The following is a 144,179-nucleotide window of genomic DNA, read 5'->3' on the forward strand; positions in this document are numbered from 1 at the left end:
TTCATAAAAAATCGTCATACTTTTTCCAGAGAAAGTTGTCTCCAAATAGTTGAGGCTTCTTTCCCATTCGAGCGATTCCAAGCAACAGCATCAAAATTAAGGAAAATTTTTAATTCATGATTTTCTATTGAACTGAAACTTTGCACAGATTTTCAGTTCCATCTAAATCGCCATTTTTCGATATCAAATTTTTATTTACAGCCACGACTAACTTTTCAAAAGGGTGTATGTGAAAATGGTTCAAAAATATTCAAAAATATGCACAGCAAAAACGGATTGTTCGATTGTTATGAATTTTTCAGCAAAGTTAGATAGCTAAATGGTGATTTCTAAGAAAATATACACTGTGAAAAAAAATCTATTTTATCATTGAAAAACATCATTTTTGTCACAAAAACTCAAATATCTCAAAACCCTATCTTTTTACCAACTTGAATTTTTTAGGGAAAACGGTCCATTGTATTAGCAATCTACCATAAAAATTTGGTGATGGTAAACTAATAAACAAAAAAGTTATAACATTTCAAAAATTTCACAACTTTTACATTTAGTAAAAAAAATTTTTCTGTGTAAATTATTTCGGCCGGGAATCGCGATTTGATGCTGATTTTATTGTTCAGCAAAGTTAGATAACTAAATGGCGATTTCTAAGAAAATATACACTGTGAAAAAAATCTTTTTTAACATTAAAAAATATCATTTTTGTCACAAAAACTCAAATATCTCAAAACTCTATCTTTTTACCAACGTAATTTTTTAGAGAAAACGGTCCATTGTATTAGCAATCTACCATGAAAATAAACAAAAAAGTTATGACAATTCAAACATTTCACAATTTTCACATTTAGTAATATTTTTTTTTAGTGTAAATTATTTCGGCCGGAAATTGAAGTTTGATGCTGATTTTATTGTTAATGGCCTTGCGTGAGTAAAACAAGTTGTTTTTATTATATATTATATATACATATAATAGGGTAAGTGTGCCGATCGTTGTGGTAATAAGGTAAATTAATTCAAAAAAATATGATCATACCATCTAATGAACGGTTTTAAAACGTTAGTCGGTAATTTTCTATCCATATTTGCTGGGAAAAATATGAAAACTATCGTTTCTCTCTGTTTTCGATCAATAATCGCATACCACAACAATAGGCACACTGTTCCTATTATGGAGGTAAAATTTAATTTTGGTTCCTATTGTTGCGGTATCCCATTGAAATCATATGGGATACCGCAACATTAGGAACACTACCGCAACAATAGGAACACAGCAGCAGAAATATTAAGGAAAATATTTTTTTAAACTAGGTTTTTGGGCAAAACTTAAGCACACAAAAAGTGCAATCTTATAAATTAAGCATAATACACCTATTAAAAATGCCTTTTGGTAACATTTCAGTCGAAAAAGTGCTCAAATGCCACTACCGCAACAATAGGTACTACCACAACGAAGGGAACAATTACCCTACTATGTACCGTAATGTTCCGATTTTATCACGCCCTCCGCGCATTAGTCGTTTATTCATTAATTTGTTGTTACAAGTGTTTTCCCTCTTCTTCAAGATGAATGTTGAAAGCGTGTTTTGCAACGTTAAAAATATTGAAATGGGTATAGATGTTGAAGAATATTACAGGGCATTTTTGAAAAGGGGCGTAATTAAATTGTTTAAACAGATGTCGCTGATGGCAATTTCTCAGTTGTTGTCGTTTTCGAACTTCCTGCGCCCTGCTTTACCGATGATATACAGATGGCTCGTTTGTCAAATTCTAGACGGCAGGACGTGCAAATGCGTAATTTTGTACACAATGTGGACATTTGGGCATAACCAGTCTCTTTCAGTTTATCTATGGTGCTTTCGGTGAGATTTCGTAACTCTTTTGAACATTTTTTTTCATCAAACGGTCTACAAGAGAGCGTTGAGTTGAAGACCTTTGAGAAAGCGACTGTTCATCTTGTTCGTTAGATTATAATAAACAAAATCACTTATTAATTTTAACTTACTTGTTTGGTGTTGGTGGCTGAAGAAAAAAAATACTATACAATTTTTAATATTCATAGCGGTAGTATTTTTTTTGTTTTTTTCGTGAGCATTGTCAGGTATGTATACAGACAAACAAACGTAACACTGGCGAAATTTTCATTGACCACGCCTTCAACGATCATTTTGAATCTTGGTTGTGGCTTTCATAACAAGAAGAGCGCCCATCGTTTTTCTTTGCGTTTGACGTTTCACACTAGCGCCTTCTGATGACGATATTGCACAACGCAGTGCTTCGTGAAACATTTCCACCAGGTGGTGATAGTGTGAACTGGGCGATGAATTTTCACTAAAATTGTTCTAGGCGTTTCGTCTGTTTGTCTGTGGTATGTACCTCTTATGCATTTGTTGTTGTTGAAGTTACTCGCATTCTTCCGATCATAAAGTCTGTTCTCTACACACTTAATTTTGATTACCGACCGAGTTCGGTAATTTTTTGACGAGATTAAAACTGCTGAGCACCGAACTCGTTCAGCAAAAATGCATTGTTTACCTTTTCCATACGATTTTGACAGTTGTTTTACTGAGCCTCAGTAAAATCGATTACCGAAACTACCGAGATCGTACTGCTGTTATAATCCACTAGCGTGCACAGGGGGGGGGGGGGCAAGGGGGGGCACTTGCCCCCCCTTCTATAAAAAAATTCTATGCACCATTTTTTGCAATTCAAGCACCTTGGATCTTACCACGCAGCTATGGTGCACCATTGACACATACAATTTCTTAGTATCTAATGCACAACCATGATGTTCTCAGAATCATCTATCAAAACTGTATTCCATGAATCCAGTTCCAGAATCATCATCAAAACTGTATTCCATGTACGTGATCCATGATGACTTCGGCACCACATTGAATTCTAAGCACCATTTTTGCAATTCGTGCACCTAGCCATACAAAACAACGAGTATCACTGAATAACAGTGACGACTAATACAGCACACTTTCATCATGCACCTTCTTCAAAGCTTTCAATGCACCATCATGATGTCCACAGAATGATCTAGGTATTCACGTATTATGATGATCGCATGAAATGTCTTTTTATCAATTAAGTATCTAATACCTCATATTGATATGCATCATCATGAAACTTCATGCACCATCACAGCTCTTCAAGCACCATTTCAGCGTTTATCATATCATCTAGGCATCTAATGCACCGTAATGCCGTGAGCATCACATAAAATACATTTCTTTTTTTATGCTATGCACCATTTTTGCAATTCGTGCACCTAACCATATTGATAAGCTTCGAAAAACGGTGACAACTAATGCATCATCTAGTATCATGCACCTTCTTCAAAGCTTTCCAACCACCATTTTGGCATTCACTATATCATCTAAGCATCTTATGCACCATTATGATGTGGTGATGAATTTGATGCACCATTTCGGCATTTCGCATACAAAATAGCATTCATTGTACCTGGACTATGTTAATTTCTGTGCCGTATTGAGTTTCCTGCACCATTTTTGCAATTCGTGCACCTACATATGGAATTTGTTGAGTGTAACTGAATCATGGTAAAACTAATGCACCATACAGACATCATGTAGCTCCTTTGCATTCCATGCACCACCATGATGATCACATAAATATCTAAGCACCATCTCACGCGCCATCTAAGCATTTAATTCACATTTGAATTTGAATTTGAAGCTCCATTTTGCCATATCGTACACCCAATTGTATTCCATGTACCTGATCCATGTTAACTTCCGCACCACATTAAATTCTGTGCATCATTTTTGCAATTCTTGCATTTTGGATCTAACCACCCAATGTTGAAAATCACTGAATCATGGTGGCAACAAATGCACCCCTGATACATACAATTTCTTAGTATCTCATGCACACCCATGATGTTCTCAGAATCATTTTTAGGCTAATCTCACGCACCATCTTTTAACTAATCAGTGATATCAGCACCATATTCGAATAACATGCACCATTTTGGCATTTCGTATTCCAAAACTGTAATACATGTACGTGAACCATGGTGACTTCGGCACCACATTTTTGCAATTCGTACACCTAGCCATACACAATGGCGAGTGTCGCTGAATAACGGTGACAACGAATACAGCACACTAACATCATGTACCTTCTTCAAAGCGTCCACAGAATGAACTAGGTATCCACGCATTATACTGGTCTCATGCACTATCTTTTAATCAACTAGAAATCTAATGCATCATACTGATATGCAGCATCATTAAATTTCATGCACCATCAATGCTTTCCAAGCACCATTTCAGCGTTTACTATATCATCTAGGCATCTGATGCACCATTATGTTGTGAGCATCACATAAAATACTTATATTTTGTAATCTATGCACCATTTTTGCAATTCGTGCACCTAACCATGCAACATGTTGATAATCTTTGAATAACGGCGACAACTAATGCAGCACACTAGCATCATACGCCTTCTTCAAAGCTTTCCATGCACCATTTTGGCATTCATTATACCATCTAGGTATCTTATGTACCATTATGATGTGGTTTACATTTGAATTTGATGCACCATTTTGGCATTTCGCATACAATATAGTTTTCCACGTACCTGGAACATGTTGATTTCTGTGCCACATTGAGTTTCCTGCACCTTTGCACGAATTGCATGTGCACCTTAATATGAAACATGACGAGTATAACAAAATCATGGTGAAGCTAATGCACCATACATACATCATTCATTCCAGGCACCACCATGATGTTCACGGAATCATCTAGGCACCATGTCACGCACCATCTTTAAATCAAATATGTGTCTAATTGCGAAATAATGCACCATCGTTCAATTTCATGTATTACTAAAGCTTTTAATGCGTAATCGTGGCGTTCACTATATCCATCTAGGCATCTATTGCACCATTATTATTGTATGAAGTTTGGTACATCGAAATTGCATTTCTTTTACGATGTCAACTCTAATGCATCATACTGACATCAAGCGCCATCTTTGAATGACATGCTCCATATCAGCATTTAATGCACCATACCAATGAACTCAGTGTTATCAGAAGATCCTATACACCACGGTGACATCATGCACCTTTATTGCCGCAAGCAATTTGATTTTTACGCAGCACCAACATTTTTATGTTTACACCATCTCCAAATCTTATGTTTCATCTTCAGGTATATAATGTACAATACTCACATCACACATGTTTTTAAAATTCTAGGGGTATTAGGGGCATAATGGACACCCTAAGCAAATGAGTATGTTAGGCCCGTATACCAGGCAAAAACTTAACATATTATCAGTTGGCTTACAACTTTAACTTGTTTCCTACGTATTTCAATCATTTACAGATGGTAGAATGTCATTATTGTAAAGAAATAATGAATTGAAAACCGTGTGTTTTTTGGGGCTGGCAGCAAAGGTACGGGGCGAAATGGACACCCATCGGGGCATAATGGACACCCCTGCATATTTTATGCTGTATCTTTGAGAATATCGACCAGTTAAGTAATTTGTCAATGGAGATCAATACCACAGATATAATACTCCATCTTAGACGAGTTTACATAACTTGAAAGTTAATTAAACAAATTTTGGGCTAAAATAATCGGATTGATTTTTTTCTAACTCTCTAAAACGCCTAACAGTATGCAACGCGCGTACATCCATTCATAATTGCCAGTGTTCATTTCGCCCCGAATAGACTACAACATTGAAATTGCTATTTTCAGTGTGTTCTGATCAAAAATATAAAACTTCATCCATTGCTAAATCTACGTATACATGTAGATAAGCTAACAATTCACTTGTTTGTATGGTGGACACACTCAATCACTCGTAATACCTTATTTGCTGCTGCTTCGAAATTATAAGAAATCCACCATATAAAAAACATACTTCAATTTCAATGATATTTTGGTTATTTTGAAGGAATATAAATGGTATTTTTGAAAAATAGAACAATGGCTTGTTCCTTTACACTTATGCATTGAAAGTTTTACACAAAAGTCAACGGTTTCGGCAAAAACAGGGGTGTCCATTTCGCCCCGGGTGTCCATTATGCCCCTAATCCCCCTATGCACCTTCTTGGTGTTCATTGTATCATCCACAATTGCATTTTATATAGGTACCATTTTGTGATTCGCGCATCAAAACAGCATTCCGTGAATCATTTTGAGATCACTTTACCAGCTCGAGAAATATCTGGAGTAACCCGTGAAGGCATTCCAGGAGAAATCTCTGGAGAAATTTCAGGAGGAATCCTTGAAGGACTTTCTGGGGGAATCCCTGAAGGCATTACTTTACTAAAGAAGTGCTTGAAAGAATTCTTGAACGAAGCTCTCAAATACTGGAAGAGGAGTCTAGAGAAATTCCTGTAGAATTTGAAGGAGGTACTACTAAAGGAATTGCTGGAAAAAATATTGAAGGAATTCCCTGGAGGCATTCCCAAAGGAATCCTTGAAGAATTTCCTGGGGGAATCTTTAGAGGAATTCGTGAAAGAATTCATGGAGGAATTTGTGGAGAAGTATTTCGAAAAATTCCTGGACAAATTTCTGGAAGAGTTCCAGCAGGGGCTCATTAGCGAACCCCTGGAGTAAACTCTGGAGGCATTCCTGGAAGAAACCCTGGAGAAATTCCTGGAAGAATTTCTGGAGGAATCTCTGAAGGCATTCCTGAAGGAATCCTTGGGAGAATGCCTGGAGGTTTTCTTGTAAGAATTCTTGGAGGAACTTCTGGAATTCTGAGGAAATTCCTAGAGGGACATTTGGAGGAGTTTCTAGAGCAATTCCTGGAGGAAGCTATGAGAAATTCCTGGAGAAATCCCTGGTGTAATCCCTGGAGGAATTCCTGAAGGAATCCGTGAATTACAGGATGAAAGAAGGAATCCATGAAATAATTCATGGATGAATTGCTGGAGGAATTCCTGAAGGATTTTTTGGAAAAATTCCTGCATGAATTTGTGGAAGAATCACTCGAGGAATTCAATAACGAACCCTTGCAGAAATTACTGGAGAAATCTCTGGAGGAATATGTGGAGCAATTTCTGGAGGAATCAGTGGAGTCATTCCTGAAGGAATTTTTGGAAGAATCCGCGAAAAAATTCTTGGAGGAATTTCTGGAGGCATTCTTTCAAGATTCATCGGAAGAATTTCTGGAAGATTTTCAGGAGGAATACTTGGAGGAATCCCTGGAGACATTCATAGAGAAAATCCTAGAGAAAGCTTTGGAAAATTCCTGGAGAATTCCCTGCTGTAATCCTAGGAGGAATTCCTGAAGGAATCCGTAAAGCAATTCAAGGATCAATCCGTGGAGAATTATTAGAGAAACTTCTGGAAGAATCCCTAGAGGTTTTTCTAGAGAAATTCCTAAAAAAATGTAAGAATTCCTGGAAGAATTTCTGGAGGATTTTCTGAAGGAATTCTTTGAAAATTTTCTGGAAAAATATTTGCGGCTTCCGGGAGGAATGATTAAAGGAATTCCTCGAGCAAAAGAATTCCTAGAGGGATTTTTGAGCAATATCTAAAGAAATTCATTGATGAATCCCTGGAGGAATTCCTGGCGAAATCTATGGAGGAATACCTGAAGAAATTTTTCGAGGAATTGCTGGAACAGTTCCAGGAGAAGTTTTTTCTGATGAAATCCGTGTATAAATTCTTGTAGGAATACCTAGAGGAATTCTTGGAGGAATCCATGAAGAATTTTAAGATGATTTTCCGGAGAAATTAATAGCGAAATTTTTATAGTTGTCCCAGGAGAAATTTCTGGACAGATTCGTTGAAAAGTTCCAAAAAAAAAATAAATCCTGAAAAAATGTCTGTAGAAATCCCTGGAGAAATTTCTCGAGGAATACGTGGAAGAGTTGCGGGAGAAATTTCTTCAGGATTTTCTGGAGAAATCCGAGTTGGAATTCCTTTAGGTGTCCTTGTAGAAATTCCTGGAGGAATCTCTGTAGAAATTCCCGAAGGTATTCAAGATGGAATTAACGAAGGAATTTTTGAAGGGATAATGGAGGAATTCATGGAGAAATTTCCGAAAGAATTCTTTGAGGTATTTTTTGCGAAACATTCCTGGAGAAATTCCTGGATGATTTTCTTAAGGAATCTCTGGAGAAATTCCTGGAGGAATCCATGTTTGAATTCCGGGAGGTATTTCTGGATAATTCCTGAAAATTTTTTTGGTGCAATAACTAGAGAAATTCCTGGATGAATTCTTTATGGAATTTCTGGACAAATATTTAAGGCTTCCCGGAGGAATGTCTAGAGGAACTCCTCGAGGAATTTGTGAAGGATTTTTTTTAGTAATTTCTAAAGAAACTCATGGATGGATTCCTGGATGAATTCCCGAAGAAATTCCTGGAGAAATTCCCAGAAAAGATCCGGGAAAATCCCTGCTGTAATCCTAGGAGGGATTCCTGAAGGAATCTGTGGAGGAATTTAAAGATGAATCCCTGGAGAATTCCTAGAAAAATTTCTGGAAGAATCCTTAACCCTCCATCAGTCGCATCAAAAAAAGTTACACGAGCGGTCGCGTCGTGTACTCAGTACACGGCAAACGCTTTCAATTATGGTTTATATGCTTTACTAGATACAATGTTGGTGTCTTCGGCAAAAATGTCCAACAGGATAATGTGTGTCTGATAGTGGACATGTGGAACCGGTCAATACGCTCTGGTCCTGTCCCGGGTGTCGGAATGGCCCTCGCGGGAACCTGTTTCGTGGACATTTCAGCTATGGCATCAAAACTAGGCATGCGACGGCTCTATCTTCATGATTTTTCATGTACATCATCTTAGTAACCATGAAAATGACCAGTGACCTCCCTGGCTAACCCGTGGCCACCGGAATGTGCCCTGGAGGAACCTGTTTCGAGGACATTTTGACCATGACACCAAAACTAGGCTTGCGACGGCTCTATTTCCATGATTTTCCAAATCAATTATTTTAGTAACCATGAAAATGACCAGTGACCTCCCTGGCCAACCCGTGGCCATCGGAATGTGCCCTGGAGGAACCTGTTTCGAGGACATTGTGACCATGACAACAAAACTAGGCTTGCGACGGCTCTATCTTCATGATTTTCCATATCAATTATTTTAGTAATCATAAAATTGACCAGTGACCTCCCTGGCCAACCCGTGGCCATCGGAATGTGCCCTGGAGGAACCTGTTTCGAGGACATTGTGACCATGATAACAAAACTAGGCTTGCGACGGCTCTATCTTCATGATTTTCCAAATCAATTATTTTAGTAACCATAAAATTGACCAGTGACCTCCCTGGCTAACCCGTGGCCACCGGAATGTGCCCTGAAGAAACCTGTTTCGAGGACATTAAGACCATGACACCAAAACTAGGCATGCGACGGCTCTATCTTCATAATTTTTCATATCCATCATCTTAGTAACCATGAAAATGGTATTTGACCTCCCTGGCCAAACCGTGGCCACCGGAATGTGCCCTGGAGGAACCAGTTTCATGGACATTTTGACCAAGGCGCCAAAACTAGGCGTGCAACTGCTCTATCTTTTTGATGTTCCGTCATCTAGGGTAAATCGCCAATTGTTACACACCTTAAAAACTCGCCAATTTTTGCACATCTCATAAGCAAAGCATGGAGTGTGCAACAAAGTTTTCAAGGTGTGCAGTAATTGACGATTCACCCTAACTAACCGTGACAAAGACCAGCGCTCACGGTTCCCACTCTATATGAGGGCGGTCATGCATATAATTTTCGCTCATAGCATGGTGAAACCTGTAATTTGATACCTATTTGCCACTCAAAAGCGTTTATTGTAGTGTATAAAAATATGTTCAATCTTGTTTTGTAATTTTTGAATAGAAAGAAATAAAAAAAAGTTTTTGCTTCACGGAGCCGAAATTTTTTGTTTTGTGGTTTTGGTTACCAACTGATTTGTATACAGTCATACCTCGGTATAACGTAGCCTCGATATAACGTAACTTTTTTATGGTGCCAATGTTGCTATTTGAATAATAAGCGTGATTCACGGAATAGTCTTTATGATATTACGCTCCTCCTGGAACCAGGTCTGCTAGCCAGTTAAGTGTTATACGAACAATTTCGCAGTTATATGATAGTTTTCGGTGTCATAAATTTTGTTTAGCTGCTAATTGCAACATGTTTACGTTTCACTTAACGAATGAAGTTGAGTAACTGCAACGCCTGACAGATGTCATCAAGCCATCAATTGACGTAAAATGAACTTCATGTGACTGTTCCTAGGTCAGAGGAACTTATTCACCTAGCGTGAATGAGGATAAAGCATCAGTTACTTCTGCATTTTGTTATATGAAGATCCTGCTTTTTCTCTTCGTTTAATTCATCCACATTCATTCAATTCCTCCAGCCTATTAGGGCAAACATGGCACATCATTTTGACGTTTGGCGGTGCGATAACTTAAAATTTGTTGAACTTACCGGACTTACAGGTAAAAAGCATTGCAGTTAAACCTTTTCACCGACCGAACGTCTACTGTACTTATTCTTGACATATCATTCCTAATGAAACATAGCCTTCAAACTCTAAAAGACATGACAGTAGACAGCAGTGTAAGCAAATTCGGTTTCATGCGATACTGCGAGTTATAACGCCGGGGCAAGTCCGCCTTGTCTTAGAAGAACCCTGCAGAAAATCGCTTAAGAAATTCTTTGATAAATCCCTAAAGAAATTTCTTGATAAATTTCTGGCGAAATTTCGTGATATATCCCCCGGATGAATTTCCACCGAAATATGCAAAGGTATTCTTGGTATAAATCCTAAAGGAATTCATGGAATAATCACATGAAGAATTTATGTAGAAATGCAACATGAAGTACCAGCGGGAATTTCTGGAGGGATTTAAAGCAAACTTCTAGAGGAATCACAGCGAGAATCTATGGAAAAGGCGAAATTCCTAAAGGAATCATTAAAAGAAGTGCTTTGAAAGAAAATGAGGCATCCCTGAAGTAATTCAGCAGGGTTTCCTGGAACCAGAAATCTTTGATTGAATCTATGAAGAAATTAATGCTGGTTTTTGCCGAAATCCTAGCATGAGTTTTCGGAAGAATTACCGGTGAAATCCCTGGAAATAAATTACTTATGAGATGTGCAACAATTGGCGAGTTTTTAAGGTGTGTAACAATTGGCGATTTACCGTAGATGATGGATATAGAACACCAAAAAGATAAAGCAGTTGCATGCCTAGTTTTGGCGGCTTGGTCAAAATTGTTCTCAAAACAGGTTCCTTCAAGGCAAAGTCCTGTGGCCACGGGATGACCAGGGAGGTCACTGGTCCTTTTCATGGTTACTAAGATGATGGAAATGGAAAATCAGGAAAATAGAGCCGTCGCAAGCCTAGTTTTGGCGTCAAAGCCAAAATGTCAACGAAACAGGTTCCTCCAGGGCACATTCCGGTGGCCACGGTTTGGCCAGGAAGGTCACTGATCATTTTCATGGTTACTAAGGACTGTTCATTAAAGAAAGTGGACATCTGCTTACCAATAGTTTAGAGTTAAAACTAAACAAAAAAATGTGAATTTATGCTCAGTGTGTAAAAACATTGTTCACTTCGACAATACACTCAAAGAAAACGGAAAAAGTAAGAAATTTCGAGCGATACGTCGTATTAGCTTTGCGACTAGCAAATTAATTCTGCACAAATGGTGTTCCAAAAAGTTGTCGTTTCGAGAATTGACTTACTAATACACTTCCGGGACCGCAATTTTTTAACGCTAAGCAGGGGACAGATGTGCCGGATGATGTAGGGTACATCAGAACTGAAAAATTTGGGAAAATTTTTTTGGTGTGGTAAGCCGATTGTTCATGTGGCTTAAAGAGTTCTCCGTATTTTACAACGGGAACAATCAACGGTGAAAATAACAGAACGGAATGCATCAAAAAACGACTTCTACCCATCTACCGAAAACATACGGATCCTCTTTTGTTTTAGGCGGATCTGGCATCCGCTTATTACGCTTCTTCTACACTAGAGATGCTCAAGACGGAAAAAGTCGATTTTGTCGAAAAATGGCAAAATCCACAAAACTTCTCTGAGCAGCTTCATGTGGAAAGATACCGGACAATAATTAAGCGGCATCTGAAGAAAAATGGAAGAGAAGCAAGCTCTGTTGATTGCTTCAAAAAAAATTGGTCTGCGGCACAACGAAAAGTTACGGAGAAAGTTGTGCAGAATCTTATGGGAGGTATCAAGAGGAAAGTCCGAGCGTTCTTCCGAAAAGCGAAGTAAATGTTCAAACTCACGTGAATTCGGCCACATATATGTTGATTGTCATTTATAAAAAATAAACTTATCAATTTGTTCAAAAATACATATTTTCTATTGAAAAACAGGTGTCCACTTTCTTTAATGAACAGTCCTTAAGATGATGGATATGAAAAATTATGAAGATAGAGCCGTCGCATGCCTTGTTTTGGTGTCATGGTCAAAATGTCCTCGACACAGGTTCCTCCAGGGCACATTCCGGTGACCACGGGTTGGCCAGAGAGGTCACTCGCAGTTTTTTTTCGGTTACAAAGATGATGGATATGGAAAATCATGTAAACAGAGCCGTCGCATGCCTAGTTTTGGTGTCATGGTCAAAATGTCCTCGAAACAGGTTCCTCCAGGGCACATACCGGTGGCCACGGGTTAGCCAGGGAGGTCACTGGTCATTTTCATGGTTACTTAGATGATGGATATGAAAAATCATGAAAATAGAGCCGTCGCATGCCCAGTTTCAGTGTCATGGTCATAATGTCCTCGAAACAGGTTCCTCCAGGGCACATTTCGGTGGCCACGGGTTGGCCAGGGAGGTCACTGGTAATTTTCATGGTTACTAAAATAATGGATATGGAAAATCATGAAGATAGAGCCGTCGCATGCCTTGTTTTGGTGTCATGGTCAAAATGTCCTCGAAACAGGTTCCTCCAGGGCACATTCCGGTGGCTACGGGTTAACCAGGGAGGTCACTGGTCATTTTCATGGTTACTAAGATGATGTACATTAAAAATAATCATGAAGATAGAGCCGTCGCATGCCTAGTTTTGATGCCATAGCTGAAATGTCCACGAAACAGGTTCCCGCGAGGGCCATTCCGACACCCGGGACAGGACCAGATCGTATTGACCGGTTCCACATGTCCACTATCAGACGTGCATTATCCAGTTGGACATTTTTGTCGAAGACACCAACATTGTATCTAGTAAAGCATATAAACCATAATTGAAAGCGTTTGCCGTGTACTGAGTACACGACGCGACCGCTCGTGTAACGGTCTGGTTCAAAAAAAAGTTACACCAGCGGTCGCGCCGGTGTACTGAGTACACATTTAAAATGTGAGGTTAGAATTACGTGTTTTTCGAGTACTTTCCGTGCATTTTTTCATTTTTTTTCTGCCTTACTAACAAGAAGAAGAGTGGATCTTGGAATAGGACCAACACCCGGTTCAATTTGGTGCAAATTTCGATTATTTATTTGCATTTTTTTGAGACGCGTGTACTCAGTACACGCAAGCGACTGATGGTGGGTTAAAGGTTTTTCTGGAGAAATTCCTGAAAAAATAAAGTATTTCCTGTAAAAAAATTCTTGAGGATTTCTTGAAGGAATTATTTGAAAAATTTCTGGATAAATATTTGCGGCTTCCTGGAGGAATGATTTTAGGAACTCCTCGAGCAATTTCTGAAAGATTTCCTAGAAGGATTTTTGAGGAATATCTGAAGAAACTCATTGATGGAATTACTGGCGAAATCCATGGAGGAATCCCTGGAAAAATTTCTCGAGAAATTTCAGGAAGAGTTCCGGGAGAAATTTCTTCATTTCTGGATGAATTCTTTAAATAATTTCTGGATAAATATATAAAGCTTCCTGGAGGAATGTCCTCGAGGAATTAATGAAGGATTTTTTTGAGCAATTTCTGAAGAAACTCATGGATGAATTCCCGAAGAAATCTCTGGAAGAATTCCTAGAGAAATTCCCGGAAAAGATCCGGAAAAGAATCTTTTAGGATTTTCTGGAGGAATTAGTCTAGGAATTTCTGGAAGAATCCCTGGAGACTATATTGGAGGAATTCTGGTGGAAATTCTTAAAGAATTTTCTGTAGGAATTCCGGCAGCAATCCCTGGAGGTATTTCATGAGGATTCCATGGAAGTATGTATCCCTGGTGGAATTCCTAGAAGAGTTCTAGGAGAAATTGATTTAGGATTATGTGGAGGATTCCGTGAAGGATTTTCTGGAAAAATCCCTGGATGAATGCCTTGAGAAATTTCTGGTGGAATCCATGGAGGGAGGAATTTCTGAAGGAATTCCTGAAAAAAAATCCTGGAGAAATTCCTGGAGGAATCGATGGAGGTATCCCTGAAGAAATTCTTGGAAGGGTTCCGGGAAACATTCCTTTAAGATTCTCTGGAGGAATTTGTAGAGCAATTCCTTGAAGAATCCCTGGAGGAAATATTGAAGAAATTCTGGCAGACATTCCTAGAGGATTTTTTCTAGAAGAAATTTCATGAGGAATCTCTGGAGGAATTCCTGGGGGTAATTCTGGAGGAATTGCTGGAGGTAATTCTGAAGAAATTTCTGAAGTATTTACTGGAGGAATTATTTGGGGAATTTCTGGAGAAATATATGAGGCTTCATGGAGAAATTTCTGAAGGAACTCCTCGAGGAATTTCTGCAGGATTTTTTTAAGAATTTCTGAAGAATTTTTTTAACAAATCCCTGCAGGAACTCTTTGGGAAACTCCTAGAAAAAGATCTTGAGGAATTCTTTGAGGAATGCAAGGAGAAATCCCTGTAGTTTTGGTGAAAATTCCCAGAGGATTTTTTAGAGAAATCCCTGGAGGAGTTCCTGGTAGAATTTCTGGCGCTCTTCCTCAAGCAGAAATTTCTTAAGATTTCCCGGAGGATTTTTTGTGGAATTTCTGAAGAAATTCATGGATGAATCTTCGGAGGAATTCCTGAAGAAATGCCTTGAGAATTTCCTGAAGGGAATTTTTCGAGGAATTCTAGGAGGAATTCCTGGAAGAGTTCCGTTAAAAATTCATTTAGGATTATCTGGAGGAATACGAGGATCAATTCTTGGAGGAATCCCTAGAAGAAATATTGTAGGAATTCTGACAGTCATTCCTAAAAGAAAATTTCAAGAGGAATCTCTTGAGGAATTATTGGAGTATTTACCAGAGGAATTATTTGAGGAATTTCTGGTGAATTATATGAGGCTTTCTGGAAAATTAATAGAGGAATGCCTGAAGGAATAAATGGAGGAATTCTTGAAGATATTAATTATTGCATCACTGGAGGAATTCCTGAAGAAATTTCAGGAAAAAATGCTAGAAAAATTCCTGGGGGATTCCGTGGAATCATTCGAGGAACTCCTGGAGGAATTCCTGGAAGAGTTTCGGGTGAAATTACTTTAAGATTTTCTGGTAGAGTCCATGGATGAATTTCGGGGAGAAATCTCTGGAGGCATCTCGGAGGAATTTCTGGAGGAATGTCTGAAGGAACTACTCCAGCAAATTCTGAACGAATACCTGGAGGATTTTTTTGGGCAATTTCTGAAGAAATTTATGAATGAATTCCTGCAGGAATTCTTGGATAAATTTCTGGAAAAAATCCTGAGGAATCCGTGGAGGATTTCCTGGACAAATTCCTAACGTAATTCCTCGAGGAACTCTTGGAAGGGTTCCGGGAGACATTCTAGGGGAACTCAAGCAGACATTCTTAGAGGATTTTCTGAAGGAATTGCTGGAGGAATATCAGGAGTTCTTTCTCGACAAATTTCTGAAAAAAATTCCTGGTGGAATTTGTGGAGGATTTTTTTGTGGAATTTCTGAAGACATCCATGGAGGAATTTCTGATGAAATTGTTTGAGAATTTCCTGGAGGAATCCATGGAAAAATCCTTGGAGAAATTTCTGGAGAAATACCTGGAAGAATTCCGTGAGAAATTCCTTTAGCATGTTATGGAGGCATCCGTGGAGGAAATATTGGGGAAATTCTGACAGACAGACATTCAGGATTTTTCCTAGAAAAATGTCAGGAGGGATCTCTGGAGGAATTTTAGGAGTAGTTACTGGAGGAATTCCTGGAGGATTTATTTGAGGAACTTCTGGAGAAATATATGAGGCTTCCTGTCTGAAAGAACTACTCGAGGAATTTCTGAAGGAATTCCTGGAGGAATTTCCGGAAGAAATTTCTGAGGAATTTCTGAAGAAATTCAGTAATGAATCCCTGGAGAAATTCCTTAAGAAATTTCTGGAAAAAATCCTGAAGAAGTTCGCCTGGAGATATTCCTGGAAGAGTTTTGGAAGAAATTCCTTTAGGATTTTCTGCAGGAATCCGTGGAGGAATTCCTGAAAGAAATCACTGGTTGCATATTGGAGGAATTTCTAAAGAAATGTCTCGAGGAATTCCTAAAGGAATATCTGGAGGAATTTCTGAAGAAATTCATTATTGAATCTCTGAAGGAATCCCTGAAAAAAATCCTGAAGAAATTACTGGAGAAATCTGTGGAGGATTTCCTGTAGAGATTCCTGGCGAAATTTTTGGAAGAGTTCCGGGAGACATTCTTTTAGGATTCTCTGGAGAAATTCTGGCAGAAATTCCTAGAGGATTTTCTGGAGAAATCCCTGGAGGAATTCTTGGAGGATTTTTTTGATGAATTCCTGTAGAAATTTCTGGCGTTATTTGATTTTTTGAAATAATTCATGGATGAATCCCTGAAGGAATTCCTGAAGAAATTCGTTGAGAATTTCCTGGATAATTTTCTGAAGGAACTCCTGGAGGAATTTCTCGAGGAATTCCAGGAAGATATTCTTCAGAAATTCCTTTAGGATTTTCTGAGGGATTCCGTGGAGCAACTCCTTGAGGAATCCCTGGAGGAAATATGGGGGGAATTCTGGCAGACATTTCCAGAGGATTTTTCCTAGAAGAAATTTCAGGAGGAACTCCTGGAGGTAATTCTGGAAGAATTCCTGGAGTATTTATTGGAGGAATTCCTGGAAGAATTATTTGAGGAATTTCTGGAGAAACATATGAGACTTACTGGAGGAATTTCTGTAGGAATTATTGGAAGATTTTTTGGGGGAATTATTGGAGGAACTCATGCACGAATCTTTGGAGAAATCCTGAAGGAATCTCTGTAGATTGCAACAAGGATTCCGATCAAAATGTTCTATCTAGGAGTTCTGACATTCTCCAATTCTAGCATCACTAATTGTCTAGGATCAAAATTCTTTCACAACGACAATATTTTTTTTCTATAATTGATAATTTTCTAGATATTCTCCATAATATTTGATACGTCTATAAAATTTTATAAGAGTCGAGATAATGACTTCATATTAAAGTTTCGTATTGCCTTGAAATCATCACCATCCGAAGCCTTCTCCAGAATCCCAATATGAAGTAGTTGGCGATGTTAGCACCACAACATGTTGAAACCCCTACTTGGGAATTCATATTGCGTGTAACACCATCATTCTATTTTGCACCATGATCATACATATATTGCACCATTATTATAGTGCCCCCCCCCCCCCCTAAGCAAGAACCCTGCGCACGCTAGTGTTATAATCTCGTCAAAAAAGTACCGAACAGGCAATTCAGAAATAAGTGTGTAAGAGGGATTTTTTTTGCGGATAAACTAGACGTATACGCGTATAAAAAAAACTTTTATTATACAGCTTTTGTCTTAAAAATAAATTCAATTCCATTTTTCTTATAATCAACAGCTTTTCAACACTATCAAGGGATTTTTTCACCAGTCACGTACAATAAAAAGTATGACAATCTCAATATTTTTGATCACAACACTGGATCGCGTCTAAGTTTCAAATAGATACTATAGTAATTACGAATAATCAAACTAAAGTATCATGAAAACAACTTGTTTAATTCAGGCGGTAGCCTTTACAATAAAATCAGCATCAAAATATGATTCTCGAAATAATTTACACAGAAAAAAATTTTTTTTTTGTTACTAAATGTAAAAATTGTGAAATGTTTGAAATGTCATAACTTTTTTGTTTATCAGTTTACCATCACCAAAATTTTATGGTAGATAGCTGATATAATGGGCCATTTTCCCTAAAAAATTGAAGTTGGTAAAAAGATAGGGTTTCGAGATATTTGAGTTTTTGTGACAAATATCATATTTTTTCAAAGTAGAAAAAGAAATTTTTTACAGTGTATATTTTCTAAGGAATCATCATTCAGTTATCTAACTTTGCTGAAAAATTTATAACAATCGAACAATCCGTTTTTGCTGTACAGCTTTTAGAATATTTTAGAACTATTTTCGCATACATCCTTTTGAAAAGTTAGTCGTGAGTGAATATGAAGGTTTAATATCAAAAAATGGCGATTTATATGAAATTGAAAAACTGTGCAAAGTTTCAGATATTTTTGAAATGGTCGCTCAGGATCGACTGACATGACTCCGTGGAATTCCTCATTCATCTACTACATTTTGTTTTTCAGTCCTGGGCTCCCATGCAGAGGGCCGAATGAAAAATCTCCATACTGGACGATTGCCAGCCATATCGCTTTGACTTGTGGCCAGGTCAAATTTCTATAGACTTGCTTGATTTCGTTGTTGCTTGATGCTGCTGAGGTGTTGATGGCGTGGCCGACACTTGAAAAAGGGTTTCTAAAGTGCTCGAGGTCAGTCGGGTCGGTCAATAGCTGTCCAGACGTGTCTTTCGCGGGCCTCGTAGCATTCATCTTAGTCCCCCACTAAGGCGACGTAAGACATGGTAGAGGAGACGAATGTCGCTGGTATTTGCGGCTTTCTCGCCTTCGTCGACCAGGGAGTCCGCCCACGCTCTATTGTCTCGTCTACATGAGCGCTTCACTTCCTTCTCGAGAGCCAAATAGTTATTCGCTCCTATACCTTCCTCCATGTGTCATCTATAATCCACTGCTTTTTCTGAGTGCGTAGCTCACCCACACTATTCTCGCCGGTGTCGACGAAGGCGTTCTTGATGGCGCTGCATTGATCTTCTACGCTTCACCTTGCGGAATATCCACAGCACGGTTCTACATCTTCCCCGACGAACGACATTTTCACATCAGCGTCTTCCAGTCGGCGTGTGTTGAACCGGCGCCCGATTTTCTCCTGATCTGAACTTCTTTCTAGGTATTCTAAAAGGTTTTTTTCCTGGACTCCTCAGCGAGTTCTTTTTGGTTTCCTTCATGTATTCCTTCCGGAATAAACTCAAATACTCATTCCGAGATTCCTGCAAGAATTTCTTCTGGGATTCCTCGAGGGCTGCCTTCTGGAATTTAGCCATGATTTTTTCCCCAGGACTCCTCCCCTCCATGAACTTCTTCCGGCATCCCTCGATTCACTTCTACCAGGATTCCTCCAATACAATGCAATACAAAAAAAATTCCGACATCCAGCATCGAACCTACGACCTTAGGATTCACTGCGGATTCACTGTGGCTCACTGTTGTGAATACCATGACAACAAGAGCATGAGGTTCTTCGTTTCCGCATCTCAGGAAGGGGCCATATGGCATTTCACTAACATTGAGCCATCTCTGTGGGTGTATGTGTTTCATTTCGAGCAGAAAAGCTAATTTTGTTGCTATGTAGAAATTTTCAGATACTTCGACAAGAACAAAAACTGATATCATATCACTTTGAGTTGTTGGTGCGATATTCTATAAATTTTTGAATAACACATCAAAATCACATCGAGCTATGACAGCAAAAAATGTTTGATATTTAATTTGGATATTCACGTCTGCCCGGGTACAAATAGTACAAATAGCTCCTTCTGAGATTATTCCAGGAGTTCATTCTAGATCTCTTTATAAGTTCAATCTGGAATTGCTCCAGGAACTCCTCACGGGACTTCTATATGATTTCTCTTCAGAGATACATTCTATGATTCCTCCAGCTCCTTTTGAAAAGTTTTCAAAAGTTTTTTTTTTCTTCTAAGATTTCCAAAGGGAATTCCTGTGGAAATGTCATCTTTATTCTGTTGAGAACTGATTCAGGAAATCCAGAAGGAAAATTCCTTAAAATGGTTTCTTCGGCAATTGAGGAGGAATTCTTCAAGAAAGCCCTACATAAACTATATAAAAGCCACACCTGGAATAACGTGATAAGAAATTCCGTAAAAAAAACCTTGAGGAATGAAACTCTTAATAGATTCCCATTGAAAACATCTGAAAGAATTCCAGAAAGAATCCCAGAAGGAGTTTCTGCAATAATCCAGGAAGGCATTCTTGGAGGATTCCTGTGAGGAGTTTCTGGAAAAAAAACAGATTCTAGTCCCAACTGAGGACTATCACCATAAACCCTTTCAGAGTATCCATTCCCTCTAGAGCTATCTAATATGTATCATAAATGTATATATGTATCACAAAAACCGCTACTCATTATCCTAGTCGGAAACTCGACGGAAACAACCAAATGTTTCGACAAATATTGATCTGGTTTGCACCAGATCTCTCCTAGAACTAGGAATTACTCATACTTTAGGAATACTAATAAACATCTTACCACCGTAGGATGGACCTTCTTCTTTTTTTTTTTATTCTTAATCACTTAGTCTAATTTACAGCTCTATTGTCCACTGGGGCACTACGTGAGCAATTTCAATTGACAGCTGCACTTACATTTTGTACAGCGCCTAGATTCTATTCTACTTTATCGAACTGGTTGCCCTTCTGCTGCTTTCACTTTTTCTACTTTATACCTAGTAGAATGATGAGCACAAGGGTGATGATGATGGATGGCCGTTGTTCCTTTCCTGTCCGATTGGGGGTCCATTATGAGTAGCAGTTCGCCGATGTCCAGGTATCCGGGTCCGTTTGAGCCATGGGGCTCAGAAGAGGGTCAGTGTCAGTTGCTCTCGGGGGAACAGCAACTGACGAAAAATTGCAAGTGCCGGGGCTGGGAATCAAACCCATGACCATCCGCATATGAAGCGAACGTGTGACCAACTACGCCACGGGCCCCGGCAGACCTTCTTCTTATCACGCTTTACAGCCAGGATCCTAAATAATTCTCACTATAATTCCACTGGAAACAACCACAAAACTTAATGCGATCACTGCAGGAGTAGGGTGGGGCTAATTTCAAAAAATCTCTCCGATATATGATTTTTCAAGTGGAAAGTGATCTACTAGTCGAAATAAGTCAGCTGTACAAAAATGAGCGATTTTGGTTGATATTTAGGGGTGGCGCAAAGGGTTCAAGTGAAATTTTTGCTAGAACAAACTTTCAAAAAGACATTTCAAATTTAATTTTCAAACTGTTTTTACACTAAATCGGTGATTCTAGACCCAATTGGGCCAAATTTGTGCTCAAAACTGCGATATCTCTACTGGTTTCCGAAATATTTCCAAAAAATGTCATGTTTTGGTACCCAACCCAAAAACACTGAAAAACGACATTTTTTTTTTTCAAATATCTCAGAAATCAGTAGAGATATCGCAATTTTGAGCACAAATTTGGTCCAATTGGGTTCTAGAATTACCGATTTAGTGTAGAAACAATAAGTTTGAAAATTAAATTTGAAATGTTTTTTGAAAGTTTGTTCTAGCAAAAATTTCACTTGATCCCTTTGCGCCACCCCTAAATATCAACCGAAATCGCTCATTTTTGTACAGCTGACTTATTTCGACTACTAGATCACTTTCCACTTGGGAAATCATATATCGGAGAGATTTTTTGAAATTAGCCCCACCCTACTGCAGGAGAGTATGTTAGTAGAATCATTAAATTTCAGCGTAGAATAAGTTCAAGAAATATTACCAGAGTTTTATGCACTGATTATGATCGAATTTTGTAATAATAATTGTACTAAATCGTAATTTTAGGATTAATTTTAGGAACACGTGAACACTGTTGTTGTGAGTTTTCACTATGAATGGTTTCGGTCTATTGAAATATACTGGATCTAGCATACAACAGCGTGTCAGTTTGTGACGTTCGACCAATGTCCACGTAGAAGAAGGTGCCGTACTATACCTGCGTTTACTGATGTACGTGAGAATTAGGGAAGTTGGATGGAGGTGCGCTCCTATGCCAGAGGCGTAGTCAACAAATGGGATGGAATGAATGGAATGTAATGAATGGAATGGAGTGAATAGAAAATGCTTTTTTTTCGATTTACTGAAAACACTAAAACCTCAATTTATTTTTATGCACTTTCAATTTATGCACCTTTTTTATGCCCTGCATAAAAAGAGGGAAAGCTACCCTGAACCAATATTGTGCATAAGAATATTTAATAATGACGGTAACTATTGCAACGGAGGCCTGTGGGTGTTAATAGGGGTGAACACATGGAAGTCACTGTGGAGTTACAGGGGGTCTCAAGGGGTTTCCGCGGGGTTGTCGGGGGATTTGAGGGGATTTTCGAAAGTATTGCAGTTACATAGGGTCCGAGGGGATTTTAGAGGGATTTTGGAGGCATTTCAGGAAGTTTCAGAGCATTTTTGGCGAGATTTAGAGGCCTTACAGAGGCGTTTTCGGGGGTTTCGGAGCGTCGCAGGTGCGTTACGTGGGGTCTGAAGGGGCTTAAGGGGGATTTTGAAGGCATTGCAGGATGTTTCAGAGCATTTTCGGCGGGATTCAGGGGCGTTACGGAGAGTTTTAGGGGGTTTCTGAGCGAGTCAGGTGCGTTACATGGGGTCCGAGAGGGTTTTACGGAGATCTTTGGGGCATTTCAGGAAGTTGCAGAGGATTTTTAGGGATCCCATCCCAAAATCCTTTGAAACGCCCCTGAAACGCTATTTGATTTAAAGATGTTCTTGAAACCCCCTGATACGACCCTAACCTGAAATACCTCGAAACGCCCCTAAAATGCTATCATCAGGCTTGATAATCCTCCTCGAAATCAAAAGAGTTTTGCAACACGCTCTAGAGCGGTGTTTTGCTTTTGCCTCGTCGCGAGGGAGCGAACGAACCCCAAACAGAGAGGCAATAAAAACTGAGCGAGGAAGAGGGGAACGAAAAAAGAGTCGATGATTATTTCGGATTTTTGAGTGCGATTTTCGACTCGGGAGTCTTTCTTTGTATGGGAGTGGAACTCGCGAGAGCTTTTTGAGTGTGAGTGGACGTGAGAAACACAACAAGCAATTATGAGTGTTGGACAAACTCCTCGCTGCGCGGCAAGCTCGCGCTCGGTGCTGTTGAGGATTTGCGTTGTGATTTCTGAGTTTTATTTTCACTCCTCAGAAAATCGCCGAAATCGCTTCCTCATTTTCTCGCGAGGGAGTTTCTGTCAAGCCTGGCTATCATACGCCCCTAAAATCTCTAGAAACGCCCTTAAAATGCTCTTGAAACCCCCAGAAATTCTCTGAAACTACTCTGGAATGCCGTGAAACGCCCCTTAAACCCTTTGTAACACCTTACATATAACCTTTCAGGACGCGCGCCATCAAGCAACCGAAACTGCACTGCGCTTGCGCTGTATACGACGAGCGAGGTTTTTTTGGTAGTGTTGTACTTTTTACAACAGCGCGCGTACTGAAGGGTTAATGACTCCTGAGATCCCCTGAATTGCCCTTAAAGCACCTTGAAACGTACCTTAACACCACCCTCCCCCCCCCCAAATTCTATTGAAATGCCCCTGAATTTCCCGTAATCCCATGAAAACGCCATCAACACCTGACACTACGACCCTTGAGAAAGGCCAAAACCCTTCGGCCGAAACGTCGGGAGAGTAGGAAATATTTCGTTCTCGACTTAAAGACTGAGAAAGCCACCCAAAAGATCGATCAAACATTCAGTCGAAACCCTCTTGAAATATCCTTAATACGGTTTTTAATATGTAGCACTTTTTTTAGTTTTTTTTTTTCCTAAACATTTGAAATTATTTTTAAAATATTGTTCAAACATGGGCGTATTAAAGAGTACATATTTCTTCATGGTTTTTATGTGTTTAAAAGTTTTAATCTTAGTTCATTTTGCTCTGAAAATTAAAGGAAAACTTGATTTTATTTAGAAATGTAACAATTATAAGGTATGTATCCCATTTACGTAACCAATGAATATTTTGACAAAAAATTTAGAGATCCTGTATGACAATGACCTCCTTATTGTATCCTAATCCAAAAAAGTTTGATTCATTAGGATTATTTCATTAAAAATCATCAAATACCGCAAAAAATGGAATTTCGCATTTTTAAATAGAAGATTCACATCCGTATGAATAACTCCGCTGAAGACACCAACTTCAAACTTTGAATCATGGTTAAAAAATAGCAGGAAAACTGATTTATTTTATTCCTACACCACGGCCATATGTAAACTTAGTAGCAACGTTAGCGCCACCTAGTGAGCCGATTCAGAAGACAATTGTTCACCATGTACGAAGTATGGATGTTCTGAACAACTTCTTCGAATACAGTATGCTGAAATATTGTGTAATTCTTAAGATATTCACCTCCAAAGTACTCCCCACTGGGTTATCTGTCTTATGAATAGGACGCAGGGCGGATATCAGCTGAGATTATGAATTACTGTTTGTAGTGACATCAATTACTATAATTGGCTTTGCATTAAATAGTAGAAAAGGAATCTGTGTGTTCAAACTACTGCATTCGTCGACTCATAAAAACGAACATGTTAACTCTCTTCGCCCACGCCATTCATACTCTCCGTCCGACGTTCTTCTCCGAACTCCGACAACTCTCTCTCCCTAGCGATGCACATTGCCCAACACCGTCGAAGAAAAGCGCGCATTTTTCCTGCACACCACGTGGTGGGCGCGCAAGTGCCCGCCGCATCTCCTCTTCATCGGTCTCTTTCCTTCGCGTAGGCGCACGATACGCTCTCTCGCGTGTGGAAAAAAGGATATCACTGTGTCGTCGTGGATGACTGTTATTATGTGTTTTTCTTTCCATTCACCCCGGTACATTCAGAGGAAAACTGTGAGCATCAGGGAGTTTTTGTTCGTATGTAGGTATTTGTTGTGATGCATCCACACTCCACAGTGGGAATGCGTGTTTGCTTCGGTTTAGACTAGAGGTACGACGGCGCGTCGTCGCTCGGTGTTGAATTTTCTTCTTTATTCCCTGAATCGGAGTCAAAACCGTTTTCCCCCGCGCTTCGCTTCTGGATCCTCCCTCCTTCATCCTCGCGTGTTCAAGATACCTTCTTACACATGGTTTGTGCTCTTTGGTGGTGTTGTTATTTGTTAGCTGGTTGGGTTGGATGGTATCTCTCGTCGGGTGTTCTGTTCGGGTTTTTTGCTGTTTTCCATTTTTGTTGTTGGTTCGGTCGCTCTTTTATCAAAATATCAACAGTGGAACAGATTATGATGGGACCATTATGTGTTTAGAATTCGACGTGAAAACATCATTGCGCGAACGGGAGATATCTCGCTTGTTCTGGACGGCCTACTGACTCGGTAAATCGGGCTTTGGGAACGCTAACGGCTTCTACGGTTTTTGATAAGAGGAAAACGCCGGATTTAGGACAGGATCCCTTGCGTTCAAACTGTTCAAATCGTGTAATCTACGAAAGGTGTGTTTGCCAAATGTTGGAAATGATGTTGCAATGTGAATGTTTCAATGTGAGAAGACCTACAAAAACACATAGAAAAGAGTAAAAAAATGACCGAGATCGATTGCATCTGAACTGCACACAGAAAACCGCAACTGATAAGAGGCAGCCTAATTTGGCACACGCGTTTTGTCCTCTGATAGCGCGCGGAGTCGTTCCGTTGCAAAGATAATTGAAGTGTGAATTGATTGCAGTGTATGACAGAAAAAAAAACGTAAACGAATTGCTCCGGCAGAGATATCAAACGCGACGATTTCGCAATTAAGAAGTGATATAATCGTGATATACAGAGCACAAGGTGACAAATAAAACAAAAGAATTGTGAGAGAAGACGCGACTGGGGTGACGTGCAAAGTTGTAGTGACCTAATTAGAAAAATTAAAAACGGAAACAGTACCCACCTCCCGCAAGTTCACAATGGACATGACCATGGCGTCCAAACTTCATCTGTCCTGCAGTGCGGGTAGCAGTAGTGGTAACGGAACGTCCCATTCAAACGGAACCACCAGTAGCAGCAGTAGCAGTAGTAGCGGAACAGCTACCGGTGAACACATCAAACGGCCGATGAATGCTTTTATGGTGTGGTCCCGGGGGCAGCGGCGGAAGATGGCACAAGATAACCCCAAGATGCACAACTCGGAGATATCGAAGAATCTGGGAGCGCAGTGGAAGCTGCTGACCGAGGGCGAGAAGAGACCATTCATCGACGAGGCCAAACGATTGAGGTAAGCGGTTGTGTGGATTTGCCGACGGGTGTCGGGAGGATATCCCGGGGAATTTGTTTTGGGCTTTTCAAAATTTCTTGAGTTACTCTGAAACCTCGAAACCTTGTTGTCAAAATTTTTACTCCAAAATGTTTTTTAGGGATGCTTTCTTCTCATTATCCAGTTACCAGCATTATCCAGTTAGCAAATACAATTATTCGTAAGAGCTGAAATTTCTATTTTTTATAGGGCACTGCATGCCACAGATCGCTAAGATAGAGTGTTTGCCGTTTCGAGGTCTTATTGTTTACTATTCGAACTAAAAATTATCGTCAGCTTTCGGTGGCACCCCTCCAAGGAAGTCCTTTTGGGATTACACAGGGATTCCATCTGAGATTCCCCAAAGAAATCCTTCGCGGTTATTTTACAAATTTGTTCTAGGGTTCCTCCAGGAGTTAATTGGGAGATTCCCAGGAAGTTCCGGGGGTTTATTTGGGCTTCCTTCAGAAGTTTCCTCTGAGGTTTTTCCAGCATTTTCTGCTGAGATTCCTAAAATGGATCCGTCTGCGATTCGTTCAAGAGCTCTTGCTCCTTCCAGAGTTTTTTTCTGGGATTTCTTAAGAAATAATTTCTGAGATTACTTCAGAAATTCCTGAATTCCTTCAAAAATCCTACCGAAATTTATCTAGAAATTGACTCCGAGTTTCCTCCAGGAATTCCTTTTAAGATTACCTCAGCACTTTTTTCTTGAGAATACTCCGGAATTTTTTCCGTGGTTTCTCCACAAATTTATTCTAGGATTCCTCTAGGATTTCTTCGGTGATTATTCAGGAAGCTCCAGCTATTGTTTTCAGGGATCCTTCAGAACTTTCCACTGGGATCCTTTCTAAGATTCCTAAAAGGTTCCTCCCTTTAGGGATTCCTTCGGAGATTTCTTCTGGAAGGAATTCAGAGGGATGTCTCAAGGCAATCCGGGAATCCTACAGGAATCCCATCCTAATGTAGCGAAACGGTATCGGTATGAACTAAAAATCACTTTAACCCTCCTAAGATGTTAAGACACCCAAATGGCGAAGTTTGCAACCAAATCGACCATGTGCTGGTAGATGACCGACACTTCGACTCAGATCACTACCTCGTAGTTAGTAAGATTCGAGCTCGGTTGTCAACCGTGTCGGACTCTATGAACCGGCGATCGATGCGTTTCAACATCCAGCGTTTTTCAGCAGACCGGTATGGTAGCTGACTATCACCAGAAGCTGGACGAGCGGATAAGGGAAATCAACGAGAGCGATAATCTCAACACTCTAACTTACTTTACCGATCAGGCTAAGGCTCTGCTGTACATAGTAGCCGCACGCTATGTCCAAAGGGAAGTATTATGAAAAGTGAATGTACCTCGAAGTTTATTCGCTAGAACCGTATTTTTAGACCTCTAGATTCAGAATATGTGCGATTTAAAATAATCCATCTTGGGTTTTTTCCCCATACATTTTTATATGGGATGAAATTAACCTTAAAATGACTTTTTTCGCCATTTGTATGGGAAAATAGGAAAAAAAATTAAAAAAATCGAAATACCCAAGATGAAATATTTTAAACCGCACAGATTCTGAAACTAGAGGTCCAAACCTACGATCCTATGGAATAACATTTGAGGTACATTCGATTTTCATAATACTTCCCTTTGGACATAGCGTGAGCCGTCTCCATTCCACTCGGTCCATGGCTGTTTGTCTCCAGTTCCGCACTCTGCGTAGGTCCGCAGATCATCCTCCATTTGGTCGACTCACCTAGCTCGCTGCGCTCCACGAATTCTTGTACCGGTCAGATGGCTCTTCAGAACCATTTCAGTCGGGTTAGCCTCCCGATTTTCGCGGTATGGACGATGGTTGACTCTCTCAGCAGCTGATGCAGCTCGTGGTTCGTTCGTCTTCTCCAAGTCCCATCTTCCATCTGCACTCCGCCGTAGATGGTACGCAACACCTTCCGTTCGAAAACTCCAAGGGCGCGTTGGTCCTCTGCACGTAGGGTCCATGTTTCGTGCCCATAGAGGACGACCGGTCTAATCAACGTTTTGTAGATGGTTAACTTCGAATAATTTGTTCTGGCTTGCAGTCTTAATAATTGGCCTACGAATTTATTTTCTTGGCTCCAACGTTTCGATCCCAATTTGGATCTTCATCAGGGATAAAGAATTATTCGTAGCTGTTCAAAAACATTCAGCCTGTAGTGTTGTCTTAGTTTTGTCGTTGGGAAGTCGGTTTGGTAATCTAGTACTACCATCTGTACGCCTCCACTGTACTATGTTTTTCGCCCACAATTCAATATAACACTTATTAACTATCAAGCTCTTCAACTTCAATCGTCTTTTCTGTCTACGTTATTCGTCATTTGACGAATAGTCCAAAGTAAGCACGATTTCCTGCCACAATGCGCCTCTGAATTTCTCTGCTGGTGTCGTTGTCGGCGGTCACCAGTGAGCCCAAGTACACGAATTATTCAACCGCCTCGATTTCATCACCGTCGATATAAATTCGGGGTGGCGGCCGCGGTGATCCTCCCTGGAGCCCTTTGCCATCATGTACTTTGTCTTCGACACATTAATGACTAATCCGATTCGCCTGGCTTCACTCTTTAGTCGGATGTACGTTTCCGCCATCGTCTCAAATTTACGAGCAATAATATCAATATCATCGGCGAAACCAAGCAGCTGAACGGACTTCGTGAAAATCGTCCCACTCGTGTTTATCCCCGCTCTTCTTATTACACCCTCCAAAGCAATGTTGAACAGCAAGCACGAAAGATCATCACCTTGCCGTAACCCTCTGCGAGATTCGAAGGGACTCGAGAGTGTCCCTGATACTCGAACTACGCACATCACTCGATCCATCGTCGCCTTGATCAACCGTATCAGTTTATCCGGGAATCCGTATTCGTGCATAATCTGCCATAGCTGTTCTCGATCGATTGTATCATACGCCGATTTGAAATCGATGAACAAGTGATGTGTGGGCACGTTGTATTCGCGGCATTTCTGCAACACCTGGCGGATGGCGAACATCTGGTCCGTTGTAGCGCGTTCACCCATAAATCCAGCCTGATATTGCCCCACGAACTCTCTTGCAATCGGTGATAGACGGCGGCATAAAATTTGAGAGAGTATCTTGTAGGCAGCGCTCAGTAGTGTGATCGCGCGGTAGTTCCCGCAATCCAACTTGTCGCCCTTTTTGTAGATGGGACACACGATACCTTCCATCCATTCCTCCGGTAATACTTCCTCCTCCCAAATCTTGGTAATGACCCAGTGTAGTGCTCTCACCAGTGCTTCTCCACCGTATTTTAGAAGCTCGCTTGGTAGTTGATCTGCTCCAGCGGCCTTGTTGTTTTTCAACTGGCCAACCTCCTCCTCAATCTCTTGAAGGTCAGGGGCCGGAAGTCTTTCATCCTGTGCACATACTCCTAGATCTGTTACCACGCCACCTTCGGTACTTGCAACGTCGCCATTGAGGTGCTCATCGTAATGCTGCCGCCACCTCTCGACCACCTCACGCTCGCTCGTGAGAATATTCCCGTGATTATCTCGGCACATGTCGGCTTGTGGCACAAAGCCTCTGCGCGAGCGGTTCAGCTTCTCGTAGAACTTTCGTGTGTCCTTAGCGCGGTACAGCTCTTCCATCGCTTCGCGATCTCGTTCTTCCTGCTGGCGCTTCTTCATCCGGAAGACTGAGTTCTGCCTGTTCCGCGCCTGTTTGTAACGTGCCTCATTCGCTCTCGTACGGTGTTGCAGCATTCTCGCCCATGCTGCATTCTTCTCGTTTTTCAACTGTTCACATTCGCCGTCGTACCAGTCGTTTCTGTGATTCGGAGTCGCGAAGCCTAGTGCTGTAGCCGAGGTACTACCTATGGCGGATCGGATGTCCCTCCAGCCATCTTCAAGTGTAGCAGGCAGCGTCGCATGAACCACGAATTGTACCAAGTATGTAAAGAGATGTATATAGTGAAGCAAATAAAACACGGCAGGTTGCGGTGGGCTGGCCACGTAGCTCGCATGCCGGAGGAACGACAAGCTAAAACCATATTCAGCAGAGAACCAGGAAGGGGTCGTCGGCTTCATAGTAGGCCGCGCACACGGTGGCTTTTTGCAGTTGAGGAGGACCTAAGGGCTCTAAACGTTCAGGGTGCCTGGAAGCGATTGGCCCAGGACCGAGACCAGTGGAGGCGAATTCTTCATTTGGCGTACACTCACCGCTGCGAGTTGTAGCCCATCAGTAAGTAAGTATTAAATACCAAGCAATAACAGGGCTATTTAACGTAAATCCTTGAAAAGATAAAAGGATCATCAAGTTTCTGTTTCATTCTAAGTTTTCCGGCGTACACATATCATGTGTAGCGATGTTCTACAAAACAAAATTAAATCAAAATGCGAGTGAACATGCAACGGTAAACAAAGCTCCATCGATTGATAACATTAGCAATATGCGTTCCCATTAGTAGCGCAATCACATTAGCTCCACAATCCAGTCGCGATTTCACCCCGCTTTGAAGCGCAACTCGGTCAACGCCATCATCGTCGTCGGTCAAGAATGTTCATTGCATCTCGGCTCGAGCGCTCGATCGATTACGCTCGACTGCAATCCGATGACTTCTTCTCACATACGTCCGTGCACGGTATGAAGTACCTCGCGTCCGCGTCCGGTCGACGATCGCCCATTGAGCGAACGCTTTGGGCTGTGATCTTTCTAGTGTCAATTTCGACGTGTGCACTGTTGGCGCGGGAAATCTACCGAAAATGGCAACAAACACCGGTGATTGTCGGAATCAACGAACGCATGACGTCGATCTGGGAGATTCCATTCCCGGGCATGACCATCTGCCCGGATCTTCCGCTGGCCAACTTCAGTGTTAGCTGTGATGGGCACTGTGAAATAACGAAAACCTTCGTTGCGGAGTCCACGTGCCATACAATCAATTCGCTTTCCATGGAGGAAATGTTCCGGTCTGAAGTCCTTGAAGATGCAGTAAACTATCCATATCTTCGTGGAATCAATAAAAGATCCAACTGGGATCTCGATAATGGCTACGATCACAACTTAAGCTTCGAAGACAGTTACTACTCCTACCCTAAACGATTTATCCTAGGAATGGGTGGTCAATTTCTGGACATTGGAATCAAGTATCTCAAAAAAGATTTCGAAAATATCGAAGATCGTCAACAATTCTTCTCCATCATCTTACATCTTCCCAACGAATACCCACAGAAGATCAGTGGATTTCACGCGATACCAGCTGGGCAAGGCTTCGTACTGCACCTGTCTCCTCAAATGATGATTACTTCAGAGGAACTGCGAGGTTATCCTCCACATAAACGGCAATGCTATTACCAGGGTGAAAAGAAACTCAATTACTTCGAACACTACACCGAGGCTAACTGTAAACTTGAATGGTACAACAATCACAGCAAACAATGCAACTGCACAATGTTTCCTGTTCCAAATCATAGGAATCTAAAGTTGTGCAGCCTTCTCGACGAAAATGCGGACTGTTTGATTGATGCTTGGCACTCTCTAACCAACATAACTTTGGTGAACCAAATGAAACAACTGCAAAACTACCAACTGGAGAAACTTTCGGAGGAGGCTTGCTTACCTCCCTGCACTTCCCTATACTACGATGCTGATATTGCATTGCTCACATCAAATTCCATCAAACCATCGGAGTAGTAAGTTTGCACTTTTCGATTACTCACTGGTGTATGCCATCGAACTGTATAATCAAAATCCCAATCCACAGTTACGTCACTACTACGCTGAGAGCTCAATTCAGATCGCCGCAGTTTGTGGCGTGGAAGCGTCGCGAGCTGTTCAGTACGACCGATCTCATAGCCAGCATCCCCCGGCGGGACTATTTGTCGGCGCGAGTCTGCTGAGCATCGTGGAGGTGATTTATTTCTTCACCATTCGTCCCATTATCAACGACGGAAGCAAGCGGCGGGGGGCCTACGAGGTTCTACCAGGCAGTAGTAGTGGAGAAGATTACCGAAGGGTTGCGCAGGAACAGCTGATCAGCGGGCGAGGAAATTGAACGAAGACGTTGCTAAGGATTGTCAGTAGGTTAGCGATAAGGTCGAAGATGTACAAAGTAAATCGGGCACAGCTCACGTGCTTACGCTGATGAAACGAAAAAATACACTCCCGTTCAAAAGTTTGGGGTCACCCCGTCAAAAACATGTCATTTTTTTAGGCCCATATCTCCGCCAATTTGCGTCCGATTTCAAAACCCTAGGTTTCATTCAAAAGATAATAAGTCAGAGAAACTTTGAACATGATTTAAAAGAAACTTTTTCAAAAAAAATTGTTATGTAAACTTAACCCAAAGTTGCCAAATTTTCTAAAAAATGAATATAAACTTACGGCAGTGTCGCTGGAAGTTGGGTCGACCAAATTTTAAGATGAGAGCGGTAATATGACCCATTTTCTATTAGCTTTCAACTGCTTTTTACAGAACTTAGATTAAAAAATCTAGAAAAAAGTTATTAAGAAAATTAATGCTTGATGTCATCGGCCAAAAGTTTGGGGTCACTTTCGTAAAACATAGAAAAGTGATTTGGTGATATCTTCGTCATCTATAGTTCAATTTTAATTATTTTTGGCTCATTTCAAAGATAATTAACTAAATTTACGTTTCGTTCTGAGATGACTAAGTGGAAATGCTTAGATTAGTTATAAATTCCCACTATGTTCGGGAGGTGACCCTATAAATGTAAATCTTAAGATATTTTTATTATAACGAATGCTCGCGGAATCTAACCTACGCTACTTCTAGAGCCGCAGAGTGCAATTCTGATATCTTTCTACATTTACTTGGTGATCTAGGTCATCCAAACTATTCTGGAGTTAATACCTTCAGCTCTACAAGATTTACTCTTGTTTTTCTTTACTTTATCGGTATAGTTCCTTAAAAAATCCTTCTGGAATTTCTCCAAGAATTTCTGCCAATAAATCCTCAAAGAACTGCTCCAGGGATTTTTCAAGAAATCCATTAAAAATTCTTCCACGAGTTCCTCCTAGAATTCTGCCTGAAATTCCTGCAAGAATTTATCCTTCAATTCTTTCAAGAATTCTACCAGGAATTCCTCCAGGTATTTCTCTAAAATGTCTGCCCAGAATACCTTGAAGAATTCCTCTAGGGATTCCTCCAACAATTTCTCCAGGAATTCCTTCAAGACTTCTGCCAAGAAATTCTCCAACCATTCCTCCAGGAATTTCTGTAATGATTTTTTCAGGAGCTCATCCAAGAATTTGTCCAGAAAATCCTCAAAGAGTTTCTCTGGGTATTTCTCAAAGAATTCCTCTAGAAATTCCTCATAGAATTCCTCTAGGAATTTCTCCAAGAATCCCTCTAGGAATTTCTCCAGAAATTCTTCGAAGAATTCTTCCACAAATCCTCCAGAAATTCTTCCAAAAATAACTTCAGGGATTCATCCGAGATTACTTTCAGGTATTTCCCCAGAAATACCTCCAGGAATTCGTGAAGAAATTTTCCATGGAATTCCTCCAGGAACTCCTTAAGGAACTCTTATAGGGATTCCCCCAGAGATTTTAAAAGATTTTTTTCAAGAATTCCTCCAGAAATCCTCCATGAATACCTCCAGGCTCTTTCAGGAAACCTTTAGTAATTTCTCAAGAAAATACTCCTGTGATTACACTAAGAATTCGTCCGAAAATTTCTTCAGTGATTTCCTCAAAAATTCTCCAAAAATTTCTTAAGGAATTACGCCAAAAATCCCTTCCGAAGTTACTCCAGGAACTCCTTCAGGAACTCCTTTAGGAATCCCTCAATAAATTCTTCGAGTTTCACAAGGAAATCCTCCAGAAATTCCCCTAGAAATTACTCCAGAAATCCCCTCCCTCCCTAGTCATCTAGCAATTCATCAAGGAATTCCTTTTATAATATTTTCAGGAATTCCACTAAAAGAATTCCTCCAGGAAGTCCACCAAGAATTCCCAAGGAATTTCTCCAAGAATTCATCCAGTTATTCCTCCAAAACAACAGACGAGAATTCTTTCAAGAATCCCTCCAGGAATTCCTCCACAAATTCCCACTGGAACTAACGTAGGGGTTCCTCTCAGGCCTGCCTAACCTTTTACGGCCGCGGGCCACATCTACCACTACATACTAGTTGACGAGCCAAAATGGAAATTCGACTATTAAACACTTCTTTGCAACTATTGTTTCAACAATTTTCAGTTTCTAATGGAATTTCGATGCTTACTGAATATATGAGAATTCTTGTAGAATTTTGGAATTCGTTTCAGTATCAACCCTCCCAAGATGTTAGGATAGGCGCACTACGCTGGCGTAGTGTACGTCTCACAGGAGTTAAGAATGATACAATGGCATTCATAATTCATCTGTTAATGTTTCTATGTTGTTTCATAACTTACTGAAATCTCACGACAAAAATATAATCATCAAATTCTCGTTGAATTCGGATTCGTTTTCTGTTTTTATTTTGTTATTTTTTTTTTACACTGTCAAAGTGTTCTCAACACTTAACAATAACTTTCACATTGACAATTGACAAATCATCAGATTTCTGTAAATTAAAATAAGTATTTATACATTTATGAGGTCGCACTAAAATATCAAATTAGATTTTAATAACATTTCACTGTAGAGCGGACCTGGTGTGATGGTTACACTCTTAAAAAAATAGAAATTTACACGTGACGTAAACCATCAACGAATGTAAACATTTCATGACTAAATGGCCAATTTGACTCAATTTTACATCCATCATGTAAGTTCGAGTTGGTTGCACAAGATGTCAACAAAACTATCTGACCAGATAGGTAGAAACAGTTTTACATTTATCGTTTGTCTCACAACTCGGTGATACAGCCGAGAGGTATAGTACGTGCCTCTCATTCAGCGGACCAGAGTTCGAATCCAGTTCATTATTTTATTTACATATGTTTTATCTCTCGCTTCGGCTCTAGCGATTGCTAGCTAGCTCGACTTTATTTGTGATACAAGACGTAAATTTGTGTCAAACGGGCCGCTCCTTTTATGTGCATCCAAGTGAACTTAAATTTACATGATTTTTTCTAAGAGTGTAGAACACTTGACTATCACGCCGAGGTCCTGGGATCGTATCCCACTCCCGACAAACTCATTAAATGTGAGTTTTTCCTTCGTAAGGGAAGTAAAGCCTGGGTCCCGAGATGAACTAACTAGCCTAAGGCTAAAAATTTCGTTATTATGTAAAAAAAAACATTTCACTCGGAAAAGAAAAAAAAATACTCAAAAATATTATTTGAAAGGCCAAATTGTATTATTTTTCTTCATTCGTGCCACGGGCCGCACAAAATGTCATCGCGGGTTGGATCCGACCCGCGGGTTGGATCCAGCCCACGGGCCGTACGTTGGGCAACCCTGCTCTAAGGCTTTTTCCAAGAATCTCTTCAGAAATTCCACCCGAAATACCTCCAGATATTGTTTCAAGAAATTCCTACGAGAATTCATCTAAAAAATTCTCCAGAAATTCCTTCATGAATACCTCAAAGAGTCTTCAGGCAACATCCAGAAATTTCTCAAAAAAATATTCCTGAGACAACTCCACGGATTTCTTTGAGAATTTCTTCAGGAATTTCTCAGGGAACTGCTCTCAGACTTCTTTCAAGAATACTTTCACGAACTTCCCAGAATTTCTCCAAGAATTTCTTCAGGAATTACTTCAAGGGTTTTGTTGAAAATTCCTCCAAGAATCTCACCAGGAATTTTTCCAAGAATTTCTCCGAATATTCCTCCAAAACTTTTGCTATGAATTGATCCAAAAATCCCTCCAGGAGTTTCTCCAGAAATTCTTTCAAGGAATTCGACAGGAAGTTTAATAAGAATTTCTTCAAGACCTGCTCAAATACTTCTGTCAAAAATCCCTCCAAGAATCCCTCCAGGAATTTGGCCAGGGATTCTTTTAAAAAATCTTCCAGGAATTCCTCCAGGAATTTTTCAATAAATACCTTCAGGAATTCTTCCAGAAAATCTTCCAGAAATGCCTCCAGAAATGCAAACAGAAATCCTCCAGGAATTACTCCAAGAATTTCTTCACAAATAATTCTCCAAGAATTCCTACAACAATTCCTTCCAGAATTCCCTTCCAAGAATACCTTTAGGAATACCTTCAAGACTTCTTTTAAGAATTGCAACAAGAATCTCTCTATGTATTTCTCCAGGAATTCCTTGAAGAATTCTTTCAAGAATTCCTCCACGATTTCCTACTTCCAGGAATTTCTTCAAGAGTTTATTGAAGAGATTTATGGAGAAAATGCTGGAGGATATCCAGGAGGAATTCCTGGAGTACTTTCTAGAATAATTAATGTTAAAATTTAAGAAGGAATTTTCAAAGAATTTCCTGGGGAAATGTTTAAAAAAATCCAGTAGGAGGAATTCCTGAAGGAACTTCTGGAAGAATTATGGAAGTTATTTTTTAATTTTTATTTTCTGGAGGAATTCTTGGCGGATTCCTTGGATTAGTTTTAGTAAGAATTCAATTTCGCGGAACAATTCCTGGAGGATTTCCTGGAGCAATTCCTGGAGGAATTTCTGCAGTATTTCCTGGAGGAATTTATTTAGTAATCCCTACTGCAATTTCTGTACAAATCCCTACTGTTATTCCTGGAGTAATTCCTGAAGGAATTCCTGGAGTATATGCCGGAGGAATTTCTGGAATATATCCTTGAGTATATCCTGGCCGGACTCCTGAAGGAATTCCTAGAAGAAGCTCTGAAGGAACTCCTTGAGGAATTCCTGAAGTAATCCCTGAAGGAATTCCTTGAGGAATTTATTGAGGAACAACTGATATAATCCCTGGAAGAATTTCAGGAGGAATGCATGTGAGGAATTCCTGGAAGAACCCCTGTTGGAATAGCTGGAGGAATTCTGGGATGAATCTGTGGAGGAATTCATGAAGAAAACCCTGGAAAAATTTCCGAAGGACACCGTGGAGGAATTTCTGGAAGAATTCCTGGAGTAATCCTTCGTTGAATTCCTTAGAGGAAATGAAGGGGAAAACTCTTTACGAATCCTTGGGGAAGTTTATGGAAGAATCTCTTGACAAATTCCTGAAGAAATCCTTGGATTAGTTGTTGGAGGGAATCCTGAATGAATTCCTGAAGGAGCTCTGGAGAAATTCTTGGAGTAATACCTGAATGAATTCCTGGATGAGTACATCGAAGAATTCATGAAGAAATCCCTGGAGGAATTTATAGAGGAGAGGAATTTCGCTGGAGGAATCATTGGAATCCTGGAGTAATTCCTGGGAAAATTCCTGAAAATTCCTGGAGGAATCCCTGGATTACTTTCTGGAGGAATCCCAGGAGAATTTTTTGTTGGAACTCTTGGGAAAACATCCTGGAGTTGTTTTCAGGGAACTCCTGGAGAAATCTTTGGGGGATTCTCGAGGAATCCTCGGGATGTCTTGTAAAATATTTTGATCTTTTTCAACCCATTTCCCTGAAAATGATGGGTAGAAAACAATCGATAGCCTATTTTATCCAACTTTTTTGCGTATGGCCTGTCCTACATACCCTTGCTGCCATACACACTTCTCGTTATGACTGGAATATAGTCTTACAATGAAAAAGCAATATAGATAAAGGCATTAATTTCGGAAAATGGGTTTCAACATTGAATAAATGACCACAATAATTATTTTCGCTATTTTCAAGAAAATACAACACTCGTACGTTCTCTAGTCGGTACACATGAGATGATAGGATCTCTGGTAATTTCAAAATTCTTCGAATGTTTTCATCCTTGCTTCGCCAATTTACAAAACAGTTGATTTATAAATGTGCGTTGTGAACCATAAGTCCAAAGTGCAAGTCACTTCTTTTCTGCAGTTTCGTCATGATTCAAATCCTATTACAGCATATAAACTCTTCATCGATTAGCATATATGCCATATATGGTCATGATTTAAATTCGATTGATCAGCACAGCTTCACATTGTACTACTATGGAGAACCTTCAAGTTTTTATGAAGCGATTCATATTTTACTGGTGCAGTTTGATAATACTTATAATGCATTTATCTATTTTCTTTTGTTCAATATTAATTTTTCACGAAAAATACCTATGTTTGATTTTATATGGAGCGTTTCTAGTTTTTTTTCTGGCTGCAATAAATAGGCTGCCCTGCTTCACTCGCGAGTCCTCCACGAAACGCATCGTGCAATGCACTTTTGTCACACCGGATGATGCACGACTGCACTCCGCAACCGAAGACAATAGCCGTTTTAAATACAGATACAAAACAAACAATCGAATCGTTTTATCGATGCTTCGCAACGATGAAGCCAGCAGTGCGTCCGAGTTTGGCAGAAAGTTCAAGTGATTTTCGGCACAAGTGCGAAATTTGTACCGGTTTAATTGCTCTTTTGATTGGAGCGTTGCTGGTTGCAGTGTGCATGATTGCAGCAGAGACAGTGTCCGGCTCCCCTGCTGTCCGGTCCCAATATCATTGTTTAATCCTTTATTTGGGTGACATGTGAATGGGGGACGTAATTTATCCTAAAATACAATAAAGCAATTCTGGAGCAACATTTGAAAAGGGCATACAAGCATTGGTAAACAATGACTTCACACGTCGCTCCTGAGCCCCCCTCAGCTTATTCACAAAAACTTAGACCGTTATCAGATAGAGCAAACATCGATCATTCGGATAACGGTGTTCATTTGCGTGGGCGGGCTGCTGTTATGTTCTACGGAGCGTTTTAGAAAAAAGACACAAGACCTCTTGGGCCCTTTTCAAATGTTGCTCCAGAATTCTTAGTCGGTCTTAGTTTTTATGAATAAGCTGAGGGAGGCTTAAGAACGACGTGTGAAGCCATTGTTTACCAATGCTTGTATGCCCTTTTCAAATGTTGCTCCAGAATTGTTCCAATTGTATTCCATTGTTTATGTAGTTTTTCCATGCATTATGACAATCCGCTCCCAGTGAATGGATTTTAATTCTTTCGACAGATTTCATTCTACTTCGTTTTCCTTTGTGGAGGACTACAGCAGAGCAGCACGACATTCAAATGAAAAGTTGCATCGTCCATTACATGACCGTAATTTCCGTCGGGAAATGACCTCAGAATAAAATAATTAGCATTTTCCGTTCTTGTCGTTGTGCTTGTGCTGGCCAGAGGATGAACCGAACCGAGTAATGAAAGTAGGAAACATTTACAGTTTCATTTTCCGGAATACTATCTCATAGAAATTCGAGGAATCTTCGTCCATATGGTCAACGATATGCGGACAACTTGCAAACTACGAAATGATTTCGCAAATGTTTGCGACGTAAAACAGCCAACCACTCCAAAGTGGTAATACGTCACGCAAATTATGCAACAAAAGTGGCTGCCGCCGGAAATTTGCCCTTGTCGGGTCTTTTCCACGTTCTCGTCAAATTCGTCGTTCTCAGCTGGAAATCCTCTTCAGATGTTCAATATTGACAAAAGTCATTAGACGACAAACTGCCGCTTTTATGTTTCGCCTTTTGTTTTCCCACTCTTTGTTGCTTACAACCGGTGGTGGTGGTGGCTCATATTTTCCTGGATGTGCACTTTCAAACGAGGCAGCACGGCAGCCCATGCATATGGGAGGAAGGACCAGAAAAAAAAACGACAATCGAAAGCGAAAGTGACGAGGATGAGGATTTACCAGCTGTATGGTTGGTTGGAGAAACACATTCAGAACGAACGATTAGCTCCGTCCGTAAACTGTAAATTATTTACACATGTGGCCATTCTGATGAACGAATGTTCAAGCATTGTTGATATAGAATGATACCTTTTTTTTGTTGAAAGTGTGAACCCGTTGTGATGTGATCGCGCTTTGACGACATCTTCAGATTTAACACAGTAGTTTTTCTTTTGAAAACGCATCGAATCTCGATTAGCTGTTTCTTCCTAAATAGCATTCCATAAGCAATTAGAATAGGAGTATCAAAATTTTAACATGACAACTTTCAGTATGCAATCTACGAATTACTCCGTTACAACGCAACGCAACGCAACGCATGAAAACGCAACGAATCTCGTTTACTTGCAATTATCACCAGCATGATCTAGCGACAAATACAAAAGAGGACGAATCCAGCGATGTTAAAGATCGTTTTCAAAGCTCGGTAGTGGAATTGCAGAGATCTTAACTTCATTGGGCTAGTGTCTTGCTCTGAAGAGATTCTTCATATATCAATTATAATTATTGGGTCAATCAGAAACTACCCAGACAACCAGGAATCACATAAGGATGCACGCTGTACATCGTATAAAGTACTATTTTAAGTCACTAGCGCATATATGTACGACTGAGGGACAATTTCCATCGTATATGATGTTATTTTTTGAACTTACTGCGATGTATCTGGTAAAATCATATAAGAGTGCAAATTAACTTTTATAATGTATGACTACATCGTAAAAGACGATATTCTGATGATTTGTTGCGACGAACTTTGCTTATTCGCAAAAGCGTTCGTGTGAACTCGCAAAGTGTCAATTGAAGTCGCATAATTGTGACTGCGATGATTATACGACTTCGCTTGGTGATTTTCTAATTATGCCAGTTTAACTCGCATTGGTGTACAAACTAAATCGCATAAAAGTGAAAATAAACCCGTTCAAATGTACATACAAACACGCATAAGCTAGAATCGTTAACGTTGGCATATTGCGATGTGATAAGTGATAACAATGAAAGAGGTTCTGTTGGAGTACCAAAAAGCTAAAAGAAAGTGAAAAGTCATCATTATGGTACAAAACAAGTTACAGAGTCATCGTTTTTGTTTTGTTGACCTTATAATTAACAATGGGTGGTGCTGGCAAGAGAGGAGTAGTGGTAACTGTGCGGGAAGTCATGCTACATCATTTTGATTTCCAAAGAGCCTGCCGAACACGTACATCGCACGGAAATCAAGTACATGCACTGAGGTGAGTTAGAATGTCATGACATTAATCAGTGTTTCATTAGTAGTTTCATTAGTAGTGTGAAGTGCGGCTCTATAATCCAAAGGTAATAATCTTCGATGCTTAGGTGACAAGATTTTTTTTATTTCGAATATTTTTAAGTCGTTTAACCCATTAACGCCCGAATTATGCCACAATCACAGTAGATGTCTGATTTTTTCTGGAGTACCTCAACTCCATAAAAGAAAGTTATTGCAGTCATTTAAACGGAAATCTACGGTGAAATTTTCGTTTTAATACACAGTGGGGCATATAGACGTAAAACGTTGAAAAAATATTTTTTTTTTTAATTTTTTTTTGCGCAGCTACCTTTTTTCTATGAGCTATGTAAATCTATTCTAGATGACTGATCATAGTTGATATTCTCCCAATAAAAAAAAATACAGTTTGAAATGTTCCAGAAATGGATTACATTAGTAATAACTAAAACAATCTGCTAGTAGCTTATCAATGGATAGTTTTCAACAGTTTTTATGCATTTCAATATGCATCATTCTAATAATTTCTATATATAATGAGTTGGTATTCGGCATTCTAGTAGTATATCCTGCCCACCGTATCCTTCTGGCTGTCATTTTTATAATGCTATGGAAAATTATGGACGAAGACGGCTTTCCTGGGAAGCTGACTAGACTGATATTGCTGTGTGCATTCGCAATGCAAATATCAAATGCAGGAACACCAAATGTGGTAAGATTTTCTAACAAGTAACCCAATGCCAGTGGGAGCATTTACATCCTAGGTTGGCGGTGGTTTTAGATATGGTTGCTAATTTGCCTTTGGTAACACTGTGTTACCGCGTTTGAAGCGCATTTGGGCACCGTTTGCATCTTGAACGCACTCAGCAATAAAAGCAACGATGGAGGGTGCGCAAAATTGCGTTAGGGTTTCGGGTGAACTATCCAGTTCATTCGAATCTCGCCGGGGACTGCGACAAGGTGACGGACTCTCATGCCTACTCTTCAACATCGCTCTAGAAGGTGTGATGCGACGAGCCGGGCTCAACAGCCGCGGCACGGTGTGAAAATTTCGATTATTATCGAACTTTCATGTACCTCGGATTTTTTCTTCATAGAATGTTAGAATTTCGGCTGTAATGTATAAATGCAAAAATTGAAAATATTCTATCGAGGAAAATTTGAGTTAGATAAATTTTAGGGTATTTTCCATACTAAAAATCAATAATTACTATTTTAGCCCAAAAAACGTCTCATGCAAAATGTATGGAAAATTTTTCGCCGATGAAATATTTTCTAGTTTTCCGATTACGAATATATAGCCAAAATACTATTCATTTTCGAAGAAAAATCCGAGGTACATGAATGTTCGATAATAATCGAAACTTTGACACCGTGCGGGGAACGTTTTTCACAAAATTCGTTCAATTTGTATGCTTTATGGACGACATGAACATTATCGCCAGAACATTTGGAACGGTGGCAGAGCTGTACACCCGCCTGGAACGCGAAACAGCAAAGATCGGGACTGGTGGTGAATGCCTCAAAAACAAAGTACATGCTGGTATGCGGAGCCGAACACGACCGGATTCGTCTGGGTAGTAATGGTACGATAGACGGGGATACCTTCGAGGTGGTGGAGGAATTCGTCTACCTCAGATCCTCACTGACGGCTGACAACAACGTGCGCCATGAAATTCGGAGGCGCATCATCAGCGGAAGTCGGGCCTACTACAGGCTCCAGAAGAAACTGCAGTCGAAAAAGATTCACCCACGCATCAAATGCACCATGTACAAAACGCTAATAAGACCGGTGGTCCTCTACGGACACGAGACATGGATCATGCTCGAGAAGGACCTGCAAGCACTCGGAGTTTTCGAGCGACGCGTGCTAAGGACGATCTTCGGTGGGGTGCAGGAAAACGGTGTGTGGCGGAGAAGGATGAAACAACGAGCTCGCTACACTTTACGGCGAACCCAGCATCCAGAAGGTGGCCAAAGCCGGAGGGATATGATGGGCAGGGCATGTTGCAAGAATGCCGGAGAACAAGTCTGCAAAGTTGATGTTCGCAACAGATCCGGTTGGCACAAGAAGGCGTGGAGCACAGAGAGCACGATGGGCGGATCAGGTGGAGCGTGACTTGGCGAGCATCGGGCGTGACCGAGGATGGAGAACAGCAGCCACGAGCCGTGTATTATGAAGAAATATTGTTGATTCAGTTTTATCTTGAACTTGTTGTTATACCAAATAAATGAATTAAATGAACCAACATCTCATTCTCATCTATCTCAGCTTCTTCCGAAGCTCACAGTGGAAACGATTTCCACTGATGATGCGTGATCGTATTTTACGGATCACGTAATTTACAGCTGTGGTTATATGGACCAGAGTCCTTTATGTAGTTCTATTCTCGAGATACACAAGTGCAAAATTTCTATGAATCATTGAAGCCGCCTAACGGGAAAACATAAACCAACCCATTCAACATCGGATAATGACTCTCCTGAACGAGCACGAATAAGAGAGGAAAATGGAAGACGGTGCAACATGCTTCATTTTCCACGGTATTAGCAAAACTTACTAATCTGTGAATAGACCATTGGGCATTCAAGTCTTCTGCCCTCTAACCAAATTACTGGGCTTTAATTGATCAAATTACGTTCAATTTATCTATCTACAGCTATTTTGCATGAAGCCGACCAATCAGTAGGTCGGCTCCAAGGGCACGTTCGACCCAAACGAATGTCTTTGAGATGAGAGTCACAATGAAACTGACTAAAGATAACAAATTGATAGCACATAGCACGTTATCGAAAATAATGTTACCATTAGTTCAAGTTGATAACTAATTGTACTATTGTTCAATATTATATTTAGTGAAATGAGACGGCTGTTTGATACCTAGCTGGTTTTGTTATCAATCAGTAGCCATGCAGTTCTATTTAATCGTAATAACTACTTTATCAATATTTTTTCAGAATTTTTAGAGCCCACTTGCGCCACCTAGCGGACAAACCTACAATCAACTAGTTCACTATTAGATATCTCTTGATGTCATGATCGACCTTGTCGAAGTCAAAATTCTTCTATATAGTCTGATTCTCGAGATACAGAAGTTCAGAATGTTTAGAGCTCACTAGTGCTACCTATCGGATAAACCAAGAGTCAACTTCAAGATACAGAAGTTCAGAATTTTTAGGGCCCAGTAGCGCCACCTAGCGGATAAACCTAAAATGAACTAGTTAACTATCCATTAGCCCTTGATGTCCTAATAAACTTTGCTGAAGACTAAATGTTTCTATGAATTTCGATTCATAGATTTTCGAGATTCAGCAGCTAAGAATTTTTAAAACTCACTAGCGCTACCTAGCGGAAAAACCTTTAATTAACTAGTTCACTATCGGATAGCTATTGATGCCCTGATCGACCTTGCTGAAGACGTAATTTTCCTATGTAGTGTGATTTTTGAGATCCAGAAATTCAAAATTTTTAGGGCTCACTTGCACCCACAGAGCCCACTTGCGCCACCTAACAGATAAACCTAGAACCAAATAGTTCACTATCGGATAGCTCTAGATGTCCTGATCAACTTTGCCGAAGACAAAAATTGTCTATGTAGCCTGGTTGTTGAGAAACAGAAGTTAAGAATTTCTATGACTCGCTAGCGTCACCTAATGGATAAACCTAGCATCAACTAGTTCAGTATCGCATAGCTAATGATGTCCTGATCGACCTTGTCGAAGACGAAATTTTGAAATTCTTCTATGTAGGCTGATTCTCGAGATACGGAAGTTCAGAATATTTAGAGCCCACTTGCGCCACCTAGCGGACAAACCTACAATCAACTAGTTCTCTATCGGATAGCTGTTGATGTCCTGAACGACATTGCCGAAGACGATATTTTTTAATGTAGTCTGATTCTCGAGATACAGATGTCTGGAATTTTTAGGGCTCACTAACGTCACCTAGCAGATAAACCTTGAACCAACTAATGCGCTATCGAGTAGCTCTTGATGTCTTGATCAACTTTGCCGAAGGCGAAATTCTTCTTTGTAATCTGATTCTCGAGATACGGAAGTTCAGAATTCTTAAAGCCCACTTGCGCCACCTAGCGGACAAACCTACAATCAACTAGTCCACTATCGGATAGCTGTTGATGTCCTGATCGAGATTGCCGAAGACAGAATTCTTCTATGTAGTCGGATTCTCGTGACACAGAGGTTTGCATTTTTTTAGACTCACTAGCGCCACCTAACGGTTAAACCCAGAACCAACTAGTTTACTATCGGATAGCTATTGATGTCCTGATCAACTTTGCCGAAGACAAAATTCTTCTATGTAGTCGGATTCTCGAGATATAGAGGTTTAAGGACTCACTAGCGCCACCTAACGGATAAACCTAGAACGAACAAGTTCACTATCGGATAGCTATTGATGTCCTGATCAACCTTGCCGAAGACGAAATTCTTCTATGTAGTCGGATTCTCAAGATACAGAGATTCAAATTTTTTAGGACTCACTAGCGCCATCTCTCGGATAAACCCAGAGCCAACTAGTTCACTATCGGATAGCTCTTGATGTCCTGATCAACTTTGCCGAAGACAAAATATTTCAATGTAGAAACAGAAGTTAAGAATTTATATGACTCGCTAGTGCCACCTAGTGGATAAACCTAGAGCCAACTAGTATAGTATCGGTTAGCTCTTGATGTCCTGATCGACCTTGTCGAAGACGAGATTTTAAAATTCTTCTATATAGTCTGATTCTCAAGAAACAAAAATTCAGAATTTTTCGAGCCCACTTGCGCCACCTAGCGGACAAACCTACAATCAACTAGTTCACTACACAGTTAGAAAATATCACCGACTTCGGTAATGTTTTACCGAAATCTCAACCGTTAAGTTTGTTTTACAGGAAAAATTCGGTAAAGGTAGCAACTTTTACCGAAATTCGGTAGAGTTTGACAGATAAACGATAACATTTTACCAAAATTTGGTATTTTTCTACAGAATTTCGGTAAAAATCCATTACCGAACGCTCAGCGGTTGAGATTTCGGTAAAAATTACCGAACGCGATTAGCTGTGTATCGAATAGCTGTTGATGTCCTGATCAACTTTGCCGAAGACGAAATTTTTCTATATAGTCGGATTCTCCAGATACAGAGGTTCAAATTTTTTAGGACTCACTAGTCCCACCTAACGGATAAATTTAGTACCAACTAGTTCACTATCGGATAGCTATTGATGTCCTGATTAACCTTACCGAAGACAAAAATCTTCTTTGTAGTCGGATCCTCGAGATATAGAGGTTTAAATTTTTAAGGACTCACTAGCGCAACCTAACTGATAAACCTAGAACATACTAGTTCACTATCGGATAGCTATTGATGCCCTGATCAACCTTGTCGAAGACGAAATTTTTCTATTTATTTGAATTCTCGAGATACAGAGGTTTAAATTTCTTAGGACTCACTAGCGCCACCTACCGGATAAATCTAGAACCAACTAGTTCACTATCGGATAGCTATTGATGTCCTGATCAACCTTGCCGAAGACGAAATTTTTCTATGTATTCGGATTCTCAAGATACAGAGGTTTATTTTTTTTTAGGACTCACCAGCGCCACCTAGCGGACAAACCTACAATCAACTAGTTCACTATCGGAAAGCTGTTGATGTCCTGATCAACTTTGCCGAAGACAGAATTCTTCTATGTAGTCAGATTCTCGAGATAAAGAGGTTTATTTTTTAGAGCCCACTAGCGTCATCTAACGGATAAATCTAAAACCAACTAGTTCACTCGCGGATAGCTATTGATGTCCTGATCAACCTTGCCGAAGACGAAATTCTTCTATGTAGTCGGATTCTCGAGATTCAGAGGTTTAATTTTTTTAGGACTCACTAGCGCCACCTATCGGATAAATCTAGAACCAACTAGTTCACTATCGGATAGCTATCGATGCCCTGATCAACATTGCCGAAGACGAAATTCTTCTATGTACACTGAAAAAAGGGACATGGTAACGGTGACCAAATCGAGGGTGAAATTAAAACACTTTTACTACTTGATTTTGGTAGACCATGAATAATTTTTAAAACTACCATGTGCAGGGTTCAATTTACCATGTCGTGTTTTATTTGCATTTTATGGTATTTTTGACTCTCCTTGTATAGTTGATTTTACTATGTGCGTGGTTCATCGCATTGTTGATTTGACCACATAATACGGTATAAATTACTATGCGTGTGGTACCATGGTAGTGTCTCCACCATCTTTGTTTACGTTTCACAATTTTGTGGAAAAAATAAATTAACTTATTTGTGTATTTATTTCAAATATTGTAAGTGCATAAATCACAATAAACAAAAAAAAATACAAAAAAATAAATAAATTACTTTGAGTTTCTGGGTGATATCCGTTGGAAATCGATGACTTAATCCGGGTATCTAGGCGGCTGGTATCAAGCTGGAATTTAAGAAGTGCCGGAAAACAGTTCTTGGGACCGGAACAGTTATTGCAGGGTTGCACTTCCATAGTCGTGTTGCGTGGCAAAAGGTTCGACTTTTCCGATTTGGCGACGTCACATCCGGTACCGCTGAAGGGGTTTTTGAGGTGGCTCCATCGAAATCGAAAGTGGTTTTCTGACTTCTGCAAGGACGATATGCTGATACCGGAGGAGGTAGTGGAACTCCCGGCTGCTCATGGAATAACATCGTTTCCAACTTTCCACTTCCTTCTCCTACTTCATGGGCATTTTCTTTTGGCACTCATTTGTTCCTTATTGAAGTGGGTTTCAGCTCTCTTTCCGACTTGAATTCACCGGACATCGGTGTCGTTGGTGGCGATGGGGTTACTCTTCCAAAATAGTTGAAGAGCAAGTCCTGCACTTGGTTCTGCATCTGCTGATGAATTGATTGATAAGGTACATAAGTTATTGATTGAGAATGGACAAAGATAACTCACCATGATTCCTCCGATAGACTGAACGACTAAGTTTGAAAAATTAAAATAATTAAATAAGGCGACTGATGATCAAATATTCTTGTTTGGAAATTCCAAGCCTAATGCTGGTTTGCAGAAATATTAAAAAAAACGCTTGTTTCAACGAACGTGCTGCTTATAAACATGAAAATAGTTACCAGAAACACAAATTGCGTAATTAAATTGACTATATTTAATAGTATCTATTACCATGCGGCTTGCTTTCGGAGCATAGTAACTTTATTGAAAACATGGTCATAAACAAAGATTATTTGGTCATTGTTACTATTTTGGGGTATAGTAAAATTAAACATGGTTGAGTAGTTTCGTTTACCATATATTTTTTCTCAGTGTAGTCTGATTCTCCCAGGCCCGGATTAAGGATTGTGGGGGCCCGGGGCCCGAGCGGATGTGGAGGCCCTTCTGAGAGATGACCAAAAATATTTTTCCTTATTTTCGAACAGTACTTAAGCAATATGAAAAAAAAGCTAATGTTAGCAAGCAAAAAAGGTTTTTGTGGGGGCCCCAAAAATGTGGGGGCCCGGGGCCCGGGCCCCCCCGGCCCCCCCTTAGATCCGGCCCTGATACAGAGGTTTAATTTTTTTAGGACTCACTAACGCCACCTAGCGGACAAACCTACAATCAACTAGTTCACTATCGGATAGCTATTGATGTCCTGATCAACCTTGCCGAAGACGAAATTCTTCCATGTAGTCGGATTCTCGAGATACAGAAGTTTATTTTTTTAGGACTCACTAGCGCCACCTAGCGGATAAACCTAGAACCAACTAGTTTACTATCGGATAGCTCTTGATGTCCTGATCAACTTTGCTGAATATATTTTTTTTTTTCTATGTAGTCTGATTCTCAAGATACGAAGGCGACAGTATTGGCAATGGCTGTTGACGAAACACCTGTTAAAGCACAATGTTTCGTGATCACTAGTGCCACCTACTGGAGCGAATACGTACTAAATTACGTCCTATCGAAGAGTCCTTGATCTTCTCAACAACTTTGCTGAAGACACCAGTCTTCCAAAATGCTTCATTTCTCCGCTGTTATCGCAAAAGTTACTGATCTATAAATAGATCACTGGGCGTTCGAGGCATCTGATCTATAAATAGATCACTGGGCGGAAATGGGTTAAGGTGCTATATTACGTCGCAATAGTGCATACCGTACATCGCATAAGATATCGCTTCGAATTATATAGCTTCATTATTTATCCGCAATGCACGTATAGCGCCTCCACTTTTGTACGCGTAAGGCACTTTTACTGCATCTTATGCGATGTAACTTTACCGCATAAAAGTACGGATAACATGAACATGAACTTCATTATACGTGCAAATTGGTTGTCTGGGTATTCCATTGACTTACTTAGCGAAAATGTAGATTGTGCCACTAAAGCCCCTCAAATGCGTAGGTATCCAAGAGGATATACACTTTATCTTCACGTACAATATGCACCTCAAAATCGTTGAATTAAAACTTCAAGAAATTTGCATGTCTTACTGCAATCATAAATGATCTTTCAACATTCATCTAGAACACTTAAAATAGGCGGTGTCCAAAATATATTACAGATATTCTACTGCTCACATGTGAAAACGATGCAAATCCATGCATGCGAAACATAACACCGCGGCATTTCCGATGAACTTATGAACGGTAAGCAGAAAAATAGTCTCAGACGAATCTATGACTAAAGGTCAAAGGACAAATGGTCAAATGAGCAAAAGGTCGAATAGTTAAATAGACAAAAGACAATTTGGAAGACAACAAAATGTGATCAAAATTTGGTAGAGAAGCGACAAAATATTTTTTTTTGTCTGTATTAACGAGATTTTTAACCCTAGGCTAGTTCATCTCGGGACCCACGCTTTACTTCCCTTCCGAAGGAAGAACCCACATTTTGTGAGTATGTCGGGAGTGGGATTCGATCCCAGGTCCTCGGCGTGATAGTCTTGTGTTCTAACCACCACACCAGGTCCGCTCCAAGCGACAAAATAATTCAACAACTTAAAAACATTATTGAAAGATAGGAAAGTGTCTACTAAGGGAACTGTTTCCGGCTGTCCCGCCGTAAATTGTAAAATTAAATCAAACCTAGTATGCGTTATATCACATTTTCGATAACTTAATGAACTATATGTAAGAAAATAGTTTTTAGTCCATATTTGGGACTATCAGTAGTGTCTCGGAAACGGGACTGGGTATCCCACCGGAAGTGGTCAAATGTAAAAGTTAACCAAACGGATTCATGCGATCAGTGCTGAAAATTTCATTTCGTCATATCTAAATTCAACCACCTACAGCTCATTTTAGAAGCTGAACCTGAGAATATGGTATATGAAAATCTTGTGCGGCTAGACCAGCTCTGCAAGAAAGTCACGGAAAAACTGCTATTTTTCGAATATTTAAGGTAAATGTCACGGACTAACTTTCAAAAATGCCAAATGATATTCACCGTGAATATCATTCGCATTTTCGATACATCAGAACATGCGATACATGTGTTGCAGAATTAGAGTTTGATGCTTTGAAAATTCGAAAGTGAACAAAATCAACGCAAGCGATAAATATGTGTAAGAGAATATTAAACATCTTGACAAAAATACAGCCACCTACGAACAGACGTCTAACTCTACTCACTACCCATCATTCTTGTTTTCAACGGTGGTTGTTTAAAATATTCTTCAGTTCGCATATTGGCCGCACACGATGCTCGCATCGTTTTTGCTCCTTTGTGACGTTAACTCACTACCGCCATTTGGGCCAGCGGTTTGCGAAACGCAGCCTGGTTAGCATTGGAGGATTATGTTTTCGTCACGATGAATATAATCGCAATTTGTTCCAAGCTCTAGTACATTGCTTTACCTTTTTTCAATGATGGTTATACCAAACAAAGCAAAAATGAACAATTATACTGGTAAAGTTGACAATAATATTTGTGAAATTTGCAACAAACCTGATAAAAATACTTTTAGAATGAAGGAATGTAACAAGTTTGAAATTATATGGTGTTGGCGTTATCTAATTCTTCAATAATGTAGAAGACCATAATTAGCGGAAATCAAACAAAAGCTAGTTTACTTAAAAATAAGTTGTTTTATGATGAAATAGTCAACTATAGTGATAGAAATCACTTAATACAAATGGAATTGCCTACCTTTAGGCGTATAATGGGAAATTTCAACATTTAATTTTGCATTAAATTCTCTAGTTGTTAGATTTTAAATGCGTTATTCGGTTTTAGAAGAGCAAAATTAAGCGGAGAAGGGTATTTTCCTTTCCAACCGATGCTTTATTGTATACTGATCAATTTCGCCCCAAAATGGCATTTCCAATTTTTTGATATTTGGAGTTATTTTACTTAAAGTTCAAATTTGTTGAACAGAGTTCTGTTACATGGTTCCATGGAAATCCACTGAGTACTGGTTTTACAGAAATTCTTTTGGCCATATTTGAATTGGCACTGATGTTATCTGCAAAAGTTGTTTTAAAGTGATCAAATTGACCCGGTATGTCTTAAATAATTCTCTGCGGGATTTCTTCTATGATTCTTTCATGGATTCCTACTGAGCTTCCACCCTAGATTCCTGCCATGATTCTTCTAAGGATCAGGTATTCTTTACGGCATTCCTTCAGGAATCAAGTAATCCCTGATTTCGGAAGTCTTAAAAGAATTCTTTTAGAAATTATAGCCGGAATTTCTTTAAGCTACAATCTATATGAAATATGGTATAGGTATTGTCTGGCTAGTTTATTTTAGATTTTGCAATAAAATAGGATTTTTGATCTCCGCAAAGTATGTAACTCAGTTGAAGAAAACACGTTTTACAGGAATTATTATAACTTTGGTCAAAAGCACCTTTATCATATTTTCAAGCTGAAAAAATTACTTTGTATGGCGTAAACCGATAATTTTAAAAATATGTCTTCATACTTTTACAAAAAATCAAACTTTTCCTTATATTCACGTACTTCTACATATAACTCCTTAACAAGATGCGAACATGAATCATTTGTGAAATAACAAAGCTTTCTATCTTAAGGTTGCTTAACCCAAGCTCGAACGATAATCTTGGAACAAATTCTGACTTTCCTCTTTATTGATGATTAATAAAACTTTACGATCAGCCAAAGCGAACTTAGTTTTCGAGGACTTCAAATTTCAATTTTTTTTTCTGAGATTTTATAAAAGGTTTCATCAGAGATTCTTTGCGGAACACCTGTTGGAGGAAAGCTAGAAGAAACTTGAGTATTTTCTGAAAAAAAATCTGTAGGAACTTTATAAAGAATGTCATAAATAAAAACTGCTAAGAAGGACTTTCTCAAAATACTCCCCAATGAACTTTTGAAGGAAGTCTATTAGAAAAATCTGAAAGAATTCCGGAATGAACTTCTGGAGAAATTCCAGAAGCATCTGCAGGAATTCCAAATGGGACTGTGAAAGAAAAAAAAAAAGAGTTCCTAGATGAATCCTGGGATGAGTTCCTGAAGAAATCCTGGAAGAAGTTTCTGAAAGAATTCCAGAAGAACTTTCCGAAAGAATCCCGACAAGAGCTTCAAATGGGATCCCAGAATAGGTTCCCGATAGAATCCATGAAGGAGTTCCTTAAAAAACTCAAGAAGCAACTCTTGTCAGAAGTTCAGGAGAAACTCCCGGAATTCTTGTAGAAATCCCAGAAGTAGTTACCCTGAAGTCCGGAAGGAGCTCCTGGAAGAATCCCACAGAAGTTTTTGCAGGAACACTGAAAAAAGTTCTTGTGGGATTCCTGGAAGGATCTCAGAAAGAATCTTGGAAGGAGTTTCTGTAGTAATCTTGGTAGGAGCTGCAATCCCCAAGAGTGCTGCTTTAAGAATCCCGGATGAAATCTCGGGAGAAATTGCTGGGACTCATATTTTCCAGGGATACTTTCTGGAAGTGAAGAAAAAACTTATGAAGACATTGCGGGAGAAACTATTGGGATAATTTAGTGTAACGGTTCAACTGAGAGTTTTGGGATGCTGCCGATCGAGCATTGTTTGTTGTTTTCAGTCTTGGTTTGAAGCGCGAATAGAACGGTTACCGCTTGATTGTCCCCTCCAATCTGTTAATAAATCAGTTGAAAACGTTACTTTAACCCTAGTAGGATGTTGGGGTCAATATGACCCAGACAAGCACGCTGAACGTGCACTACGCCGTCGTAGTGTGAAAAACTTTTGGTGTGCTTGTGGTTATTTTTGCATGCAAAGTAGGTGCTACTAATGGTCATCCCCCTGGCAGCAGCGAAGTTAACTAATCTCTGGCCGTTATCTTTTGTGATGGAGTGAAGGCTCTCCGTACGGAAAAAGTCCTCTCTTCCGACATGCGCGTTGGCGTCACCGATAATAATCTTAACGTCACTCTCTATAGGTCTTGTCAAGGCATTCGTAAAACGCATCCTTCACGTCATCGGTTTTGTCATTGGTCGGCGCATAGACACTGATTAGGCTGTAATTGAAGAATTTGCCTCGAATCATCAATACACAGATCCGCTCGTTGATCGGCTTCCACCTCACTATGACTCGCTTCATCTGTTTCCCGATCACTATGAATCCGACCCCATGTTCTGCCTTATCGCTGCCGCTGTGGTAGATGTTATATTTGAATGATGTGTTGGCAACGGGATCCACCGCCCTGCATTCACGTTCACCAGATTTGGGCCACCGCACTTCCTGAGTAGCAGCAACACACACACCAACTTTCTGAAATTCACGAGACAAAAGGCTCACTCGTCCAGGATGATTTAAGGTCCTAACGTTCCAGGTACCCAATTTCTAATCATAGTCATTTTTTCGTTGCGGCTGCGGGGTCGGTTCCGAGAGTATCGTTCGCATTTTCTTCTATTAGCTTCATTTTTCGTGGTGGTGCAAGGCTTCGACAGACTACCTTACCGGGGTCGCACTGCCTACATCGCGATACAGCATTTCATATTCAGCCACTGGATGCCAGAACAGACGCTGTTTGAGCCGCACCTCCTTGACGAACAGACGCTCGGGACGTTCTTCCTCAATCTAGCTAAAGTCAGAAGGACAACAGTACCCAGGCTGCACTAATACTTAACGAATAACAATTCATTCCGTAAGAATACGCTGAAAAAAGAATCCTCAACTAACGCCAGGAGCTCACTAGTTTGTTCATCATCACTGATGCCTAATCCGTTAAACAGCATTGTTTTCACATTATCAAATCTCATTTCGTCAACGTAAACGATTCTTGGTTATACGATTTTGTATGCACCCTTTAACGAGTTTATAATTACATTTATGCGATTTCATGCATACACCAATGCGAGTTAAACTGGTATGATATGAAAAGTACCAAGCGAAATCCTATAATCATCTCATCGCAATACGCAATTACGCGAATTCATTTGACACTTTGCGAGCACGCTTGCATATTTTTGCGAATAAGCTAAATTTATCACAATAAAACATCAGAATATCGTTTACTACAAAGTAGTTAGTTATACCACTTACTGAGCCGGGGCCCGTGGCGTAGTTGGTCACACGTTCGCTTCATATGCGGATGGTCATGGGTTTGATTCCCAGCCCCGGCACTTGCAATTTTTCGTCAGCTGCTCTTTACCGAGAGCGGCTGACACTGACCCTCTTCTGAGCCCCATGGCTCAAACGAACCCGGATACCTGGACATCGGCGAACTGCTACTCATAATGGACCCCCAATCGGACTGGAAAGGAACAACGGCCACCTATCATCCTTGTGCTCATCATTCTACCATGTAGAGTAGAAAAGTGAAAGCAGCAGAAAGGCAACCAGTTCGATAAAGTATAATAGAATACATCTAGGCTCTGTACAATACTGTAGATACAGCTGTCAATTGAAATCGTTCACGTAGTGCCCTAGTGGACAATAGAGCTGTAAATTAGGTTAAGTGATTAAGAATAAAAAAAATACCACTTACTTACCTTACTGATCAGGCTTAGGCCGGGCTGGCCTCTGCTGTTCATAGTAGCCATCTCCATTCCACTCGGTCCATGGCTGTTTATCTCCAGTTCCGCACTCTGCGTAGGGTCCGCAGATCGTCCTCCACTTGGTCGACCCACCTAGCTCGCTGCGCTCCACATCTTCTTGTACCGGTCGGATGACTCTCGAGAACCATTTTAGTCGGGTTGCTATCCGACATCCTGATGACGTGACCCTCCCACCGTAGCCTCCCGATTTTCGCGGTATGGACGATGCTGTAGCCGAGGTACTACTTATGGCGGATCGGATGTCCCTCCAGCCATCTTCAAGTGTAGCTGAGCCAAGCTGCTCTTCCGTTGGTAGGGCCACTGCTAACTGCTGCGCGTAGTCTTGAGCCACTTCTACGTTACGCAGCTGCTCGATGTTGAGCCGCGACGTTCGATTTCGACGCGTGGTGATAATTGTCGAAAGTTTTGAGCGCATGCATACAGCGATTAAGTAGTGATCCGAATCTAAATATATTCGCTCTGCGATATGTGCGGATGTTGGTTATATCCTAGAAGAATTAACCGTCGATAAGAACGTAGTCGATTTGGTTTTCTGTTTGCTGGTCGGGTGATCTCCAGGTGGCTTTGTGGATATCTTTGTGGGGGAAGAAGGTGCTTCGGACTACCATACCACGGGAGGCTGCAAAGTTTACGCATCGTTGGCCGTTATCATTCGATACGGCGTGCAGGCTGTTTCGCCCGATTACCGGTCTGTACATTTCCTCCCTTCCTACCTGCGCGTTCATGTCGCCGACAACGATTTTCACGTCACGCGGCGAGCAATCATCGTATGTTTGCTCTAACTGCGCGTAGAACGCTTCTTTCTCGTCATCGGGTCTCCCTTTCGTGTGGGCAGTGGACGTTGATGATGCTGTAGTTGAAGAAACGGCCCTTAACTCTCAACATGCACATCCTTGCGTTGATCGGCTGCCACCCGATCACACGTTGTCGCATCTTGCCCAACACTATAAATCCTGTTCCCAGTTCATTGGTGGTGCCACAGCTTTGGTAGAAGGAAGCCGCTCGATGTCCGCTTTTCCACACTTTCTGTCCAGTCCAACAAAGTTCCTGCAACGCCACGATGTCGAAGTTGCGGGGATGTAGTTCGTCGTAGATTATCCTGTCACATCCTGTGAAGCCTAGTGACTTGCAATTCCATGTTCCAAGTTGCCAATCGTAGTCCTTATTTCGTCGCGTGCCGATTGTATCGAGTCGTATTTTCTCCTATGTTATTCGCAATGGGGATTTTTATGGGTGGCTTATTGGGCCTACGCCAACACTCTTGTCTCGCCGGAGGGCCATCGTGCCAGTTCTGTTTAACGTCCCAACCAACACTGGGACGACCACGCTGATGGGGCTACCACCATGGATCTAGCTGGGCGTGGTGCAGCGTTTCTTACTCAGCCGCTGGATGCCAGAACAGACGCTGTTTGAGCCGCACCTCCTTGGTGAACAGACGCTCGTTAGACGTTAGTTATACCACATAAAAGTTGATTTGTTTAACATCATATACGATAAAAATTGTCCCTCCGCTGTACATATATGCGATGGTAACTCAGAAAAGTTTGTTATACGATGTACTGCGTGTATCCTTAAGGACAGACTTGTTAGAATCCGCAAAATGGCCGCCACTATGGCCTACTTTGGAACCTACTCACGATTTTGAGCGCACAAATCTCTTCGTAATCAAAACCAGCGCACCTAATCTTTTTATTTGAAGCTTATTACAAGTGAGCAAGAACAGAATAATAAAATGCACTTTTGTTTGAAGCTTGCTTCTTGAGATTTGTGCATCTAAAATTCTGATACACTGTTAAAGCGGGATTTCAAGACGTTTGTCCTTAAGCGTCTCTTGGTTGTCTGGATTGTACAGCGGTATTTATGTGCTTTCTGCTGAGATATTAAAACTCAACGGTCGCTTCGTTTTTGAGAACTAGTGGCAAGTAGTGTTAATAAAAGTGCATCCTACAAGGAAACACAGACAAACAGACGTATCACTTAGAACAAAGTGCAATTCAAATCATCGTCACAAAAGCACAACCGCGCAATGCTAATTACGCTGTGTTTCGCATACTCACTGAGTAGATGGCGGTAGTGAGCAAACGTCAAACAGGAACAAAAACGATGCGACCGCCAAGAGCGAGAGATTTGCGAACTACAGAATACCCTAGTTCGTTAAAAAGGGAAACGATGGGAAGTTGGTATAGTGAGACGTCTGTTTGTCTGTGCCCGTACTGTTACCGACAGATAGCTAAATGTATTACCTCATCTGGTCGCTTCAATGAATTTCCCAAAATTTTACAGCTGATAACAAATTGCATCATCATTGTCATCTGTTGCCATTGTCTCTCACTATTATCATCCTGTGCCGGCCTCCTTATTTCGGGAGCGCTGGCTGCTGCTCGCTTGTTGCAGTTTCGAATTTAATCCTATTGTTACGAACCAGGTCCGGGAAAGCCTGCTTCCACCACAGACTCGGGAAAACTCCACACAAAAGGGGTTATGTCTACTGTTGCCACGATGCGAAAACAATGCAATCATTCAGGCACCCTACAACAAGCCGCCTCGGAGGCGACAAATTGAGGCGGGATTTTCCAAACGCCTCTACAATGCACGCACTCAGCTGGCAACACTGTGTTTGAATGATGTACAAAAGAGGAAATCAGTGCCTCTTTCAAGCGTGGATCCACGCCGGTCGTTCCCACCAGGACCGACTGCATCGGGTGCAGTAAACAAATGAGTCTGTTTCTTTTGAGTTTTCCTCATAAAAAGGATATTTACGAGTAGTGACTTCCTTTCGGTGTGAAGTCAATAAATTTCCCGGGCCTGTCTCGGAGTACATGGGCAGTGCAGCAGAGCGCGTTGATGTTTCAAGTCGTTCTCATTTGCATCTGGTGGGCAGCCTATACTCGAGTGAGGATGTTGATCTAGTTTTGTCTGGAACCGTGTTTATGAATTGTGGTTTTGTTGGGTCGCATTTTTGTTCTCGAGCATTGTGACACCAAAAAATAAGAACGAAGAAAAGAAAACAAAACATGACTTAAGAAAAGGATGCGCGTATGACGAAGGACATCTGTTTCGTTCAATTTTACGGTTTTGGGAGAGATAAAAGAAAAAAAACTGGGACATTTGTTCTCGGGACAAAAAACTCGACACAGGCAATTATGTAAGAAAAAGCTTTATTGGAAAAACCGTTGATGTTGATTCCAGAGTAGATATCTTATTCGGAACTTGTTAGTGTAAAACAAAACATCTTTTTACCTAGCCGATGAAAGTAATGATAACGAACTTGGCTATAGCATAACTATGAGCATAATCTAGAACTGTTGACGGTTCCAACCAAGCAAACATTCGTCTTAGATCTGTTGACTTTTCCGGGTCCGCAACAAAACTCGAGTCGAGTGTCTTCGTCACGGATCGTTTCACTTTTTCAAACAAACGAAAACATTGATAGGTTTGGTCCTTTATCAAATCATTCAATCACTATCAGCCCTTTTACCGCCATCTCCAAGAGAAGCAATGATCTCTCCAATCATTTGTATAGGTATACATTCGATATCAATGCCGGGCGTTAACTATAATGCGAACGGTTCGTTTGTTTTGGTGATAAAGTTTTATGGTGTTTGAACAACAATTGATTCCTATGTTGGTTGGGTTTCATTTCTTTTCGAATTCTGCGCGAGAACGCACCTTTTATTTGCTCTAGCTGAATGGAATGAAAACAAAACTTCGTTTCATGGAGCATGCTTCGGTGAATTAAGGACGGTCCTGATGCCGATGTTTCACCATCGTGATTCACATTTATGAAACTAACAGGGGAATTTAGAGGGTATCCGGGGATCCAGGGTGTTTCAGGAGCGTTCGAGAAAGTTTAAAAGAGTTTCATGACATTACGAAGGTTTGAGCAGTGTTTGAAGTTTCTCAGAAGTGGTAAGGCGCTGTCCATAAACTACGTAGACTCATTTTGGGGTACACAGATAAAAATAATGAGATTTACACGTCATGTAAACTTCAGTTTAGTCATGTAAACTTAGTGTTATGATGGTTTACATGATATATCATGTAAATTTGTGTTATATGTCATGTAAACACACAGAGTCATGCTGAATTACATGACATATAATGGAAATTTACATGATATTTTATGACTTTCACACGATATGTCATGTAAACTTCTGTGATATCCCACGCTCCAAACATGTGCATCATATGTCACAGAATTTTACACTCTTTTTTCGATCTGTGTATCTCAGACCCCCCCTCCCCCTCTGTAGACTTTTGTTCATACAAAATTTGCGAAATTTGTATGGAGCGTAGACTTTGGCCAGAAACCCCGACCGCCCCCCCCCCCCGTGCCCTCCCTAAGAGTAGGCTGACCAGATTTGTCCCGTTTAAATACGGGACACAAATTGGAAACCCATCAAAAAAGATATGAATGTCCAAAAACAGAAAAGGAAGTTGTTAATAATGCTATTTTAACTGTAAAGGACGAAACATTTAGTCAGAAGCATGAACAATGCACTAGTAGCGAGTATTTGGAAATGTAGATGTCCCGTTAAATACGGGGCGGATGGTCAGCCAACCTAAGAATCTACGTAGTTTATGGACAGGCCCTAAGGGTTTTCAAGGAGAGTTTTAGGAGGTTTCAGAGAGTGTTGGGTTACCGGACCCTTACCTACATGTTTTAGGATTTAATGCGGAGCACTGCCAAAGGGGTTCCTTGAGGTAAGGTGTTCCATCCATCCAGAGAGGGGGAGGGCGTTCCTGGACAAAATACACTGATAATGACGTCACATATAGTACCCCTAGCGAACAGATCTTCAACACGGAGAGTTTTACTATTATAGGAAGAGAGGGAGTCTAGTGAGTTCCTGCGCTATATCATGATGCAATAATTGGGGGATTTCCATATTTGACAGTGTCGTAACTAGAATTGAGTGAGACTACTCCTGAACAGAGAGTCTTAGGGGGTTACTGGGGTCTTGATGCGTTCTGTATGTTACATGGGGTTTCACGGAAATTTCCTGAGGTCTCAAAAGAATATGAAGTGTTTTCAAGAGCAATCCTGAAAATCTGATGCTTAAACCCTAATCAGATTCAGAGTTTCAGGGAGTTTGGGGGGCGGGGGGTGTAGGAGTTTTGATCGTGTGGCCTCAGACGTTTAAGATGATTTCAGGAGTGTTTTAGAGTATTTCAGGATTTTGGGCGTCGGTGGGGGATTCATCTGAAACACCTCGTTCCCGATGACTTCAGAGACATTTCAGGGAATCACCGGAGAATTCATAATGTTTTAAAACATGCCATGGAGCATATGTGGGTATCAGGGAATTTTCAGGGACGTTTCAATGGGTTTCAACGGCATTTCAGAGGCTCTATTTAGTTGATTCGTGTGCATTTCGATAAACAATGCATACGTTGCATAAAAATGTGCAACATTTTTTTTCGACCGGTATTAAGACCTCTTGTGGCAATACCCGTATCCTTAGTATTTAGTGCATGTTGTCCTACTCCACTGTCATTGAGAGGCAATGAAGTATCGATTTCTGTACAGTTCTTGTTGTGTTACCTCAGAGAATCGAGAAATCGAATGTGATGAAAAAGTACCGTTTTTATAGGGATATAAATCCCAGCGAAAATGCGCCCCTAATCAAACATAATCGATTCTATTTCTGAGAAAAACAAAACGGTAAAACTGATATTTGTCCATGCATTGGAACTCTCTGGTCCCATCCATATCTTGCTTCTAGTTTATTCCCAGGACAACATACAGGGGATAGACAAAATGATCGGGATAGACAAAATTTTCACTTTTCAAAAAATGTTCAACTAGCTGTAACTTTTCGAAAAGTGCATCAAATATTCTCAAATTTTTAACTGTAAGTTCACCAACTAGTTGTGTATCAGTGGTACAAATTTGGAAAAGATCGGGCCATTTTCCACCAAGTTATAAAGATTCTTGAAAAAGGTAAAATTATCCGATAGCCAACTTTGAACTGTTATATCTCCAGATTCAATGAACCGAATTAAATGAAATTTTGACCATTTATGACTCATATAATGAATAATGAAAAACCATTGACTTAACTTAAAATTCTTTACATGGAAGAAAATTATAACGATTACAGTATTTTTCTAATAGAACACCAAATTATCCAAAATATCAACATCGTTTCAAAATTCAAGATGCAAATTAAAGTTCATTTAATTTCCCTCTAATTGATTTATATATAAATGTGTTTTGAAGTAAAGTAACAACATAGCAGCCAATAAATTGAAAAAGTAATGGAACGCATATTAAAAATAGACCAGTTTACTAAAAAATCATGAATAAATGAAATTGCTATAACTTTTTCTCTTGTTAAAAAATTCAAGTTTATGCTACAAAAGTTCAGCCTATTGGACGCAGTGGCTTAATTTCCCCAACAGGGGAGGAAAAAAAAATTCAAGTTAAGTTAAATGTTTTTCAGAGTTCATTATATAAGTCATGAATGATCAAAATTTCATCGCAATCGGTTCAATATAACAGCTCAAAATTGACTATCAGATAATTTTACCTTTTTCAAGAATCTTTATAATTTCGTGAAGTATGGCTCGATCGTTTCCAAATTTATACCACTCATACACAACTAGTTGGTGAACTTACAGTAAAAGTTTGAGAATATTTGATGCTTTTTTCGAAAAGTTACATCTAGTTGAACATTTTTTGAAAAGTGAAAATTTTGCCTGTCCCGATCATTTTGTCTATCCCCTGTAGAAAAAACAACGGGGCTTTAGGCTAGTTGCGAAATGCTGTCAAATTAGATAATATGTTCGGTAATAAGAAGTCCTTGTATTACCAGAACTAATCAGGCCTTAGTAGGTTGTTACGCAATTAGATACGCAAAGCGTGTTTGTTTTCCTTGCATCAAGTGTAGTTTCGGCGAGGGCAAACCGAGTCTTTAACTATCCGTATGGCAAAATAAATCCAATTTTAGAAACTGTCACTAGTAACAAAGGCTCTGTATTATGAATCCTTATTACCAAAACGCATTACCCTAGCTACCTTCAGCTGTATAACCGATGATGTTAAGGTATTGCCTTGGACGCGTGCCGAAAAATTTTGTCAAAGATCACAAAGTGATCCGTCACTTGTAAAAAATATATGACGTACAGATTGTTCGATGATGCTTATGTAAATAAATAACATCAATAATAAAATCTCAATTGTTGGCCTATATTGTCAAGCAAATAATTTTTTTCATATGCCTCTGATCAGTTTGCGGTCTTCGACAAAGTTTCTCGGTATATTCTAGGCTACATTTTAACGTCATAGTTTATGTGGTTCAAATTTCGCACAGCTACTTTGGAAGCAGAATGAATCGAAAAAGCTTTGTTCCAAAAAAAAATCGACCTTGTTGATCCCGCCTACTACTCATTCCTTAAACAGCGTAAAGTTCATCACTGCAGGTGAGTTATGACTGTAAGCTCCCTTACCACCGCTTTTGAAAAACGAATACCTATCTCTTGTTTTATGTTTGATTTGTATCAATGAAATTATTAGTATGGTTTGTCAACAATGCAGACCTCTGACTCTTGATTAGCATTTATTACTTTCCGCTTAAAATAATCACTTATCAAGGTAAATTGAGATCATATAAGGGGCCGTCCATATACCACGTGGACAGAAAATTCATGGTTTTTTACCCCCTACCCCCTCCCCGTGGACAAGCGTGGACTTTTCATTGACCCCTACCCCCCTCCCCCAATGTCCACGTGGACATCCGAAAAAAAAAATGTTTTTTTATCATATTTCTCAAATAAATGAAAAAAGTGATTTTGAAAGTTTTTTTTCTGTATTGGTTTTTTGTTCTTCGTGAACAATGTCTTAAATATAATTGAAAACTTTATAAAATACAAACATTCTATGACTTAAACATAGAATTTTTTTTCCTTAGATAGAATTACTTACATAGCATTTTTTTCCTTGAAGAAGTAACTTACAACTAAAAGTTAATGTATAATAATATGTATGAAAGAACTGCTGAAGAGAATCTCATCAATAATGCGACATAGGGTGGCAATGGGTATTATCGGCAGGTTTGTTCTCTTCGTCATGGGGGGTTTTTGTCAGCCAAATTGCCTGAAACTTGGCCATACAATTCAGCTTAGTTGGGAAGGATTTGAGACCAACTCTGAGTTCAATACGTTTCAAAAAAACCCCTAAGACGAAGAGAACAAAACGGCCGAGAATAGGTAATTTCCCCTAATTTGTTTCGTTTGTAGATTCTTGTTTCCTAATTTATATGTCAATGTTGTCCACGTGGACATTTGATGAACCCCCACCCCCTCTCCATGGACAAGCGTGGACTTTTCGCTAACCCCCCTCCCCCCTCTAAACTGTCCACGTGGTATATGGACGGCCCCTAACTTACCATCCCTATCCACTAGCAACAACTCCTTCTTTCGGTAACTGTGAAGACGCAGAGGAAATTTCTGTTTCTAGTTGAAACGGATGTCGCACTAACATTTTTTTTCCTTATTCGATATCCGTAAGTACTAGAGTGGGTCAACGTTGTATGGGAAAATTGAAATTTGATCACATCAACCCGGAACAACGTTTTTTCGATGCCTTTTATCATCCCAAACAACTGTGCAAAATTTGGGAGCGATCGGTTGCGTCCCCACATTCCGCATTGCGTTTGAAATTTGTATGAAGTTTTATATGGGAACACATACATTTTTGCATTTTCCTAATGATATGCTTAAATTTGTTTTAAACTATGTACCCAATGATGTCAAAGTATAGCCTAGGGGATGCTGATCAACTTTGCCGAAGAGAGTAAGGTGCTAGAGCGACTCTGAAAAAAGTTATAAATGTCCAAAGTTAGACACCTCCGCGCAACTACTAAAAACCATTTTTGCTGCCAACACTGCTGGTGCTTCAAATGATCACTTTATCCTTGCATTCCATTTTGATATTTCTGAACTTGATTTGTTCGACAGGGTTGTTTAAAAACAACAACTCATGGTCTCAGCCGTTTTTCTACGCATTTTTCCCTTATTTGTTTTTGAATCGCTAACAACATTCTTATTATTTTAGGAAAAGGCCGTCCTCTGGGGAATAATCGCGGTTCCGGATTTGTTCCAGGGGAGTAACGGACACACCTTTCATCCACTACTGGTGGCCTTTTTATGAAGTTACCTGAATCTGGTGAATGAAACTTCATAGCGTAACAAAAAGAATAATGTGAGAATTCTTTGTTCTGTATTTGTGCAGTTCTGATTATTTCATGAGCTCCGAAAAAAGAGTACAACTGTAAAACATATTTGGCCTTTTCAATCGAATGATCAACACCACCAAGATACATGGCGGATGCGATTTTCGCTTAATTATATTGCCGGAGAATTCGACCTTCGGATATTCTTCAAAAATATTCGCAAACTGTATTCTTTCCTATATTAGCTGAGGAAAAATGATTGTATTTTTCAAATTGCTACATTATTAGTCAGTGTCCATTTAATTGTCATGTTTGTGTGTTTCTGTGAACCATTTTTTTTACAATCATGAACTAAACGATGACAAAACAGTTTTATTGCTCAAAACTGTTGAAACCACATCATAGGAATGATAATTACACAGCGCAACATTTTTTTGTCTCAAGAGCAAACTTATGTATCTCCGAAGGATTTTGGGCCGCTGAATCCGAATCCGGGCTCAGATTTGCTCCAACACGTCACAGTTTTAAGCTATACCTCAATTTATAGGGCAAAATATGCGATATTGAGCTTTTTGGACTGCAAGCCATTAAGCATGGAAATATTTTTTTTAAGCAATCAAAAGGTCAATTGGTCAATTAACATCTAAATTAACGACTCATGCAAAATATTTCGTTTGACAAAATCAAATTTGATAGATTTAAGCATTTTGTGTAAGTATGAAAACTTGCATGCAACTTTTGGAGGGTGACTTGTATGGGAAATATCGTACCTAACATCAATCGCTTAAAACTATCAAATTCGATTTGGTAAAACGAAATATTTTGCATGAGTCGTTAATTAGATGTCAATTGACAAATTAACCTTTTGATTGATAAAAAAATCTTTCCATTCTTAATGGCTTGCAGTCAAAAAAGCCTAAAATCACATGTTTTGCCCTATAAATTGAGGTATAGCTCAAAATTGTGACTTGTTGGAGCAAACATGAGCCCGGATTCGGATTCAGCGGCCCAAAATCTGTCAGAGACACATAAGTTTGCTCTTCAGACAAACCAAAAGTTAATTTTTGTTACGCTGTGCTATCAATAACTGCTGCAGCGGCAGGTTCGGGGAGACTCTATACAATTACACATAATTAAAAATAAACATAATTAATAATCCAATTTCTGCAAATAAAATGCTTGCAAAATTTATTCTATCGAGAATGAAATATTACATGTATCTGCGATGGTAGCCAAATTTCGCATATGAAAACTCCCACAAGGACAAGGAAACCAGGTTTTAGACTTACTCCTGTGGTCGAAAGTATCAAAGCTCTTTTTATTGCTCTTGGTTCGCATAGTAAAAAAATTGATCACAAGCCGGGCTACAGAAATACTGTAAAACTGCTATCTTCCTTGAGGAATTCTGGAACAACCTCGAAAGTTATCCGTGTGGTCAAAATTTCCAAAATCTCTTGCACAATTCTTTTCCCAGATATGTCGCAAGCCAGGTTAAAGGGAATGGCTGAAAAAGTCGCCACCGAGTCAGAAAGATGAATATTGGTTGCTCCTCGTACTCCTCTAAAACATTTTCGGAACTATTCCTCAAAAGCTGACCTAAAATTATAAGAATATTAAAAAAAATAATAATAAAGGTAAACGTAGAAAATCAACTGGAAAACATTTTTGAGCTTCCTAAGTGTTGTTTGTTGATGAAATGGGGTTTGGTTTCCATGTAATGTCAGAATGGAATGCAAGGATAAAGTGATCATTTTAGCACCAGCAGTGTTGGCAGCAAACATGGTTTTTAGTAGTTGCGCGGAGGTATCTAACTTTGGACATTAATATTTTTTTTCAGAGTCGCTCTAGCACCTTACTCTCATCGGCAAAGTTGATCAGCATCCCCTAGGCTATACTTTAACATAATTGGTTACATAGTTTAAAACAAATTTAAGCATATCATTAGGAAAATGCAAAAATGTATGTGTTCCCATATAAAACTCCATACAAATTTCAAACGCAATGCGGAATGTGGGAACGCAACCGATCGCTCCCAAATTTTGCACAGTTGTTTGGGATGATAAAAGGCATCGAAAAACTTTGTTCCGGAAAAATGACCATGTTGACCCAGTCTAGTAAGTACGTATTCGGAACCGTTCTTGAGTTACTGACTTTACACAACAAGGGACTCTCAAAAATGCACTTTGAGAACGGTAAACCTCAATTTTTGGTAGTCTAGTTAATCCGAGCAGAAGGACTTACCTTACAAATACCATGCAAAGAACAACCTGCGGTCTAATTTTTAAAATTGTTATCGCTATATTATTCTACGAAATTTTATGAGAACATCGGAAATATAAATTGGAGATCTGCGGTAATGATATGGTATTGCTAATTTAGCAGTGAAAATAACTAAATAACAAGTTTTGTTATTACATCCTGGAGCTATCGAATAAATGAACAATTTAATAATAGAATATGTTATGACTTTGCTATTCATTACCTTTTGGATAACAAATTCAGCACTGGAAATTCTGGTATACTTTCATTATTGGAATAATAAGACTTGTTATTTTTTTTTTTTGGTGTAATTTATACAGAATTAAGATAAGATACCCCGGGGCAAGTGAGAATCCGGGGAAAGTGAGACCTACAGCTATTATTTTTATTATTATCTATTTTCAAGGCAAACGTTTGACATGGTTAAGTCTTAGGAAAAGCATTATATTTTTCGAAATCATCTGTTTTTCATATTTTGGTCTATTATTTTATTATTTTTTTCGTTTTTCGCTGCAGAATGAGTTTTTCTTTATTTATTGATTTATTTAATGATCGTAAAATTATGAAAAGCAAGTTTTTAAATCTTCCGTCATCTAACTTTATGGTGCTCTTTGTAAAAAAAATCAATTAATTCTGCACGAGCTGCTAGATTTAAATCAACTTTTTTCTTAGTGATTCGTTATTATATGTGTTACGTAATTTATGCACGATACCACAAAACTCTTCCAACACTAATCTCCGAACATAGTTATTCGTATAAGGTATTTATAATTTATGCTACCTTACAAGCAGCAACTATATTAACCCTAAAAGGGATACCTTCATGGCCTCATTTTCGTCACCTCGCTGAGTGTGTTCCATCAAAGACGAGCTCTGAAAGGCGCCTGGGGTCCAATGGACCCCAGGTATCCCTTTTAGGGTTAAGCCATTTGTACAAACGTTCCCCGTGAAACGGAGTAAATGAAGATCTGCTACACTTTTCATTACATATGTATAGATTGCAAAAATTTTGAAAACAGTTTCAATGCCCATTAATATGGAGAAATATACCAACAATATCTTTTAGAACCTTCTTCTTCTTCTTTATGGCTCGACGTCCCCACTGGGACTTGGCCTGCCTCACTTCAACTTAGTGTTCTTTGAGCACTTCCACAGTTATTAATTGAAGGGCTTTCTTTGCCTGCCATTGCATGAATTTGTATATTGTGAGGCAGGCACAATGATACACTATGCCCAGGGAATCGAGAAAATGTTCCCGACTGGAACGGGAATCGAACCCGCCGTCTCTGGATTGGCGATCCATAGCCTTAACCACTAGGCTAACTGGAGACCCCATTGGAATTATAAAATTATTTGTGTTTAGAATGTTTTTGCATTGCAAAATCGAACAAGCACTTTTTAGGTCCCACTAGCCCCGGAGTACCGTATTCGTTTTTATTATTTTGCCTCTTATTTCCACCCAATGAGGGTATATCATGGTATGACAGTATTTAACGAAGATACATTAATATATTATTTAGTTGTTATATTTTTCTGCTCGGGAATACAGGAATAGCAAGTACGAACTGTACGATGTAAGTTGTAAATTTCATTTTGTAAAGATGGAAGTCCAAGTCCTGCGTTCGAAATTCCAGCAGATTGATATTGCCACGGGTGGGGGGGGGGGGGTTTGTGGTTTGGAATTGGGGGTTTAGGGTTAAAACAGACCCCCCCCCCCCCAAACCAACATTTCTTGAATAAATTTCCAGTAGGGTAAGTGTACTAATTATGGCTATAGTACCAATAATTCGCCATAGTTAATTTTCACCCTTTAACGATGTAAATCAACAACAAAACTTTTGTGAACAATAGATCACGTTCACAAGAGATAGTCGCTCTCATTTAAACTCCACGTTTTCCTCAAATCATGGTAGAAATAAATCATTTTCCTTAAAATTTCGGCTTCCTTGCACCCTTTTTCGCCATAGTGTATCAGTTATGGCTAACCCCATAAGGAATGCATGCAAATAGTGCGAAAAGGAACCGAAGTTAAAAAATATAACCATAACTGGTATAGGGTTCCTATCATTGGCACACGCTGTAATCAATACTAAAAGTAATTTTGGCTCCGTTTGTATATTTTTCCTGTAAAGTATGTAAACTAAGCTGTCTTTTAACTTATTGATGACATTCGTTGGTATTCTCATTATTTTTATAAATAGCTTTCCTTAGGTAGTGCCATAACTGGTACACTTACCCTATAAAACGCTTTGTGGCGAAAAAAAAATTTCGGCTGCTCCGCTATTTTCAACCTACGACTCAAATTGACTGTATATATTTACGCAATGTGAGTATTGAATTGAAAAAAAGCTATTATTCAACATCGAAAACCCTTCCCAGAGCAAATTTCTGGCTACGCTAGTGAATATTGCATAATTTGACGCAATTACATTTTAAGATACATTTATTATGAATTTCTTGTCTTTGCATCATTTTTTCCCTTAGTATACAACTGTACACTCATCACATAAACATATAATAGCACAAAGTCAACTGTTAAACAGCTACCATCACCAAGAACCAGACCGAAACCGAAAAAAATATCGTGGCAATATCGACCGAACGACTTTTCCTATCTCGGCTTCTTTCTTGTGAAAACAAATGCTTCACTTTGTAGAATAAATAATGGAGAAAGAGCTGCTCAATGCAAGCCAGAGCCACTTATCAGAAGTTCTTTTCTTCCCATTCTGCTTTCTCTATTTACCCAACGTTGATCGTCATACGTTTGGTACTCACTGTATACAAACCCGCGAGCAGCAATAAAACTTCAGTGTTTAGTTTTACCGATAGTTTCTACTCCATTATTACTACAGCACGCACTATCAAGCCATCATGGTGCGATGAAACATGAAACAGTTTCTCCTGCTTTTCTAGTTCTACAATAAAATCAAGTTCGTTAAAATATGTTCTCCCTAACTCGTCAGCCAACTCTTTCCACTTTTTCCCCGTAAAATTGAATCCAATGTGTAAACACCCTCCAGATTTAATTCAATTAGGTTGTAAATTTGAGAAAAATCAAACCTCAACCGAAACAATCAACGGTTGCATCAACTGTGGCACCCCTTTTTACTTCTCCGCTATACTCACGGTGGTGCGTTGCGTAGTCAACAATAACGTCCAAATTGTTCCCTAATCACGATCATCACCATGGGACGGAAACTCATGAAAGGCATCAGACGTCAGGCTGATAAGCAGAGTCACACCCCTTCGCAGGGAAAATGTTGTTGTAGTGCACATACAAATTAGGGGATGTAAACGGGACGAGGCTGGTTGTGTAGGCAGGCAGTCAGTGACGACTGCGGTGATGGTGGTGGTGGGAGGATTCGGAAAATAAAACTCAGTTTATCGCCGTTTTCACGGCTTTTCCCGGTGCATTTTACGGTGGGTTGTGTTAAGAGGGGGAGTTTCATACATAACGTCATTCTTTTTTTTAGGAACAATTGCAAGTTTGATCTTTGGTCAACTGGCACAACATTTAGTGTTTTCGTTAAGCTTTTTTGTAAAGTTTTACTATTCCTTGCCCAAAAATGACGTAGTTTCCTACTGGCCCTTAGTAGAAGTGTCGATATGCGATAGCTATCTGAGCGGTGTTGGGAAAACGGGGAAAAATAAAAATTGTTCGCGGGAAGTATCAATAGCAATTGAGATAATTTTGTAAGAAACTTTTGCGATTATTTAGAAAGTTTTTTTTTTTCAATTTTAGTTGTTGGTGTTCGATGATCATTTCTGCAATGAAGAATTCGTCATTGATATTATCGTCATCATGGAAATTTCGAAAGCAGTATTCTCATTCAAAACACAAATGTTCTTTATGAAAATGTATTCACTGTATTCCAGATGGAGAATGGAATATAATGAATACATTTTCATTATAAAAAAATAAGCTTTGAAAGAGAAAATTGCTTTGAAATTTCAATAATGATGGTGGTATCAATAACAAATCCTTCAACCTTAAAACCCTATACTATCTTTGTCAAAACACCAGTTTAACGTTCGTACAGGGGATAAACAAAATGATCGGGACAGGCAAAATATTCACTTTTCAAAAAACGGTCAACTAGATGTAACTTTTCAACTAGGGCTTGGCCTTGGCCTATCCTCCCTTCTTCTACGTAATGTCAGCTGTTGTTATAGAATACTGTACCGAACTGCCAGGTTATATCTATAAGTGTAGGCATCGTCTACCTTCCGGTTTGAACTACTTGCTAAGCCAGGACTACAAAAAGTCACTTCGATGATCTACTCTGCTCCGTTTCAACTAAACGTACTTTTGGTACCAACATGAGCCAGATCGACATCTAGCATGACCAGTTCCTCTAGCAGGATCTGACCCTGCTGATTCGTGAAGCGTCTTCCTCATTCCACGGCCCAGGCATTGAAATCACTCGCTATTACCACCGTCCTTCGACCTGTCAGCACGGTCGTCATACAGTCCAGCATTTGCGTGAACTGCTCGATCGACCACCGCTGAAGTGCATAACGGCTACAGAACAAGATTCCGCTCACTTTGGCGACACGAATTCCTCGTAAGTAGTAAACACCAACTCCTGGACAGGATTCTGGACCCATCTGCGACCCAATTGTCGTTCCCGGCGGGTACTTGGTATGGGTCCGATATGATGGCGATATCTGTCCCCCACTCAGAAACTGCCTGACAAAGCAGTTGTTGAACTGCAGCACAGTGGTTCCGGTTCAGCTGCGTTACCTGCAATGTGATTTGTCAGCTACGGCTCTTCTGAAGGCCGGGCACATTGCACCTCCAGTTGGGGTACATGTTTTTCGCGGATTTCCAGGAGCAAATCAACCACGTGCGTGCAGCCTTGGTCCTTCTGGCCTTGGTGCAGCCTTGGTCCATCGCCTGCACAGCTTGCTCCTGTCAGGGCCTTTACAGTCCCATGACTTGTGTCCTGGTTCCAGACACTTGAAGTAGACCTTCGGTGACTTGTGAAACGTCAGTTGGCATGCTGAGCTGATCATCCCATTTAAGCTTCCCCAGTTTAACGGATCTATTTACGTTCGTAACAGGTAGCTGTACCCTGGCTATCTGCGTTCTTGCTGGGCCTTTCCATAACCGAACAGCTGCGTTGATCACCTGCACCCCGCACTGTTGCCGCAGTCCCGTCACAAACTCTTGCACGTCAGAGATCTCGTCTAGGTTCTTCACCTTCAGATTCGCCTCCACTGTAAGAGCCCTCACCTCGACACCCTCGCACAGGACCCCTTCTACCAGACTATGGTAGGCAGCGCCCTTACGCTCTTTGTCGCACTTGAGCTCGAGGATCATTTCACCTGTACGAAACTAATACTGCCCACGTCGGCTCCCAGATTCACTAGCTTGGCGTCAATTCTCATCGCCTTCAAGATTTCCGAGTACTTATGCCTGTGCACAGGGTCAAATATTTGACAAGGGAAGAACTCAAGAACCAACATCAGTTTGACACTAATGAAAATTCGATCGAGTCAAACAATATGTTGACTATTGGTTTTGTTGAGCATTGGTTTCTTTTTGGACAAATATTTGACCCTGTGTACTACTAGCTTTAGACTATTCAGTCTTGATGGCGAATGTGTCACTTAGAAGTGGCTCAAGACTACGCGCAGCAGTTGGCAGTGGCCCTACCAACGGAAGAGCAGCTTGGCGCAGCTACACTTGAAGAGGGCTGGAGGGACATCCGATCCGCCATAGGTAGTACCTCGGTTACAGCACTAGGCTTCGCGACTCCGAATCACAGAAACGACTGGTACGACGGCGAATGTGAACAGTTGAAAAACGAGAAGCATGGGCGAGAATGCTGCAACACCGTACGAGTGCGAATGAGGCACGTTACAAACAGGCGCGGAACAGGCAGAACTGAGTCTTCCGGATGAAGAAGCGCCGTATTATTGCTCGTAAATTTGAGACGATGGCGGAAACGTACATTCGACTAAAGAGTGAAACCAGGCGAATCGGATTGGTCATTAATGTGTCGAAGACAATGTACATGATGGCAAAGGGCTCCAGGGAGGAATCACCGCGCCCGCCACCCCGAATTTATATCGACGGTGATGAAATCGAGGTGGTTGAAGAATTCGTGTACTTGGGCTCACTGGTGACCGACGACAACAGCAGAGAAGTTCAGAGGCGCATTGTGGCAGGAAATCGTGCCTACTTTGGACTCCGCAGAACTCTACGATTGAATAAAGTTCGTCGTAACACGAAGTTAACCATCTACAAAACGTTGATTAGACCGGTCGTCCTCTATGGGCACGAAACATGGACCCTACGTGCAGAGGACCAACGCGCCCTTGGAGTTTTCGAACGGAAGGTGTTGCGTACCATCTACGGCGGAGTGCAGATGGACGACGGGACTTGGAGAAGGCGAATGAACCACGAGCTGCATCAGCTGCTGGGAGAACCAACCATCGTCCATACCGCGAAAATCGAGAGGCTACGGTAGGCGGGTCACATCATCAGGATGTCGGATAGCAACCCGACTAAAATGGTTCTCGAGAGTCATCTTGGTACAAGAAGACGTGGAGCGCAGCGAGCTAGGTGGGTCGACCAAGTGGAGGACGATCTGCGGACCCTACGCAGAGTGCGGAACTGGAGACAAACAGCCATGGACCGAGTGGAATGGAGGCGGCTACTATGTACAGCAGAGGCCACCCCGGCCTTAGCCTGACCGGTAAGGTAAGTAAAGGCGAATGTGTCACTCTTCAAATGCTTGACTCCTACTCTCCAGTGTCACTTAGGTTTGGTGTCCCTACGCTCCAGCCCATCCTTTGCCTTCTACATTCTCTTACAGAGCGCATCATAATATTCCAGAGCACGCCCTCCCCCTGACCCACGCTATCTTGTTGTTGCTGTTGGGTGCAACCCCCTGTTTCCTTCAATACAGAACGAGCCGGTCTTTTCAGGCCCACCCTTACCAGCTTTTCGGGACGCCTGGATAGGGTTCGACTTACCAGTATTACTGTCGATTTTTGGAGTTAACAGCCGACTAGGCTTGCGGACGCCACCTGGTAGATCCTCACCTGACGATTGTCTCACACCCTTCTGCGAATGCTTGTCGTAAGCACCAAATCCACCGCACTTTTGGGGCTGCCCACGGAAGCAAAGGCCTCCGAATGGGGAGACATCGGAACCTTTGACTTTGCGTGTTCTGCCGCTGCCGCAGTTGCCAAGAGTTTCTGATGGTCCTGCCTGGCCACCATCATTGACTTCCGCAATCCTTGCAAAGTCGATTATGTAATCAAGCTGCTGCGCATCCGCCTCGATCACAGAGAGCCCATCTCGATTCTTGTTGATGGCTCTCATAAACCACACTCTGTCCCGACAAACTACCCAAGTAACCAGTAAGCATTTAAATTAGTAGTCCTGCAGCATTATAGTTGACCTTATGACAAGGCATTTAATGCTAGTTGGCCGTATATACGCCTAAAATGCAATCCAACAGCAGGTTTTGGCAATAAACGGGCTGCCTAAGTGCAACTCATTCCGGAACGGGGCCATTCATAAACCACGTAGACTTTTTTGGGGGGAGAGGGGGTCCGGCCAAAGTCTACGCTCCATACAAATTTCAAAATTTTTGTATGGGCAAAAGTCTACGAGGGGGGAGGGGGGTCTGAGATTTCCAAATTTTGGTCTACGTGGTTTATGAACAGCCCCAACGCCGTGTCAAAAAGTCAAGGAAGCGTAACGCCGGTAACGCCTCATCGAGCAAAATAGAACAAAAATACACTCTAGCTGAATCAAGTGGTACATTTTTGCTTGTTTGGGTGTTCTCGGGATTTGAACTTATGGTCCGGTGATTATTCAATCATGTTTTCTACTCAAGTTGCTGCTACACGCTCCAGGATACTCTACAGTTGGTCCGACGGCGTGCGCTCATTTTATCCCTAATATAAAGAATGGTCGCTTCAGTTCCGACACCCAAAGAGACATTTCACAATGTGTAAAGCGTTTTCATTCCCTCTTCCATTAATAACATTTGATTCCCTCTTTCGAATAATCTTAGGAACCGCCTATTTGGTACACATTTTCCGACAAAATGAGGTTTGATAATTTCTCGATGGCAATGCTCCCAATCCAAACTAGCTGTAGCAATATTTGCTTCGGAGCTTTTGGATGAATAGTCTAGTCTAGTCTACACATACACAGCCATTCATTGAAACAATCCTGGAAAATGGTGGAATCGACTAGTTCCATCATTTTTCTTGTCATTATTAATCCTTGCAGCACATCTGAAATGTATTACAAACATTAAAGCGGCCAGGCCTACTGTGCAGCGTTGTTATTGTTATTGAAATCAAAGAACGGGGACATCTCGTACCAACCGTTCCGTATACGAAGCATGAATATGAAATATTAACGGTGGGAGTGAAGTTGCTAAGAAGGTTAATGTCACTCCTTGGTCCTTGGAATCCTGGGATGGGACACAGGTATTTACCCCTGATGCCCTGGCCCTTATGCCTAGGCTTAAGCGCCTTTACTCGCTCTCTGAAACGAAAAGAAAATACTAATCCCCCCCCCCCTCCTTATTACAGCAATACATATTTCAAAATTATCAAAAAATATAACATTAAAATTAACATTACAGTACCAAATGATCCCCCCAGAATTGGTATATAATGTTTTGTTTATATTATTAAGCATCAACGTTTTTCGTTGAACTCAAAACAAGTTAAATTAGATGAATATGTGCAGTATGTGTGCATGTGTGCAGTACCGTTATCAAATGGATAATGATATTGCAAACACACTTCATGTTTCAAAGATAATCTTTGAATCTGGCGCGTATTTAGTTCAATTTTTGTGGTAATAAATATGTAATTAGAACAATCTCACCAGAAAACATCCAGGTAGCGCTTCCATCAGCATGGAAACGATTCAACAGCTCAAGCTTGCTCAAGTTTGTCAAGTTTGCTCGTCGTCTTGCCTCCCTCGCACTATCCGTCATCATTAGAAAAATCGTCGCTTCATCGGATATACAGCTACTCGGTTGATTTCTGGTTACACACGTGAATCACTGATAGCTTTGCATGTCACAGCCAAAGACGTACACAACGCAAATCAGGAGCTTGTCAATGAGTCCCACTACAAACTTTTTAAAACCGTTGCTTCGGAGCTTTTGGATGAATAAGGGAAAAACTAAAAAGCAACTCAGATGTCCAAATTTGTCTACAGAGGCATAGATTTTGTAAGAGAGAGGCAGCATGTGCTGTCAAATGCATAACATATCTCCCATACTCTTTGCTCTTAGCATTTGTAGAGCAGTTGAAAAGCATTTTGATTGCTTCCCCCTCAAGCAGTTGAAATGCTAATTAACAGCCGAAAGCTTTTGAATAGCACAGCTAATGCTGATTCAAGGCAGCTATGCATTCGAACTGCTTATGTAGGGCAGCAAGCAGTTCAAATGCTCAATACGATCTGCTGTACGGCTTATTCAAATGCTTAGTGGTTACCGGGGTAGTCGGAGAGACAATTGGTATGCAAATGCTGGTCCTACGTGCATCACAGCTCCCTGTTCTTCTATCTGCTCTCCTTAATGGAGAACTAGCAAGCCCGCTTATTGCGAAGGGGTAAACCTTGCCACTACCACTACCTCCTTGTTAATTTTCATTATTAAATATTATTTGAACTCATTTCAAATCCCATGAGTAGCACGATAAAGGAGGTCCACCACGCAAGAGCCGTGCATTAACGCAACAAAGGTCCCATTAGACGTAACAAATATTTGGCCAAACAAGCCCAACAAATGACCAACATAACCTGAATCATAGCAACCTTTGATAAATATCGGACTTCAATGGCAAATATTTGTCATAATGACAAACAGTCTAATGGTACCTCAAGGAACAAAGTACTGTGAGAGGTGCCCAGGTACCCTACTGGCTCCGTTAACGATCGAGCATCTTTTTCACCCCTTCGATCACTCATCCCTGCTACCCCACACATGTATACCATGCTGCACAAAATACTGTTATTTATTCTAAGTGTGTACCTCATAAGCTTGAGTCTGTGGAGTACTGAGTGAAAAACTCAGTGAATGTATCTAACAATTATGATTCTGTGTAAAAAAATAAAACTTTTACAACAACAATTGGTTATAATGTGCATAGCGAGCTTTTCCTACCTATTTTAGCCTAGAAATGTTCATAAAAGTTAAGTTATGAACATTTCGTCTGCAGTGCATACAATCGTGGTGAAATAAGGTTAGCATAGCCCGAAAAGCGTTTTGCAAGTTTTGATAGTTACTTTCAGAAACTGAGTCTTTGGTATATTCAGCTGTTCTAAAAACATGTTGTACCTAGATATTATATTCAAAAGTTATATATGTACCTTATAAAATTCGGTTTTATGGCAAATTTAAAACACTCTTCAATAATCTTACGTTTCTTTTCCATTTCAGAGCCCTGCACATGAAGGAACACCCGGACTACAAATACCGCCCCCGAAGGAAGCCCAAAACCTTGGTTAAATCCCCCACACCTGCCAACGCAGCCAGCACATCCACACCGGCTAGCTCCAAGGAACCCCTCCGATCACATTCACCGCAAAGCAAATCACCCTATAACCCCTCCCCTCTCACCACACCCATCACCATCCCACCGGGAATATTCCCCTCCTATCACTTCGCCTACGATCTGCACCAGAAAGCGTTCTGGAATCTCTACGGCTCGCACATACTCTCGACGATGGTTCCCCCGTACAGCGTTCCTCCGCACTCCCCGCATCCGCTGGCCTACATCAAACCCTCCAAATCGTCCCCCCCGTCCCCGATTGCACCACCCTCGCCCATACCGTCGAGTAACGTCATCTGACCTACACCGCTGCGCTACAGTGCCGAACATAGCGTCTAGGAGGCGTCCCTAATCTCCGCTAACATTATTGCTTCTGACGAGAACACAACTCACAAGCTCTGAGAAGTGAATGCAGACATTGATAGTTTTGAAAACTTGGTAAATCAGTACTGAACTTCAGTCATAATTGTCATAGTTCGGTATTGGTTTACCAAAACTTTAACGAAAAGCTTAAGACTTTAAATTTACGTGAATTGTTAGGCTTCAACGAACGGAGAAATGAAATCTTACCCATATCAGGAGCAAACGGCTGCAAATTAGTCCCAGTGAATAAAGGAAACATTGATTTTACAATGACCTAGGTTTATTAAATACAAACTAATGGAAACCAATCAAAATTGTTAAGGAAAATTAGTTGAATTTAGTTTTTTGTTCTAAGATTCGGCTAAACATTGATTTTTTATTCATCGTACATAATTGGTATGAGTGCAATAGGTAAACTTAGGATTAGTTAAATAAGTTAGGACTTATTTTAGATTGAATCAAGTGTACATATTTTTTCAATTATTAAAGACAAGTCCTGAAATAATGTCTCAAATTTTAAAAAGGAGAAAACTCGTTATTAAAAACGTTTATACAAATATAGCTGTTCGTACAGATTGAAACAAGAGCAAAATGCAACTTGTACGCGAGAAATCCAATTGTATTACAAATAAATCTTCATTAGAAAATGCCGAAGACAGAATGATCTTCTCATCACTATATATATTGTACCTACGCAAAATATCATAATCGTCTTCGGATGATTACACTTATATGAATGTATTTGTGAAATTAAATGAAGATTTGACTTAGTGCTCTACTTCTCATTAAAATTTAATTTTAATAAAAAATGCAACACTATTTTACGTTTTAATTCATAAGAAAGATATCCGAAAAAAACTTTTACGTCATGTAAACTTGAAAAGATCTAGTTTGATTTTTCCTTCATTTTTTTCTCTATTGAACTTTTTTTTTTATTTAGTTAATTTATTTGGGGCTCAATCGCGTATAACGCTTTGCGGAGCCGAATTTTTTTTTGTACTTAATAGTATACATTATACAGAGTAATAACTTTTTTATGATAGGGTGCGGGCACCGGTTTTGGCCAGTCTAAGGGAAATTATTTTTATAAAAATAACCAATAATCCAATGAAAACTACCAATGTGTTAAATGAAAGGTTTCAATATATACTTTATTATAAAAATGCAGAAATCAAGCTAATACATGATTTTCGTATTAAAAGTGGCGCTGGCCAAAATAGAAGTATTGCCGCAGTTTTGGCCATATTCTCAGCTTTGGTTTCTATTTTGGCCAATCGCGTGTATTTCTTATGGGAGTGGCCAAATTAGAAGCACCCTGGCCAAAATAGATATATGGGAGCTGATTTTTTAAGGAAACATATTTTTTTCATCTATTTTTTAATCAAAATATATGGTTTTCACAGCTGTAACCATCATATTATATTAGAATCTACTAGTAAAAAATAATTTTATGCCAATTTAGATCGTAATAGGCTGAATACCGCACTAGTCTAGTCTAGTCTAGTCTACACATACACAGCCATTCATTGAAAGAATCCTGGAAAATGATAGAATCGACTAATTCTACCATTTTTCTTGTCATTATTAATGATTGCAGTACATCGGAAATGCATTACAAGCATTAAAGCGGCCAGGCCTACTGTGCAGCGTTATTGGTTTTACAATAAAGCCATTGAGTGGGGACATCTCGTACCAACCGCTCAGCTTCTCAAAAAGCAAAATACGTGAAAATCGATGGGGGTGACGATGCTAAGAAGGTTAATGCCACCCCTTGGTCCTTCGCTTCCTGGGATGGAACACAGGTATTTGGTCCGTGTCCTGGCCCTTATGCCTAGGCTTAAGCGCCTTTACTCGCTCTCTGAAATGAAACAAACTGGGTGGGGGGAAAACTTTGCGAAATCAAAAATTAGTTTTTGAAATTTATAAATGCTCCCTCAAGGAAAACGTAGTTTAAAACGGTCATCATTAGAACATTATGCCGCTTCATCACTCACAAAATTATACCACATAATTTGATTCTGGAACCTCTCGTAAATCGCCGGCATTCAAACTCACACAAAGACATGAAAGGACTTACGGATGGTGTAACGCTCAACCGAACCGTTTCACTCTGAACACGATACAAAACTATCACTTTTACCCTATGCAATATCTTCTGTTTAGTAAAAAAAAAAAAAAACGTCGTCGTTTTCTTGACCTTTGGCATATAAACACAATCGACGAAAAATTGAGCACCCAAATTGAAATCGATGAAACTGCTACAACCCACCGGCGCACCGAGTTCTCCCGCAGCCGACAGCACCGATAATTGCGCAAGTAAAAAATGCGCTTCCCAAGATGGATTTTACTTTTTCCTGGGAAATTTCACTTCGTTTCGCTGCGGCGACACTTGACACAAACTTTTCAATATTTTTCAACTGGTTTTGGCATATTTTTAGACAAAAAAATACAATATTTTCACGAATATCGTTGATTTTGAGTCACACCCTCAGTTTTTCCTGTCTCACTTTGTACGTGCCATCCGTCGAAAACAATAAAACGGTCACTTTCCAGCAATAAACGCAAAATAAAAAGTAGCTACGTAAAATCACTATTCAACCGGCAATGATTACACATTGAAACCCGGTGTAAAGCTCCCGGAGATTCCGTGCCAAAGTTTTCCACACATAAACCGCAATCAAAGTGGTGTAGCGCAAGCCGAATCACCATCGAATCCGCGGAAACGAGGAACACGAAAATAAACGCGACAAGCGGAAACAAACACGTCAGTTCGCGGCGAAGCCTACTACGACTCTCTTCGTAATAGGCTGAATACCGCACTATAGCCAAAACTCCGGGCTGGCCAAAACTGAAGCTTCTACCCTATCTGTTAGAAATGGTCGGAAGCCAGGGTACCCGTGGCAGCTCGAGGTTAGAAGGTCACATTTTGAGAGATGGACAGGGTAAGGATTGGGACAAAGGTTTCACAGCAGCTCATCCGGGGTGAATCGCATCTCGCTAGCGTATTCGGTGCCTTGTGGTGTTGGTATCAACTTGTTGTGGGACTTGGTCTTCTGGATGGCCAGGAGCAGCTTGGTAACACAAAGATGAATAACAGAAAAAAAACTGTAGAAGAAAACACAAGCGAATTAAACTTTTATACCAGCAGAGCGAAGAATGTCGAAAATACATCCCATATATGTGGCATCGCGGGTCCTTAACACATCTCTCACAAGAACAAAGGGTTGTCTACCTCGGGCCTCAAGGGTATCCAATAGTAGCGCTCTGGAGGCTTCATTATCCGGGCATTGCCAAACTACGTGGTCGATGTCATCATAACCGGAACCGCACTTAGTACAAACATTGCTCTATTGAACTTAAACGCTACTTAAGACGCTTTAAAGAACTCTGACGATTAAAATGCTAATGTTTACGTTATGTGTACTCTTTGGTAAAAAAGATGGTCCTAAAAAGTTCTCCTTTTCATTACAGTTTCATTATATTGCGAAACAAAAGTGGAAGAAAAGGTCCAAGTCATAAAAACCAGACCCACAATTCCCAGCATTATGGCTCTTTCTTTCGCCCGCCTAATGATAATATCACCCGGCATTTGCCGTCGTAAAAGAGGGCCGATCGCAAAAAAGCCATGCGAAATAAAACCCAAAAGGTGACCCACCGTCGTCGCTATACGCCCGCAAAATTTCCCAACCAACCAACAAACCATTAGCATTGGTCCAATACTTTTCTGTGTGCCATATGGGTGGGGTACTCTCTGGGCTGCATTTTAAGTGGGGTAAATGCCTTCCATTCTTATCGCCCGCTTGCCAGTGTGGAATGATACTACAACTACTGAAAAAGTACCTTGAATTACCATTCCCCCCTCGAGAACAAAGAATCGTTTGAACTTTTTCTATTGCCAAAAAGGACACACCAAAAGGACTAGAGAAATCAATACGAATGCCATTCGGGACCTTGTAGCTTCTTAGTAATAAAAAGGGAAAATGGTATGCTCATTTGTATTGCTACAATGAATGTGTATGAATAGTATGAACATTATCGATATTTTTATATCTAGTTCATTTATTTGGGGCTTAATCGCATATAACGCTTTGCGGAGCCGAAGATCTTTTTTTTTTGTGCTTAATAGTATACATTACTAGCTATCCCGGCAAATTATGTCTTGCCAAGTTGTAGTGGTTTGACAATTGGTCGGCGTTAAGTCAGAGAGGACCATGTGTCTTTTACCTAATTTCTAGAAAAACGACTTAAAAGTTTGCAACGCTATAAGTTTGGAGTTTTTCAACAAATGTTCTTGAATTTTTGCCACAAAGCTTAATAACTGTTTATCAAAGCATCGCTCTGTATTGATTGCGAAAAAACGTAAAAAAAGGTTGAAACCGAGAAATTGCTAAGTAATTGATTGTACTTAGTTTACTCTGACTGAACGATTTTTGGAAAATCTACAACCAACTTCAGTTCACACTCAAGTTTGTACATATTTGATAAAAAATAATGCACAAGTACGAAAACAGATAATAGGATTGATGTATAATATGTGCAGGAAGTTCGAAATTTGATATTTTTGTTATTACACTGTTGATTACCATTTTCAATTTTTATGTTCAGTCAGAGTGGACCAAGTACAACAGTTCAATATCACATAAAAGATAGTCAATTAATGAGCTTTTAAAGAACTCTTAACTTGAACAGTTAATAGCTAACAATTTTTGAACGTATTTTCATAGTTCGGTACGTTTTTAAAATAATGTAGTTACACAGTTCATAATAATTTATTCAGAGGACTGGCGTTTTTAAAAAATTCGTTCAGACAGAGTGAACCAAGTACACAATTCTCAAATAACCGGTAAAATCAATTTCCCCATGGAACGGGTATTGGTACATTTCAATATGATGTCCAACAGCTACTAAACAAACATATTTTGATTTGGAGAGGATTACGAAGAATAAGGTAATTTCAACTGCATTTCTTAGAAACACATGGTCCACTCTGTCTGCACGCAAATTGCCACAATTTGCTTCAACACGATAATCTGTAAAATACGATATTGACCATAATAAAATGGACTTTCACGTGCTTTCTTGATCAATAATCATCAGAAAATATGTTAAGGAGCCATACGATTTGGAAACGTATTATATTTTGATGATAAACTTTTTGGATTAGGATTTTAACCAATACATATTTCTTCAATTCTCTTGACATCAAGCAATTGGTCCACTTTGACTGCACACTATTATCGATTTTCGCAGCTCAATCAAAAGAAAATTGAGCTATAACTCTCGGTAATTGTAACATTAAGAAAATCGGGTGAATGTTCCAAGTAGCTAAAATAATTCTTAGTCAAATGCCTTAAAAATCTAATTTTCGTCAATTTTGTTACTTGGTCCCCTCTGACTTAACGCCGACCAATTAAGGTTATTGCAAGGTCATGGCACTCTAGGTTTCACTTCGATCGTATTGATCGCCTTCCCAGTTCAGAAGAATCAGTAATGTATCAATATTATTACTTTTCTAGTTGATTTCGTAACTTTTTGTACATATAAACACAGCCACCACGAATACGAATCGACCCGTGCAAGAGTCATGATGATCGGGGCACCCGTTCTTGGATTTTGTTGCCTCAAACTAGGCCTCAAAGGAACCTTAAACTCATTTAGAGGTACAGAGTAATGAGTTTTTGATGATATCTGTTAGTAATGGGTGGAAGCCAGGGTACTCGTGGCAGCTCGAGGTTAGAAGGTCACATTTTGAGGGATGGACAGGGTAAGGATTGGGCCAAAGGTTTCACTGCTGCTCATTCGGGGTTGAATCGCATCTTGCTAGCGTATTCGGTGCCTTGTGGTGTTGGTACCAACTTGTTGTGGGACTTGGTCTTCCGGATGGCCAGGAGCAGCTTGGTAACACAAAGAGGACAAAACAGAGAAAAAAACTGGAGAAGAAAACACAAGCGAATTAAACTTCTATACCAGCAGAGCGAAGAAAGTCGAAAATACATCCCATGTATGTCCCATGTGGGTCCCCAACACATCTCTCACAAGAACAAAGGGTTGTCTACCTCGGGCCTCAAGGGTAACCAAAAGTAGTGCTCTGGAGGCGTCATTATCCGGGCATTGCCAAACTACGTGGTCGATGTCATCATAACCGGAACCGCACTTAGTACAAACATTGCTCAACGCGAGGTTAATCCTGTGTAAATGCACATCTAGCGAGTATGTAATGGTTGGACATAAGGTTTGACATCACGCGAATTAAATTGCGACTTACATCCAAACCATACCACCACACTCGCAAAGAAACATTAGGAATGTAACCACCGTCCCAGCTGGCCATCTCGCCAATCATTTTGCCAACTTTGAAGACAACTCTGGCGAACAAAATGAGAAAATTCATCATGTGTAATTCTTCTATCATAGATCTCACTTTCCTGTGCGCCTACCTTTGCGAGGGAGTCCGCCTACTCATTGCCATAAATTGAGCAATGTGAGGGGACCCATACAAAGGTAAACTTGTATGATCTTTCGACCAGTGCACCCTTCTGCTCCCTTATTTTTGTAAGAAAGTAAGATGAATGTTTTACAGGTTTAAAAAAGACATTACACCGTCTTCAACCAGAGGTTGCACAGACTGAACAATCACTAACATTAGGCAACGGACAACACGGAACATCCAATAGACCAGTGGAGGATTTTTCGTTTGACGAAAAGTTTCCTCCGACTGGAGCAGGAATCGAACCCTCACTCCGTGGCACTCACAATACGCCTAAACGACTGACGTCGCTAACCGCACGGCCACGAAGCCCACTTCATCGACCGGAGTGCCTCAATCAAACTAAGGCTATCCGAGAAGAAAAAGAAATGGTCTACGGGCATGTTGGAAATCATCCCCAAAGCGAAATTGATTGCTGCCAGCTCAGCAACATAAACCGAACAAAGTTCCTGAAATTTGCGGAAGGCGGTTAAATTTTCATTGAAGACACCGAAACCAGTGGATCCATTTATGCGAGACCCATCAGTGAAGAATCTCTTACAGGAATTGACACTTTGGTACTTTTTGTTAAACATACGAGTAATAGATATACATCGAAGTTGATCTGGTATTCCATGAATGTTTCATGGACAAATCGTATTTAACAGAAGAACTGTCATTAGTGAAGTGTACACGAGGAGGGTTATAACTTGGTAGGCTTATGTCAGACGACACGGCACGGTAAAGGCTGGGTATGCTGCGCAATTCAGATCCCATTGTGATCCACTAGCCTCTGCCCAGCAACTCCTATCCCTACCTCCACGCGGTACCGGCCGGAAACTATGAGCAACCTTAGGGAAGATCGAGTAACCAACCCCGGTGGGAACTTTGGTCGTAGGCTGATAGGGAAGAGGGGGGGTTGCTTCGGCAAGCCTAAGCGTCTGTTCTCCAGGAGGAGCGGCTCACAACAGCGTCTGATCCCCATGTTAGGGGCGGCTGATCTGCGTCCGAGTGCCAAGGAACGACTCTAAGCTCAACTGTGCATTATGGTTCTCCGGAAAGTAGGGGGTTGGTGTCAGGCCCTACGAACCAGCCGTAAAAAACCATTGTAACGGAAAATCAGCAACAGAATAATACGAACCGACCCCACGGCAACGACCCCAGTGAACAAAAAGGACTTGTGATTGGAAACTCGGTACGTGGAACTGCCGATCTCTCAACTTCATTGGGAGTACCCGCATACTCGCCGATCTACTGAAGGACCGCGGGTTCGGCATCGTAGCGCTGCAGGAGGTGTGTTGGACAGGATCCATGGTGCGAACGTTTAGAGGTAATCATTCCATCTACCAGAGTTGCGGCAACACACGCGAGCTGGGAACAGCTTTCATCGTGATGGGTGATATGCAGAGGTGCGTGATGGGTTCTTGGTCGATCGACGAAAGAATGTGCAGGTAGAGGATCAAGGGCCGATTCTTCAACTTCAGCATGATAAACGTGCACAGCCCACACTCCGGAAGTACTGATGATGACAAGGACGCATTTTACGCGCAGCTCGAACACGAGTACGATCGCTGCCCAAACCACGACGTCAAGATCATCATAGGAGATTTGAACGCTCAGGTTGGCCAGGAGGAGGAATTCAGACCGACGATTGGTAAGTTCAGCGCCCACCAGCAGACGAACCAAAACAGCCTACGACTCATTGATTTCGCCGCCTCCAAAAATATGGCCATACGTAGCACCTTTTTCCAACACAGCCTCCCGTATCGTTACACCTTGAGATCACCACAGCAGACGGAATTTCAAATCGTTCTGATTGACGAAATTTCAAATCGTTCTGATTGACGGACGGCACTTCTCCTACATTATCGACGTCAGGACCTATCGTGGCGCCAACATCGACTCCGACTCAGACGAAGGCGAACTCGATGAGGCTCCTCTAGAGGACTGCTGGAGTACAGTGAAAGCAGCCATCAACGACGCAGCCGAGAGCACCATCGGGTACGTGGAACGGAATCGACGAAAAGAATGGAACGGTTTTGGAGGAGAAGAACACAGCGAGGGCGGTAATGCTGCAGCAAGGGACTCGACAGAACGTGGAACGTTATAAACAGAAGCGGAAACAGCAGACCCGCCTCTTTCGGGAGAAAAAGCGCCGCCTGGAAGAAGCGGAATGTGAAGAAATGGAACTGCTGTGCCGTTCCCCAGAAACACGGAAGTTCTATCAGAAGCTCAACGCATCCCGCAACGGCTTCGTGCCGCGAGTCGAAATATGCAGGGATACAGACGGAGGCCTCTTGACGGACGGACGTGAGGTGATCGAAAGGTGGAAGCAGCACTTCGATCAGCATCTGAACAGCTTGGAGAACGTAGGTACGGGAGCACACGGCAACAGAGGAAACGACGATGCCAGTGCAGCGGAGTACGGAAATGAGCCAACTCCCACGCTGAGGGAAGTTAAGGATGCCATTCGCCAGCTCAAAACCAACAAAGCAGCTGATAATGATAGTATCGCAGCTGAACTCATCAAGATGGGCCCAGAAAAGTTGGCCACCTGTCTGGTCTGCATCGGCTGATAGTCAGGATCTGGGAAACCGAACAGCTACCGGAGGAGCGGAAGGAAGGGGTAATCTGCCCCATTCACAAGAAAGGCGACCATTTGGAATGTGAGAACTTCAGGGCGATCACTATTTTGAATGCAGCCTACAAAGTGCGATCCCGGATCATCATCCGTCGTCTGTCACCCAAAACGAATGAGTTCGTGGGAAGTTATCAGGCTGGCTTAATCGACGGCCGGTCGACAACGGACCAGATCTTTACCGTACGGCAAATCCTCCAGAAATACCGTGAATACCAGGTCCCAACGCATCACCTGTTCATCGACTTCAAAGCGGCATACGACAGTATCGACCACGCAGAGCTATGGAGAATTATGGACAAAATACGGCTTTCCTGGGAAGCTGACTAGACTGATTAAAGCAACGATGGACGGTGTGCAAAACTGCGTAAGGGTTTCGGGTGAACTATCCAGTTCATTCGAATCTCGCCGGGGACTGCGACAAGGTGACGGACTCTCATGCCTACTCTTCAATATCGCTCTGGAAGGTGTGATGCGACGAGCCGGGTTCAACAGCCGGGGAACGATTTTCACAAAATCCGGTCAATTTGTGTGCTTTGCGGACGACATGGACATTAATGCCAGAATATTTGGAATGGTGGCAGAGCTGTACACCCGCCTGAAACACGAAGCAGCAAAGGTCGGACTGATGGTGAATGCCTCAAATACAAAGTACATGCTGGTAGGCGGAACCGAACACGACCGGATCCGTCTGGGTAGTAATGTTACGATAGACGGGGATACTTTCGAGGTGGTGGAGGAATTCGTATACCTCGGATCCTTACTGACGGCTGACAACAACGTGAGCCGTGAAATTCGGAAGCGCATCATCAGCGGAAGTCGGGCCTACTACGGGCTCCAGAAGAAACTGCGGTCGAAAAAGATTCACCCACGCACCAAATGCAACATGTACAAAACGCTAATACGACCGGTGATCCTCTACGGCAGTGCTTCCCAAACTGTGCGCCGCGGCGCCCTGGTGCGCCGTGAACATCTCTCAGGTGCGCCGCAGGCTCTTGGGCCAAAACACAAAGAACAAACTCTTATTATTGAAGGCAGAATTTTTAGCTGTTTTTGTATTGTTTTGTAAAACTAGTGTCAAATCAAACCCTTTTTTGTATTCGATACCAATGTTTTGGCTTTTTTGTGGAAGACTTCAAAAGAAAGTCATTCAAAGGGGTTTTCTTTCTTCAAAAATTTTCAATTAAATAGTAAACATTCCAGTCTACGAATGTTTTCCGGAATTTATTATGTCCTCATGAAACATTTAGATTTTTACAAAAATTTTATACATCCGAAATTTTGAAAATTTTCGTACGTCTCTCAAATTGTTGGACTTTTTATGATTCGGCTTAGTTTTCGATTTTATCAATAGCTTGTAATTCAAAGTAGGTATTTCCAGAAACTGTTTTGAAGTTCTTTCCATAATACTATCATCTATAAGTACTGCAGTAGCTATCAATCTCCAGGTCTTCGTGCTGTGTCAAACATTCCGGGACGATATTTTTACTTACATCACTATCATAACTTGTTAGTTTATCTCTATGATTAAGATTTCCTCCTATAGACTGGTTTAGCCCCTTATCGTGAAAAATCTGCGATAATTTATGTGTCGATTTCATGCATGATTCTGAAATCGCTTTTTTTTGAGTTGTTGAGTTGAGTTTTTTGAGTACCGAATACAAAAACATGTCCCTTCACCGTCACTGTCAGCCGTTCTGACAGGTTCTGGACAATTCATATTTATATCTATTTTCCCTTAAATTTGGTAATCTAGGTACTTTATTTAATAATTAAAAGATTTTCAATGCAATCCTTCAGAAATCTAAAATTTGTGTTAAGTTCTGCCAATCTTTAAGTAGTTTTACTTTTTTTATTATAAAAAAGCATGACATTGAAGGCTTTTTTGCGATTTATATTTGTAATTTTGAACTGAAGGTGTTCAAATAATTATTTTTATTTTGTAAAAAGTTGTTGGTGCGCCGCGAAAATTTTGAAAATTTCAAAAGGCGCCGCGGTAGCAAAAAGTTTGGGAACCTCTGCTCTACGGGCACGAGACATGGACCATGCTCGAGGAGGACCTGCAAGCACTCGGAGTTTTCGAGCGTCGCGTGCTAAGGACGATCTTCGGCGGTGTGCAGGAGGTGTGTGGCGGAGAAGGATGAACCACGAGCTCGCTGTTGATTATGTCTTGTCTTAATGATGTTGAACAAATAAATGTATGTATGTAGCATAAGCTGTGCTGCTTAAAAGTTTTGTTAATAAGCATTTCAACGGTTTGAGTAGAGTGACTGGAAGGGAGAGTGGCGTCAATGTCAAAATTGGAACAGCGGTCATCTGTCAAATCCATACAAATTCCCGTTCCAAACGAGCAGGAGACCTGTCAAAATTGGAACATGACGCCACTCTCCCTTCCAGTCACTCTAGGTTTGAGGTACTTTCGCTTGGGAGCCGTAATGTAAAGGTAATACAAAATATTCGTAATCATCCTGAATATCCTTAGCTACGACCAAGTGTGGCTCTTGAAGAACAAGTGCTCCAGTGCTCTTGCCAAGCACTCTAGCTAGCTAGAGGGTTAGGGTCTTCAGCAAAGTTATGGAGTCTTCTGCAAAGTGCTTCGGATTGGTTGGAATTACATTCTTATGTCTTCGTATTTGATCTAAACCTACTTTTACTGATCTAGATCAGTTGTACATTTCAATATGATTGTCTATTTTTTTATAATTTTTTTTGTGTGTATTTTAACTAATGCTAATTCTACACTTAGATTATCTAGTGTTTTGGATATGCATCCTGTGGAGTCTTCGAAGATGTGTCCTCAATTTTGATCTAGATGTAACTGCTCTAGGCATTTTTTTTATTTTTGAACAAAGTGTTAAAAAACACCAACGAATGGAATAAAAGTGGAATAAACTATCTGTCTAGTGTACTAGATGCATATTTAGAAATCACCGACTTCGGTAACGTTTCACCGAAATCTCAACCGTAAAGTTTATTTTACAGTAAAAATTTGGAAAAATTGGCATTTTTTACCGAATTTTGTTAGAGTTTGACATATAAACGATAACATTGTACCGAAATTTGGTATTTTTTTTACAGAATTTCGATAAAAACCCGTTACCGAACGCTTAGCGGTTGAGATTTCGGTAAAAAATACAGAACGTGACTAGCTGTGTATGCATTAAAAAGGGTTAAAGAATTCGGCAAAGTGCCAAGTTGCAACTTTTTGCATCTTCGATTTTGGTATAGATCTGTAGTAACTAATCCAGATCCATTTTTTTTTTCGTTAGAACGTTCCAGAGCTCCATATCTATCTTGGAGGGTAGTAATCCTCGGCAAAGTGCTTTTGATAAGCTCTGACGACCGTATTTGGATTGATAATATTCGACTATAAAAAAACTGCAGCAATGTAAAAGCAATGTAGACTGTAACTATGAATAACATTATAAAACATTTTTATAGTTGTAAACGATTTCCCCGATTTTCATCACACCTCTAGGAAAACATCTCGATTTAAGATACGATACGATAAAAACCGTCAAATTACACTGAAACCTCCATTTAAGTCGATGCATGGCTGATCGAAAATAATTTTTACCGTGCAAGCAATGACTAAACTATACAGTTTTATATTTTTTGACAAATCTCCTTTGTCATGCAAAGTGTTATAAAATATAAAAGTATTTAGTTTTGTCATTGCTTGTACAGTAAAAATTATTTTCGATAAGCCATGCATCTACTTAAATGGAGGTTTTAAAGTAAACGGTTCAAAGTAATCACGAATACGACGCTTGCGAACTTGTAAATTATAATTCAGTTGGTGCGATTTTTCACGATTCTATCCGATTGCGCGTGATTTTATCTAAATATGTCTAGATCCTCATACGATTTTAGATAACTACACATGTAAAACAAACTTGAACATGGCCTTGACAAAATTCAAATACTGATATTCAATCTCGTCCGACGTTTCGGTTACATTTGGGATCTACCTCAGGGACTCTAAAATTGGTATTTATTTTATTTGACGATTTTTACATAAAAAGATGAAAAAAAAATTCTATCTATCACATGTTTATCGTATGAAAATGCGAAGAAAAAATGTTGTAATAATGTATGATTCTATTTGCAGAAATGTAATCCGCTGGACAACCTTTGTTTACAATATGTGGTTGACAGGGAGATCATCATCTTCATAGGTCTTGGGCAATGTTCCTTCACGTTCTCTGAGCATTCAAAGTTTCCCGGTATTCTTCAACAGCGTGCGCTGGCTGCAGCTGTTTCTGAACTCATCCACCTTTAATGGGTTCCCATCCCTTTAACGGGTGTTGCATATTGTTTTCGCTTTTTTATTTCTTCCGACATTCATACTGCATGTCCAGCCCTTTCAAGTCTCCCGTATTTTATTCGTTTCAGATTATCCGCTTCTTTGCACACTTGATAAAACTCGTGATTCATAAGTCCGAGCCATATACCGTTTTCTAGATTCCAACCGAGAATTGTCTGCAGCACTTTGAATTTTAAAATTCCGATCATTTTTCGGTATACCCCCTCTAACGTTCTTGCTACGTTAACGTGGAAGAATCAGCGTTTTATACAGAGTGAATTCCGCTTGCCTTTACAAGTTACAGTAATCAAGCTGGTAACTGACTGTTCACTATCAACTGAATGTGATGTATTTTTGAATACCAGAATATTTAAGCAAAATCGATGAAGTTAGTCCAAAGAAAAGACTCGGACAAGTGGGATTCGTATCTCCCTTGTGTACGCCGGTTTGATGGGCTTTTAGATTCCGCATTTATCGCCGGTGATACATGTATAAATTGGTGAGCTCGTTGAGCTTGAGTTTGAGCTTGATTGACCGCCCGTAGATGCTACTCCAGTATCGCCAGACCAGCTACACTCACACAAGGAACCAATGAGATATCTGCTGGGGACTAGCAGGCATATTCAGTGTGTGAGTGTTGGTGATCTTCTATTTTAAGGCAACATTGGCGCTTGCCTCGTTAGGTTGCTGGTCAATGTGGAGAAGGGTAAGGAAATAATGATTGCAATCGTTTGTATCCACATCTGACCGAATATACCTCTGCGTCAGCACAAATTCATGCGCATGTCGGAGTGTTGGTGCTTCTTGGTTGGCAGAAGGTTCACACATTGGTGCGTGGATACCGGGGTAAGGTGATAGAATTGTGTAGATTTATTATTCTGAAGATGTGCGGCACAGTTCGCTTGATTGCATAACTTATAGGCGTGATCTAATAGGATAGGATAGGATAGGATTTCACTGTGCTGTGAAAGTTTGGAAGGAAGAGAAACGGCTTTTTTCAATCCGTTGTGTTCTAGCGGTGGCTATGAACATGTGAATATATATGAGTATACTATAGCCATAGTATATGACGTTGTAACGTCATGCTACTAATTCCCTTTATAAACTTACTTTTCTACCGAAAACCAAATGTTCAACAGAATAATCTTATTGGAAATTTTGCAAGGAATCCGAATATGCAAAAATATTTGAGGGGTTACGGTCCAATTTACGAGTCAAAACGTTGTAACGTCACGGTAGAAAGTGTCTTATACGTGTGTCTTATACGGATGCCAAATGGGCATGACGGAGCCAAAATTATTGGAATTTAGCATTAAGCAAGTCGCACAAATTCGTAGGTGGTACAGCTCTGGATCGCTATTATGAGGGTTGCATCCTTCCTGTCCGTTACCAAAGAACAAAGATTTGGGACTAATCTCTGACTCTTAGACAAGATTGACGCAATCCTCCAACGGTCGAGTGCTGTCCTGGCCACGTCCTTGCGACAGCTGAGGGAAGGGAAAGGAAGATTAGTTGGACACCTATGAAAGTATATAGAGACCTCTACATTCTTTCAGGCCTAGGCGTCACGGGAATTTGGGTGTTAGTGGAAGGATAAAGTTTAAAGGAAACGTTTGGACAACGATCAGGTGCACACACTATTTTTGGTTGATGCCTAGTTCCTTTCCCAATTTTATCCTTGTTGGGTGTTCGATTTCAAATCTGAAAAAGAAAATCTGAAAAAGAAAAGGAAGATTATAGATTTACCTGAATCCTCCTATATGAAATGGTAGATTTACCTGAATGCTCCTGAAATAAAACGTTTATAAGTAGTAAACGACAAAACAAAACACAAAAATTGAGTAAATTATATAAAATATTGATCCTGTTAAGATTAAAAAAATTTCTCTCTGGAAACAGCCAGATCGAAATTTATGTTTGAAATGTATCCTTGTTGACGGTTACACTCATAAATCGGAGCATCCGCGGAACCACGTGCATCACTCTTCAATCAATCATTACTCACCCTACCCTCCATCTTTCAATGCACGGGTTCAAATATTTAACAAGGAATGACCAAAGACAAAGTATCTGTTTGACACTAATGAACAATTGGTCGAGTCAAACCAGATATTTGAACATTGGTTGACAAAGATTACACACGGGATGTGTGAATGCCGGGCAACCCACTGGAACAATCCGTTCCCAGCCATCTTAGCAAACTGCAGTAGAATCACTTGGCATAATACGGAACCTCACGGTGATGGCGTCTTGCTCCGCCAACAGTCCACTCGTCAAAGAGGCAGCATCACACTGACGACGACCCCGTCATGGTGCTGGCTGTCACTGATGCTTGCTAGGGGAAATACACGCATGGGGAATGCTACTCAGCTTTGTTCATACCCCACATTCTCCCTCTGCTCCGAAAAAAAAAAGTTTTCTTACTAGCAGGCTTGTTATTTTTACGCTCAAACCCTCAATTTCGTTCTCTCGGAGCCAAAATTATTGGAATATATTCAAAATGTGAATATATTACTGTAATTACTTAACACTGCACTCTGCAAGTTTGTTTCTCCAAAACTTTTTTTTCTATTATGAAATTGAATTCCAAACCCTTTAGCTTAATTCAGATTCCATCCCTACACCATTAATATTTGAAACACACAATTCGATTGATTAACAGTACATTGTTGCAGACAATTGAAGGTAGAATAAGTTTTTCTCCCACTTCATGGCACAGTCGACCATTTACCGCTTCTTTTCATAAAAGCATGATGAGTCTCTAATGATGATCCATAATACAGCCCAGTTTATGCTTAGTTTAGCTTTACTTTACTCATGTCTAGCACAATCAGAGTCAAAGAGGAAGAAAGCAACCCCCAACACCCAACACCATAACAAAGTGGTGGTAATAGAAGGCAGCTCTCCTCCATAAGAAATCACCCCGCGATAATGAAGCCATTTAGAACTCCGAGATTTTTCTTCAGAAGCAGTTCACAATGAATGCCATTTCTCAGCTTCCAAGAACGGAAAAGAAATGAAAAAATCGCGACTTTTCATCCCCGACCGTACTTTATTTTTCTCTCTAACAAGAAAGACTTTCAAATTAACTGACTTTTGCCAGCAGCATCAATAAAGAAAACACGCACCCAATTTCAGCAAACAGAGTTTCTTTGCCAGTCCCGCAAACCACCACCGACCGTCGAGAGGGCGATAAAGAATGACGCTTCATTTGCGCGCAGACATTTATCAATTTTTAAACTAATTATCCAACAGTTTTTCCTCTTCTTGTTATTTTGTTCTTTGAATTGTGAGGGGGCGTGCCAAAAACCGACCGAACGAAACACTCATACAGCTCCAGCAGCACTTACAGAGGACTGCCAATTGCTGAACTTGGGACTTTTCTCTTTGCCATTCACAATCGCTGGTCTTATTGTCTGCCAGTTATGTTTTTCTTTTTTTTCCTACACCCTCATAAAATGAAAAGAAAAGCGTTTTGGCAAGGAAAAGGACCGGCGGCGAGCTCACGATTCCGTTGGTGTCGGAAAATTTCATTTTGTTGTCGCCGTTGTCGTTGTCGGCGCGGAAAAGAAAAGAGGAAACCGATAAGAAAATAAGGGTTTCAATAAATCAGAATTGTGTTTGGCCCGTTCGTTCTTCACACTTTCGCATTCTTCCAGTTGCTGGATATTACTGGGTGTGGGGGTCAAAATTATGGAAGGTGTGTGGGTGTGAAAAAGCTCCCAATGCTAAGTGTGTCAGGAGCTGAACAAGAGCTAACTTCTCTGCTCCCGAGTCTTGACATGAGGTGTCATACGAGTGAGCCCTCATCGACGGTAGCCATCTTCAGGTTGTCCTCTTTCGCATCCGGCAGTCAACGAGGCAAGAAGTACGGACAGTGACTACACTGGCTGGGTGATTCCTTTTCCGATTAATACTCACAATTGCACAATGGCGATCCTGCCAGGAGTTGCAGTTACATGACTGCAACAAAAGTTGTGAACCACAAACTAAGAAAGGAAAGGAATCACCCAGCTCGGGAGTGAAAAAAAAAAGTGAAAAAGCATCGCTTGAAGGAAAAGGTACGGAAACGACTCATGTATTTTGACTTTTTGTTGATCAGAAAAAAACGGCGAACTGAATTCATAAGAACCACACTCAAAGCGAGTTAGATAAACTGCGCTAAAAGCGGGTTTGAAAGAACCGCGCTGCAAGCGAGCAAAGATTGCTGCGCTCTAAGCGGGTCCGAAAGAACCGCGCTACAAGCGAGCCAAAAGTGCTGCGCTCTAAGCGGGTCCGAAAGAACCGCGCTGCAAGCGAGCCAAAAGTGCTGCGCTCTAAGCGGGTCCGAAAGAACCACGCTGCAAGCGAGCCAAAAGTGCTGCGCTCAAAGCGGGTTTGAAAGAACCGCGCTGCAAGCGAACAAAGATTGCTGCGCTCTAAGCGGGTCTGAAAGAACCGCGCTGCAAGCGAGCTAAAATGTGCTGCGCTCTAAGCGGGTCCCAATGAACCACGCACGTAGCGAAATAGATCCAAGAGCCGCTTTGCAGTCAGTCGAAAGCACTGCGCTTGAAGCGGAATCGAAAGTTCGGATGATCAAATCACTTGATAAAAAAAGTAACATTGATACGGTACTTATGACTATCGAATTGCGCAGAAGTTGCCAGTCACAACACTACTTTTCTGTTTTTACTACATAGGTGCGTGAACATTCAGTAAAACGCCACCTGAACTTCTCAACTCTGCACTAGATTTCGTCTTTGATTAGAGTGCTCGCTCATAGGCTATTACGTAAAATGTGGTGAATATCTGAACAAGTTAATCAGATAGATTCTAGATTGACAGACCGACAAATGTCGGAGCAAAGCAACAAATAATTTGCCCATTTAATCCGCGAGAACCAGACAAAGCGCCAATGCATACTATAGCGGAATTTATTATTTACACAGTTATTTTTAAAACTATATACAGCTCGTACCAGTACTAAATCAAAGCAAAAACATAGCGCTGTTATTAGTTTCAAGTATGCGTTGACAAAAATACAGAAGCGGAAAAATAGTAGTTATGGCAAGTTACCACTGCCTTATAAAGGATGAATAGGTTATGATCCATTGGACACAGTATGCACACACCAGGTTTTTGATGTCAAAATTTGTTTGATGAGAGAGAGAATCCTAGCAAGCAACAGAATATTTCAGGCAGTGCTGCTAAATGTCACGAAATCCACGTGACATTGATAGTTGAATTTGCTCGCCAGTGCAAAAAAAAAAAGATATCGGCGAACAAAAGTTGTGTGTGGCTTCGTAGTCGTGCGGCTAGTGTCACCAAGCATTTAGTCGCATCGTGCTAAGGAGCGCGGGTTCGATTCCCGCCGTAGCTGTCAGGAAAAGTTTTCTGCTGTGCCACTGGGCGTTGCATGCTAGTCCGTTGTCTAGTGTCGTGCTTCCTTCAAAGAGCGAACAGCTCACTGGAAGTACTAAACGTGTCCGTGTTTTTAAGTTAAGCTAACCGTTTTTGGACTACCAAAGGTTGGAGTTGGCAAATGATTACATAGTTCACTTGAAACACTACGAAATAGTCCTTTAGATCCTTTAGACAACTGGATCAAGTGCTAGGGAGCGCAACATTCATATATAGCCTTTGCACTGAATATCTCCCAAAACTCTTACTAAAACGATAATCGCTCAATTGTTTGGATGCCTTATTACTCGAGTTTTTACTTATCTTATACCTTGCAACTGTCTGAGGTGGGCAGGCAAAAGACAGATATATGTGAATATCACAGTTTTACGGAGCATCGTTAAGTTGTACTACTGATGACACATTCGTATTGTGTCAATGGTGATGCCAATATTAGTTTTGATTTCAAATGGTTCGAAATGGGACCACATGTATAAACCCGTGAATGATTCGCGAGAACTCACCGAGGGTATTCTAGTACTTTTATAAGATTATGGCTTGAATTACCTTAAGACTAAATCCATGAGACGGGACACGTGAATCATTTTGGCATATTCGATTCAACCTTTTCGTAACATGCTGTGGTATACAAGTGAAAGCTGATACGATGGCGAGCTTTGCATGGCCTGCAATTCTACAGGGTACTGAGACCAGGTTATGCCAGTTCGAAGACGTTGGCTTATACGAACAGATTAGTGGATTGAGCAAATTCCAAGCATTTGTATGCTTATCTTCCAATTTCAAATCGTTGTTGTAGCTTGGAGGCGTAAGAATTAAAGAAAATGAATGGAGTTGCGTTTGTGTGCAGCACATAGAACATGAACTGCCTGTCCTTACACTAAGCGGGCATCAAAAAAGCATAATCCTGCACGCTGAACCCCATGACCATAAACACAAAAGAAAAAATTTTCTCTGTGGAAAAAAGTGTCGAGTATTCGTTCCTTTTCTATTCGAACACATTCAAATTCATCTAGCACAAATAACGTAAGAACGGTGGCACCGGTCATCAATTTGACCAATGGAGAGCATATCATTCAGGCGTTCGCAACATTATGAACGCCACATAACTTCCGCAACAGAATCCCATCCTTTAGTCGCAAGATGTAATTATTGAGATCAATAGTTCAATAAGAACCGAGCAGCAACGAAGCAGATTTAAAAGCCAATAAGTTTAAATCGGTGGTGGTTAAATGCCTAACCAGAGATTGTCTTTCTGGCTTCTGATCTGGTAGAAATCTGCACCGTATCCGCATTACATCCGGGTCGCAAAGAGTTACTCTGATCCAGTTCGCAGTTGTTTATACCGCATTCACATTCCTGGACCCGAATCGAAGCTGAAACTGTATTGCTAACGGCCGTCTAGTTGTGACGGGTTCCAACTGCACTCCGGAAAAGTAGGTGCGTAACACAATCCACAGTTTCGCACTGGCACGCTGGAGCACACTTCTACATTCCTGCAGATTTTTATCCTAGATAACTAGAATTGTCAAAGGAATTCGTCTTGAATCTATTTTGAAAGAGAGTTCAAATTTCAAAGTCCCATTCAAGGATTTCCACAATTCGCACACACGATTTTTTGGTTTGTTTTGCTTATAAGTTTTCACAGAAACAGCGAAGGGAGAAAAGAAAACGCAGAAACGTCAAACCCAATCAGGCGAGGGGTGTTCAAAACTCATAATATTTAAATTGCGATCACTCCTCCACTTTTCGGGTGTCTCAGATCTATCATCCCATTGTTCGTCGACAAAAAAAATATTCCACACACTGAAAAATAAGTTTACGTTACTTATTCGTTAATACATTTCTTTAAAAAAATACAATTTTTGGGATGTAGAATTAACCTTGTATTGCGGTCAAATAGGAAAAAATCCAACGGGGTTGCGGTGGCTCCGACCGCCGCAGTTCTACCTCAAATGTCAAAATGCTCGATGCACGCTAAGAAGCGTTCACTCAGGTGGTTGCTATGAAATTCAAAATAATGTTTTTTTTAGTTTTCGGTTTATGTAATCGCAATTAATGCTGCAATATTTAAATTGTTTTTAAACTACATTAGGTGTAGTTTCAGCACTTTTGAATGCAGTTAAACGCCATTAAACATCATTTAAATTTTCGCCAATTTATTTTAGTTGCAAGGTTGTGCGCATACTTTTCAAAGTGTGCAGTGGTTTGACGTTTGCGGAACAGGTCTTCTTTGTCTCCTTTACTCCGCCTGGTTAAGTGATTTCTCTGGACAAGCAATAATTAACGATTCAGTTACAAATTGTTCCAAGACCATTTAAAACTTTCGCCGTTTCAAAGGTCGGTGAAACGGTCGCTGACGGGTTTGACAGCAAAAATGAGAGAAAGATTTCGCGCGCAAACGCAATTTTGTAAACAATCAATTGGTGAAACAAGGACAGCTTACCTGGCACCCTGATCCTAGCCCTGATCAGCTGTTGCCGGCAGCCAAGCCGCCAGGTTTTTGGCGCGGAAGTCGGGGTGTCATTCAACAAATGCATGAAGATATTTGTTTTGCAATAAATGTTTTAAATATTCTAAATTAAAGTTAATTATGTACAGTTTATTGAATTTCCAGGATAATTGTTGTTGTATAGGCTTTCATCGTTTGAAATAATGATGTTTATTAGCTGATTAATTGGTCACTGTAGAATACATCGAGAGCCCCCTCATTATTTGAAGACTGTTCTGAGCAGTTTCACAAACAGTCGGAATAATCCAACTCTAAACTGAATACACAGATAGTTTCCTGGTCAATGAAATGCAAATGTGTGTTTCCAGGTGATTATTTGTAACTTGTAATTTATTTATTAACGAAACGATACCCTGTTGGCTGTGGACTAGGCTGTGGAACCTTATTTCAGGTCAAGGAAAGGCACATTGATAAAAATATACTTAAGGAGCTAGTAACTGAGTTACAGTTGGATTATGGACCAACTTTATACATATTTGGAAAACTGGCTACCAAACGCAAGAGAGAATCCCTCGTACGCGTTATACATACTAATGGTAAATAAATTTGTCAAACCAATGTGTCATCTTGTTTGTCATCTCGGCCTTCATTCGCCCGTCGAACCGACAACAATGTTTGTTGATGATGATATTGATTTCAACGAGTAAGGACGCAAGCTCATGTTAAATTTTCATTCTTAAATTCGGCTCGCAAAATAGACTATTCTCGTTCTACACGTCAATTTTTTTTTAGAGAGGGAGGTGGATGTGTGGGTGTGAAAGAGCTCCCAATGCTAAGTGTGTCAGGAGCTGAACAAGAGCTAACTTCTCTGCTCCCGAGTCTTGACATGAGGTGTCATACGAGTGAGCCCTCATCGACGGTAGCCATCTTCAGGTTGTCCTCTTTCGCATCCGGCAGTCAACGAGGCAAGAATCAAATAAATCACGTGAAAAACGAACAAAACAATTTCTTAGATTTTTTACTGACGAACACACACGAAGATTTCTGTGTAATTGAATCTCTTGCACCTCTATGGAAAAACGAAGTATTTCATACGGCAATTGAGTATTCTGTATTTGTACATAATAATAGCATTCCCATCGAATGTGAATATGAAAATGTATTGGATTTCAACAAAGCAAAATTTGACAATATTAAGGCTAAATTAAATAGGACAAACTGGCAATCTATTTTAAGGAGTCAACGAAGTATTGATTGCGCTGTGGGAATTTTTTACGAAATATTATCGGGTATTATTCAAGAAGAAGTTCCACTTACGAAAAAGCGACGAAATTACAATTCCAAAAATCCAATTTGGTTCAACAAACAAATTCTGAATTTGAAAAATCGAAAGCAGAAGGCTCATAAAACATACAAAAAATACGAAAATCAAGAAAATTTGATGAAGTATTTAAACATTTGCAATCAACTTAACACAGCAATGTCTTCTGCTCTTTCTGATTATAATGTAAAAACCGAAAGTGAAATTAAGTCATGTCCAAAGAACTTTTTCAATTATGTTAAATCCAAGTTAAAGTCAGCCAGTTTCCCGTCCAAAATGACATTAGACGAAAAAGAAGGACATAATTCAGAAGAAATTTGCAATCTTTTTGCATCATTCTTCCAAGAAACTTACACAAATTTTTCAGATAATGATCGTGATTTTGAATACTTTTCCTATTTTCCTGATTTTCCAAACGATGTTAGTGTCAGTCACATTAATGTCAAAGACATTTTGGCTAGAATCAATGACCTAGATATCACAAAAGGTTCTGGACCAGACGGAATTCCTCCATCTTTCTTAAAACCATTAGCAGTTGAACTTACAACTCCATTATTTTGGTTATTTAACATGTCGCTGGAATCTGGAAAATTCCCGATGGAATGGAAAAAATCTTTCCTAATACCCATTTATAAGTCTGGTAAAAAATGTGATGTTCGAAATTATCGTGGAATTGCTATTATTTCATGCATACCAAAACTTTTTGAATCAATCATCAACAGAAATGTTTTCGCTCAGATTAAAAATAGAATAACTAATTCTCAACATGGCTTCTTCAAAGGCCGTTCAACAGCCACTAACCTGCTTGAGTTTGTCAATTACTCTTTGAATGCAATGGAAAACGGTAATCATGTGGAAGCTCTCTACACTGACTTCAGCAAAGCATTCGATAGACTGGACATTCCTATGTTGATTTACAAGCTTGAAAAGATGGGAATTGCAACGGGGCTCCTCAGCTGGATCAAGTCTTATCTAACTGATCGTCAACAAATAGTGCGATTCAATGAGAAAAAATCAAAACCAATTAATGTCACATCTGGAGTTCCCCAAGGTTCACATTTGGGGCCTCTTCTTTTTATTTTATACGTAAACGATATCTCTTTTATACTAAAAAAACTAAATGTTCTTATATATGCTGATGACATGAAGCTGTTCCTAGAAATTAGAAATAAACATGACGCTGATGTACTTAAGAATGAAATTCAAATTTTCCATGTATGGTGCTCTAAAAGTTTATTGGAATTAAATGTAAAAAAGTGCAATCATATAACGTACAGTAGAAAACGATGTCCATCAGATGTCTCAATAAAGCTAGGCAATCAAATTGTTGAAAAATGTGAAAAAATAAGAGATTTGGGTATAATTTTAGACACAAAATTAACGTTTGTAGAACATTATAATACAATTATCCATAGAGCATATAATATGTTATCGTTTATAAAACGTTTTGGTTATAACTTTCAGGATCCATACACTATAAAAACATTATACATTGCGTATGTGAGATCAATATTAGAGTATTGCAGCGTTGTTTGGTCTCCTTACATGAAAAAACATGAAGAACGCATAGAGTCAATTCAGAAGCAGTTTCTATTGTACGCACTACGTAAGTTAGGATGGACAGTATTCCCTCTGCCTTCATACGAAGCACGTTGTTTGCTGATCAACATTCAGACATTGAAAGAACGACGTGAATACGCTATGGTTTCGTTTGTTACTGATATTGTCTCACAGCGTATTGATTCACCTGAATTATTGTCCAAATTGAATTTTTATGCTCCCAGCCGGCATCTACGTGAGAGAAATTTGTTTACAGCGGAACGTCATCATGCTGATTATGCAAAATATGGACCGTTAAATCAAATGATGTACACTTATAATCGGCATTGTGAAATGATTGACCTAAATATGACTAGAACGCAGTTGAAGAAACATTTTCAAAACATTCGAAATCGTAGAAGCTAAATAAAATAGCAGAAAGATGTGGCCTTTAATGATAAAAAACTAAGCTAATAACAATTATAAATATAAAATATGTATAAATAGATATTAAGCATGAAATGTATTGAAATTGGTCTACGTTTGATTGACGACAATAAATAAATAAGTACGGACAGTGACTACACTGGCTGGGTGATTCCTTTTCCGATTAATACTCACAATTGCACAGAAGGGTGGACTGGGTTTGGGGTCGTAGAAAAATTAGAAAAATAATTGAACATTTCACATATAAATTGTTAAAAGAAGTTACATATCTTGCGGAAATAAAAAATCGAACTTTTTAGTGCATAATCTAAAGGTATACTACACTCAGCGAAAAAAACTAGCGAAATTCATCGAAATACCTTATGAAAATTTGCTATAACTAATTCTTATGGATGTCATAAGAACACCTTATGAAAATTGATCGTGCTTGCCATGACAAATTTTATAAGATAGACTTATGAAAAGAACAAAAAAAAACTTAAAATGATGCAGACTGTATTCGATCCATGAACGTCGGGATCACCGACCCCGTGTTTTATCCACACGGCTATCGACGCTTGAGAATACCATGTTGCTAAACATGAATAAAAGCCAAGCTGTGAGACGATTTTACGTCATAGAGTGACCTTATGAAATTCATCCGAATCATTATGAATTATTTAAAGACCGTTTCATAAGTTGGGCCTTATGGAAATCTTAAGGTTATTTGGCTGAGTGTAGGTATCAGGTTTTAGTAGGTCGGCTCCAGAGACACGTTCTCCTCCATTTCGGAAATTTGTGCCATCATCATGAACACGAGCCTATTCATCATTTACCTGAGGGATAAGGTAAGCAAAAAAGGTTGGACAGAGAAAAGGACAGGTAAAGGAATAGGATCGTCATTAGTATGGGACACGCTTATATGGAAAAAATAAAATCTCGCTCCAGTCGACTTTTCTGATTCCATTTAGATCCCATATGAACTGTACAAAATTTCACCGCAATCGGTGAAACTATAATTTAGCGCAAGCGGTTCAAAGTTTGCATAGGATTTACTATGGGAAAACTTACACTTTCAAACAAAAAATCCCAGAGGTCGCCCTTTATCTCCTTAATTCAAATCGATCAATGTTTCTTGTAGAAAAAACATTTATGAAACTTTCGTTCGAAGACCGCAAAACTATTGAAAGCTTGTGGAAAAAGTTATTGATTTATTACCGATTAGTGATCCAGCGAACGGCTTTTTGTTTTGTCTTATCAGCAGCACTGCTGCTGCCGTTGTTGCATGGGATGGCGGGAGGCATCACCACCCCCCGAAACAGCAGCAGCCAAGGCAGCAGCTACAGTGCTGCTAATAAAACAAAACAAAAAGCCGTTCGTTGGATCATTAATCGGTAATAAATCAATAACTTTTTCCACAAGCATCCGATTGTTTTGCGGTCTTCGAAGGAAAGTTTCATAAATGATTTCCCAACAAGAAACGTTGATCGATTTGAATTAAGGACACAAGGGAGGACTTCTGGGATTTTTTATCTGAAAGTGTAAGTTTTCCCATAGTAAATCCTATGAAAACTTTGAACCGCTTGCGCCAAATTATAGTTTCACCAATTGCGCTGAAATTTTGTACAGTTCATATGGGACCTAAGTGGAATCAGAAAAGCCGACTGGAGCGAGGATTTGAGATTTGTCCCACACTAATCGTCATACATGGGGGTTTAACCTTGAAAAGAGCATAGCAAAAACGCAAAACGTAAAGAGAGCATGGTTTTCTACCACAGCGGGTCAAGAACAACTGAAAGTCCTGAAGATCCATCCAATGAAGTCATTCAGCGTTTGCTGAATTCAGCTCCTTGATTTGAGTTCGACACGCGATAACTATCTTCGACCTGGAGTTGGCCGAAGTAAGTGCTTTTATAGCAGCCTGGCTATCTGAACAGGAGTATATTACTTTCCCTATTACGTACTGCTGAAGTGCTGATTGCACGCCGCACATAAGAGCAAAGATTTTGGCCTGAAAAACGGTGCAATGTCTACCAAGTGAGTAAGACTGATGCAGCCTTAGCTCACGAGAGTAGACACCAGCACCTGCTCGACCTTCAGTATAACATACGATGCCGTCTGAAATACTTCTCTCCAGATATCCAGATGTCCACTCTTCCCGGGAACAGGCATGGCATGCTCCTCAGTTTGTGTGCAAGTGTGCGAAATTTTAATATGAAAATAAGCTGCACTGTGCACATTTTAAGTGCAGAATGCCATCCCTGCCCGGGAATTTCGTGGAAAATGTCCTACATGGAAAATTTCAAGCAATTGTAAGGTCACTTGGAGCAAGTGTTGTATCTACATTTGGTGAATTGCTCACTTCGCTCTTTTGCCACCACACAAGACATCCATAGGCCAATATTGGACGAACAACAGTTGTGTAAATCCATTTGATATACTTGCGTTTTAGACCCCAAGTTGTACCTGTGGTGGATGCAGTTAGAATTGTAAATTAAACATTGTGATTTATTTATGTGTGTATTGAAAATAGCGTGCTGATTTGGACACCCTAGCGAATCAGCGTGGAAACGTGGCGAACTCGCAAAACTTAACGAAAGTTTGCTTCGGCCTGAAATCATCCTTCGTTACGACAGTACCGAAGGTTCGCCAGCAGCGCCCGAAGGCCATACAGGCTTTCTTGATTCTGAACTCAATATGAGGAGTCCAGGAAAGCATGGAAGTCACATTGGTTTCAGAATCAAAAAGACGCAATGGTCGAACACCATTACGGTTTCGCTTTTCCGTGAAAACGAAAAGAACAATAGGTTGTTTACACGGATTTACCTAAAAGGCCATATTGGTGACACCAACTTTCAACTACCCGAAGAGCGTTTTGCATCAGGTTGAAAAGGATGCTGATGCACATACCGACTACCTCAATAGCGTATCTGCTACGAAATTCCACAAAAGCGGTGACAAGACTCCCCTTGGGGCATCGACAAACACACATTTTCCTAATCACTGCTTGACGCAATGTCGAGAAAAGATGTCGGTTTTTGAGCATTTGGTAAATCCTATTGGAAATCATGATATATCATGACTCCGTGCGGCTTCCAATATGGCATCGAAAGGCACGTTGTCAAAGGCACCCTCGATATCTAAGGAAACACCCAAGCAGGATTGCTTTCGAGCGAATTTGTTCTCGATATCGCAAATTGCACTGAGATTCAAATGAATAAGGTCTGGGACACTCCACTTATTCTCAAAGTGGAATTTAAGCAGCTCATACATTTTTGATCAACAACGGCGTCCTTATAGTCAGTTGGGAAGGGAAAGGAATGTTAGAGTATGCTGGTTGTTGCTACTAAAGACCGAGAGCATCTCTGCATCCCCACAACCAGCACGGACTGGGGTATTTGTTAGACGGAAAGGATGGGAGATCTGGGAGTCACCGTTGGGTCGGTGATGCGATCCATGGATAGGGGTTATTTTATAGCGTTCGTGATAGATTGTGTGGTGAGAATAAGGTGAATAAGGTCAAGCGACACAGCACGCTTTGATTGCATAACTTGTAGGCGTTATATACACTGTGCTGTGAGTGGAAGTTGGAAGGGAAGGAAACGATTTTTTTTATTCGTTTCTGGTTCTAGCGATGGCTATGAACAGATGAATATACATGAGTTGTATATGTAGTGAAGAGAAAGAGAGCGAGAGAATGTGGACAGAAAGATACAAAGTAGGATGAAAGGAACGAGCCTGGGATTGAACCCATGACCTTCTGCATACGAATCAGAAGCGGTAGCCACTAGACCACCTAGACAGTGGACTTATCAGATTTTTAGTCATGTTAGTTTACATAAAGATAAAGATCCACAATGCGTTCTAAGCAGAAGAAAAGAGGTGCTTCTTCATACGATGGATGACCCACTTTCGGAATAAACTTCACAGTAATATCCCGCCAAGATTGGGGAATATACCTTGTACCAAACAAGTATTTTTTTTAAATAATCAAATCCCTTCTGAAACAAACAAATAAAAATTTAACCCATCTGCCCCAAGCATTTTAAGGGAGCATAGTTATTTAGTGCTCACTCAATCCATTCTATAGTTATAATACTCCGTGCCGAAGACAGAGAATCATAGCTACAAGAAAAGACAAGGTTCATCCAAAGCTGTAATATCCACATATCCGGGGAAGTGCGTACTGAATGAGCATTCCAGAACTTCCTCATCAGAGGAAGTGAAATCGGGGTTTTTTCAACCGACTGACTTCACTCTTAACCCGTTAACGCCCAAGGTGTCTCACAATTTTAATCTCCAAATAAATTTGTTATCAAAGGTCAAGTTCTAATAAAATAAGCATGATTTAATGAAAAAAATGGAAGTCTATGGTGTAGTTCCAAAAAAATTCTTCATTGTAGGTCCTCAATGTCTGATAATTTTCTCGACTTCTATTTCAGCCCAACTTCTACGATATTGTTATATTCTCATCCGTATAGATACAATACAGCTCTAAACAAGTGAGAGAGATGATAACCACTCAAAAAGAATAGAAAAATGACTTATAAATTGGTACAGAAATATAACCCGATAAACGCCTAAAAGTATGCAATGCAGGATTCTTGTAATTTCATGTAATTTCGACTGCAGTGTTCAATATTTCTCATTTTTTTAACAAATCAAACAAAGAGAGCTCACAATGTGTGGCAGAAGTTTGATTTTACACAGATAATGATTTCTAATAAAGTAATTGAGTTGTTCCTTCAGCACCCCACAAACTCTCTTTACGTACTCACCATACGTAAACTTTTCAGAAGTTTTTCATAGAAAATCGTACTGTTCCATTTAATTTGAATCCTTTGAATGATACGTATTTCGACTTCAACTATACGGTCGTCTTCGGTGTCTCATATTTACAGGTATTCCACTAACACGCCCAGGTTCATCATCATTCCATGTTTTGATATAAAATTTCAATCAGATATACTCGACACGGCTTCTCCACTTATGTTTGTACTATTCCATGATTGCTTATTCGTGAACAATAATTCGTGGGTTTTATGGTGTTATTCTGGGCACTATCAAAGTTACATCGAAAAGATAATATCAAATCCCCGAAGGAATCCCGGGAGGATTTACAGAAGGAATTCTGAGAGGCATATCTGGTAGAGTTCTGAGGGAATCTCAACTGAAAGCTTGGCGGGAATATACTGGAAAAACTTGTAATTAGAAGGCACGAAATGTTGCTAATTGGCAAATTGAGAGATGAAATTTGTGAAAAAAAAATCGCGTTCTGGTGGGATTCGAACCCACGACTCCGTATTCGCTAGACCGGCGCTTTAACCAACTAAGCCACAGAACAGGTAATGGTTCTGCGGAATAGAAAGCCAAACTGACTCCGAAGCCGCACCGTGAACACTCCTATTTCACAAACTCATCTCTTTTTTCGGCTTAGATGCCAATCCACAACACACTCCTGTTTGTGCCCACTACCTACAAGTGCGAGTGAGTTATTTATATGAAGCCGAGACTTACTCTCGCACTCCGCACTTCGTGCCTTCTAATTACAAGTTTTTCCAGTATGTTTCAGACATACCAGCTAACCTGGTAAAATGCCAGTAAAATGGGCAATATGTATCATTGTACCCTTGCTTGCGTCACTTGGCGCAGTTCGGTCGTCCGAGCGTCCGACCGTGCCGAGCTCTCGACGCATACTAATTAGACACCAGCAAAACAAACTGCCTGGTGGCTAGGTATGCAAATCCCTGAAAGAATGTAGAAAAGAATAACTAACAGAATCCTTTCAGGATTTTCCAAAGCAATTCCTGTAAAAATCCCTGAAGAGAACTCCGGAGCAATCCATACAGCAATCTCTGAAGCAATATCTGAAGGAATCCCGGGAATAAACCTGTGTGGCTCCGTGGTCGTGCGGCTAGGGTCACCATGCTATTAGTCGCATCGTGCTGAGGAGCGCGGGTTCGATTCCCGCCACAGCTGTCAGGAAAAGTTTTCGGCTGTGCCACTGGGCGTTGCATGCTAGTCCGTTGTCTAGTGTCGTGCTTCCTTCAAAGAGCGAAAAGCTCACTGGAAGCATTAAACGTGTCCGTGTCTTTAAACCTGGGAAGATTCTCGAAAGGAATGCTTGAAGAAATCCTGAAAAGAATTCCTGAAGGTATCTCAAAAAAGAACCTCAGCTCATCTAATCTCATCTCAATTCTTCACACTACTCTATAGCCTCTACCTTACTGTCTTCTTTGCCCTCTATTCCAACCCTCTATCCAACGCTCTATCATAACTTTCAGCCCTACCATCTGCCCTACCATCTTAAATGTCCTCTACCACAAACATTGCCCTATCCTTTACCGTACCCTCTAGAGTCTATATTGTGCTACTCTCTATCCTAACATTTTTCCTACCCTCAAACCTACTCTCTATTCTACCCGTCTCCCTACCGTCCACCCTATCCTCTACCCTAATCTTCTACTCCACTCCCTCTACTCTATGCTTCACCCAAACCCTCTACCCGACCGTCTGCTCCACCCTTTATCCTACCCGCTACCCTACCATCTACCATGACCCTCTACCCTGTGTCTCATAAAGCCCGATCGGTAGATACCCATATTGCATGGTATTATAGCTCAAACTACCATTCCGTGGTCACCATCTTAGGTATGGTCCGCCATCTTGGTTTTGAATATTCATTTTTGAGTTCTACTCATGAAGCCCGATCGATAGATACCCATACTGTATAGTATCATAGCTCAAACTACCATTCCGTGGCCGCCATCTTGGATATGGTCCGCCATCTTGGATTTCAAAATGGCATTAAATATCGATTTTTTTACTTCTACTCATCATGCCCGATCGATAGATACCCATATTGCACGGTATCGTAGCTCAAACTACCATTCCATGGCCGCCATCTTCGATATGGTTCGCCATCTTTGATTCCAAAATGGGGTCAAATATCGATTTTGACTTCTACTCATGAAGGCCGATCGATCGATACCCATATTGCATGGTATCATAGCTCAAACTACCATTCCGTGACCGCTATCTTCGATATGATCCGCCATCTTGGATTTCAAAATGGCGTAAAATATCGATTTTTGACTTCTACTCATCAAGCCCGATCGATAGATACCCATATTGCATGGTATGTATTATAGATCAAACTACCATTCCATGGCTACCATATTGGATATGGTCTGCCATCTTGGATTTCAAAATGGCGTCGGATATTAATTTTTGAGTTCTACTTGTGGATCCCGATCGATAGATACCCATATTGCATAAAATCCGAAGTAGCATTGCTGTTAAAAACATATATTCTGGAGTTTTGACCGCCATCTTTGGAACCTAAGCCGCCATCTTGAATTTCAATATCCCTGCTACTACCTCCACATCCTAAGGAATGTGTATACCAAATTTGATTGAAATTTCTTGACGCATTTCAGAGTTATGCCTATGTTCCGGCATACATATATACATACATACATACAGACATATAAACATACAAATAGACAAACATAAAAGCATATAAACAAACAATCATACATAAATACATACTGTAAATTATTAACCATAGTCAAGATTCCAAGGAAATATTTTTTTTTCGCATTGGAAATGAAGCTCACAGATCGTGACAATATGCATTCTTTGCAGCATCGTTTACGCCACCTAGTGAATCAGTCACAAACTATATTGTCCACTATGAGCAAGGTATGAGTGTGGAGAACATCTTCTCTAAAGAAAGTATTCTCAAATTTTGCATAATTCTGGAGTTTTTCACATCAAAAGGACTGTCCTATTTATAGGACGCTGGGCGTTCGGGGCATCTGTCCTATAAATAGGACGCTGGGCGGATATGGGTTAACAGATGCAAACATTCGTGAAATCGCCAGATCAGAGTTCCACCAAAGGTCACGGTCTTCACAGGCCGTAGAGGGCAAGCTTCTTCGAAAGTTTCCATGATGAATGTGGTTGTAGTAGGTACACTAACCTTTTTTATGCAGATTGTTTTTATGCACTCTTGATTTATTCCCTGCATAAAAATAGGGAGAGCACTCAGCACTAATATTTTGCATGAGAAAATGAATGGCGGTCACTACAGCAACGACGGCCAGGATAGCAAAGGGAAGTTGCAGAGCGTTTCAGGGGTCCCAAGGGGTTTTAGTGAAGTACAAGATCTCAGAAGCATTTTAAGAGGGTTTAAACGGTCATATCAAAGGACTTCAGGGGGCTCTAGGGAGTCTCAGTGTCAATTCAGGGGGTCTTAGGGATGGAGATTTCGTGAGATTGCGGGGACATTAATTTTCGGAGTAGGTTTCACGGGCGTTTTCAGAGGCTTGCGGGGGGTTTCAAAGGTATTGCAGAGAGTTTCAGAGAATTTTCGACGGGTTTTAGAGGCGTTACGGAGGCATTACGAAGGCGTCTCCAATGGTTTCTGAGGGTCTTAGATGTGTTACATGGGGTTGGTGGAGGTTTTATGTGGACTGCCAGCGTGTTTCAGAGACGTTGGAGGCATTACGAAGACATTTTTGGAGAGTTTGGAGGGTCTCAGGTGCGTTACGTGGGATCCGAAGGGGTTGAAGGGGGATTTAAGAAGCATTTCAGGAAGCTGCAGAGGATTTTCAGCAGAGTTCAGAGGCATTAAGGAGGCGTTACGAAGACGTTTTTGGGTGATTCGGAGGGTATCAGGTGCGTTACGTGGGATATAAGAGCGATATAGAAGGATTTTGGAAGCATTTCAGGAGGTTTCAGAGGGCTTTAGCAGCTTTCAGAGGCGTTACGAAGAATGTAAGGCTCCGTGGTCGTGCGGCTAGTGTCACCAAGCTCTTAGTCGCATCGTGTTGAGGAGCGCATGTTTAGTTCCCGCCGTAGCTGTCAGGAAAAGTTTTCGGCTGCACCACTGGGCGTTTCATGCTAGTCCGTTGTTTACTGTCATGCTTCCTTCAAAGAACAAAAAAGTTGCACTGAATGCTTCTACAACATGTCCGTGTCTTTTTAAATTTTTCGAAAATTTCGAAGGGTTTCAGGTGTGTTACATGGAGTCCTATGGGTTTTTAGGAGGATTGTGGAAGCATTTGAGGAAGTTTCAGAGGGTTTTAAGCGGGTTCAATAGGCGTTACGGATGCGTTACGAAGATGTTTTCAGGGATTTTGGAATCATTTCAGGAAGTTTCAGAGGCGATACGAAGGCGTAACAAGAAATTTTCCGGTGGTTTCGGAGAGTCTCTGGTGCTCTACATGGGGTCCAATGGAGTTGAGGGGGATTGTGGAGGCATTTCAGGAAGTTTTTGATGGTTTTCAGAGGGTTTCATAGGCGATACTAAGACGAGTTAAGTAATCCTAGATCTGTACTACAAAATGCTCTGGAAATTTTGAGCTATGTACTCCAAATACCTTGACCTTTTGAGTGAGAGCTTCCTAACTAACAATCGCCAGCTGCAAACAAGCATGCATGCTGAATTGTTGCTTCATAATAATAATTATAGCTGAACAAAAATTATGCTGTACACATTACTGTACAAATGCTATTTCAATTGGAAAAGTAGCCAATGTTCAACTTTTCGTATTGGTATTAACAATGATAATTTAAAACACTTTCCAAGCGTTTAATAATATTTTTATTCGACTCGCAGTAATTCCTTTACAACATAGTTTAACAAGACGTTTTTCTGCTTCTTGTTAAGTTCATATAAAAATTAGGACATGTATCTGTATAATGTGTTTTCACTAGTCAAATAAGCGCATTCGTTTTATCAAACTTCGACTCAGAGTACATGATGAAAAATACGTGTTTTTTACTGAACAACAGCTGAATTAATCTGTTGTTCAGTAGTTAACCATAAAGTTGTGATAATTCACCACTGCTGAATAGGAGTCGAAGTCTGATCATTATTAAACCACGGGAAGTTTATGTTTTGATTTGAGCGCTGCAATTCATCATCTCTAGGATGGCGCAGATAGGAAGGCATGCGGCTGGCAATCGACGGGTCTCGAGTTCGAATCTGGATTTAGGTAAATTTATGTGTAGTTATTATTTCACAATATTTGTACACAGCATTAAGTTCCAATAATAAATTCTCGTAGAAATTGACAAATTTTGCATTTATCAAATTTTTAATCTTTTTTGCTAAAGCTGAATAACAGCTTTACTATATAGTTGTAAAACGATTTAACAACAAACAGTTCAGTTGGTACACAACACTATGCTTTATAGTTTCTCTAAATTTGTGTGAACAAAGCCCGAACAAAGGTTGTGCCTGAAAATTATACAAATGTTATTCAGCATCATGCTGAATCAATTCGTCATAAAGGTGCTTGTAAAATGAGTGATTGATAGTTGGGTTTCTCTTCGAATGACTATTTTTGTACACTCCCGATCAAAAGCTTGGAGTCACACCCTAAAAACATGTCTTTTAGGCACATATCTCCGTCAATTTGCGTCCGCATCAAAAACTCTAGATCACATTCGAAAGATAATAAGTCAACGAATCTTTGAACATGATTTAGGTGAAACTTTTACAAAATTATTTGTATGATAATATAACCCAAAGTTGCCAAATTTTCTAACAAATAATTTAAACTTACGACAGTGTCGCTGAAAATTGGATTGACCAAGTTTAGGATAAGAGCGGTTATAAAACCTATTTTCTATTAGCTTGCTACTGCTTTTTGTCGAACTTGGGTTAAAAATCTAAATCTACTATTGATGTCATCGACCAAAAGTTTGGGGTCACTTTAGTAAAATATAGGAAAATGAATTGCTCATATCTTTGTCATCTTTCATTCAATGTGCAAGGTTAATTTTCCATATAGACACTTTTGTAAAAGTTTACCCTAAATCATATTCAAAGTTTCTTCGACTTATTATCTTTAGAATGAGACCTGAAGTTTTAAAACCGGACGTTAATAGGCGGATATAGATAGATATGGGCATAAAAATACATATTTTTCAGGGGGTAATGGTCACTTTTTATTGGGAGCTAATATCGTGTGGCAGGCACGAAAATACCTTATACCAAAGGAAGTCAAGAAAATTTCCATTGCAAATAGTTCCTAGACTAGCCATCTTGGAGTTCCATCTGGAAATCGTCTTCTCAGCAAGGTCCTGTTGAATACAAGCCCTTTATAGCGCTTCGGCTATCAAGGTCGTTACGGCTCCAAAACTTGAAGTTTAAGCCACTCTTGATGCTTAAATAACTGCGCAGCACATACAATTTCAGCTAAGGAGACTGTTGACTCCACAACTTTCTAGAATAGAAAACCTTCGAAAATCGTCAATACTCAGGTATTATGTAGCATATATTTATATTTGCCCGTGTAGCTGCCGGCTTAGAATAGCACTACGGATAACCTGTTCCGGGGGTAAAAGTCCACCAAACAGGTAACCCCAATCCAAGGTGTCAGGCGACCCGTGCTGAGGGATGAATGATTGAGGGGGTTTAAAAGATGCTCGATCTTTAACGGAGCCCGTAGCGTGAGTAGATCACCTTTTTGGGTTGCGTTGCGGTGAAAGATCTACCAAACCGAAATCTAGTGTCGTCCTATTTTTCAATTTTGAAATATGTGTTCTGGTAATTGAAGGCATTATAGTATTTAGTCCTTGCTATTGGTGTTGTGATGACTTCCAGTCTTTGAATAAAAGTTTACCAACTTTACTTTGCATGCAGTCAAAAACCTCACCATCTGAGGCTAAACTCAATGCAAAGGAAATCAAATTGGGTTAGGGATCCATGTATGTTCTAACTCTTCGAAGACTGGAAAGTGCTAGTACGCAAGGAACATACTAGAATCCTTATTACTGAACACATGTTCCATTATTGGAATGATATTGCTGATAATGTTAAAACCCGGGTCTTCTTACTGGGGAGAATTTAGCGGTAAACAAAGGTGATGCTAGGTTTCCGATGCTTGGCCAATTATCAGTGCTCTTGTTTTGTTTTCTATAAGAAAGAAATTTCTAAGAAAACAAAACAAAAACTGTATCAAAATCGATACTTTATTGCCCTTCAATGGCAATTGAGTAATTCGACATGCACTACACTAAGGATACGGGTAATGCCTCCCCAAGAAACATAACTAGCTGCATAACAGTTTCTTAAGCTAAAGTTTGCTTAAGAATGGTTTGTTCCACTCCTGTACAGCAAAAATGTTTGTTGGGTCAATAGATCTAATAACTGGTCGCAGTGACAAACCCGAACAGGAATAAAAAATAAATAAAAAAAGCATATATTTTGTCACAGTAGTATATTTTGTTCATGTAGCATTTACCTTTCTACAGTATCAGAAAAAGAACCTCGTATTGCGGCCTTCGATATCCGAAGATCCACGTTGTTAGCTGTTCCCTGCTGGACGGTTGCTGCTAAAAGCATTCATGCTGTGGCCAAACCTACCTCGTAGCTCCTTCTGCTTGTCTCCATGAATGCCAAAATAATACCAAAGAGCAAAAAAAAGGGAAAGGGACATTATTTTCCGTGAATTTATGTTTTTGGCTTATGCCAATTTTTCCCACCCAGAATAGGAGAGCTACACAAATTGCGAGATTCTTCAGTGGGACCAGAAGCAGCAGCACCAGCAAACCGATAGGAATCTTCTTATTTCCGGTCCGGTTTCTTGTCCCGTGTTGTAATGGTGCCATTTTTTTTCTGTCCCGTTCGGGACCATCGAGCCCTCGTTGTCATTTCGAGCCCGGCATGGCATTGAATGGAAATTTGAGCTGTGTGCCGACGTGTTTCCTGTGGACTGATTGCAAACAGAGAATGAATGGATCAAAGTGCGAAGGCTCTAGCCGAATAAAGGGTTATGAATAATAAATAAGAAGTCCGGGTGGGAAGTGGGTGTTGGGCTTGTTATATTTGCAAAACGGAATGACAAACGAGATGAATCGATGATCAATTTCAATGGACTAATGTGGCAAGGATATATGCACGCCTTCGAAGCTTTGGCACCCGAATGTTAAACGATTGATTTATTGTTATTACTTAGTACGAAACAAATATCGTATTCTGCATTATGCATTGCTTTAGTTTGTATTATATATTAAAACTTAAAGAAATACAAAACTTTTCATCTCAAAACAGTTCTTTTCTTAGAAGAATGCTCATTAGCAGATATGTTTATGTAAAATTTCCATAACTTCCATCCCCTCCTCAGAAAATTCCGGCAAACTGTAATAATTCTTCCAATCCCTCCCGTTCCAACCTCTCAGCATGGCAAGATAAAAGGTCACACATTTTTATTTCCATCCACGCTTTTCTTCTCTTTCTTCTCCGCCACAAAGCGCCTTTTATGGTGTTCATAATACGATCTTGTGCCAAGATAACCTCGGTCTTTATTTCTGACAGCTCGCTTCGTTTTTCCGCCAAGAACCACCGCAAAATGCCACGACATCAGCAGGGTCGAGGATGCAAGAAAAAAAAATAGCGGAAGGATCCCGAAGCAAAACTTCCGCGGTTATGTTGGCATTTTTATGCTCTTTCTTCTCCGTTCTTGCTCCCACACGGACTAAATGCGACATGCAATAGTCCTTCCAACTGGAGCAGCTCGTGGATCCCAGAGAAAGGCCAATAAACGCCGGGGGTCGGATGGTATGGGACTGGTCCTAAGCTTCCCCCGAAATCGTTATTAGGTATTTGCTTTCTTTCGTTCGAGATCCTTGTGGTGGTGGTGTGGTGGATGCCACCATCGCATACAACCAGAAGGGTCTTTTTCTTTCTGGCTTCTGTGCGCTTCGTAGCCGGCTTCCGCTCATCAGCAGCCAGAGGATGTTGGCGTGGCGATAAGTTAAATGTGTTTATAAGTACACCGAGTCGCAGCTATTTAAAAAGAAGACAATTCTATGTTATAGGAAGCTTTCCCTATTTTTTTTTATTTGTATAACATACCTACATACAAACATTTATTTTCTCTACATCACATTTGGGATAAGACATAATAAACAATAGTACACCACAATACCCAGTTTGTGGCTGCCCCTCTCCATCCTCGGTCACGCCCAATGCTCGCCAAGTCACGCTCCACCTGGTCGGCCCATCGTACTCTCTGCGCTCCACTTCTTCTTGTGCCAACCGGATCAGTCGCGAACACCAACTTTGCAGGGTTGTTGTCCGGCATTCTTGCAACATGCCCTGCCCACCGTTTCCTTCCGATTTTGGCCACCTTCTGGATGCTGGGTTCGCCGTAGAGTGCAGCGAACTCGTGTTTAATACTTCACCGGCACACACCATCTTCCTGCAGATTATCCTTAGCACGCATCGCTCGAAAACTCCAAGTGCTTGCAAGGCCTCCTCGAGCATCGTCCATTCGACGCATTCACCAACAGCCCGACTTTTGCTGCTTCGCGTTTCAGACGGGTGTACAGCTCTGTCACCGTTCCAAATGTTCTGGCGATAATGTCCATGTCATCCGCAAAGTACACAAATTTACCGGATTTTGTGAAAATCGTACCCCGGCTGTTGAGCCTGACTCGTCGCATCACACCTTCCAGGACGATATTGAGATTCCATCACCTTGTTGCAGTTCCCGTCGAGATTCAAATGAACTGGTTAGTTCACCCAAAACCATTACGCAATTTTGCACACCGTCCATTGTTGCTTTAATCAGTCTAGTCAGTTTCCCTAGAAAGCCGTTTTCGTCCATGATTCTCCATAGCTCTGAGAGGTCGATACTGTCGTATGCCGCTTTGAAGTCTATGTACACAGCAAATAATTTTGTAATATCCAGGCGCGTACTTTCTGGCGACGTATCCAATTTCGAACGTAATTTCACTCTGTTGCATCGTTTTCCAACAATTATCACACTCACCATGTACACCGTAGTTGGCACCGGAAAGTGTCAACAAACCCATTCTAGCAGTTACCCAGAAACAGTAACATTTTTATCATCCTCTTTTCAACTCGGTGAAATAGCCGAGAGGTAAGGGATATGCCTCACAATCAACGGATCCGTGTACGAATCCATGCCAAAATTTTACTTATATATGATTCATCTATCGATTTGGTTCTAGCGATTGCTAGACCCACTTTCAAGCTGCGGCGGCTTATTTGCTGCGTGAAAAGAATGTAATCTGTACATCACTTTTACGACGCGACTGATGTGCAGCGAAAATGATGTGATATCACAAGATTTTTTTTTTGCTGTGTAGGCAGAATTCAAAATTGTAATCCTTCTAAAGTTTTCTCACATTCCTAATGGTCGTCTTTCTTGTGAATAGAACAGATTACTTCTTCCTTCCACTCCTCCGGTAGCTGTTCGGTTTCCTAGAACCGGAACAATCAGGTGGCTAACCATCCTCACCAGCGCTGCTTAATTGGTTTTGAGCTGTTAGATGACATCCTTAACTTGTCTCTGCGTGGGCCTCTGGGAGTGGCTCATTTCCATCCTCTGCTGCATTTGCGTAGTCGTTCCCTCCGTTGTCGTGGTCTCCCGTGCCTACGTCCACCACACCATTCAGATGCTCGTCGAAGTGTTGCTTCCATCTTTCGATCACCTCACGTCCGTCCATCAAGACGTCTCCCTCCTTATCCCTGTATATTTGGGCTCACGGCATGTAGTGAAACAACGTCTTTCTGGTTCAGAGGTTTATTACAATCTGAGCATCCCTAATATCAAACTACTCTCTTGTCCTATGTCTGCCTACTATGACCTACTACACGGCACGAAGCCGTTGCGGGATGCGTTGAGCTTCTGATAGAACTTCCGTGTTTTTTGAGAACGACACAGCAGTTCCATTTCTTCACACTCCGCTTCTTCCGCGCTTTTTCTCGCGAAAGAGGCGGGTCTGCTGTTTCCGCTTCTGTCTGTAACGATCCACGTTCTGCTGGGTTATTTTGCTGCAGCATTACCACCCGTACTACGTTCTTCTCCTCCCCAAAATCGCTCTGCACTCCTCATCGAACCTTTCGCTTCGTCAACTCTTTTCCACGTACCCGATGGTGCTCTCGGCTGCGCACAGTGGGATCATTCTGAAAAAAGACGATCAAAACCTCTAAGAGCCGTTAGATGACATTTTAGCATATAGGTGTCTTTGAAAGATGTGTTCAGAAATATCGTCTCTATTTTTATGCATATTCACTGTATGGTAAAACTGTAGGGTGAACCCGAGCAAAAAAATATTTTTTCAAAATAATTTTTTAGAGAGTAGATGACTTCAGCAAAGTTGTAGAACAAGTAATTTCAAGTATCTTTGCTGAAGACACCATATAGTTTGGACTTCATTTTTTTGGGAGAAAATATGAAAGTTTAAAAAACAACCTCAAAATCAGTTTTTTGAACTTTTCCATGATTATATCGTAAAATTTCAACGCGATATGTTCTACAAGTTTGTAGATACTACTGGAATACACTATCTTGCTGAAGACACCAACTCTGTAAAATTGAAAACTGCTCCAGTAAACCAATTTTTTTGAATTTTTTTCACTATTTTCACTATTGAATATTTTTTGAATAGGCACTTTTTGGCAGTCGTCCTATCAAAATTTCAATGCTTTATCATGTCCAGAATAGACCAAAAGTGACTTAACAATCGGGTCTGATAAGGCACATTGATTTCTGATGCTATTTTAATAGTCATTTTTTCAAAGAAAATATTCACAAATTTCATACAAATCAATTAATACAAACTGAAAACTCACCCAAATTTTTCGACATTAATATTTATCAATCCAAATAGTATTCTTGTTGAAATAGTCTACATTTCTAACACTGTGGTTGACTTTACATTGAATATACGACAAAAATATCGCTTTTTAAATTTTTAGATGAGTTTTTAATACCAATTAAAAACTGTGTTTTTTATCTATTTTTTTTTTATTGTGATTCCCAATGCATTTGTTTTTATTGAAATACATACATTAATCAATCAACTAAAACAATGATAACATTTTTTTTCATTTGTTATGTTAACATTATAACTTCGGTTAAAAAACTAAAAAGGCGAAAATATAATGAATGCCTCTACAAGTTTTGTATTGAAAATAAAAAATAAAATAAAACGAGTGAAACATTGTTACGTCACATTGAAATAGCCAGTATCTGTTAGAGATATTCTAGGTTGTAAATCTTACGTCATGATGAAAATTCTTCACAGATATTTTATTGAAATTGGTTATGCTGTTTGATACTCTTTAAAATTTATTTTTTCCAGTTTTCAAGAACTGCGTCCGTTAGGTCGATTCCTGTCCATGATTTTCAAAATTCCTTCGTCGTAGACATATTACCTTGGGTAATCCCTTGAAAAATCCACATCAAGATCACGGCTCGATTATGGATACTTTTCCGGAGGAGCCTTTAGTTTTAAGTTTATATTATAACGATTTTATTCAAAGATAAAAAGGTTTTGTGTCTTTTTGAGAAGGATTTCGTAGATGAGGAAATCACTCAAAGAGGCTTTCCCTCTTTCAAAATTTGTAGTTCAAAATAAATGACACTAACAGTTGAAATAGTCTACATTTATTTAACTTGTTTTTTTATTCAGAATTACTACTTGGATGAGCTAAAAATAATATCGAAAGGTTGTATGAGACTTGTGAATATTTTCTTTGAAAATTACTATTGAAAAGCTTCAGATATCAAAGTGCCTTATCAGACCCGGTTGTTAAGTCAATTTTGGTCTATTCTGTACATAGTGAACCATAGAAATTTTGACAGCACGGCTGCCAAAAAGTGCCCACTCAAAAAATATTCAATAGTGAGCTTTAACTCATCTTAAAATTTAAAAAATGTCGGGTATTCAATGTAAAGTCAACCACAATGTTAGAAATGTAGACTATTTCAACAAGAATACTATTTTGATAAACAAATATTAATGCCGAAAAGTTTTCGTGAGTTTTCAGTTTGTATTAAATGATTTGTATGAAATTTGTGAATATTTTCTGTGAAAAATGACTACTAAAATAGCATCAGAAATCAAAGTGCCTTATCAGACCCGATTGTTAAGTCACTTTTGGTCCATTCTGGACATGATAAAGCATTGAAATTTTGATAACACGGCTGCCAAAAAGTGCCTATTCAAAAAATATTCAATAGTTAAAATAGTGAAAAAATTTAAAAAAAATTGGTTTACTGAAGCAATTTCCAATTTTACAGAGTTGGTGTCTTCGGCAAGATAGTGTATTTCAGTGGTACCTACAAACTTGTAGAACATATCACGTTGAAATTTTACGATATAATCATGGAAAAGTTCAAAAAACTGATTTTGAGGTTGTTTTTTAAACTTTTATATTTTCTCCCAAAAAATGAAGTCCAAACTATATGGTGTCTTCAGCAAAGATACTTGAAAATACTTGTTCTACAACTTTGCTGAAGACATCTACCCTCTAAAAAATTATTTTGAAAAAATATTTTTTTGCTCGGGTTCACCCTACAGTTTTACCATACAGTGAATATGCATAAAAATAGAGTAGATTTTTATGAACATATCTTCCAAAGACACCTATATGCTAAAATGTCATCTAACGGCTCTTAGAGGTTTTGATCGTCTTTTTTCAGAATGATCCCACTGTGCTGCGTCGTTAATGGCTGCTTTTACTGTTCTCCTGCAGTCCTCTAGAGGGGCCACATCGAGCTCGCTTTCGAGATTCTGAGGGCGTATGCTGAGGCGACATCCGATTGCTTCAGTCGCTCAAGGTTGTACCGTGGCGGTCCCCGATACCGTACATTATTGATGACGGAAAGTTTTGGGCGCAGTTTGACCATCACCAGATAGTGGTGAGAGTCGATATTAGCGCCACGATAGGTCCTGACGTCGATAATGCCGGAAAAGTGCCGTCCATCAATCAGTACGTGGTCGATTTGCGATTCCGTCTGCTGTGGTGAGCTCTAGGTGTAATGATAAGGGAGGTTGTGTTTGGAAAAAGGTGCTACGTATGGCCATGTTTTTTGAGGCGGCGAAATTTTTAGAAGTTCTTCATTAAATAGCAAATAGGCTCAGTGTACCAGTTACGGCATAGTACCTCGAATTCGCCATAGTTGATTTTCAACCTTTAACGATGCAAATCAACAAGAAAAAATATGTGAACAACAGATCACGTTCACAAAAGATGATTGCATTCATTTAAACTTCACTATTTTCTCAAATTATGACAGAAATAAATCATTTTCCTTAAAATGTTGGCTTCTTTGCACCCTATTTCGCCATAGTGTACCAGTTATGGCTAATCCCATAAGGAATGCATGTAAATAGTGTGAAGTGGAACCGAAATTACAAAATGTGTCCATAACTGGAACATGGTTCCTATCATTGGCACACCTCGTAATAAATACTAAAAGTGGATTGGGCTCCGTTTCTTTATTTTTCCTGTAAAGTATGAAAACAATCTATCATTTGACATATCCAAGACATCCATCGGTCTTTTTCTTATTTTTGTAGAAATAGTTTTCCTTAAGTAGTGTAGTACTTGAGGATTTTTTCAAGGATTCCCTGAAGGAAATTCTTATGTTATTCCTAGAGCTACTTTCGAATATGCCCAGAGCTTTTTTTTTTTGATTTCCTAAAGAGAATCCTGAAGTAATTTCTTAAGTAATCTTTGGAGGAGTTTCTGTAGGAATCTCCGGGAAAATAATCTAGAGAAACTTCTTCAGAAAAAATACTGAAGTAATCTTTGAAGGAGATTCTGGAGGAACCCCTGGGCAATACTTCAAGGAAACCCCTGGCATAGCTCTGAAGGAATTCCAAGATAAATTGTATGGGATTTTTGTTTTTTGAAGAATTCATGGAAAATCCCTGGAGAAGCTTCTGAAAAGGAAAATCCCTGAAGAGATATCTCAAAACATACTCTTGAGAAATTTCTGAAGTAGACGCGGAAAAATTCGGAGAAATACTTGAAATAATCTCTCTAGTAATCCCAGCAGAAATTTCAGACAAAAGTATTGGAGGAGTTTTTAAATGATGTTTGAAGAATAGGCTCCTAAAGCCCCACCTAGATTCCTGGTTTAAATTACAAACGATAGTCTAAGAATACATGTTTACTATTTTTTTGATATTTTTATTGATTGTGGTTGAAACTATATAAATTTTATTTTTTTATCTTTTGTCCCAACCCTAGTTTCAAACTCATGAATTGAGTGGATTTTGTTACCGTGTAAGTCAGATAGGAACATTTTTGAATCTCTGGTGTGAAAAATGTCGAATTCCAACACGGCAAGGAAGACCTCAAATGTCAAACTTGAATTGTTTATCATTTTACTTATTTTGAGTTTTTTCATTACTCTTTCGTTTCCGAGTTGCGGAAAAGTATTGTTTCGATCACAATATCATGCCTAATCGTATGATGCAATAAAAACGGGATTTCGTTGTTCATATTAGGACCCTATTGACTCTAAGTTAAAAATAATGTATATAAAGAAATAAAAAAAGTTCTCGAATAAATCCCTAAATAAATTTCTGCATGCTGCATGATGTGTTGTAGCAAATCCTGGAAGAACTGCTGTAGATACTTGCAAAATATCGAAACTGGACAAATTTTCTGAACCATTTTCTTAGATAATCGCTAGAGTAATTTTCGTAAGAAATCCTGCTAAATTTTAGCTGAACGAATTCATGGAGGAAACACTAAAATATATTTCTAAAGAAATTGAACTTGCGGAGGCATCTTTGCTGTAATTCCATCAAGAATTTCTACAGATATTCCTGGAATTCCAAGAAATAATTCCGGAACTGATTTCCGAAAGAATCCCTAAAAGTATCTCTGAAGGGATTCCTGAAGGATCACCGGCAAAGTTTCAGAAAGAATCCCTGAAAAAAAATTTCAATGACCCCCAAGAAATGTTTATGCTGCAATCTCTGGAAGAATTTCTGAGGTAGGAGCTTCTGAGAAACCCTCTAGAAGAACTTCTAGAAAAATCTTTTGAGAACTCCCTAGAGGAATATCTGAAGTAATGTCTAATCATTCCAGCAAAAAATCTCAACTTATGAATGAATCGCTGGAGAAACTTTGAGATGAATACTAGGAGGAATCTCTAGAATGTCTTGTAAGAATCTTTTGAGGAATTACTGAAAAAAACTTTAGTAATCATTGATGAAAATTCTGAAGAATTCGCTAGAGGCGCTAGAGAAAATTTTGATTTTTTTAAAGGAATGGCTTGGTTAAAACGCCGGAATCTTGAACAATGTGATTCTTGTGAATATCTTGCACAATTGTGCATTTCATGAGGAATTCTTGTGATAATCTAAAAAAAACCCTAAGGAAATTTCAAAGGAACTCCTGGTGGTATCTTTCGAGGAATTCTATCTGGAATTACAAAAAGGGTTCCTGCAGCAAATCCAGAATTTTTTGAGAAACTTTTTGAGAAATTTCAGTACCAAACTCTAAGCAACTCCTAAAGGTAGACTCCACTTTTAACCCTCCAGCAGTCGCGCTGTTGTATTTCGTACAACACGTTAAAAAAAGCGCGTTTGTTGTACACAGCACCAGCGCGGTGCTGTCGGTGGTAGGCGACCATGCGAATTACGGAAGGTTAATAAACAATCATGAGTCAAAAGCCTCTGACGATAGTATCATATGATGTTCTAGAAGTTGTTCGGTATCGGAATAGCCGAACTATTGGTTCATACACTTGCTGATCCTTGAATTGATCATTTATTCAATAACTAAAGAATATAGACCTGATTAGAAAAATATCGTCCGAAAGATGCGCATAAGCTTCAATGTTGAAGTAATTGCCTTGGGGGTGCATCGGCATATGGGACACTGTACTTTGGAAACCTTGGGTAATTAGCTCTGATTTACCAATAACAGCACTTGTCTGTAATAAGTTTTAGGAATATCTAAAGAATGGGTTTGCAACTTACAAATGTCTACACTGAGGAATCTTTTATAGATTTCTTGGAGAATGTCTTCAAAGAATCTCTCAAAAATTTTTAGAAACATTTTGGTAAGTCATAGTTTTTATTGAAACACAAGATTTTCTTATGCAAAAAAGACATTTTTTATCTGGCCAGAGAAATCAAATAACTCTGTGTTGACGTTTCTAAACGAGGTGTCCGGTCATTTGGCCGAATGTCGTTTGGCCAAATGCCGTTTGGCCGAATTATGACCAAAAAACTCAGAGGAAGCTTTTGACATTCTAACCACCAATATGATCATCAGCAATATTTCCTTCTTTTAATCATAGGCTATTCTTTCTAGTTGTGACATTCAGGGATTAGTTGGCGTTGAATCTGCCAATATTTTGTCATTTCGGCCAAACGGCATTCGGCCAAATGGCGTTCGGCCAAATGACCCGGAACCTCTAAAGGACTAGTACTAAAATAAAAACATCACGCCGATTACACCGTCGCCACCGACACCGATGCCGGCATCGCTGCCACCTGAATCACGAGTTGTATCGAACGTATAAAGAAGCGAATAGGAATAGTGACATGAATATAATGCAGCAAACTTCAGTGGGTTAGATACGTATAGCGAATTTCGCAAGAAAGAGGAACGAAACAAATATTCAGCAGAAATCCAAGTATAGAGCGACTCCGTGGGCGCCTGAGAACGCGCTGGCTGCACGCGGTCGAAACAAACCTGGAATCCTGGCATATTCGGGAAAACTAGAAGAACATCGCCCAGAAAGATCTACAAAGATGGTGATAAAGCTACTCAATAAGTTACTCAGGTAAACAAGTTAGGTTACTTTCTGTCACTTGCGTCTCTCATATTACTGAATAATATTAAAAAGTTTACATAAATTCATGTTAGGTCATGTGTGTTATTAGGTAAGAAGATATTTTAGACTCCAAAAGTGTGAAATAGACGATGATCTGTTGACGTTCTACCTCACACATAACACCAAAAATGATCCTCCTAATTTCGCATTCATGTCCACCTGGCTACGGAATCACTGCTCCGCTTTGTGTGCCAACACAATGATTCCATTCAGCCAACAATGAAAGGAAATCATTTTTCCTCTCATCATACACATACACCCCCGCACAAAGCAGCATTGAGAAAAATGGGCTCCCATTGAAGTGGCTGATTTTTACTACCCACCAGTAGTCCTTTGTCGGGCGGTCGTATGTGGATGCGCGCGGAATACCAAAACGAAGACCCCGAAAAATTTGGGCCACCACATAGGTCGAGTTGGGCCCCGGCAGCCCCCTCTTCTGAATTGGGCGGATAGCACACAAAAAGACTGCTAAATCTAGAGCATGACCTGACTTCCGAATGTCTGTGTGCCGAGCCGGCTATGATGATGTGTGGGAAGCAGCAGAGGTGCCATTGTTGGTTGCCGTGCCATTCTTGTCAAGCCCATTTCGAGAATGGCGAAACGATAAAACGTTGTCGTTTTCCACTGTTAAACCGGTAGTCGACGGCTGGCCCAGGCAGGTGACAATGTAAATGTGGGAGGCAGACTGATTTTTCGGGATGATGAACCTTGGCAAAATGAATGCGTCGATGGCAGTTACTATCGATGGATACCGTTGTCGGCTGCCAGTCTCCGTTGGTTCCTGAGGTACTTTACCATCAAATAATGTTATACTACTAGAGGAAATGTGCTCACGTCCTCCAGAGATAACAATGAGACAATAATATAATGGAATCTCGCTATGCACCAATCGCACAGCAGATCCATTTGTGAATAGAGGCGGTCATAAAACGAATGTCATAGCGTTGCGTTGATTGGATAAAATCATCGGAAGATGCTTGAGGTCTCCAAGTAGCGCAATGGTTAAGGCTATGGATCGCCAATCTGGAGACGGCGGGTTTGGTTCCCGTTCCGGTAGGGACAATTTTCTCGACTTCCTGGGCATATGTGTATCATTGCTTGCCTCTCAATACACAAATTCATGCAATGGCAGGCAAAGAAAGCCCTTCAATTATAACTGCGAAGTGCTCAAAGAACACAAAATTGAAGAGAGGCAGGCTTAGTTTCTGTTAGAATGTAGAGCCACAGAGAAGAAGAAGAAGATGCTTGACCAGCTACAACGATTTATCAGGGGGATCCAGGGGGCTTAGGGCTATTTCAGAGGATTTTCAAGGCGCACCTTGAAGTCCACGAAATGCCCATGAAGCTCGTTGAGATCTACTAAAACCAGTGCATTGCTGTTGTTACCAGTGATTAGCCTGAATTTGATCATCGAATATTTTTTCCTAATAAATTGCTCGTTGCAGCTGGAGCGCGAGAACTTTAAATGATTTTCATTTTTAACTCGATGGTCGTACTGAGCATCCGTTTATCTGTGCTTAAGCAGGAAAAGACTATCCCGGTACGGGATGAATGACCCATAAAAGGTTAAAATCCCTGGTAATAAACAAACAACAACAACAACTATCCCGGTGGATTTTTCCGGGTTTCAAGAGGTCACGTCCTCGATTTCTAATCCCGTCCAATTCTGTCAACGAAAATCCTCCCATCACTCCATCGAGATATCGCTCCTCTGGTCGTCTCTTTCCCAGCAGCTTGTGCAATTCACCCAGCGAAGTCCTACCGTTACGGGACGGACGTCGAAACCTCTTTAACCAACCTCGTTTTTAGTTAAGTTAGCAACAAGCTAGAAAGATGTTTATTAGACGCATGTTTTAGTTTACATTTTTAGGTTACCTTACAATTTTAGTTATCAACGTCTCCCTTCCGTCTTTGTAACAATGTTTCTTCAATGTTCTTTTTTGTCCTGTAGATATTTAGGTTTAGTTCACAATAAACTCAATCTATTAGTTGAACAGAATATGCGATACGTAGTGCTACTTGGATACGATGATTGGAAATTTCGTGTTGTACGAAACGTAAGTGTAGTGCACCGCTATGGAAAAAAGAAATATTTCATACGGCAATTGAGTACTCTGTATTTGTACATAATAATAGCATTCCCATCGAAAGTGAATATGAAAATGTATTGGATTTCAACAAAGCAAACTTTGACAATATCAAGGCTAAATTAAATAGGACAAACTGGCAATCTATTTTAAGGAGTCAACAAAGTATTGATTGCGCTGTGGGAATTTTTTACGAAATATTATCGGGTATTATTCAAGAAGAAGTTCCGCTTACGAAAAAGCAACGAAATTACAATTCCAAAAATCCAATTTGGTTCAACAAACAAATTCAGAATTTGAAAAATCGAAAGCAGAAGGCTCATAAAACATATAGAAAATACGAAAATCAAGAAAATTTGATGAAGTATTTGAACATTTGCAATCAACTTAATACAGCAATGTCTTCTGCTCTTTCTGATTATAATGTAAAAACTGAAAGTGAAATTAAGTCATGTCCAAAGAACTTTTTCAATTATGTTAAATCCAAGTTAAAGTCAGCCAGTTTTCCGGCCAAAATGACATTAGACGAAAAAGAAGGACATAATTCAGAAGACATTTGCAATCTTTTTGCATCATTCTTCCAAGAAACTTACACAAATTTTTCAGATAACGATCGTGATTTTGAATACTTTTCTTATTTTCCTGATTTTTCAAACGATGTTAGTGTTAGTCACATTAATGTTAAAGACATTTTTGCTAGATTAAATGACCTAGATATCACAAAAGGTTCTGGAACAGACGGAATTCCTCCATCTTTCTTAAAACCATTAGCAGTTGAACTTACAACTCCATTATTTTGGTTATTTAACATGTCGCTGGAATCTGGTAAATTCCCGATGGAATGGAAAAAATCATTCCTAATACCCATTTATAAGTCAGGTAAAAAATGTGATGTTCGAAATTATCGTGGAATTGCTATTATTTCATGCATACCAAAACTATTTGAATCGATCATCAACAGAAACGTTTTCGTTCAGATTAAAAATGGAATAACTAATTCTCAACATGGCTTCTTCAAAGGCCGTTCAACAGCCACTAACCTGCTTGAGTTTGACAATTACTCTTTGAATGCAATGGAAAACGGTAATCATGTGGAAGCTCTCTACACTGACTTCAGCAAAGCATTCGATAGACTGGACATTCCTATGTTGATTTACAAGCTTGAAAAGATGGGAATTGCAACGGGGCTCCTCAGCTGGATCAAGTCTTATCTAACTGATCGTCAACAAATAGTGCGATTCAATGAGAAAAAATCAAAACCAATTAATGTCACATCTGGAGTTCCCCAAGGTTCACACTTGGGGCCTCTTCTTTTTATTTTATACGTTAACGATATCTCCTTTATACTAAAAAAAAACTAAATGTTCTTATATATGCTGATGACATGAAGCAGTTCCTAGAAATTAGAAATAAAGATGACGCCGATGTATTTAAGAATGAAATTCAAATATTCCATGTATGGTGCTCTAAAAGTTTATTGGAATTAAATGTAAAAAAGTGCATGCAATCATATAACGCACAGTAGAAAACGATGGCCATCAGATGTCTCAATAAAGCTAGGCAATCAAATTGTTGAAAAATGTGCAAAAATAAGAGATTTGGGTATAATTTTAGACACAAAATTAACGTTTGTAGAACATTATAATACAATTATCCATAGAGCATATAGTATGTTATCGTTTATAAAACGTTTTGGTTATAACTTTCAGGATCCATACACTATAAAAACATTATACATAGCGTATGTGAGATCAATATTAGAGTATTGCAGCGTTGTTTGGTCTCCTTACATGAAAAAACATGAAGAACGCATAGAGTCATCTCAGAAGCAGTTTCTATTGTACACACTACGTAAGTTAGGATGGACAGTATTTCCTCTGCCTTCATATGAAGCACGTTGTTTGCTGATCAACATTCAGACATTGAAAGAACGACGTGACTACGCTATGGTATCGTTTGATACTGATATTGTCTCACAGCGTACTGATTCACCTGAATTATTGTCCAAATTAAATTTTTATGCTCCCAGCCGGCATCTACGTGAGAGAAATTTGTTTACAGCGGAACGTCATCATTCTGATTATGCAAAATATGGACCGTTAAATCAAATGATGTACACTTATAATCGGCATTGTGAAATGATTGACTTAAATATGACTAGAACGCAGTTGAAGAAACATTTTCAAAACATTTGAAATCGTAGAAGCTAAATAAAATAGCAGATAGATGTAGCCTTTATATGAAGAATGATGAAAAAAATGAACTAATAACAATTATAACTATAAAATATGTATAAATAGATATTAAGCATGAAATGTATTGAAACTGGTCTACGTTTGATTGACGACAATAAATAAATAAATAAATAAATGAATATGGTATCCTTGATTAAAATCTTTTGAGCGTGTTTGCAGACAGTACTAGAATAGAGCTTACTGACGTTTGTTCACCTCTCTCTTTCAAGCATGCAGGCGGGATAGGATTTGTTTTCATCGGGAAACCTTTCCTGATGACAACAAACCCTATTCCGCCTACATGTTTGAAAGAGAAAGGTGAATAAACGTCAGCAAGCTCTATGGCTGTGGTATGCATTTCTGTTTATGATGATTGTGCTGAGTTGTAAGCGTGCGCTTGCTTTGCTATTGATGATCACGCGATTCATGCCAAGGCAGATGAATGAAAGGAAAGGAAACAGTTGAGGAGAAAGAGGAAAAGTGACAGATTGTATGTTGGGTCGTGCAAGCTAAATGATGGTGAAAAGTGTGCGAGTATATATTCAAGGTTTTTATATAATGGAAGGTTAAGCAGGTCGTTTGGTTTGTGGGGAAAAGCAGAGGAAGCCAAATTTCAAAGGAATTTGCTGAGATGGGGTGTTTGTTTTCAGAATTTCTCACGGTAAAAAAATAATGGCCGCTCAGCCAGTTTTGACATCTAGGACTACCTTAGAATATGTAAATACCTTGTATAGGGCACTGCACTGTTTTGATTTTGTATGGGACTTTGACGTTTCTTGGCCTTGTTGTTTACAAAATTTCTGTAAGAGTGAAAGAGAAGGGGAGAATTTCATGCAGTTCCCTATCTATTGAACGGAGAGAAAGAGTGTAATATATTGTAGAGGTGTCGGTTAGCATGAGGACAGTGTGTATGAGCAAAACAGCGATAGATTTGAATTGGGTTTGGAAGATACGCGTATGATGCTTCCCTCATTGTGTTGGCGATGTTTCTGACGAACGTACGCGCGTTACAAAGTTAATTTTTGATTTCGTGAAATGGACGCATGTTTCAAAGTTTATTTTGAAATCGAATTTAGAATTTAAAAAAAATAATAGAAATATACTACAGTAAGGTGAGGCTTTGATACACTGTCCTTCCGTATTACTTTTCCTTCCAGGAATGGTACCAGCTTGTAGATGCTGCTGCTCTTTTCTACCGCTTTCCGTTGACCTAATGGCTCGTGCAGGTTACTCCGTAGAAGGTCGAATTCTGCTGGGAATACTTTTTCTTGCACTAGGGTAAGTGTACCAATTATGGTTATAGTACCAATTATTCGCCATAGTTAATTTTCACCCTTTAACAATGTAAATCAACAAGAAAAAAATTGTGAACAACAGATTACGTTCACAAAAGATAGTCGCTCTCATTCAAACTCAACATTTTCCTCAAATCATGGTAGAAATAAATCATTTTCCTTAAAATTTCGGCTTCCTTGCACCCTTTTTCGCCATAGTATACCAGTTATGGCTAACCCCATAAGGAATGCATGCAAATAATGAGAAAAGGAACCGAAGTTAAAAAATATAGCCATGACTGGTACAGGGTTCCTATCATTGGCACACGCTGTAATCAATACTAAAAGTAGTTTTGGATCCGATTCTATATTTTTCCTGTAAAGTATGGAAACTAAGCTGTCTTTTAACTTATTGATGACATTCGTTGGTCTTCTCGTTATTTTTGTATAAATAGCTTTCCTTAGGTAGTGCCATAATTGGTACACTTACCCTAGCTCACATATCAGATACTCTGCTGCTTTCAGCTCTTCGTATGATAGAAATCCCGTGGTGAACACCGAGCCATTCCTTTTGTGTTGACAGAAATTGGTTGGTAGAAACGGCATATATAGGGAATCGCACTACTTGGGCGGTGGCTTCTATATTCGTCTGTTTTCCACTATAACTCAGTCAAATTTGAACCAATTGACACAACTTTTGGAATGTGGTGAGATAGGTATAGTATCTACCCATGTACAACATTTCAAGTCAATTGGTTGAAAATTGACTGAGTTATAGTGGAAAACAAACGAATATAGAAGCCTCCGCCCAAGTGGCGCGATACCCTATGCGATTGCTCTCACCAGCCTCTCCCATTTGGAAAATCACCGGAAAGGCACAATGGATTCAGCCGTGTGTTGAACATGAATACGGACCATTAAACTCGTCCTCGTATAGGAATGCAGGACCGTTGAACCACTTTCAGTTCTCGTGGTAGTTGGGATCCTTTCCCCATTTCGTGGCCTCATCCGCCACGATTAGCTTCGTTGGCACCCGTCTCCAATCTTCAACGTTCGTATATTCGAGGGTCTCTGTAATCCGGAATGCTACAAACTGCCTATGGTCAGATCGAAGCCAGACGAGTACCGTTTTAGAATCGCTCCACATCACTCTATACTTGATCGTAATAGTGTGATATCCTGAGATATAGCACCGAGTACCTTCATTTTGTCCAGTCACGTAAGTATCTCCAACCATAGCTGCCAACGTGGAAGTATTTCGCCGGGAATTCGCTCACCACACAGCCGACTATCGATCTCCAAACCTCCTGGATGATGACTTTTCCTTCGATGACAAAGGATGCGACCAGGCCTAACGGGTCAAACAGGCTCATCCCCAGTCTTGACACCTCTCGTTTGGTGAGAGTAACAGCTGCGTCAAACAGGCGCTCCAAATCTCTCCGGAAGACGGTCGTGTCACATTTTCGCTGGGTAACCAGACCATTCCCAGGATGCGTTCTTGCTGACTGTCCTTCTCCATCACAAAGCTTTTTACTTCTTGCGAGTTTTGCTCTCCGATGCGCCTCAATGTTTCGGGTGAGTTTGACATACAATGTCGTATCTGGAAGCTTTCTCGAACGTGCACTGTTCGTAAATCCGATGCCAGCTTCGTCGACGCTTTCCAAATACTCGTCGACATAGTGGTTTTCTTTTATTGCCGCAGCTGCTTCTGGGAGTTCCATCGAATGTTCCATTACGTTTATAATCTTGACAAATTGTGTAAAGCAAGGTGAGCAAGTCGAATCGAATATGACCACGTCCATCACAAACACTTGTATTGGGTCCTCCGATTTATCACGCCACAGAAACCTCTGAGCTCCGAGTCTCACCTCAACCTGATGGAACATCTCCATGATACCGGCGCTAATCGCAATTTTCTTTTGACGGTAGCGGTAGAACACCGCTTGACGAGGCACCAACAAATGTGGACCTTTCAGTAGAGCCGTGTTAAACGACACTCCTTGTACGACGGCTGCCACATCCCTGATGATTCGCAACGTCTCTGGCGTTCGGGGATTCACAACGATAGGATTTTGATAGCTCGTCGTCGTAGGTATGGGTGCAAACGTGGAGTACCCGGTGCGAAGTAACTTGATCCATTGGTCCAGTGCGCCCATACAACACCCATCCTAATCTGGTTTTGGCGGCTACGTGTTCGCCGTCCTTCCCTTCGCGTTGTTTGAGCGATTTCATCACACTGACTGGTGTTATCCAGACCGACCAAAATACCTGGAACGACATTGTCGTAGCTCAGAACTGGAAGTCCCCGTTCCAGGAAGATCCAAGATCTCCACGGTCTGCACACCTCTCATTTGAAACTGTTGTTGTCCCACACCAGAAATTTGGGTCTGCACCTTCAACAAATCTTCCTCCATTAGTCCACTGCATGCACAGTGGTGACACAGGTTCCTGCACGGCGAGTTGTTCGACAAATGACTTCTCCGACACAACAGACCCACCATCGAGGAAGGCAAAGGTTTGGACGGATCTCCTGTTAGCGTGTAACTCCACATGGACGATTCGGAATAGAACCTTGTTGTGGCTGTGTTGGTGTACGTTGACTATTCCTGGTACGAAATTAGAAGGAGCAGCAGGCTGTCGTTCCTCCATTGGATTACCGGGATTAAGAAGTCTGTGATGCCGTTGCCCACAGCCGTCTGACCCATACTTTGATGCCTTGCAGGGCCACTTCCCGTGCGAATAGAGACATATTCTACAAAGGTGTAACTCATGCGAGGTATTCCAATTATAGAAACTATAGAAACTATAGAAAACTATAGAAAAGGTTTGGTTTCAACTATTGATGCAATAGTTGCAGACGGTTGTATTCAGACAATAAAACTACACTACGATAAAAAATCATATACATAAAATGCTATGCATAAAATGCTAACGTCAACGTCTAATCGTAGTTTTCGCTTTTCATATAGTACATACATATGAATTTTATTGGCTTATTGGCTTACATGCGCATTAAAACATTCACGAATTTCAAGGTTTCTAGCCAATAAAATGTACCACTGTGCATCTCCATCTGCTGAATAAAAGGCTGTTTTCACAGTTGCTCGTAGCCGCTGAAATCATTCTCATTCAAATTTTTATTCTTTACATTACATTAGAATCACGCACTGCCATCGCCCCCGTTCAGCTGGCACAAACTCGTTGCATCGCACGCGAGCCAATCATCACTATTGACTGATGGGTGATGGCGCTGCACAAAGGACCGTAGTTGAGAGCTCAACGTCCATCGAATGCAGTACCTATGCGATGCGATCTGAGTCCACTCCACGACGGCGGAGCACAATAGAGCCCGTAATAACAACAATAACCACCCCCGTCATGGCTGCGAGGACCACGAGAGGACAGGACAGTTAGTTTTCCGCTATAGGTAGTAGTAGTCGGTGATGGCGAACTGTAGATGATGATGATGTATCCGAGAGTGGCAATGATGGAGAACTGTGGTTTATTGGAGAAATTGTGGTGCCTTTTATGCGAGGTTCCATGGAGGACGTTCGGCGCATTCTGATCACGTTCAATTCGGCCAACAAAAGGGAAAAAGTGCCCGTAGACAATGGATGTGGATTGAAAATGAGGTTCGCAGAATTTACAATCATGTTTAGTCAACACGGGTAGAAAAAGGTGATGTTTGTATTAAAATAGAATTTTGGTAAAATGAACTAATGTAAATATAGTTATAAAAGAGTCTTTGTAATACTAAATCTAATGATACATTCCGAGTTCTGTCTTTCGAAGTGCCTAATGTCAGACATTAAAACCTCAATAAAACTCAGAATGTTATCAATGAACTAACTGAAAAGCTAAACAAGAAGGTTTCAAAAGAATAATCAACACCGTGAACGAAAACTAACAAAACATTTTCCCAACCTCTTCAACTCTCCCCTTCAATCAAAATTCGATAAACAAAACCGAAAAATCATCCCTCTTAACCAACTGTTATGACAGCCTCGGGGGAACAATACCATACACGTGAGAGTTCGCCTAACACTTCCCCTACAAATTTGATTCTAAACGTAATGCAACCCTCCTACTCCTACTCAAACAATCGCACGGTAATCACGACAGCGACGACGACGACGACAACGACTTCATTGAACACCAACCCGCCCGTGAAAGTGAGAAACAAATGAAGTGTGTAATAAGGGAGAGGATACGGTTATCTTATCACTACACTGTGCGTGGCTGTTACCGGTAACATGGCAAGCAGTTAGTCAGTCAGTAGTGTGAGCATAGTGCGGCATTGTTTATTTTAGTTCCGAACAAAAAATACACAATGAATGAATGAAATATCTTTTCAGATATCGAAACCGGTGTGGGAGAGGGTGGGCTCGCATGCATATTGATGGAGACGCTCGGTCTGCTGTGAATGAAGCGAATCTGATACTTTTGGTATTGTGTAGGGTAAAGGCGCTAAAATCAATTCAATGATAAATTATTTTTTTAATGCATGTCGGAGTAAATAATAAGACCCAGCAGTCGATCCCATGTATACCACTGCCTTTTTATAAATACCGTCGTTGGGGTGACAATGGGTCAGTGGGGCGAGAATGGATCAAAACATTATCTGAAAAAAGATCAAATCAAACAATATATGATGTCATCCTCGTAGTTGCTAGCAGTTCCTGTCAGAAAATTAGGTTTCTAGAGCAATTAGTAAAATTTTGAGATATCTTCGAAAAAAGCTAGAAAATAATATATAATATATTATTGGTAAGTAGTATCAACCTTGACCAGAACTTTATTAACTTGCTTTGTTGACAATGCGGGACGAATTCGTTTCACTTGACCCATTCTCACCCCTTCGAAGGGGTGAGAATGGGTCACTTTTCATACACTTGTAGTTTTACGGAAAATTGACGAACTCCAAATATTTTCGCATCATTAGGGCATAATTACCAAAGATCTCATTCCAATGATCAAAGGACTTTTTCATACAAAGAAGCAAAAGTTATTGAACTTTGAATAAAGAAGTATGCATTTTTGATCCATTCTCACCCCCTGCGACGGTACAAATGGAACAGCGCATAACTCATGAACGGAACGTCCGATATGAGTCGTTTTTGTTTTGTAATGTTAGTTTTCATCCAAGGAAGGTTTATGAGGCAAAACAACATGGAATATTTTTACAGGATCTCTACATAAAATGTGGGTGCATTCAAGAGATTTTCCTGGATCTTTAAGATTTTTCTTAGCATTGCAAATTTTTAAAGAAGAAATTCTATAGAATGGTACGCAACGCTCTAGAGCAGTACTTCCCAAACTGTGCGCCGCGGCGCCCTGGTGCGCTGTGAACATCTTTCAGGTGCGCCGCAGGTTCTTGAGCCAAATGACGATGTTTTTGTAATGTTTTTGTATTGTTTAATAGATGTTTTTGTATTGTTTAATAGAATGTTTTTGTATTGTTTAATGAATTAGTGTCACCTCAAACCCTATTTTGTACTCTATACAAATGTCTTGCCTATTTTGAGGAAGACTTCAAAAGAAAGTCATTTAAAGGGATTTTCTCTCTTCTAAATTTACAATTGAAAAGTAAATACTCCAAAGTCTACAAATGTTTTCCGGAATTTCTCATATTCTCATGAAACATGTAGATTTTTTAAAATTTTTCAACTTCCGGAATTTTGAGAAATTTTGTAAAGACTCTCAAATTGTTATTTGGACTTTTTATGATTCTGCTTAGTTTTCGATTTTATCAATAGCTTGTAATTCAAAGTAAATATTTTAAATGAGAAACTTTTTTGAAGTTCTTTCCATAATACTGTCATCTATATAATTACTGTCAATCTCCAGGTCATCGTGCTGTCTTTAACGTTTCGGGACAACATTTTAACTTACATCATTATCATAACTTGTTTGTTTGTCTCTATAAATGAGATATCCAGCTCGAGGCTGGTTTAGCTCCTTTTCGTTAAAATATCTGTGATAATTTATGTGTTGATGATTCTGAAAACCATCTCTTTTGAATTGAGTTGAGTTGAGTTTTTTGAGTTCCGAATTCATAAAACATGACCCCTCATCGCCATTGTCAGCCGTCCTAACAGCTTCTGATGAATCTATTTTAATTTCTATTGTCCCTAAAATTTTGTAATCTACGTACTTTTTTTTAACAAATTTAAAAGTTTTACAATGCAATCATCCAGAAATCTAAAATTTGTCTTAAGTTCTGCGAATCTAAGCATTTTTTTTACTTTTTTTTTTAATTATAAGAAAGCATGACATTGAAGAATTTTTTCGATTTTTTTTTTTAAATTTTGACCTAAAGCTATAATTCTTTGTAAAAAAAGTTGGGGTGCCGCGACAATTTTGAAAATATCAAAAGGCGCCACGGCATCAAAAAGTTTGGGAACCTCTGCTCTAGAGGGAAGGAGACGAGTATGGCCAAGCGTAAAAATCCAACGTTTCTATATCTCAAATTCTCAGATTGTAATCCCTAGGTTGTAAACCTCAGGTTGTGATTCCTCCAGAAACTGCATCTCTGGATTACCACAGAATACCATGTAGAGATACACCAGAAATTAATTTCGGTAGTTCCTTCAGAAATTCTTTCGTGGAGATTCATACTGAAATGCCTTTCGATGGTTCCATTTGAAACCACCGAAGAAACTCCCGAAAACGTTCGCGGGGAATTCCGAGAATAACACTAGTTATCAAAATAAAACGAAAGTCGTGATGTTTTTTTTTACGAGCTGATTTCGTGACTGTGCTCCAAAAACATTAAGTTAACTGTTCTGTTTTTTTTAGTTTTACCTAAACTTCGAGTTTCGATGCTGCTGATCTGGGAAACCGAACAGCGAAAGTTCTTCCAGAAGATTCTCAAAAAGTTTTCCTGCTGGGTTAATTCGAAAATTGCTGTAGTTAATGCGAAAATTGTTCTGAATTTTCCGAAAATTTATCCACAGGTCTTTGGAAATTGGGATTTTCCAGAGGTCTTTGGGAATTCTTCCAAAAATTTCTCAGAAAAGTATTCCTACAGTTCGCCGGGAATTCAGAAACTCCAACAAAAGTTTTTTTCTTCCACGAATTCCTCAAATATTTTTTCCAAGACATATGAGAATTCCAACATCAATCAAATTCTTGAGTTCCAGTTCATTCAAATGTGCATCCGGAAGTTCTTCTAGAAACTAACATGAAATATCCCCAAGAGTTAAAAAAAATGCTCCGGGAGTTCTTGAGATTTTTTTCCTCAAGTTCTTCCGAGACTTTTTCCAAAAGTTTATCCGAGAATTTTTTAAGTCTACGGGAAAGTCTAACAAAAGGTTATGCAGGGCTTCTTCCAGTAGATCCCCGTAAAATTCTTCCAGAAGAGTTGTGAGAGTCCTTCCAGAGAAGTTCTTTACGAAATCCTCGGGAGCGGTACTGGAGGTCCTGAAATACCTTTGAAAAGTTTTCCTCGTATTTTTTTTAGAATTAAGGAATTCTGCGAGAAGTTTCTCTGTGATTTTTTTGAAACAGTTCCTCAGTGAATTCTTTTAATAGAACTTCTAAAAATTATACCCAAAGTTCTTCTAGGGATTCTTCTGGAATTTTTTTCGAGATCTCTTCATAATTTTTTTTTGGAAATTCATTCGGAATTTTTTTTAATTTGCAATACCTCTGCAAATTCTTCCGAGCGTTGTTCCAAGGATTCCTCCAGGCAGATGATCCACCGGAAGATCTTCAAAAAGATCCAGGATACATATTCTTAAAAGATGTCGCCCAGATATTTTTTTTTTTCAGAAATTCTCCAGATTGATTTGGTTTGATCAGAATTTTTTCCCAAAATTTCACCTAGGCTAAATGCGATAAGCTTCTTGTAGAACTCCTCGAGCAATTACTTAGAAGAGTTCTTTGTGGATTCCTCTAAAGATTTCTTCGAGGCCTCCTTTAGAGATTTGTTTAGGATTTTGATCAATCGTTCCTGATATTTTTGAAGTTTTTTCCAGGAAAATCTTCAAAGATTCTTTCAAGAATTCCTACAACCAATGTCTGGAAAGAAACATTCAGTATTTCTCCGAGGATACCTCCACCAAATCTAAGTATTTTAAAAAATATTTTCCAATGATTGCTCTACAAATTTCTCAAGTATGTCTTCCCAAAATTTGTGCAATTCGTACAATAATTTTCCAGGAACTTCCTAAAGTACCCCTCCAGATTTTTTTCGATGAACTTCTCCAGGAATCCATGCGAACTCCTACAGAAACTTTTCCTAGTACCTACTGCATAACTTCCTACACGAATTCCTGCAGATTTTTTTTTTCGATTCCTGTTTGGATTCCTACATAATTTCAATTATTCTTCCAATAGTTCCGAAAATGATTACTTAATGCAATCCTCCAGAAATACCTCCAAAGATTCCTGCAGGATTTTTTTCCAGGAAGATTCATCTACGATGATTTTCCAAGAGCTGCTTCAGAGATTTCTTTAGATATTATTCCAATAACGTATGCTGGGATTTGTCCATCAATACCTCCTAGGACATCTTCAAGAAATTTTTCAGGGATTCTTTTGGAATGCTTTTAAAAACTTCTCCGGAAGTTCGCAAACTTTTCTTCCGAGAATTTTCGTGAACTTTTCTTCCGGAGTCTTTGAATTAATCATCCGAGTTTTTTACTGGGATTTTTCTAGAAAATCTTTATACACTCCATAAAAAATCCTTCAAGAGAACCTTTAAGCACTTCTCTAGGAATTCTGAAAATGGTTCATCCAGTTATTTTTCAAGGATTCCTAAAAAAAATATCGTCCACCAAGTGTCCAATAAGCTTTACCAATAATTCCTCAAACTTTACAGTTCCAGCTATTAACTGAGAGCTTCCTCTGTCAATGACCATTTTGCATGTGTATATTGTGTGACAGACACGAAGATACCCTATGTCCAAAAAAGTCAAGGAAATTTCCCTGACGAAAAGTTTCTGGACCAACCGGGAAGCGAAGCCGTCACCCTCATCATGGTTATGCTATATACCAGTTGCCACTGTGATTATATGAGCGCTCAATTCTTCCATGAATCATGGCTTCCAGAAATTCTTCAACAGTTTCTCCAGGAAATCAAATTGTTTTAAGTTGGAAGAAAATCCTCCAGCAACTTTTCCAAAAACTACTCCAAAAAATACTTAGAAATTTTTTCATCCGTGATTTTTTCAAGTAACTTCTACAGAAAACCCGGAACGAATTTTCGGAGAAATCATAAGAACAATTTGAAAATTTCTCTAAAAGAATCCTTATGCGGAACCCTTTCAAGAATTTCGCTTTGAAAGAATTTCTGGGCAAATCCTTGCAAAAATACCCGGAAGAATCCGGATTGCCTAAGAAAATCATTGAAACAATTCCCACAAAATTCAAAAAAGAAATCCTGGAGGAATATTTGGAAGAATTCTTTAGAAAATGTTCAATGGAAGAATTACTTGAAGAACTTTTACGATAAAACCTGGAAGAAATTTGGAATAAAATATAAAAAAAAAACATTAGAGAATTCAGGATTCAATTTTTGAAAACGTCAAAAGTCTTAAACAATTACTTTAAAAAAATTAAGCGTATTTATTTGTCTATTTATCAGCATGCGGTTCCAAATTGAAACGTTTACTCTAGCTCTTTGTTCCCGAGTTTTACCAGGCCAGCACAATCACCCCACCTCAATGGACATTTTTTCAATTTGATTTTTCTGGTGCGGCTGCAGGCTATTGATGCCTGACGGCGACCGGCGATGGACAACATATTCCAGCAGACAGAGATAGAATCATGCCAGAATTAATTTCTGGGAAACGATGACACTCTCGGCATGGAATAAAAGAAAAAAAGAGCATTGGATGAATGAAAACGATGAAATCACCCGAAGTTTATGATAACAAATGTAAATAGTGGATGTTGATAACGATGAATTTACCCTTTCATATGACATGGATTCACAGTTTGTGTGATCGATTGACATTCAACAAAGGCAGCATAATAAAACCTTTTATTGTACTCTTAACACAGCTGAGTTATTTATGAATTATGCGTCATACCTTTTTTACTCCAAACAAAAATATCAATCCCAAAACATAGTTTCTCCAAAGCGGAAGTCTTTGTACTTGAGCAAAACAGCACTTTTTCATGCACAAAATACCACGCGCTAAATCAAGCGATTAAAACACGATAAGAGCAGAGCGGGTAATGAGGCGGGAAACTGTTTGCAACAATTTTCCGCCAACGCTCACGCCAGCAATATTTTTCTCGAGTGGAAGGAAAACTTTGAAACACCAACGTGAGTCTTTCCGTTGTTGCCACTTTCAGAAGAGAAAAAAATAGTACCTCACAGCTCCATAATCTTCAGGCAGCCGCATTCACTGACTGGGTGATTAATCGTCTTCCGTCTCCGGCGAAAGCGCGACGTTGTTTTATGAACTTAATAAGAGCAGCATCTTTGCATTCGCGAACATCATCATCCGCGATGGGAGGATGGCGCGAGCAGCGTTCGGCTAAATGCGGTTTTGTGTAAATTACTGTTTGCGAAACAATTTGCGTTCAACCAAAATCGTGCGCGATGCTTCTTTCTACTACTGCCAAGTGCTGCTTTTAGGAAACAGGTACCGTAGATTGTGGTGTCTTCGGTAGAGTAAAGTGGGGCAAAAGTTCGAGTAGGGCAAGAGTTTCTTTTGAAGTTTTTGAGCTCAATTCAAATTATTTCTTTCGGGTGTCAAGGTTGTTCGAAGCCTTTTTGAAAAAGAGTCTTTCACTCCAAAAATTATGAAAATTGATCAATATTTCGAAAAGTTATGACAAAATGTTGGTTTTTGATCAAAAAATTGTAATATGCGATGGTCCTTCCAACGCATGGAATGGAATTGTAATGAAATCGAATTCGATATTTTATTTTGGGGCGTAACTAGGTATATTTTGAAGATGCTTTAGCATGTATGTATAACTTTTTGCAAAAAGATTTGGAAATCATATTTTACCCATAGTGGGGCAAAAGTTCGAATTGTGGGGCAAGAGTTCGAGTCATGTAGCAACTTTAGGTAAAAACCTAAAAGTCTGCAAAATGTACATATTATCTCTAAAAATTATGGAATTAGTGAGAAAATTCGATCAAAGTTGAAATAAAATGTTGTTTCATCTGAATTTGGCGGAAAACTACTAATTTTTGGTGTACTAAATTTAACCCTAATTTGGGTAAAATCCAGATCGAACTTTAAAGTGTATTTCAGTTCCAACATCAAATATTAATTGGTATTAGGTATTCAGATTACCAAAGCGTCGAAATAGTGTGCTACGGTGAACGAAATTCCACAAACACTAGATTCGAACTTTTGCCCCAGTGGTGGGGCAAGAGTTCGAATTAGACACACACATACAAAAAGTGTTGTAACTCAAAATTGAAAAGACATTTGGCGTAACTTTGTTCATCAAATTTTTAGCTCATGGATGGTAGAATCATCACACGGTATTCATTTAATTTTATCTGCTTCGATTTCTTGAGAAAAATTTTCAACTAAGGTCGAACTTTTGCCCCACCTTACTCTAATGTGAAAAATTTCAGGTTATACATATTATATTGTACAATAATCAATAATTTAGATTTACGAGGAAAGATGCATTGACCAGACTGGCTTCTTCTTGGGATTCCTTCAAGCATACAAGTATACAAGATTACTCCTGCGATTCTTCAGGGGTTCCTTTAGATTTATTTCAGGGATTCCTCATGGATTTTTCATGGATTTCTCCGATGATGTTTTCTGGAACTCTTTTCAATTGCTTCATTGATATCTCCCAAGATTCCTTGAGGGACTTTTTAAACCAACTGTCCCGAACGAAGCCATTCGAACACGTTTTCCTCTTGAAACTGTCAATGGCATCCACAAGCATGGGTAGCGGATATCCGTATGTCCCTAACTAACTTACTCTTTGAAACTCCGCTATGTGGAAAAAACCTTTTTGCACCTAATTCCACCGAGTAAATTAAATGTATTTAACATCCAATTAATGCACAGTTTGTGTGGCGCACTAATTTTTTGTCATTATCACAGTCACATTCACCACAAATTTCCCGTGACATGTCTCCTAACATGTATTAAATAAGAAAAGAAATTTGAATTTCAGCTCGGTAGCTTTCCAATTCATGGCTGGATTGGACAACCAAACATTATTTATTCTGACGATCGAACAATTATAGTGAAGATTAGCATAACAAATATTTGACAAGTCAGAAGATGGTTTTATTTGGAAGGTTTTGTCGGGGATACGATAAAACTACGATACAACCCGAAATCCTAAGCCGGTTCGCATACGAAATCCTGTAGATCATAATAAGACTGTGCCAACTAGGGGGCTGTCCATTAATTACGTAAGGAAATTTTAGCGATTTTCTGACACCCCCCCCCCCCCTTGTAAGATTTTTTGTATGAAATCCCAAAAATTTTTGTATGGCGCGTAAGATTTCTCAAACCCTCCCTCCCCCCATAAACCCTTACGTTATTAATGGACAGCCCCTAGCCAGAACGTAGGCCATAGGAGGTGTAAAAGAGCTCGAGAGGACTTTTAAGTTGGCATTGAGGGCCTGTCCATAAGTTGCGTGGACTCTTAGGAGGGGGTAGTCTGGCCAAAGTCTACGTTCCATACAAATTTCGACAATTTTGTTTGGATAAAAGTCTACGAGGGGGGAAGGGGGTCTGAGATGGTCTATATAAAGTCTATGTAGCTTATGGGCAGCGCCAAATGATTTTATAGTTAGGGTTTTTGAATCGTTAAAAAACCTTGGGATGGCTCGTAGCATAATCAGAGACTCCACCTTCCCCCCTCCCCTAAAATGCTACGTCATTTATGGACGACCCCTTGCAAATTAGTAACACTATGAGTATATTTCTTTTAAGTACCGTTAACTGGGGTGTAGTTGAACAGTGGGGTGAACCTGATCACTCAATTACCCACGAATATCGGTTTTCAAGGAAGTTACCATTCCTCTTTAATGTTACGTCATTGGATTGCGAATGGTTAAAATAGAATTGTTGCTTTCTTGAAAGTCAATATCCGCGGCAAATTGAATGATCAGGTTCACCCCACTGATCAACTACACCCCAGTTGACGGTAACACTGGTTTTAGGGATGTTTCTGAGAAACTCAGGGGCGCTTCAAGGGGTCTCAGAGACGTTTCAAGGGTTCCACGGGCAATTTTGGGGGCTCCAAGGGCTCTACGGGGTCTCAATCACTCTTCAGGAGGTCTCAGGGAGGTTTTAGGGTTACATGGAGTACCTGGAGGTATCAGTAGTGTTTAGTGGAATCTTTACCTGGTGGTCTCAGGAGCATTTCAGATGGTCTCAGGGGCATTCAGAGGATCAAAAAGAATTTTAAGGGAGAGCCTTGAGGTCTCAGGGGCGTTTCAGGGGGTACCAGGAGGTCTCAGTTGCGCTCCAGAGAGTTCCATGGGATTTCACGGGAGTCCCAGAAAGTTGCAGGGGGTCTCAGGAGGCGCTTATCAGGGGATTTCAGGGGGTCTCATGGGGGTCTCGGTGTCAAAATCCAAAAATAGCCAAAAACTTAGCTAAATCAAAATTTCTCCGATGGAATGTTTTCAAACTTTCCATTTATACTATATAGCGAGAATTCTGACATTCTATGAAGAAAAATGCGAGGTACATGAAAGTTCGATAATAATCGAAATTTTGACACCGTGGGGTTTCAGGGGGTGTGAAAAATTAGCATAAGTTAAAATTCACGTCACGAATAAAACAGAAGTTAAAAGAAGGGGTTTCTGGGGGTGTCATGGGTTCTCTGAGTGCTTCATACTATTAAAACGTTGCTAAAATTTCTGTTGTCCTTTTTTAATA

At 40.0% G+C, this 144,179-nt stretch overlaps 1 protein-coding gene and 1 pseudogene across 1 annotated transcript; both read left to right on the forward strand.

Moving 5' to 3' along the window:
- The first annotated feature begins 24,664 nt into the window (after positions 1-24,664).
- On the forward strand, positions 24,665-78,383 carry LOC109432331 (transcription factor sox-3). The gene is made up of 2 exons (XM_019708672.3): positions 24,665-26,264; positions 77,090-78,383. The coding sequence occupies exons 1-2, from the start codon at positions 25,957-25,959 to the stop codon at positions 77,499-77,501; spliced, it is 720 nt and encodes a 239-aa protein (XP_019564217.2). The 5' UTR covers positions 24,665-25,956; the 3' UTR covers positions 77,502-78,383.
- LOC134289556 (sodium channel protein Nach-like) lies at positions 30,634-32,604 on the forward strand (annotated as a pseudogene).
- Positions 78,384-144,179: the final 65,796 nt, after the last annotated feature.

Source organism: Aedes albopictus, chromosome 3, assembly GCF_035046485.1.
Source record: "Aedes albopictus strain Foshan chromosome 3, AalbF5, whole genome shotgun sequence".
NCBI lineage: Eukaryota > Metazoa > Arthropoda > Insecta > Diptera > Culicidae > Aedes > Aedes albopictus.

What these genes read in the sequence shown, in the direction of transcription:
- LOC109432331 (XM_019708672.3), top strand. Translation starts at nt 25,957, where the DNA reads ATGGACATGACCATGGCGTCCAAACTTCATCTGTCCTGCAGTGCGGGT. An exon ending in GACGAGGCCAAACGATTGAG is followed by an intron (nt 26,265 to 77,089) that starts GTAAGCGGTTGT and finishes TTTCCATTTCAG; the next exon opens with AGCCCTGCACATGAAGGAAC.